This window comes from Stenella coeruleoalba, assembly GCF_951394435.1.
Source record: "Stenella coeruleoalba genome assembly, chromosome: 1".
Lineage (NCBI taxonomy): Eukaryota > Metazoa > Chordata > Mammalia > Artiodactyla > Delphinidae > Stenella > Stenella coeruleoalba.
The window spans coordinates 125,114,992-125,253,421 of record NC_137169.1 but is presented as its reverse complement, the minus strand read 5'-3'; the positions used below and the strand labels follow the sequence as shown (position 1 = coordinate 125,253,421).

At 58.4% G+C, this 138,430-nt stretch overlaps 3 protein-coding genes and 1 long non-coding RNA gene across 5 annotated transcripts in view; 2 read left to right on the top strand and 2 right to left on the bottom strand.

Annotated features, from left to right (window-relative positions):
* The window catches only part of TMEM9 (transmembrane protein 9), a 15,986-nt gene extending 1,628 nt beyond the window's left edge, over positions 1-14,358 (bottom strand). Inside the window, exons 1-6 of one of the 2 annotated variants that reach the window (XM_079921847.1) lie at positions 14,321-14,358; positions 13,777-13,878; positions 12,656-12,747; positions 8,691-8,799; positions 6,602-6,733; positions 1-1,628 (exon numbers count right to left, since the gene is read on the bottom strand). The exon at positions 1-1,628 is cut by the window's left edge and continues 1,628 nt beyond it. In XM_079921847.1, the coding sequence (XP_079777973.1) occupies positions 1,482-1,628; positions 6,602-6,733; positions 8,691-8,799; positions 12,656-12,747; positions 13,777-13,842 (546 nt within the window). In that variant the 5' untranslated portion in view covers positions 13,843-13,878; positions 14,321-14,358 and the 3' untranslated portion in view covers positions 1-1,481. The other variant, XM_079921846.1, reaches the window with a different exon arrangement.
* A 16,147-nt stretch (positions 14,359-30,505) lies between these two features.
* Positions 30,506-50,727, top strand: IGFN1 (immunoglobulin like and fibronectin type III domain containing 1; the record flags this gene model as incomplete). Its single annotated transcript, XM_079900030.1, has 20 exons — positions 30,506-30,565; positions 30,913-31,000; positions 31,080-31,249; positions 34,027-34,108; positions 34,206-34,555; positions 35,444-35,860; positions 38,290-38,500; positions 39,634-39,792; positions 40,258-40,382; positions 40,998-41,139; positions 41,477-41,776; positions 42,228-42,527; positions 43,031-43,204; positions 44,066-44,194; positions 45,514-45,816; positions 46,787-46,875; positions 48,268-48,463; positions 49,161-49,469; positions 50,141-50,467; positions 50,693-50,727. 20 exons carry the CDS (start codon positions 30,506-30,508, stop codon positions 50,725-50,727), a joined length of 3,966 nt encoding a protein of 1,321 aa, XP_079756156.1.
* Positions 50,728-55,853: 5,126 nt separating this feature from the next.
* LOC307191561 lies at positions 55,854-63,067 on the bottom strand. Its single transcript, XR_013829800.1, has 3 exons — positions 62,701-63,067; positions 62,395-62,600; positions 55,854-56,273 (listed from the first exon to the last, which is right to left on the bottom strand). It is a non-coding gene; the product is annotated as an uncharacterized lncRNA (long non-coding RNA).
* Positions 63,068-89,601: 26,534 nt separating this feature from the next.
* Positions 89,602-130,936, top strand: PKP1 (plakophilin 1). The gene is made up of 14 exons (XM_079936925.1): positions 89,602-90,226; positions 99,047-99,153; positions 116,123-116,517; positions 119,046-119,190; positions 120,347-120,554; positions 121,292-121,469; positions 122,497-122,611; positions 123,632-123,787; positions 124,500-124,676; positions 125,763-125,916; positions 126,180-126,366; positions 126,863-126,947; positions 129,469-129,575; positions 130,819-130,936. The coding sequence occupies exons 1-13, from the start codon at positions 90,025-90,027 to the stop codon at positions 129,541-129,543; spliced, it is 2,184 nt and encodes a 727-aa protein (XP_079793051.1). The 5' UTR covers positions 89,602-90,024; the 3' UTR covers positions 129,544-129,575; positions 130,819-130,936.
* Positions 130,937-138,430: the final 7,494 nt, after the last annotated feature.

The following is a 138,430-nucleotide window of genomic DNA, read 5'->3' as shown; positions in this document are numbered from 1 at the left end:
TCGCTCACTTCCAATGCCAACCCCAAGTCTCTGCTCCTCCGGAGCCCCGCCCGTGCCCTTCAGTACCTGTACATGGCTCTGAACTTGGGCACATCTTTGCAAACTGAAATGCCCACCCCACCAAGACCCTGGCTCAGGGCTCCACAAGGAGCCTTCTCGACACGTTGACTTGGACAAACCCTGCGGGAAGAAATTCCATCAGACGCAGCTGGGCCGCCAAGCCCGTTTCTGCCTGGGTCCCGGACGCACCCCTGCCACACTTCCGGGACGGACGGATGGACGTGACTCAGCCCTGGCGGCCCCTGGAAGCTTCTCCTGGCAGCACCCTTCCCCTGGCTGCCCCCACCCCTGAGTACCTGCTGGTTTTCATTTGGGGAAACATACGGGCTTTTCAGTGAGCGCCACGTACTGTATCTGTAAGATACTGCCACCAGACACTGTTCAGAGTCTCAGGGGGCTCTCCCACAAAGGTGGAACACAAACTCAGGGTAGTTCCTAAGGGCCAGTTCACCCACTGCCCCCTGCAGGGAATGGAGCCTGAAAGGAGCAGCGACCCCGCCCAGGCCCCCCGTGGGCTCCGTCCGCCACAGCCACCTGGACTGTGCGGGCCCTGCCTCTCTGCCCGGACCCCTCAAGGACAATGCTCCTGTCCCCTCTCTGGGTCCACTTGTGAAACACTCGTAGTCCTTGAAGTCTCTTGAGATCCACAAAGTGAGACAAGACAATTTCAGGAGGCTTCCTTGATTTACAGGTAACAGAAGGATGACATTCCTCTCCATGCACTGGTACAATGAAATTCAGGGACAAGTGTCAATCTGTGGATAGGAGCCCAGGTGCTCAGAGCCACCACTCGGCCTCGGGGTCCTGTGGTCCCACCAACGGCTCAGCAATTGCAGACCGGGGCGGGAGGTGGGGGGGGCACTGCCTGGCTTCCGAAGTGGGAGCGGGGGCCAGGAGGCAGAGCGAGCAGGGTCCTTGGTTCTCCCTGCATTGATGGGAGAAGAGGAAGGGGGAGAGAAGCCGGAACAGCGTCCAGGTGTGCCCTGAGGACGACGGCCGCGCTGTGGCATCAGCCTTCCCAGCAGAGCCGTCCCGAGGGCTGGAGTGAGGCCGGGCCAGGGCCGAGGAGTCGGGCCGGGAGGAAGCCGGCCGTGCCTTCCTGTCCCACACTCAGCTCCTGATGACCGAGCTCCCAAGGTCTGGAGCCGGGAGGGTGGCGAGGAGGGAGAAAGGTGACAGGGTCGCTCCAGTCCCGAGGCCCCCAGCCCTCCCCGCCGAAGACCACCTGTGCAGGCAAACCGAGACCATGGGCCCAGTGCTCTTCCTAGATTATGCAGCTGAGCACATGTCAAAACAGAGAGAGAAGGAAAAACGCCCCGGGCTTTAAGGGGGAGACCCGGAGGGCAGCACTGAGTGGGGAGAGTGGCCAGCTCCGTGTGGCCTCCGGCCCTGCCCTGACCGTGGCCCGGCGGCACTGCTGCCTAGCTGAGCATCTTGTGCCGATCGAAGACTGTCTTCCGCTGTTCCTGCACCTGCAGCTTCCACCGCTGCTGCGCTCCCTCCACGCGCTCCAGGACTGTGTTCGCCCGGGGCCCGGAGAAGGTGGCAGCCGCCACAGAGCGCGCGTCCTGTTGCGGGAAGAAGAAGAGGCTTGGCACCGCGAGCCGGGCGGTCTCAAACGCCTGACATGGAAAACAGTGCCAGGAGAGCGACCCCAAAGGCCTCCCCGAGGGCCCATCCAGCACAGGGCGCCTGCGGCTGCAGGATGGGCAGGGGCTGGGAAGCGGGGGCTCTGGTCAGGCCCGGCCGCGCCCCAGACTCACTCCTGACCCTCGAGAGGAGCGTGGAGGGTCAGCAGAGAGGACGCGATGACCCTGTCGTTCGAGGAGAGGCACCACGTGCCCCCAAGGCTGGTAGCGGACTGCAGAACCCCTCGGCCCTGCCGGCCACGGCCAGGACAGCGGGGAGACCCCCAGGACCTGCTGGGCCGGGCCTGGGACCCCAGCTCACTCCCCAAAGGACAGTGTCTGCAGGGTGGAGCTGGGAGCTCGCCCTTCGTGCCCATTCCAGAGCCAGAGCCGCTACGGCCGCCCTCCCCGCTCTGCCCCATTCCCCCGCCCTCAGAACTGCCGCTGTCGTCAAAGGCAGCATCTCCCCCTAATTACCACTTTTCTGCCTCTGAAGCTCCAGAGCCCATGCATTTCCTGCAGGACCTGAACCTGATCTCTGGGGGGAACTGGAGCCAAGGGCCAGGCCCACAGCCCGGGGGATTTCCTCCCCAGCTCTCCCTTGCCTCTCATCTCGTGCCACACACCTCTTAAGGGATTAGCACACCTCTCTAAGCCCAGGGCCGCCCAGCAACTGCAACTCTGCTTCCAATGCCCCGAGCTGGCACAGCTTCTGTCGCCATGCAGCTGCCAGGCTGGGGAGGTAGGGGCGGGGGATGGGGGCGGCGGGCGGTGAGGCTGGCAGGTCGTCAGTGCCGCCCAGAGCTCTGCCCAGGGTGAGTGAGAGACGGACGCTGCCCCCAGGGAGCCCTCGGCCCGGGACCCCGAGGGAGCCCGCTCTGCCAGGCTGGACGAGGACCACGGCAGCACCTCAGGGGCAGGTGCCGGCGCAGCAGAGTCGAAGCCAGGACCCCGGGCTCTACAGCTGCCCCCTTCTCCCGGCCTCGGCCACTTAGCGGCTGTGTGGCCCCGACAAGCCACTTGACTTCCCCAAGCTTCAACTTCGTAAACCCGGTCTTCTCAGGCTTTTCTAAACACACACACAGACACACACATGCGCACACACAACACTCAGCACGACGCCCCCTGACGCCCTCTACCCTGCTCCATCTCAGTTTCCAGTGCTGGTCATGACTCAGGACCTCGTGGGTGGCGCCCCACACCCTGACACACGGTTTATGCCCAGGAGCGGGGTACGGCAAGGTTACATACAGTAACACGTGTAACGTCCTCAGCACACTGCTGTCCAGCGGGAGCCCGCGGGGTGCTCAGTTTCCTTCCTCCCCAGCAGTTCACGGTGGGAAGATGACTGGCATCACACCCGGCTCTGCACCTGGGCTCTGACCTGGAGCACGACCCTGGCTGACGCCCTGTCCTCTGAACCTGCTTCCCACCCACGGATGGAGCCTGCAGGAGCGTCTTCTCGGGGACGGTGGGCGCACAGCGTTCAGCGGTGCCTGGCAGATCACAGGCGCTCAATTCACAGCAACTGTCAGTGTGAGACCCACTCCCGGAGCCCCCAGGCAGGAGGGGGGACCTGCCCTTGAAAGGTCACCGGTGTCGCTACTTTTCAGATCGTCCCTTCCCGGTTCAGGACCAGCCTCTGCGTGGCCGTCGAGGTGAGGGGGCACTGGAGACCCCCGTGGGAGGCTGTCGGCCCCCCAGGACCGAGCTCTCCCGGCTCCGGGGCTTCTCTCCCCGCCGGCCTGCCCACACTCTCGTCCTCCTGGGAGCCTGGGGGCAGGCCTGGTGGGGCGGAAAAGCGCCTCTCCTGTCCCATCGGGAGAGTGTCTGGAGGGAAAGCAGAGGGAGCCTAGAGCAGCGCGTGAAGGAACAGCTGGAATTCACCGCATTTCCACAGGACCACTTGTTTTTCCTTCATGTAAAGTCTTGGCAAACAGGTCCTAAGCCGGGAAAGCTGCGGCTGAGAGGCTCTGCGCTTCCACCAATAGTCTGATTAACGGGTATTAGAGACGCCACGCCTGTCCTAGAAACGCTCAGAGCGGGGCCTGGTCCTCACCCGCTCTGCCACAGGAGAGATGCTACCACTTCCAACCCTCTTACCCCCCGAGCTGGCCTCTGGGCAGCGAGGGCAGGAGGGGGAGCCCTGCCGACCAGGAGGGAGGCGCCTGCCACCGGGGCTGGACGGGCCTGAGGATGAGCGGCCCTGGGCGCCGGGCGCTCTCTGTGCTGCACCTGGATTATCCCCAGGCTCACGAGACCGGCTCATGGGCCACGGGACTCTCACCTGTGGCTCTGCCGCCCAAGGTCACACAGGACTGGGACCCGTGTCTCCCGAGCCCCACATTCAAGCCCTCTGGCCTGGCCTCCCTGCCCCCGGCCTCTGGCCCCGCCATCCCTCAGCCTTCCTGCCTGCAGCGAGGGCGGCCCTTCAGGTCAGGGCCCCACGGCATCACAGCAACCACGCTGAGACAGGAGCTCAGACTTGGAAAACTAACCAAAGGGTTAAACACCAGGACAGCGAGTGCAGAGCTGGGACTCCGGCCCAGGATCACAATCCCAATGCCACGCTGCTAACGGCTGGGCCACGAGGTCCTGACGGCCGTTCTAGAGACGTCCGCCAGCCCTGCCCTTCCTCGTCCCCCTTCCTGCTCTGGGCTCAGGGGGACGAGGGCCCTGTTCCTCTTGGGCTCCTCACCGCCCTGGGAAGGGAGGGTGCCCGGCTGCCATCACTCCTGCACACCCCTCTCTCCCGCACTCCCGCCCAGTGGGCTGTGGTCTCGGAGGACCCTGCAGAGCTGAGGCCCACAGACACCCACAGCCTTGTAGGACCCTTTCCTTCTCTCTCTTCAAAAGGGGCCAAACCTACACATCTAGCACAGCTCTGTTTGCCGTTTCTGCCCCGGCAGAAAGGCTGGCTTCCTCCTTTCAAAGGGCGTCTGAGCCGGGGGATTAGTCCTGATGCTGCTGGAATCAGGAAAGGCAGCGCCCCGCACCGGGGGCCCACCGGGCCGGCTGGCACCTTCAGAGGGAGCGGGGCTTTCATCTCCTCAGCGCGGTGGGCCAGGCCCCCTTCCTCTCTGTCCTCGAGCCCCAGGGCAGGAGCTCCCGGCTACAGGAATGGGGGGACGACCCAAAGGGCCCCCATGCTGGGATGCGATCGACCCCCCGACTCCTGGGGTGTGGAGGGGAGCCTTCTCAAGGTCACTGGGTTGCACAGGCCTAGAGCCTGACTTTCTTCCGCTTGGGGTGAAAGCTAAGTCCCCCGCCCCGGGGGGGCCCCATCCCTCTGAAGGGAAATGCTCTTCAGAGCATTTCCAGAGATTCAGCTCAGCCAGGCAGGGCCTCCTCCCCTTGCCGGCCCCAGGCCCGGGCGCCACCGCGGTCTCCGCTCCACTCAGCTCCAGCGGCCCCAGCACTTAAGCGGCCCCGCCCCACCACGAAGAGCCCCGCTGCCAGGAAGCCTTCCCACACTAACACCCAGGAAAGGTCAGCCCCAGCTTCCCCTGCCCCTCCCGACAGCCTTCTATCCCGTATCCCTGACCGGGGGCTGTCCCCCTGAGGGCGGGCCCGAGGTCTGTGCATCTGTCTACACGGGCACCTGCAGGACCTGAGTACGTCAGGAGGAAGAGAAACAGGGACAGGGAGAGCCGGGGTGCCCAGGGCGGGGCCCATAAAGAGCCGTGCGGCTTGCCCTCCCTTCGGGCTCTGCAGCCAGGTGGCACGCATTCCGGGGAGGCCGCGGAGCCGTGTAATCATGGCCCATCTCTCAGCCGCTCCCCAGCCAGGGCTGCAATTACCGCACGCATCCCCTAATCACGGGGTACTCACCAGCGCCGCTCTGCCCCCAGCAGAGCCACTGTTACCGCGCGTTAATAACCAGGTAGGCGCGCGAGATTTCCTCCTGGGCAGAGAGACGACCCAACTGCCGGCGCCCCCATGCCCGCCTCCCAGCCCCAGCGCCACTGGCCGTGCGCGTGTCAGCAGGAGGCTGGGGGCACCCACCCCCGAGGGGCCATGGGGTCCAGGGACGGGCCAGGCCCCCTCCCTCCCTGGCCGTGTGCACGCCTGCCCCATGCGGCCGGCCGGGCAGCTTCACGCTGAGGTCTGAGCCCCAGCCCCTCTTCTTGGCGGGAACCTGCCCTTCCCAGCTCCACCCGCTACGTGAGATGCTCTCAAGGGCGACAGCCGGCCGGCGCTGCAGCCTAAGCCTGGTGCTCTAGTGACCACTCACCCCTTCACCTCGCTCACCTGTGTCCCTGCAGGAAGAGTCCCTCTTACACGTGTTAACCTCCCGGCTGTGGTCCTTCCACCCCGGCTTTACGTAAACCAGGGTGAGGCCGAGCTCTCCGCACCTGCGCGCAGCTGGTCCCCAGGGCAGGAAGCGTCCTGAGCCCCACCTGCCCGCAGATGCCACCCTCTGGGGCACCCCTCCCCCCTCACTGCTGTCTCGGGCACACGTGGCGGCTGTGTAGGCCCGAGGGGGCGAGCTCGAGGGGCACAGGCCAGGAGCCCCTGACACCGTCACAGCTCTGCACGACACACACCACCTCTCACTCCCACAGAGCTGCCTGCGCCTCCTGTGTCCCACCCCGGGCTCCCCTGACTCTCCGGGTACACTCTCCAAGTCCACCGTCAGCCTGACACCAAGCTCTGAGCACCCACATGGGGCTGCCTGGCGGGCTCACTGGCCCTCTGCTAGGAATGCAGGGCGACAAGGAGGCTCCCCGACCCGTGCACTGAAGCTGCTGATGCCAATCAGGGAAAACTCAAGGCTGCCCCCGCTGAGGAGACACTGCGGTCCGGGTGACGCACAGGACACCACACGGGAGAGGAGCCACTGGAGCGCTGGGGGAGGGGAAGACCGCCCGCCGAGGCCCCAGGGACGCCGCGTTGGGCGGAGGGGCCGCTACCTCGTTCTCCTCCTCGTTGTGCAGCCGCTCAGTGTAGGCGTCCGGCTTTCGAATCAGAGGGTCCACCAGCATCAGGAAGGCCATGTAGAGCAGGAGGGCGCCCACCACCGACAGGTAGATGACGATGATGACCTGCGAGCGGAAGGGACCCAGCTTGCCCTGCGGGATGCCGCTCCCCTCCCTTGCAGTCTGTCTTCACCGGGCAGTGTGGCCCCGGGTGCTGCCTGCAGACAGGCCAGGAGACCGCGGGCGCGGAGAACGACCCACCCCACCTTTGCTGACTGTGCCCTCGGTGGTCGGGACCCCACAAGAGCCACCAGTTCTCTGGCAGCACAAAGATGACAGATGAGGCGCCCCCAGGAGTGGAGAGCGGGGAGGGGAATCTGCCCGGCCAGACGGGGGCAGGGGGAGCGCCCGTCAGAGCGGGGAGAACCGAGCCCTGCTGAGGGCAGCACAGGGTGACGGGGTGGGAGCTTCAGTCCCAAGAGGGCGAGTCACCTTCAGGGGACAGAGGGGACAGGCCGCAGCCACAGACACCCCCCCCCCCCACCGTCAGTCACAGCAGGAGGTGAGGCTGGGGCAGAATTACAGGCCTGGAGAGCCTCCCAAGCTGCAGTCATTTTTGTTTTACAGGAAAAACAGAGTCAAGGAAGCTAATGAGATGTTTCCCAGTGTGGGTACTCCGGGCACCTTAGGCAGGACTCCCCAGGACACTGCCCTCCACGGTCAGTAACACACCACGGTTACTGGGGCCACAGTCCATCTCCAAATGTCCCCCAGGGGCTGACACTCACCTGATGCAGAGCCCCCCAGGCCACGCCATCACCCTCAGTCCCAAGAATACCAAGTGGTGGATGTGCCTGGAACCCAGATTTGCCGTGACCGCAACTCCTAAGCCTCTTCTGCTCCCCAACTGCCATCTGTCGCTGGCGACCCTAGCCCCGTGTCTACGCTGTGACGGGAGCCGAGCTTAGTCCACAGCCAAGTCCAGCTGGACCACACGCCTCCCTGACTGGGGCATGTTCAGCCAGGGTGAAGGATCAGAACTCTTGCCTGTACCCCAGGAAGTGGGGGGGGCTGAAGCTGGAGGGGGTTCTCTCTGGTCTCTTAGCAAGGACTACAGGGAAACTGGGGAATTAAGATGTATCTGATGAGGTCCCCACGTCAGGAAGTCCCTTCCAATCTAAGGTCTTGGGGACCTGGTCCCCCAAGCGTGGGGCCAGTGGATAAGCTCAGAGGAGAAGGGGTGATGATAGGGAGGGTGGACAGGCAACCGTCTCCACGTCAGAGGGGACAGGATGGGCACCATGGGCCAGGCAGGGAGGGCAGCGGTGAGGACCACTTCCCCTTCAAAAGAACCTTGAAAGGGAAGCCCGAGGGCAGGCTCAGGGCTGCTGCCAAATTCCTGCGGGTTCTTTCCTGATGCTATTTCCAGACCCTTCACCAGACACGCAGAAATAAGCTTAAGAGCTGGACCAGGAGAGGCTTCTGTTGGAAATCCGCAAGCACGGCCAGGCTCGCCCTGGTTGGGGTGTGGTGGTGCTGGAGGCTCGTCTGCCTGGAGAGGACCAGGGACCAGGCCTCTCCATGTCCTCACTGTGTGTTGGTGGCCACTCCACCACCTCCCCTGAATTCACTGATGCCCATGAGAATGGGGTTCAGGGGAAGCAATGGGGGCGTCTGATGGCCATCCTGCCAGGCCCGCAGCTCTGGAAGCTTAACTAGACTGCAGGCTCCGGAGGGCGGGCTACCTCCGCTCCATCATCCCTTACGGTGCCCGGGACACAGCAGGAGCCCCGGAAATGTCTACTGAACAAACGGAAGGCGAGAAGGGAGAGGAAGACGGGAAGCGTGGGGGAAGGGGTCTCAGCCCCCCTCCCAGGTACCCCCGCGAGTGTGATGGCGTCAGAGGGGAGAGCGCCCCCAAGCGGGGTGGGAAAGAGGTCCCTGGGTTGCGACCAGGCCAGCCTCGAGCCAGCCCCCCAGCCCCGAGCAACGCTGCAGAAGCAAACAGGACAGGACGGAGGGCGGGGCGGGGCCACGCAGGCCCCCCAGGAAGAGGGGGCGGGGCGGGGCGGCCGCCGGGCACCTTGATGGTGGTGGTGCTGCGCTCCTCGTACTTGCACTCGCACAGCAGGCAGTAGGCCTCCACGTCGTGGCCGGGCACCGGCATGGGCTCCACCACGTGCAGGCAGTTGCTGCAACAGACAGAGGGCTGTGGGGGCAGCCGGGGGGCTCCCCAGGGAGGGGAGGGTCTCTGAGGGGTCAGGCTGGCGGAACCCCTTTCCCAACCCACAGCCTCTCGAGGCCCTGGCCCTCCGCGACTCACTGGGTGAGTGTCCCAGCGGCACAGACTCCACCCCCACCCCACCCCAGTCCCTCGGGTCCAGGGTCTGTCCCCGTGGCAGGCAGCGCCTCCGCCAGGCCTCCTCTGACCCACGGATCCACCACAAGCCAGTGACTGCCGTCTTCAACATCTCTGAACCCCACTTCCCTATCCCCTCCCACTGCTGTCTCTCAGCCGGGCCCTCCCACCAGGAGCCTGGTGCCCTGGGCCCGAGCTCCTCTGGGAGCTGCACCTCTGGGAGCTGCACCTCTGGGAGCTGCAGGGGTGGCGCCGGATGACCCTCCAGGCCCTTCCAGCTCTGGCCCGGGCTGTCCCAGGGGCCCTGAGGCTCAGGCGGGGTTTCTGGCAGAGGCGCCAACAGCGTGGGCTGGCATGTCCTCCACAAGCCTCTGCTCCCCCTAAAAGTCCGTATGTGGAGGGTGTGATTTGACCTGAACCTCTGATGACCCCACTTCCAGCGCTGGGCACGTGGCTCCCTGCTGTAACTCAGCCCCTGCCCGGGGAGGGGCCGCCGGACAGGGCCAGGTCCACACCCAGCACTGGGGCATCACTCCTGGGGCCTCCCCTCTCCGGGGGCCTCTACCAGCCTCTGGGGGCCAGATTTCTCCCTGGGTCTGGAAGGTCACTCTGGTGCACCAGTGGGACGTGTGGGTTCCCCACAGGGATGTGTTCTCTCCCCAGAGAATCAGTGAAACCGTGACGTGTCCCTTTTTGGGGATCAGTGATAGCGCCGTAGGGGAGAGGGTTACCGGAGGGCAAGCTGGTCAAGTCTCCGCCTTCTGCAGGTGATGTGTGTAACTTCTCTGGGCCTCGGTGTCGTCATGGACACGTGAGGACATGTGTGTGTTTATCAGTGTCCTTCAAAATGCGCTCCCTGGGGCACCCCAGGGCCCTCTGTGCGGAGGGTGGGAGGGAGGGGCCACAGTCGCTCTGCTCAGCGGGGGCCGTCCTGACTTCTACACAATGTGTTTCCAAAACAGATTTGTTTGAAGCCTGTATTTTTAGAAGTGTGAGAGACACCGCACTAGCCAGCTCTGGGACTGTCTCTCTAGTGCACTCCTCGGGAGCTCCACCATCAGGGAGAAGGTGTCGGGGTTTCTGCCCCTCACAGGCACGAGGACCCCCAGCATGAGACGGCAGAGCGCCTGCAACACGGGAACGTGGCCTGTGCCGCTCAGACACCCTGGCTTCACACCCCTCCACCAGGGGAGGGCCCAGGTGTCCTCCTCGCAGTGGAGGGACCATGCGGAAGCGGCCTGAGGACACACCTGGTCTCCTCTGGCCCTGGCCTGAGGTCTAGGATCACAGGGTCAGGCCCCACCCCTCCCCTGCAGGGCTCCAGGCAGCCTGCGATGCCTCCCCTCCCTGACAGGCCAGGGTCACTGGGTCCCAGAACCCTGGGGTGTATATCCCAGCCTCAGGTTCCACCCACCAGCCTTCGTGGAACTGTTCCTCAGGCAGCCCCCTAATGCTGCCTTCCCAGGGGAAGGAGATAAGCCACAGCCTGAGAGGTCCAGGTAGGACTCCATCCTCCGTGGCATCCACGCTTGGCTTGGGGCCTTACTCTGGCCCCAGTGCAGAGACAGTGCTGGTACAATGTGGGGGTGCCTGAGGGATGTAGCTGGTGTCGGGCTGAGACAATCTAGTCGTTTATTCCTGACGCTATTTGAACTGTAACCACAAGATACAAGGAGGTCACAGGGGCTTCCCCAGGGCTCCAGGTCCTGGGGCTTTGTAACTCCATCAGGACGGGCAAAGACAGAAGGAAACTGGGGCTTCCCTCTTGGGCTGTGGCGTAAGTCGGCCTCTTCGTGGCCTCTAGCAAGGCATAACAATATACATTACTAATACTATCAGCCGACATTCATACGGCCTCACCATGTGCTGGGAACTGTTCTAAGTGCTATACTTACTTGTACATGCATTGCACAAGTGTGCGCAAGCCCACACACACACACACACACACACACACACACACACACACACTCTCTTATTTAATACTCAAAATACTGCCGCCGCTTTACAGATGAAGAAGCTGAATACACTGGGGATTAAGTAACTTGTTTCACAATGAACAAGGAGCAAAGCTAGACTGAAAGGCAGGCAGGGTCGATCCAGAGTCCGCATCTAACCAGACGGGTTCTCAGAAAAATCACACACTTGGAGCTGGACAGGTTCAAAACCCCTAAATGCTGCTCTGGACCAACTGCTTCACAATCACTTATTTAACAATCACTTATTTAAGAAAGAGCTTCTGCCATGCCCCAACCCCCATACTCACTGAATCAAGATCTTGGGCGGGGGGTGGGGGGTGGTGTCTAACATACGGCATGGTGACTATCGTTAACAATACGTGTTAACAATCATGTACACTTGAAGCTGCTAAGAGAGTAGATCTTAAATGTTCTACCACCCACACCTGCATGGTTACCCTGTGAGGCGATGGAGGTGGTGTCTAACCTTGTTCCACAATAGATACATGTATCAAATCACGTAACCTTATACAACGCCACGTCTGATTCATCGCAATAAAGCTGGGAAAAACAACAACAGAAAAGAACCCAAAAATCAGGGCGGACGGGGTGCTGGGACTCTGTATTTTCTCAAAGCCCACCTGGTGATCCTGACACCTGACCAAGTAGAGGCAACGCTGACCTGGGCTCCCCCGTGTGGCGTAACCGCTCCACGGGGACCAGATGCAGGTATCACCGCACCTGCGCTCAGAGCCCTCCGGGATGAGGCGCCCCTGCTCCTCAAACGGCCTGCACAGGAAACGCCCCCTCAACTCACTTCAATCTGGTTCCCTGGAGCTCTCCTCGCTGGCCCCAGTCCTACACCCAAGCCACACGGTGCGCCTCAGAGCACGCCAGCCCCTCTCCTGCCCTCTCAGCTGCGTGTGTCCCCAAGTCCTCTCCTTCTCAGACTATTATTCCTTAAACCGTTCTTTCCAGGAGAGCATGTTGAAACGTGCCTTCAACAAGCTGATGTCCTTTCTCTGAATGATTTTTTGATTACTTCTCTCTTTCTTGAAGTGAGGCATCCAGAATTCAAGACTCCAGGAGTATAATGTAAATTCTCTTTGGGCCTCAATCTCTGCAGCTATAAAATGGGGACACAACCCATCCCACTGCCTTACAAGGTGGTTAGACACTGGCATCAAATGACGCATGTAACAGAGCTTCGCCAAGCGCACGCAAGTAGGCGAAAGATCCCCCGGTATGTGGCTCTAATGTCTACCTCTCCCGCCTTCTCTGTTACCATTTTGCAGATATGAACAAACACCCACATCAAAGCAAATCAAAGAGCTTCCCTGGTGGCGCAGTGGTTGAGAGTCTGCCTGCCGATGCAGGGGACACGGGTTCGTGCCCCGGTGTGGGAAGATCCCACATGCCGCGGAGCGGCTGGGCCCGTGAGCCGTGGCCGCTGAGCCTGCGCGTCCGGAGCCTGTGCTCCGCAACGGGAGAGGCCACAACAGTGAGTCCCGCGTACCAAAAAAAAAGCAAATCAAAATCCACTCCTCTGACCAGGAACCCCTCAGCTGGAATTAAAGACACGCGGACCCTATTTCTAATCGGTTGTGTGACCAGGGACAAAACATTCCTTTGTAAGGTTCTCCATAGAAATGGGAGAGCAAGCTTATCCTCCAGGGGTCCGTGAACCCCACTCAACACCCACAACCTCAAGGGCCAGCCTGGGCAATGCCTTACCAGTCCTTCTGTGACACATTCTGGTTGTAAATGTGTCCACTGATGTTTCTATATGGTGGACAGATGCATTTGCACCGGATATCTTCAGAACTCTGCGAGAGAAAGCACATATCAGGAGGGCAGGGCCCCTGGGTTCAAGTTCTAGCAAGACTCTGCACTTTCAGTTCCCTGTTCCACAAGGTGACCATATGAACGCTCCTGACCTGCCCCCATGCCCAAGTTCAGCAGGAACGACTTCTGCAGGAAGGATGCTACGTCACAGGGTCCTCGAGAAACTGTCTGGGGGCGCGAATGATACTCACAGGCTACCCAGGGCTGCCACACCCAGGGCTGCCGCTCCCAGGTAGGGGGCTTGGGGGAGGAGCAAGCAAGGTGGCAGTCCTCTGCTCTGGGCCTCACACCTGTGTGTGTACCCGGGTCCAGAAGTCTTGGCGGCTGGCCTCTTTCCCCAACCCCACCTCCAACTTCCTAGGTTAGGATCAGGGAAGGAGAAGGCTGGGGTGAACCAGAAAAAGTGGACGCTTCCATGGAAACACTCAAGCAACCCCTCTGGAAGTTCTCCCTCCCTGGAATGGGTCAGAGACAACAACACAAAATTTGCATTCGAATTAGCATTCCCAGGAGGAAGTGGAAACAAACCGAGACTCAGTCCGATTCAAAGCCTCAGTGACCTTCATAATCTCGAATTCCAGAGACCTACCCAAACCCAGCTCCGGGCCATTACCCCTAAGGAATGGAAGTTACCTCGAGTCCCAGCTCGGGGGTGGGTCCCCTCCACCCAGAAACCTGCAATCTGTGCAGACTTCACACTCCTCACATTACGCCCACTCCTTGGGCTACTGGAAGCTCCGACTAGGGCAGTAGGCACCCAAGAGCAAAGCAAGAAGGTACTGAGAACTTAGACAACTTCCCCAAACACAGAACCCTGACCGGAATTCCACCTCCGGCGTGCCAGATCGAGACGCGTGCCCCGCAGACGCCCCCTCTCCTGGAGGCCTGCAGCCTAGGGCCGAGAGAACATGCACCGGCACGGCCCGAAGGGGAGTGAGGGGCCGGGCTGGAGCAGTAGCCCCCCCGGGATGCCGGGGCGCAGGCAGGGTGGTCGCGCATGGGAGCTGCACCTTGTTGGCTTGGGCTGGGAGCACCAGCAGACTTGCGACCACGGCCACCAAACACAGGAGCTTCATGCTTCTCAGACTTCCGGGGCCGGCAAGACCGCCCACCTGGAAGAGAAATACTGAGGCGGAGAAGGGGCGGGCGGCCACGCAGCACCCTCGGACCTGGAGCGAACCGCCCTGCTCGGGCATGGTAAGCGGGTGGGAGCTGGGCCCGGGGTCCTGGGCCTTCCAAGCCTGGTCCGCGAAGGCGCTTCCCTCTCCCCCAGGCCTCGACTTCCACAGCCCACCTGGCGCGCCGGGCCGCGGGGCCTCCTGGGCGGGGCCACGGGCCTCGGGTCCGCCGGACAAGGCCGGCCAGCGACCCCCATCTCGCGTTCCTCCGCCCTCCCTCATCACCGCCCGCAGCTCCTCCCGCTCCGGCCGAGGGAGAATCTGGGGCGCGAATTCTGGGAGCCCCAACCCCACAGCCAGGCCGCGGGCCCCGTACCCCAAGGCCCTCGCGACCCCCGCGACCCCCGCAGCCCTCCCCCACCGCACGCCTGCTAACCTGCGAACCCCGCCTTGGCAGCCCAGGACCTGGCCGGACCCGCCCCTCCAGCTTCTATTGGCTGCTGGGGATGTCGCCAAGGCAACAAGGCCCGCCTCCGCATGGGCGCCGAGGCTCCGCGCAAGGGAGAGGGAGGCATTTCTCAACCCTACCATACAGGAAAAGGGAGCGTCTGCAAGCGAACGAGAAGCTGGGAAGATGTGGCCTCCTTGCGGCCGCAGAATTCCACCGCCGAGCTCCCTCCTCCCTGTATTCAAAATCCAGGGTTTCGGAGCGGGCCTAAGCTGTTCAGTCTTGCCGTTTTATAGAGAAAGCACTTGATAAACAATAAGCTAGTAACAACAATAACGCTAAAAGCAGATCCACAATTTGGAGATGTTATCTGAGTCGCATCTTTGCTGCAGAGGGCGGCCCCACCTCTCCTCCCCCTCCCCGGCAGGAGGAGGAACCGGGGCGGCGAGGGGCGGGCTGGGCCCGTGAAGGATGCGCCCCGCAGCTCCCAGCCTGGTCCCCTGGTGCTGGTTCTGGACCCGGCAGATGGGGGCGGGATGTGCGGGGGGCGGGGGAGGTCCGGGCCGCTGAGGGGCAGGGGTGAGCTCGGTCCAGCTGCAAAGGAAAGAGAGAGGAGTCGTCCGAGTCTAGGGCACCGACCCTGGTGAAGACACCTGGGCTTTGGTCCCGCTCTGCCACTAAGCAGTGGTGTTACCTGGAAGACATCTCCCCTCTCCCGCCTCTGCTTCCTTGTGTGAAGGGAGTTGGTTGGATGCAAAGACCCTTCAGTCGATATTTTGGGATTCCGTTGTGGGGGGGGGGGGTACCGTGGATTGTGGTGGGCACTTCCTGTGGGGATCGTTGGGTCCCTCCTACTGATATGTGTCCCTCCCTGTACCCCCTCCGCCTGCAGAGTCCCTGCTTGCTGAATTGGGTAGATTTAAAATCCGCCAGCTGGAGGACCCACAGGAGGTACCACAGTGGCACACAGAGCTTGTGGGCTTTGGCCCTAGGCCAACCAGGGCACCAATCCTGGTTCCTCTCGTACTAGTTGTGAGAATTGGGGTGGTTGGCTTATCCTTTAGAGAGCCTCGGTTTCCACATCCATAAAATGGGGATAATATGACCTACTTTCAGGATATAACGAATCTATATGTGCAAAGCACCTGGAACAGTGGGGGCTCTGTCAATGGAGACCGTAGCTCATTCTGGAGGTCAGAGTGGCTGCTTTGGGGAACAGGCTGGGACAGAGAGAGGATGCCTGTCCCGTGGGGGCAGAAGGGACAGTTCAGGCACTGGAAAGGCACCCTCCCTCCCCCCCATACACCTCCTATGTGGCAGTGGAGACCTTCTTGGGGACAAAAGCAGAGGGCCGAGTCGGTCACCTTCAGCTCATGGTCCTCTGACACCTGACACTAAAGGTACCCAGTGCTGGTCTCACCATCTTTTTTTTTTTTTTTTTTTGCGGTACGCGGGCCTCTCACTGTTGTGGCCTCTCCCGTTGCGGAGCACAGGCTCCGGACGCGCAGGCTCAGCGGCCATGGCTCACGGGCCCAGCCGCTCCGCGGCATGTGGGATCCTCCCAGACCGGGGCACGGACCCGTGTCCCCTGCATTGGCAGGCGGACTCTCAACCACTACGCCACCAGGGAAGCCCTGGTCTCACCACCTTCACCACAAAATGGAAGCGAGGCCTCCCAGCTTCCTCCGTGCGCCATCATCCTGCACTTCTCAGGAATGCAAGGATGTGTGCATCAAATGATCTTTGACTCTGTTCTCTCCTGGCTCCACCTCGAGTCTATGCCAGTGACCCTAAGGGACAGCCATCATTGCCCTGCTGGCATACTGCACTCTGTCCTCCTGCTTCCATCCTGTCTTCCATCCAATCCTGTTTTCAGCACCTCGCTCACTGCTCTGTAATCCCTGCGAGCACCCTATCGCATCAACTCGAGACCCCTCCACCTGGTGTCCGAGCCCTGGCCCTCCCATCTCAGCTCTGGTTACCCGCACCAGCTGTCTCCCACACTTGGCTTTGCTCATATGAGTCCTCTTGGCAGGATGTCATCACCCCCTCAGCCTGCATCTCTTTCAGACCTCTGCCCCAAGCGCTTCTCTTCCAGAACCTTTTCCCAGGTAGCCCTACCTGACCCAGTGCGCCTCGTTCCCACACATCCTCCGTGGGCCCTGCGTTTAAGAGCTAGGCCATTGAGAGGAGGCTGAACCTCTTTCTTCAATCCAATTCCACAAGCGTGTGCCGAATACTGTCCAGACGTCCCAGGGGACACAACAGACAAGCCACATGTGAACCCTGCTTTCAAGATGTGTCTTGTAGAGAAGGCATGGAACCAGAAGGTAATTTAATATAGTTAAATTCTGTAGAAGAGTTTCTGCACTAAAGTGTTTTTGGAACACTACGCGCCCAGCTCTGTGCTAGTTGCTAGGATATATCAGTGGACAAGAGAGACCCTGTCCCTGCTGTCATGGTACTTGACACTTATTGCAGGAAAATGACAAATCAACAAGCCGTTACAATCCAGGGTGCTGGAAGCTGTGGAGAGGAAGATCTACAGAGGCCCATGGGCCAAGTCAGCCCGGAAGGTGGAGAGGATGCTTTGAAGGTCACGGGGGCTACCGGAGCTGGGCCAGTGCGGGGCAGAATAATGCCCGCCCCAGATGTTCATATCCTAATTCTGGATCCTGTGAATATGTCACCTTACGTGGCAAAAACGACTTTGCAGATGTGATTAGGTGAAAGCCCTTGGGATGGCGAGAGGACCCTGGATTATCAAGGTGCGCCCAGTCTAATCAGGTGAGTCTTTAAAAGAGGAGAAGCTTTTCTGGTTGTGGTCAGAGAAAGATGTGAGGTGTGAGGACAACAGCGGGGTCAAAGACACTGAAGGTGGAGGAAGGGGCCACGAGCCAAGGAATGTGGTGTCCTCTAGAAGCTGGAAAAGACCGGGAAGCAGACTCTCCTCTGGAGGCCCTGCTGACACCCTGACTTGAGTTCGGTGACACCTGGGTAGGACTTCTGACCTACAGAAATGGGACGTCATAAGCGTGTTTTCCGGGTTTTTTTGGCCGTGCCGCATGGCATGCAGGATCTTAGTTCCCCGACGAGGGATCGAACCCATGCCTCCTGCAGTGGAAGCGCAGAGTCTTAACCACCGGACCACCAGGGAAGTCCCAAGTACGTGCTGTTTTAAGCCACTAAATTCATGGTCATTGACAAATTTAGAAAGTTAATCCAACCGGGAAGGGTGGGCCAGGTTTGGCCCAGAACACAGGAGCAGGGTGGTGAGGGGATGGTGTCCCGAGTGGAGCGGGGGTAGCGGAGCAGAGATGGGCTGGGAGGAGGCCCGTAGCGGAGGGGCATGGGGTTCCATTTGGCTCAAGCCCAGGGCATGTGATGGGAAGGGAGGGCAGAGAGACGAGCTGGGGCCAGACCTTCATGCCAGCAGGGCCTGGGGGAGCTGGGGAGTGAGCGGGGCTGCGGCTCGGGTTCTGGGACTGGATTGAGACCAGGCAACCTCAGGTGCAGGCTCTGTCCAGCAGAGGAGGCCAGTCCTGCTGCTTCCTTGCGGGACTGTTACTCTTCATCCTGCCCGAGTTGGGAGCCCTAGGGCTCAGGGCAGAACGCAGGCCCTGGTTTCCCTCTCCTGTACCTGCTTTTACCCGAACAGCTCTGTGTCAGTTTGGCCTTAAAGGCATCGGAGCCAGAGCTGAGGGTCTAGTTTCCTCCCCACTCTCTGTACCCATTCTGGGCACTCCTGGACTGGGAGTCATCGTCCCCAGACTGTGCCCACCCTCCTGGCATCCATGGCACGGCCCTTGTCTCCCTCTAGAACCCCGCAAGTCCTGTCTCCCGTGTCTCGTGGCCTCAGGCTCCTATGAGATGACTAAGTTCCTGATTGTCCCATTAGCAGCCACGACTCGGCCTTCCCAGGGGACAGCCGCCCCAAGGGGTCATCCGACCGGAACAGAGAACAAAGCCCAGGCACTGTGTGCGGTCTGGATCACAGAGGAGCCCTGACACACCCCTCGCAGATGGCAGGTCAGGGTCCCTGGAGGCCCTGCGACGGCATGAGGTTCCCTGAGGAGGTCTCCCCTCTGCCCACGGCCAGACTCCCCAGCATCAGGGCGAGAGGGGCAGAGGGGGCCCTGCTGACAAACACACGCCCCCAGCTGGGCGCTGGCCTGGACCCGGCCCTCCAAGCTCACCTCCTCACAGATGGGCGGCTCTCCCAACACTAACTAAGGCAATGCCTGCTCAAAGAATAACTATATTGATTGACAACTGAGCAAAACTTTGAATCAAAGTGTTATTCTATCTAAAGTTTAATACGGGACATCGATTCTGTCCAGTCTAATATATATATACATACACACGTACGTGTGTAATAACACACACACACTCACACATACGTAAATGTAAACTGTGGACCCACTTGCTGCCGGACGTTCTACCCGCGATTACTCTCCAGGCTCGTCATGTGCATGACCTTGCCCTGCACCCCCTCCCTCTGTTGCCCTGTCTGGGCTCAGCCCGCACCCCTGCGATGCTTTCTGGGCTCAAGCAGGAGGTGCTGTGGAGCATAGGATAACAGTTCTCTCCTGGGTTTCCATTTTCTTCTCCACGTCAAATATCTTGGGTCTGGCTTGTGGGTGTTCCACGCTCAGTGGTGTGTTAGGCAGCGTGGGGTTATAGGAAGACTCAGGACCAGAAATCATAAGATCTGGGTTCAGTTTGAATGATACTCTCCTGTCCAAGCCCCAGCCCCTTGGGGCTTCATTTTCCCCTGAAGGGATTTATTTAGAATAGCAGTTTTAAAACTTTTGGGTCTCATGTCCTATGAAATAATAAGAAAAAATTTTATATATATATATATGTCTCTGCCCCAGTTCCTGACACAGGTCTCCTAAAATCTTTAATTTCCTGAATGATCGGATGGTCTGACATCGAGCTCCCAAACCCGTGGAATTTCCAGGGTGATGGGAGCATCTTTTGTTCTAACGAGCCAACTCCTGGTGGCCTCCTGGGTGCGGGCTGCTCCCTAAGAACACCAAACCATGATTAGAAGCTTGGAACTTTCAGCCCCACCGTCTGTTCTCCGGAGAGTTAATAATCGATCGTGCCTACGTGAGGAAGCCTCGGTAAAAACCCCCGAAGCACGGGGTCCAGAGAGCTCCTGAGTTCCTGACACGTGGAGGTGCTGTGAGCATGACGCGCTCACCCTGGAGGGGCTTGGAGTCCCCGGCGCCTGCCCCGGGGACTGTCCTACTGTCTCTTCCACGGCTGTTCCCGAGTTGTATCCCTGCATAATGAGCTGGTGATCTAGTAAGGAAAGCAGTTCCCTGAGCTCTGTGATGAATACTAGCAAATCATTGAGCCCAAGGACAGGGTGCAGGAACCCTGATCTACACCCATCAGTCCGGAAGCACAGGTGACAAGGAGGACTTGTCACTGGACCTGAAGTGGGGGGAGAGGGGTCAGCCTTATGGGAATAAGTCCTGAACCCATGAGTCTGCGCTAATTGCAGTTAGTGTCAGACAAGTCGTCAGCAGGCATCGAAGAATTGCTTGGTTTGTGGAAACCCTGACATCTGGTGTCAGAAGTGTTGCTGCACACTTCTGAGTACAGCAAGGGAAACAAGAGTGTTTTCCTGGGCTTCCCTGGTGGCGCAGTGGTTGAGAGTCCGCCTGCCGAGGCAAGGGATGCGGGTTCGTGCCCTAGTCCGGGATGATCCCACATGCCACGGAGCGGCTGGGCCAGTGAGCCATGGCCGCTGAGCCTGCGCGTCCGGAGCCTGTGCTCCGCAATGGGAGAAGCCACAGCGGAGAGAGGCCCGCGTACCGCAAAAAAAAAAAAAAAAAAAAGTGTTTTCACAACCCCTTTACACTCTTAAAAATTAATGAGGACCCTCAAATAAAACAGAAATTTCACATTCATTTACTTGTTTTAAAATAACAATAATAAACCCATGGCAGACATACACATCTTTTGATGGAAAAAAAAACACCCCACTACATTTTCCAAAAGAAAACATTGAATGAGGACTTCCCTGGTGGCGCAGTGGTTGAGAATGCGCCTGCCAGTGCAGGGGACACGGGCTCGAGCCCTGGTTTGGGAAGATCCCACATGCCGTGGAGCAACTGGGCCCGTGATCCACAATTACTGAGCCTGCGCGTCTGGAGCCTGTGTTCCGCAACAACAGAGGCCGCGACAGTGAGAGGCCCGCGCACCACGATGAAGAGTGGCCCCCGCTTGCCGCAACTAGAGAAAGCCCTCGCACAGAAACGAAGACCCAACACAGCCATAAATAAATAAAAATAAATAAATATTCTGTCTTCCTTCAAGCCTCTATTACATTAGAACCATTTTTTTAAAAAAAGAAAACATTGAATGAGAAGAGTGGCATCGTTTTACATTTTTTGGTAAATCTCCTTAACGTCTAGTTTAATAAGAGACAGCTGGGTTCTCACATCTGCTTCTCCACTCAGCCCCTTGTGAGATCACATGTCACCTACCCTCTGGGAAACGCCACTGTATGTTTGCAGTGGAATGAGAGTGAAAAGCCAAATCACATCTTAGAATTGCTAGGAAAATAGTTTCATCTCTTGATCTCCCCGAAACAGCCTTACAAATCCACTGGGTCCTCAGGCCACACTTTGAGCACTGCTGGTTTACAAAACCCTGTCTCCTAACATTCTGTGCACTTGCTGACAATACTCTGTGATAGTGTTTTTCAAAATACGCTTCTGGGAATAATTCCTGGGATGCTACTGTGTTGGGGAGAAATGTGGCTTCTGTGAATAAATTAGTTTGGGAAGCCTTAGCTTAAAGCAAATTACATTGATGTATTTTACTGCGGGACTTTTTAGATGCTTCAGTGTGGTAATACACATTGTGAATCCCTGAAAACAATACAATTGCGTGTAATATTTCTCCATCATTTTGACAATAAACTCTTTTTTTGAGAAGCATCTTGAAAGACTCACGTACCGAGGGATATACTTTGGGAAATGCTGCCCCAGTAACTCCCGAATACTTTTCCTGAGTATTGGCAGGTCGGATCCTACCATTTGGAATCCATTTTTCTGTAAATTAAATTCTACATGCACCCTTGTTGGTTCTTTAAATGTAGAGACTTTTTGGTAGTCATTTCTAGGACTCAGAGAACCTCGGATTCCTAAAATTTTGGCCTCTAGATATGTTGCATTTTCCCGCAAATTAAATAGAAAGAATATTAGCAGTTATATTAGCAGTAATGTTTATATATATTTGATGAATGACAGTTTCATATGATTCAACCTAAAACAAGAGGACTGTATTAGCTCACATACCTGGGAAGTTTACATGTAGAGCAGGATTCAGGCATGGTTGGGTCCAGTAGATCAACTGGTACCCTCAGGGCTCTGTCCCTATGTCTATCTCTGATCATGCCTTCCTCTGTGACCTGGATCATTTCACACAGTTGGAAAGATGTTGCTAATAACCTCAGGCCTACAGCATCATGGTTTGTGGACACCAAAGAAAAAGTGATCTATCAGAGCACAGATGTGGCAAATCTCAGGGAAGACCCTAACTGGCTTTGCTTGAGTCACAAGTCGATCCATCAGCCAATCACTGTGGCCAGCATGGTGAATAACTCTGATTGGCCAGCCTGGTTTGTGTGCCAACCTCCCTGGGGAGGGTGAGACCCTGTGATTAACTCCTATCAGGACCAATAGGACGCAGAGCAGGCAAAATGACAGATGTCTGCTCTCCTATCTAAATGAGGGTTGGATGGATGGATGGTAGATGATAGACAGATCATAGATGGGTAGGTAAATCCAAGATAGAAAAAGAAATCACATTCGTACAAATGTTTCTGTTCATTGCTTGTTTTTCATAGGGGTGGGTAAGGCAAGAACAGTGAACAACTGATTGTACTTGAAAAGTAATTTTTCTTGTTTAGAATTTTTTCTTTAATGAGCGTGGGTCACGTTTTATCACTTTTTTGAGAGAAAATATATATATGTTCATTACTACCAGGGTGATATTCAAGAAAGTCCTAGTTGAGCTGAGCTCTCCCAGCAATTCTCAGAATACTCAGCAGGCCTCTTTCATAAAGTTAAATTTGTACCTTAGAGATGGAGGAAGGGGTAGGCCTGCTGCCTGGGGCCAACTGTGTAATGCTCAGGGCGGACACAGAAGGAGAGCAAGCCTTCAGACAACGTTTTATGTCTGTAATTTCTGCCAAAGGGAATTCTTTTCACTTCGTGTTGGGGGGGGGCGGGGGGGGGGGGCTCGATCAGCTAGGACGGCAGCCCAGGGTGGGTTCAGTGGTCGTAGCAGGTTGCTCTTGGCCAGTCTCCCCCAAATCACATGTCTGAGCTTCACGAGTTTCCCTGTGTCCACCTAATACTCGGCATTTTTCCTGACTGGATTCAAGTCAGCTAACTTTACGTTTCTGAGCTTCGCCTTGGGGTGTTCGTTGCCATGACCCCTAACGGAGCTGCTGTAAAGGAAGTCCTGTGAAATAGCCCGACAGAGGTCTGCTCCCGAGGCGTGATAGATTTCCTACTTACGACCAGCATACCAGGGGCTTACTTGGCTGTTTAGACATCTGGAGGATAATAACATGACTTGTAAAAGTACAATTTGTGTTGTCAGAAGAATGATAACTTTTAGGTTATTGTCTGCATAATGACTCGGACTTACTGTCTGAGTAAGGACCCTCTTTCCACCAGCAGCCAAAAGGGAGAGAAGAAATCCAGTCCTGCCACACACTGTTTTTTATTTAACTTTTTTTAATGGAGGTATAACAAATCTATACTAAAGTGTATAAACCCCAAGTGTCTAGCTCGACGCATTTTTACGTTTGTAAAAGGTCTCTGTACGACCTTGAGCAGGGCGTGTGTCCCGTCTGAATTTCACTTTCCCCAATCATAAGGCAAGAGCACCAAACTAGATTGTTATTTCACCAAGTGTGGCGCGTGTGTGTGAAGTGAGATGATTCTGCGTGCATGTGGATGGGAGAACATTTTTTACTTGGATAGATACGTAGTTTTTTATTTTTTAAACTTTCGCGTGAGTTGCAATTCACATACAATAAAGTGTACACACCTTTTGTTTTTTAATGGTTTATTTATTTAGGCTGTGCTGTGTGGCATGCAGGATCTTAGTTCCCCAACCAGGGATCAAACCCTCGCCCCCCGCAGTGGAAGCGTGGAGTCTTAACCACTGGACTGCCAGGGAAGTCCCTAAAGTGTACACATCTTAGTTGATGCAGGTGTATACTTGTGTAACTACAGGTATAAGCCATCTCCAGGTCCCTAGAAAGCTACGTCCCCGTCCCGGTCAGCAGGCATCCCCTCCCTCCCAAGGAACCCAGTGTTGTGAGTTCTGTCAACACCACCTGTTCCTGCCCGCCTTTGAACACCCTGTAATGAAACCATAGCGCATCTACTCTTCATCTGCGTCTGGCTGTTTGCGCCCATCGTCTGTTTGGGAGAATTACCTGTGTTGTTGCACAGAGCAGTAGTTCATGCATTTGCATTGCCAAATAGCGTTCCATCGTATGACTATACCGCAGTTGTCCATTCTGCTGCAGGTGGACATCGGGGTTGTTTCCAGTTTGAGGCTGCTGGGACCAGAGCTACGGTGACTGCCGTGTCTTTGGAGGACCTGTGCTCTCATCTGTCCTGGGCACACCCCTGGGAGGGGAATTGCTGGGCCGCGGAGTCCTCACACATTTCTCTTCCGTAACGACTACCAGATTGCCAAACCAGATGTGCCGATTTCCGCTCCATCAGGACATGAGACTTCCAGGTGACCCGCACCCCTGCCCCCTGCTGTCACATAACCTTGCATGAAAATATGGACGTGCATCTGCCAGGGGAGGAAGAGAGACGATCAAAACCTTTTTCAGATTCTTGTAGGGACTTTCTGACTAACAGGGCGCTTTTCAGTGTCCCGGTAAACATAATTCTAAGGGAGAGTTTTAGGGGGGGAACACATTTGGCTAAAGAACTTGGAGGGAGAACATATGCCCAGCAGACCGCAAAGCTGTGTGCAAGGGCAGAGGTGGGCGGGAGAGGTGGGTGCAGGACAAGGGCTATTTTGGAGGATGGAGCCAGCATCCACGTGACCTTGTGCCAACTGAAATGAAGGCTGAATCTAAGCTTCGCACTTATACAAATACAGGCTCAGAGACCTGAGTAAGGAACTGAGGATACGCTGGTGAATAACACAACGAAACGGGACAGACAGGCTGATTCGGCAGGAGTTAGGACCCAAGAGGTCATTTGGTTCAGACCAAGGGAGGTGGTGACGGGCTCCACGCTGCATCACAGACCCACGGCTGGGGGTTCTGTTCCACTTCATGGACTTGCCGTGAGGACAGGATACACGGAGGGCACAGTGGCCAGGTGGGGAAGGCCTGCCACACGAGTAAGAGCTGTAGGACGTGGGACACCATCCTGGAACAGAGACATCTTGGGGCGGGTGGCTGTCTGCGGCCCTCTGAGGGCTGTCGGGGGGAGAGGAATGGAATTTGTAGTGCAGGACCCCAATGGTGGACACACCAGAGAAAACTCTCAGGGGAGCATCACAGGAGGTGTCTAACGAGGGCATCTGGAGATGGGAGGAGCTGCCTGGAGAGACGGTTTTGCTGTCACTGAGGTGTTCGCACATCTTTCTACAGTCACTTGCTGAAGCTAATTCGGGGGAGTTTAGGAGGCTGATGAAAAGTTGGAAGAATGACGCTAAGCTCCCTTTTGACTCTGAGCGTCTGTGAGTCTGACTGTGTAACCTTGGACTTCTTGGAACCTCAGCTCTGCGTCTACAAAACTGAGGCTGGATTAAGAATTCTTCAACACCAGACACATGCACTGAGCTGCTTCCCAAGGGAGCCCCGATGATGAGTGACGCGTGCTCCCAATCACTGGCCGCGACTCGGGCGGTCAGGGTGTTTGGCTGTAAGCAACAGAAACCGATTGCTAACCAAAGGGAAAAGGGAGTTTGTTGGAGAGAAGTGGGAAATCCATATAACCTAAGAAGTGGCTGAAAGGCGAGGCGTGGAGAGGACAACGCCACAGCACCCGCGTGGCACGCCGCAGGGGCAAACCGGCAGCAGACGGGTTTCCCCTCGTCCTTGGACCACAACTCGGTACTCAAAGTCCAAGGAGGGACTCAGTCCCCTGGACTAGCCAGGTCTCACATCTGCCCCTTGACAAGAAAGGTCAGCCCCCAGACTGAAACCGGAGGCCTGTACCAAGGAAGGGACAGTCAAGGGTCCCCCACGTATACCTCCCTCTTCTCTCCGGCTCAGGGTAGCACCTCAGAGCTCAAGGGAGCGAGTATGTGATGGATTTCATCAGGAATAATCTTCATTCTGTTCTAGCTTCTCTTCAGAAGTGAAGAAGGCGTCCATCGGGATGCCTGAGTTTTCACGGACAGCACATGGGATGCGTCCTCACTGAGCGGGAGGTGCCAGTGAGCTGGGAACACGACTCCCCCAGGAGACAGAGGCGCTGGTGGACCCGCCATCCACAGCGGGTGTCAGGCGCCCGCTGAGCGTCCAGGGCTGTGATCGACACCGAGACTATTTAAGCCGGTGCAAAAATGGAAAGGTTACCTATTTGCCCCTTGTGGATGCAGGGGCAAGTGCAGCGTGTGGGGGCGAGTCGGGTGGGTTGGCCGAAGAGGACGCCTGCGCCCCCAGCGTGGCCCCCGCCCTACCCATGGGTCTCCTCACACCCTGACTGTCCAATCCCCGTCCCCCACCAGTGAGGCTCCGCCCATGACTGGACAGCTGGGGTCCTCTGGGGAGGCTGCGCCCCCAGAATAAGGACAGTTCTTGTCCCGGGCCAGCAGCTGTCACCTGAGAAAGACTGAGATTCCCCACCCGGCAACAGCAAAGAGGCTCGTTGTGCCCAGACGGGCGCAGCTGGGATTCCCTGCGGTGGTAATTAACCCGGGGAAAAATGTGACAAATCCCCGGGCCTGGGCTGCGGTGGCCGCTCATCCCTAGGCCTTCCCGACAGGGCCCCACAGGCTGGGGGAGAACGCTGCGGGGCGCGAGTCTCCTCCTTTTCCCGGAGCCATGGGGACGCTTGCACGGTCCCGTGGGCGTCCTGGGCTCCAGCCCTGGCCCCTGCCCATCCAGACGGCGGCTGGAAGCAGACACTCGGGTTGCGAAGCGAGCCGGGCGCAGTGGGGGGCGCTGGCCGCGGGCTCTGGTGCCGCCCGATTTACTGAGCCCGGAGGTCACCGCTCCTGCAGGCCCCGCTGACGCCAGGGGACACGGCAGCACGGAGACACTAATCGGCGGCTTCTACACGGGGTAGTACTTACATCTTCCTTAAGCACCTCCAATTGCTGTCATAGCTGCAGGGACCGGCGGTTTCAGAGGATTTCCGCTCACGTCCTCAGGGGCCGTGAGACAGAGACTCCGGGAGGGGTCAGAGGCCCCGACCCCAACCTCGGAGCTGCCCCCGCTCCAGATCACAGCCTCTCTCTGGACTCAGTTTTCTCACCCGTCCAATGGGTGGAACCAAACCTGAGGCATCTCACTGCCTTTTAGGGATAAAGGAGAGACCCCACCGAGTGTTGGAAAGTTAGAGCCCCTCAGGAGTGGAGAGGTTCCGCTGCTTGTGAATGTCACACCCCTCTCTGGCATGCTTGCTAATTTTGTTTTTCAAAAAGCCTGGAATTGACTTGAAGGAGACCAACCTACCTGCTTGGTCAGAGGAGAGTAGGAGGTGTGTGTGTGTGTCGGGGGCGCGACTTGGTGGGAAAAGGCTTCTTATTTGCAGGGATTCTCTCAGGAATGAAGTAAGGGGAGGAGGGTGACTTCATAAAGGTCCCTGTGATCAGAGCCCTGGGCGAGTCCAACTGGAGGAGGAGGCTCCTGGCAGGAAACTGAGGCCCAGGCAGGGTGTGGGACCTGCCCAGGGGACACACCTGACCGCAGAGTTGCTGTGGAATGTCCTCCCTAACTGGCTTTCCTCCCCCCCACAACCCAGGAGAAGTCGGCTTCCAGGATTTGGGCTTTTCTCCCCAAGGGCTAATGGAGTGGCTTCCTGCTTCCAAAGAGGTTTCGAGCCTGGCAGAGCCGTTCTCTGACACTGTCCTCACGCCGGGGGCAGCAGGCTGGGCAGCTGAAAAGCATTCCCTGGTGTGGGATTCGGCAGGGGGAGAGCCGCGTGGCACGGCGCACCCGATCCGTTTACAGCCTGCTGTGAATAGAGGCCATCAATCACGGCCAAGTGCAGCTGGCCTGCCGGCTGGGCCCTAGAACAGAGGCCACCTTCTCCTTCGGTCACCCCAGGGCCCAAAAACCCATCCCAGGAAGGAAGCTGGAACATGTGCTCCCGACGTGATGACACACGCACACACAGCTGGGGTCTCCCTCTTGGCGGTGGGCTCCCCCAAATGCCCCGACCTGAGTAGAATGCCTGACACGGCGGCTGGCACACATTAGGCGCTTACTGAATACTTTAGAAAGGAGTCTGGTATTTGGGAGGCTTTGACCCCAAACGTCATGGGAGAGGGAGGGAGAGCTTCTGGGGGTTTCAGCCACCGACTAGACGGCAGATTCCCCGTGGCCGGAGAGGCATCCACTTAGCGCAAGGCAGATCCTTCCCTGCAAGGGGACAGTGGGGTGGGGGCCCCGGCCAGGTCAGTGGGCTCAAGATGTGAGCTTCACGGTTCAGAGCCTGCTTCTCTTTCCACGGCGCCGGGGGCCTGCGTGGCTCTGGGTCCTGGACGTCTGTAACGCCTCTTGGATATATTAGGGTCAAGACCAGGGCTCAGGTGGGCCAGCCTTCCAGGCCTCCCGACAGAGTCCTGGATAGTTCAGTGCAGAGGGACTAGGAAGGCCAGCCATCCTGTTCCAGAATGTTCTACTCCAGTTACATTGTGCCCTACACCAAACACTGAGCCATCAGGGCCCCTTGAGTTCTAAATCAGGGGAAGTATCTGCTATTTTTTTGCCAATTATTTATTTTAACGCTCAAGCCTAGAATAAGAGCAAATGAACATAAATTAGGGGAAAGGATTGACTAACTGGACTGACTCCCCAGCCCCCACGTGTATGGACTTAGCCCAGGCCACACTCTGCTACATATTATTCAAATACCATCTCACCATTCCCAACAACCCTGCAAAGCAGGTGTTATTTAATCCTCATTTTGCAAGTGCAGAAACGAAGCTGGAGAGGGGCTAAATTATCTGATCAAAGTCCCAGAGCAGGAAGTGGCAGAGCTCGCTTTCACGCCTGGGCTGTCCGGCTCCAGGGGCCATGTTCCAACCACCCAGAGAGGATGGGCCTGGAGAGAAGCTTCCAGCAGGTGGTTGTCAGACTCTGACCTCTCCCAGAGGTCCCCCCTCCAGCCGGGCATGGGTAGCCCTCCCTGGAGAGGGGAGGTGCGGGCAACCTCTCGGGGGGGACCCTTCGGATAGACCGTCCTCACACTCTCCCTGGAGGATTCCTGGCTCTCCGACCTCACCTGCTTTTCTTTCTGCACCGTCCAGGCTAGTCCCAGCCTCCTGATGGCCGTCAGCTGTGGACCCAGCAAAGAGTATGCAAGCCCCTGTGAGATTAGGGGTGACGACAGGCCTTGCAGCCGCCAGGGCACAGGATCACTTGACAGACATCTCTATTTCACTGTCACGAGGGCCGAGCCTGGAGCCCTCTCCCAGCTCCTGCAGCCGCCCTGGCCTCCCTGCGACCCAGCCCATCTTGTTTCCCTCCATCCGACCCTCCCCTCACAGCTGCGGTTTTCATACTTCCTGGTCAGAGCCTCTGAGCTATCCCTCGGTCCTCCAGTGTCACCCCGCACTGAGGGCCAGAGGGCTAAGAAGCCCCCCACCTCTCCTCTGGAGGACACCCCCTCCTCCCTGCCCACCGAAAGCTCTTCTTAAAAATACCCATCCGAGGGGGTCCCCTGTTCCCCCGCCCCGTTCCCTCAGGGGGGAGGTTTCCAGGAATTTGTTGGGGATACATACAGAGACTTAAAGTATCCCATTCATGTAGCGCAGGGGTCTGCAGAGGGCCAGAGAGTGACTGTTTTATCAGGCCACACAAGTTCCCTTGCCACCATGCGATTCTGCCGTTGTAACACAAAAACAGCCTTAGAAGATATGTAAGTGACAGGGCGAGACTGTTTCTGATAAAACCTTATTTACAAAATCAGGGACTTCCCTGGTGGTCCAGTGGGTAAGACTCCGCGCTCCCAGTGCAGGGGACCCAGGTTCGATCCCTGGTCAGGGAACTAGATCCGGCACGCCGCAACTAAGAGCCCACATGCTGCAACTAAAAGATCCCGCACGTGGCAACTAAGACCCGGCGCAGCCAAACGAGTTAATAAAATATTTTTAAAAAACTAAAAAACCAGACTGCCCCAGGTTTGCCCTGGGGGCCAGAGTTGCCAACCCTGTGATAGACAGCAGTTTAGGGGAGTGGCCTCGGTGGGGCACTCTGGCTGGGGCACACCCTGCACAGCTGGGGCACCGGCCTCACCCACCCCGCAGAGAGCCTGAGTGGACAGAGGCCTTTGGGGAGCACTGACCTGAGTGGACAGAGGCCCTTGGGGAGCACTGACCAGGGTCGGGGCTGCTGTCATGGAAGCATCCCGGAATGGGGCCCCAAGGCGCAGACCGCTGGAATGAGTGCTCGTGACCCGGGCAGACTGCCTTTGCTCTAAGGGAGGAGGCCCCCAGCCTTATCGTTGGCTGACACCCTCATGTGCTGCTGGACTGATGCGCTTGGAAGAAAACCCCAAGCCAACGCTCCCGAGGTCGTGTGTGGCTGGTGAGGTGCTTCCTGTCTGCGAACTGGAACCTGCAGTTCCTGCACGCGAACCTCCTGCGTGCTGAACTGGGGAGGAGCTGGGGGTGTAGGGTGGCTCTGGGCCCCTCCCTCTCCCTGCCCACAAGCAACTGCTGCGGAGACACCCTCAAAACTGAGTGAAATGGGGCTCCCAACGCTGGCTGCCCCGGCGCTCACAGGCCACCAAGAGAGGTGCCTGGGAAGCGGTGGGAACAGGACGCGGGGGAGGCTGCGAATTGGTGCTCTTTCTTCAACACAGGTCCCTGCAACGGATTCCAGTTTACCGCACTCTGGCCTCAGAAAAATAATGGCCCTTTATTTTTCGAAATCTAACCCTATGTGTCCGCTCAGCACGGTCACGGGCAGCTGTGTCTCTCATCATGGCGGGGCGGTTGCCCTTCTCTCTTTACTCCAAGCTGTTCTCTACTGAGATGCTCCTGGCAAGGGCCTGGGGGTCCTTGGGGGCGGGAGGCCCCAGGCTTCGAGGTTAGGATGGAGCTGTGGCTCCCTCCCGAGGCTGGAGCCCTGTGTCTCAGGACCGGGCCCTCTGGGCATCACAGCAAGGCCTTTCCGAGGTCGCCATCTCCCGTAGAGAGTGGACCCGGGACCCACAAGAGACTCATCCCCTTCCCAGTCCAGGGAGAGTCCTTCCGGCTCCCTACCTGTCCCCACCCCGCCTCCCACCCGCGGCCCCAGCCTTGCTGGCCTCCCTCCCCGTGGCCACTCGCTGCTCCTCCGGCGGGGCGAGGGCCGTACCTGTGGTGCCTGAGGCTGTGCTCCTGTCTAGCACCGCGGGGGTCCTCGGGTCACGGGGACCAAGGCCAGACACCCTTCTTGGAACGGGCAGTTCAAGTGCCCAGAGAGGTGGACAGAACGTAAGTTAAAATCTCAGTAAAGGATCCTGTCCATCGTTCCCACCTCATCAAACTACCCGCCTGCCTCTTCCTGCCACAGGGAAACATGCCATCTTTCGGGCTGTGGTCTGTGGGGAGCCTGGACCCCAGGTGCACTGGCATTGCTCCAAAGGTGACCTCAGTAATTCCGGCAAGTACCAGATCTCGGACAGCCAAGGCAGCAAGGAGTACGTGCTGCAGTTAAGAACCGCGGCTCTTCCCCTGACAGGGGTCTGCCCTTCTCTTCCCATCCCCTAGAAGGTCTCCAGTCCCCAGACGAGTAGGAGATATTCCCAGAACCAGGTGTGGACCCAGCAGGCTCACAGGGACCTCTGCTGATAGGTTACCTGGAGCTTACCTCAAGCTATGGAGGGAGGATGCCTGGGTTACAATCCCAGGCCCAGCATCTCGGCCTTAGGAAGTCCGTTACTTCTCTAAATCTCTGTTTCTTCCTCTGTAAATTGGGGTGATAATAGTACCTCCTTCATGGTTTTTTTTTTTTTTTTTTTTTTTGCGGTACGCGGGCCTCTCACTGCTGTGGCCTCTCCCGTTGCGGAGCACAGGCTCCGGACGCGCAGGCTCAGCGGTCATGGCTCACGGGCCCAGCCGCTCCACGGCACGTGGGATCCTCCTGGACCGGGGCACGAACCCGCGTCCCCTGCATCGGCAGGTGGACTCCCAACCACTGCGCCACCAGGGAAGCCCCCTTCATGGGGTTTTTATGAGCATTAAAGGTTTACGTAAAGTGCCCAGCCGGTGCCCGACCTGCAGCTGGCCCTCAGTCGCTATTGGGCAGTATCGGTAATATTTATAGCTCCCCATCACAGAACACCTACGATGTGCTGGCCCTGGGCTCATCGTTTGACTTAGATTATATATTTTAATCCTGACCATTCACTGCTTTGGGGGTATTATTAACCTCATTTCATAAGTAAAGAAACTAAGGTCCAGAGAGGTTAGGTAACCTGCCCATAGCACACGCCAGAGACGGCATTTAGTCCTGGATCCGTCGGACTCAGGAAAGCCAGCTCTCTCTGCCACACCACGTGCCTCTGATGGCAGAGTTGGTCCATCCGCCGCTGTCCTGACCCAGGTTTTTGTCTTGGGGTCCGCTTCCCTGATGAACCCTTGGAGCTCGTGAGAACCTGGAGTGTGTCTTGTGCGTCTTTATAGCGTCATCACGTCCAGTGAACGCAGGGAGGGGAAGGCTAGCTCCCCTCCCCTGTTCCCCTGCTCTCGGCCTCTCTGCAGATCACAAGCTGACCAGCCAGGCACAGACCTGCACCGCTGCACAGTAGTGAACACGAACGGGGAGGCCGCGTGCTCGGCAGGCTCACGGTCATGGAAGGCGGGCTTCCCCCCCACCCCCCAGCCCAGCCCTTGATGCTCAGGGCGTGGGAGAGCCCTGAGGGGAATCAGGCCCCGATGCTGGGTGGGGAGACCGCGGAGGCCGCAGCCCCGCCGGGTGCAGAGTCCTGGGCTTCTTCCGCTGCACGTGCGCTGCCTCTGCGGGTGCTGGGGAGGCTCACGCGCGCGGGTGCCCCCTGCAGCTGGGCTGGGTGATATTCTCTTGGCCCTGGGGACCGAGGTCAGGCCCTGAAAGTGGGTTTCCAGTCCTGGTCTTCTGCTAACTCACTCAGGGGGCTTTGTTTTCTTCTCTTGGCCTCAGGCTGTTTTGTAGAAATCTCATGGGGGGGACAAACAGGTAACACAAAGGCCAAATCCTTCCTCAGACATGCTCTGTTTCGGTTTGCTCAGTGTTTCTGAAACTTTAAATTAATTAACTTTAAACTTTAATTAATCTGTTGGAAAGCAGATCTCGTCTCTGAATTGGTTATGCTTTTGCCCACAAATAACAGAAAACCCTCCTCCAAGCGGCCCAAGAAACAAAGCCACTTCCTTATGTCCACGATGACAAGTCCTGGGTGGCGTCCAGGGCTCCAACCACAGCTCGGGGCTGTCGCTGGAGAGCCAGACTCTTCCCGTCCCACGGCTCTGCCACCCTTAGGGGTAGGGTTACCACCCACCCTCGTAGGCTGTCTGCTGCAGACCCAAACTCAACCCCCATTCAGGCAGGAAGAGGGGGAAGAAGTGGCCCTGGGTATATCTGGCCCTTTTATCAAGAAGGCAAAAGCTGGGCTTCCCTGGTGGCGCAGTGGTTGAGAGTCCACCTGCCGATGCAGGGGACATGGGTTCGTGCCCCGGTCCAGGAAGATCCCACGTGCCGTGGAGCAACTAAGCCCGTGCGCCACAACTACTGAGCCTGTGCACCCAGAGCCTGTGATCCACAAGAGAAGCCACCGCAATGAGAAGCCTGCGCACCGCAATGAAGAGTAGCCCCCACTCGCCGCAACTAGAGAAAGCCTGCACGCAGCAACGAAGACCCAATGCAGCCAAAAATAAAATAAATAAATAAATAAATAAATAAATAAATAAATAAAATAAAAAAAAGAAGACACATTGAATACACCTAACCTACTGAACACCATACATAGGTCAACCCAGCCCTCCTTAAACATGCTCAGAAGACTCGTATCAGCCTAGAGTTGGGCAAAATTATCCAACAGAAAGCCCACTTTGTCATTAAGTGTTGAGTAGCTCCTGTAATTGACTGAATACTGTACCGAGAGCGAAAAGCAGATGGCTGCCTGGTGCAGAATGGTTCTCGGTGTGTCGGGGGTTCACCCTCGTGATGGCGGGCTGCCCGGGAGCTGGGGCTGCGCTGCCCAGCAGTAGCCTGGAAAGATCAAAAGGCAAAATTCCAGGCACGGTTTCTACTCAATGTGCATCGCCTTCGCGCCATTGTAGAGACAAAAAAAAAATCACGAGCCGAACCCTCGTAGAGCAGGGACCATCTGTTTTTCAGCAAGTAGCCAGTCGTTCCAGGGCGTGGCTAAGGTGGGTGTGTGCATCAGTCGCTGGTAGTACTCTGCTTCCTCGTGAATGAACGCCTGGGGGCCCGGCCACACCCGCTCTCTCCCGGCCCCTGCTCGCCCCTGCTCGGGTAGGAGCTCTGCTCCACCTGCCGCAGTGCCGGCTCAGCAATCTCGGGTGTCTCTTGCATAAACTCAGCAGATCATTTACAGCGTGGTAAGAGCCATGGATATTCCTAGAGCATTTCTTTCCCTCCACCACGTGCTCTGGGGCTCCACCCCGCCCCTCTCCGCCCCACCCCTTTATCATCCAGCGGTGTTGGTGTTGTTTGGTTCCCCGGGCCGGTCGTCAGCAAGCAGGATGGGGGCAGGAGGTGCTGTGGACCCACTGAGGCCCTGGAGCCCCCTCTTCCTCTCCTGGCCTCAGGATGGCGAGACGGCCCCCTATGGCTTTGACAACCAGACCAAGCACTGCCTGCAGCATCTGGGGAAGCACTACCAACTCCAGACCCGAGACCTGCGGCCGGGGGATGCTGCCCTTTACCGGGTCAGGGTGCCGGATGCCGGCGTCTCCCACACGGAGCTGGAGGCCAGCGGTGAGCGGTCGGCCCTGCCGAAGTCTGAGTGGGGGGGCGCCCATTTCGGTTCCCTTGCGGGGGGTAGGTGAACGTGACATGGCCCCCCTCGCAGCGGGGGAGAGGAACGGGTACCCAAATGGTTAAATTATGACGATGCCTTTTCAAACTCTTGGTCCGAGGTCTGTGTTCTTCTGGTGCTGGGCTGGGCTCCGCTGAGGGTCTCAGACATGGGGTACCTGGCTCTCGCCTGGCTCACAGGCTGTCCATAGCCTCCACTCACTCTCAGATCAGATCTGCCTAATTCTACGGCCTCCTCTCGGATGTGGGTCCTCCCCTCCCACGACCCCCCAGCGAGAATCTCCACCGGGTCGGCACGCTCCTGCCCTGTGCAGACCCCTCCCCTCCCTGCCTCCCATGCCCACACCCCACCGGGACTGTCCCTTCCCCCCTCATCAAGCTCTGTCCCTTCCCACTGCCACTCCCCCAACCCCTGCCCCAGCGCCTGACAGCTCAAGGGACGCTGGAGGGAGGAGAGGCTTGGGGCGGGCAGGGAGATCATAGAGTCGGGCTAAGTCAAGGTTGAAGAAGGAGCGGGTAGACCTCCAGCTGGCCTGGCGTGGTGGACGCGGAAGCGGGCAGGGCTCTGGGGGCAGCCAGACCAGGCTGTGAGTTCCATCTGGACCATGTCTTAGCTGGGCAAGCCATATAACTCGTAGAGCCTCAATGTTCTCACCTGTAAAAGGGAAATAATAACACCTGCCCTGGAGGTGGTTGTGAGGATTAATCAGACGGCCGGCGTAAAGCACTGTGCTCAGCCTGTTGGCTTCCCTTCTGTACCTACCTGCCCCCAGATAGAACGGTCCGATTTAGAATCCCAGAGCCCGAGTCTGACTGTTCACAACCTAATTATAACTCCTCACTTTATGTGGGGAAACTGATACCTGGGGCAAGGAGTGGCCTGTCCAAGGTGACAGGGAGCTGTGGCTAAGCTGAGCTCCCAGCGCCCTGCGTGGGGTCACACTGTGTCCTGCTCCCCGGCAGCCGTCCTGCCCCAGGTGGTGGTCCCGCTGGCCTGTGCCCACTGCGGGGAGCAGGGCGATGCGGTCCTCGAGGCCACTCTCTCTGGCCCCTGCCCCAGCGCCACCTGGCATCGCCGGCACCGGCCGCTCCAGCTGAGTGACAGATACGAGGTGTTCGTGTCCAGTGATGGGCTGACCCACCGGCTTCTGGCGAGAAGGGCCTGTTTCTCAGACGTGGGCCGCTACTCCCTCGGCACCAACCTCCACGCCTGCGGCGCCTGGCTGGTGGTTGAAGGTGAGTGGGCCACGCCCGGTCTTTCTCCGCCTCTGCCTCGGTGTCGAGACCTCAGGGCCCAGGAGGGCGGGAGGAAGGTGGGGCGGGGCTTCTGTTGCCAGTCCCCTGCTTTGGAGATTCCTCCTCCCCGCAGAGAATGAGGAAGGCCCCCTAGATCTATTCCTGACACCTGCAAGTGCAGGCCCTTCACGGCCAGCCCAGCGCTCCGCAGTGGCATCTGCTCCACTGGGCACAGATCCAGGATGGCCCTAAGGTCGTGGACAGGGCTTGGGACAGTGGCCCAGGTCCACTACGGATGAGGAGCCCCTGGGTTGGGCCAAAGGACACCCTTAAACTCCCCTAGGGTTCTGGGTTCAAGGTGATCTTAGGAAACTGTAAATTGGACATTTGTGAGGCAGGCAGTAGGGCAAGTAGATGTTTTTATAAACCAGCCACCTGCTCATGGCAAATGGCTTTTGGCTTCTGTATTTTCTCTAAAACTCCTCCTGAACCACCTAGCAAACTGGGGTGGCCTCGGATACAGGACTGGGGGAAGTGATGATGGGATTTATCCACCAACGAGCTGCCACATTCTGGCTTCCTCTGGAGACGGTCGGCTTGTTTCCCTGCTGGGGAAACTGAGAATCAGGCAAAGCCGCTGGGGTCCGAGTCGTGGCTCGGCCTGAGTTCACAGGTCTTTTCTCCTGTCTTTCTCTGGGGGCGTGACCTCTCACCAAAGCTGGGAAGGATAAAAGCCTTCTGACCGCGAGCACCGACCACCAGCAGCAGGTACAAGGAGCGCAGAGCCCAGAAGATTCCAGAAGCATCCGTGGCCAGCGGGGGAGACCCAGAGAGCAGGACCCCACAGGGAGCTCCCTCCAGGGGTCCGGGCTGGCTTCTGGGCTCACAGCCGGCCCAGACAGAGGTGGCCTGGGTGGGCGCAGCTACACTTTGATGGGGGACAAGGAGGCAGCCGACTCAGCCTGGGGCCCTGGACTGGCAAGAAAGGACTTTCTGGAAGAAGGGGGCAGAGCCAGTCCTCTTGGTGAAAATCAGCTCCATGGAGAGGGACGCAGGGACAGGAGCCTTCCAGGGGGCTCAGGGGAGGGCCTAGAATCAGGGCTGGGCCTCGCAGGGGACCAACCGCGAGGTCGTAGCAGCGACAGCGAGGGGGACAGATGCTCTGGGACGGCAGGAGGCAGGAAGGCTGGGTCCCGGCGTCCTCAGGCTGGAGGGCTGGGGTGCAGTGGGGGAGGGAAGGGGCATGGCGAGGATCCCAGGAGTTGGCTGCCCAGGCTCAGTCAGGAACAGCCCTGGGACGCTCAGCTGGGACCTGGGACCAGAGAGCGGGCCCCGCAGGGATTCCAGGCTGGTCATGTGGGGTCTCGGTCAGGAGGGGAGGGGATGGAGATTCTGCAGGGGCAGAGCCCGGATGAGGTGGGGGGAGAGGATGGCCTGAGTGGGGAAAGGGGGAGAGGAGCGGCCGGGGCAGTGCAGGGCAGCGGGACTGACCTGGGGGACACCAGGGGCCGCCGCAGGGTGGGAGCTCCTGGGGCCCTGGAGCCTTCCAGAAGAAGAGGTTCTAGCTCCATGGCAGGCAGGGGCCCTGAGTCCTGGGGCTCTCGGAAAGGTAGTGAAGCTGACCGTGGGGACCGGGGGTGCCCCTTTGGGTCAGGGGAGTCTCCAGGACAGACCTCTGAATGCAAGGACTTCCAGGGGCCACCGATATCTGGTGGCGAGAGCATCCCCGTGGGGCCCAGGGGTCCCGAAGCCAAAGCTGGGTCTTCACTGCAGGAGGCAGGTGATGGGGGCCCACGGGGGTCTGGGGATGGGGGAAGGGGCTACACAACCAGCCCTGGAGGCCCAGGCGGTCCCGGGGGCTGGGAAAGGGGCCCACAGGGGCTCAGGGGAAGGGAGGGCCCGGAGACGGCGGGGACCTTCGGCGAGGCAGAGGACGGCTCCAGCAGCCCCCAGGATCCCCGAGCCTGGACAGCCGGGCAGAGGGGAACAGGAGAGGCGGGCAGAAGAGGGTCTGAGGGCCCAGGCCCTTGGGATGACACACGGTCCAGCCCCAGCAAATCCGGGGCCCACTGTGGGCCTGGAGTGCTGGGGTCTGGTGGGGGGCAAGGGGGTGAGGGGGGCACCCAGGTGGCTGGGCTGATGGGTTCTGGTCGGGGAGTGGAGGCCAGAAGCCACAGGCTTAGAGGTCCTTCGGGCCCTGGTGGGACACTGGGAGACACGGATGGGTTCAGAGGTGCAGGGGCCATGGGGTCTGAGCCGGATTTCTGGGATGGGCCACGGAGCTCCAGGGAGAAAGGACCCGGAGGTGAGATGGGCCGCGGGGATGGCGTGGGGCGAAGTGGCCTCGGGGCCTCTGCCACAGGGGCAGGACCACGGGGCTCGGGGAGAATAGGGCCTTGGGGTCAGACTGGGGGTTACGGGGGCTTCAGAGCCCCGGGGGCTCTGGGGGCTTCTGGAGAAGGAGGCCATGAAGATGACTCTGGGGCTTCAGGGTCTCTGAGGGCAGCGGGCAAAGTGCGAGATGCGGACGGAGCCAGGGGCCTTGGTGCCGGGGGCTCTGGAGACGGAGCCAGCTCTGGGGGTGCCACCCAGGGCCCCCTGGCACAAGCGCCTCACGCGGGGCCGGCCTCTGAGAGCCGGGGCGCTGATGAGTCTGGTGAAGTGCTGGGCCCTGGGCAGGGATCACGAGCTGCAGGGCCTCCGCCCGCCGGAAGCACGTCAGCCAACGGAGGGGCGTCGCGGGGTCTCGAGCCTGGGGCCATGGAGCCAAGGGGTGCGGCAGGCTTTAGAGGCGGTTCAAGAGGCCTTGGAGCAACGGGGTCAGGGGGTGAGGCTGGTTATAGGGGCGACTCAGGGGGTTCTGGGGAGGTGGGGTCAGGGGGTGAGGCTAGTTATAGGGGCAAGTCAGGGGGTTCTGGGGAGGTGGGGTCAGGCGCTAAGGCTGGTTATAGGGGCGGCTCAGGGGGTTCTGGGGAGATGGGGTCAGGCACTAAGGCTGCAGACAGGGGTCCAGCGGCTGGGCAGGGGGCGTCGGCACCTCAGGGCTCCGGGGCTGCGCAGCTGGGTGGCGGGAGGATGGGGGCAGGGTTGGGGGGCTCAGCAGGTACAGGCCAGGGTCTGGACAGCAGCCGGATGCCCGGGGAAAGGGGCAGATCCATGTCAGGGTCCGCCGGTGGGCGTGGAGAAAGCCACGCTTGGGGCCCAGGCTGGGAAGACCAGGGGTCAGGCCAAGACAGCACAGGTGCCAGGGACCGGCCCCCAGGCTCCAGGGCTTCAAGCTCCCTGCAGGAGGAAGATGCCACTTTCGGGGGGACCCATGAAGGGCCACAAGCCTCCTGGGGCTGGGAGGGGGCTCCAGGCAGAGAGGAGGCTGGTGGGGGGCAAAGCCCAGGGTTCCCAGATGGCAAAACTTCAGGTCTTGGAAGAAGCAGGGCTAGCGGCCCAGGGGACTCAGGTGTCCCGGGTAAGGGGACTTCTGCTGGGAGGGAGAATGGCTCCGCCCAGAGGCCTGGGGATTCGGGACGCCACGGAGCCTGGGAGGGCCCAGATGGTCGCTCCGGCAGAAAAGGCTCTGGAGACGGGTCACAGGGGACCCAGGGGCCCGGCTCTCAGCTGGGCACAGGACAGAGGGGAGGAAGGGGCTTCCTGAGGGAGCAGGGGTCCCTGGAGGCCCAACGTCCAGGGGCCCTAAAGGAGCACGAGGGCCGGGCAGCCAAGGAGACAGTCAGGTCAGAAAGGAGGCTCGGTCCATTCAGGAGCAGGACTCAGACGTGGTCCAGGGTCGAGGTTGGAGCAGCAAAGAGGTGGGGAACACATAAGGCCAGAGACCCGGGGGAACCGCCTGGTGCAGAGGACGGGGGATGCCCAGGGAAGGCCCCCAGCCATCCCGGCAGCAGGAAAGCCGGCAGAGAGGGCGGGTCAGACGTCGGCGGCCAGAGGACGGACGCCACCCGGAGTCCCGGATCCAGACACAAGCCTGGCGCCGGCGGTTTCTCCCGGGAGGCGCGGGGTAAGTGCCTCTCGGCTGCCCTGGCTCCAGGCGGTAGCCAAGGGGGGCTCCCTGGACACTGGGGCGCCTGGGCCGTTCCCAGACCCAGGAGTTTGTTGCTATCAGCGACCCCCATTTCCAGGGATCTCTTCCCAGTTCAGGAGGCCACCTCTTCCTCCTTGTGTGGGGGATGCGGGCTGCATGGGGCTCGGAGCCCTCCTGGTACCTGTCTTGACGCCCCGTGTCCAAAGCACTGGACTTGTTGAACTAACTCGCTGTGGGTCCCCCAGACGTCGCCCTGTGTGACTTAAGGGCCCCTCATCTCCCTGGCCCCCCAGATCCCCTGCACCAGCCTGGGCTCTGCAGAGAAAACCGGATGGCCTGGCCTTGCTGGCAAGACGTGTGGCCTCCCGGGGTACGGTGGGAGGCTGGGCGGCAGGGGGATCCCTGGGTGCCCGTCCTCCACACTCCCCTGTGTCCCTCCAGGCCCTACAGGCCACTTCTCCCAGGGCCTGGCTGACTTGGAGGTGCAGCGCGGGGAGGCTGCTGTGCTCTCCTGCACCCTCACCAGCGACCTGGGACCCGGAGCCTGGTTTAAGGATGGAGTCAAGGTACCCCCCCCCCCTCCTTACCGGCCGGTTTGCGGGGAGGGATGAGTGAAGCAGAGAGGCGTAGAGAGATTTTTCACTCTTCCTTATACCAACGCGCCGGCTTGGAATAAACCGGATTTTTTAAGTGGGCGTGTCTCCCACTCACCACTCCCTGTACACGCCCCTGGCCCTCCCTCCACATCCAAACTGCTGTCCTGACCCGGCACCTCTGGAAGTCTGCCTGTCCTTCAAGGCCGGTACGGAGGCCGCCTCCTCGGCCCAGCCGGACGGGCTCTCGGCTCCCTGAACAGCCCTCGACCCTTTAGCTGTCATCTCAGCAGGGGGTAGTCAAGGGCTCTGGAGCAGGGCCTTGGCGTCCACTGGACCGGGCTGACCCCAGTGTGGCCACTCACCGCGGCTGTGGCCTCTGGCTTCCGCACCTGTAAAATGGGCTAACAGCGGTGCCCACTTCACAGGTCGTGGACGGTTGATGAGACACTGAAGGGGGTGACTGGCTCCAGCCGAGCACACGATGAGCGTTCAGTTCATTCCCGCAGTTGCCTTAGAAAAGGCCCTGGCCCGCGGTGGGAGGGGCTGGACAGGGTGGGTGACGGTCCTCTGTGGCCTCGTTCCCAGCTCAGCGCCCAGGACGGAGTCGCCTTCGAGCGAGACGGGCTGGAGCACAGGCTCCTCATTGCCCGCGCGGAGGGGGCCCAGGCTGGGAGGTACAGCTTTGGAGCCGGCGACCAGCAGAGCGAGGCCACGCTGACCGTCCTCGGTGAGGCCCGGCCCTGCCCTTTCCTGCCAGGCGGGCTCTTGGCCGGCGACACACGCCACTGCTGAACGTCTGGACGTGTCGCCAGCCTGCAGCCCGCGGCGATCTCACCCTCGGTCGAGGGGATGGTTTTAAAAAGCAACCACACGCTCCCCATTCCTGTCAGCACGTCCTCAGAGAGGTCCGGCCCCGTCCGTCCTGCTGCAGATGAAGCCCCTGGGGCCCTCCTGCCCGTTCTCACGAGGCGGGGAGGGGGCTGTGTCTCTGGGCCCTTCCCTCCCCGCCCCCAGGTGCCCGGTGCCCACCGTCTTTGACTCCTTGTGCCCTGTCCTCTCCCCAGAGCCCCCGGTCATCGCTCCCGACATGATGGCGAAGCTGAGGGAGCCGCTGGTGGTCAAGGCGGGGGAGCCAGTGACCATGAAGGTCGCCTTCCAGAGCTGCCTTCCGGTCCAGGCCACCTGGAGCAAGGACGGGGTCAAGGTGGCCGGTGGCGACGGCGGAGGGGCCCAGGTGGCAGTGGGGGACAGCTCCACGCGGCTGTACCTCCCCAGCACCAGCAGGAAGGACTGCGGCCAGTACAGCGTGGCTCTGAGCAGCAAGGGCGGCTCCCTGCGGGCCGAGCTCACCCTGCAAGTCCTAGGTGCCAGCCTGGCCCCAGCCCTGTCCCCGGCCCCGCTGAGCCCTCCCTGGCAGCGGGGCGGGCCCTGGGGGGGTGTCCCTGGTATTAACCCTCACGTGCATGCTAGTTAAGACCCAAAGCTACCCCTAGCTGTCCTCGCCCCTCCTCGGACTGGGGGGAGCCGGGCCATGTGTCTCCGCAGCTGACACACCAGGCCCTAGGGGTGTCGCTGAGTCGTGCCAGTGAGGTGGGACTGCCTGTGGGCAGAAGGCCGTGCCCATCTGGGCTCGGGGCTGGTGCATTCTGTGTCACCTTCCGGGGGCGTGCATGTCGGGGGTGGAGACCAGGGACGCCTCGAGGTGATGCCCACCCAGGACCTCCAGCCCCGGGCAGGCTCGTCTGCTGATAGAGGAGCCCAGCGCCCCTCCCCTGCGGCCCCTCTGACCCCCCTTCTCCTCTCGGGGCTCCCCAGACAAGCCTCAGCCCCCACAGGGCCCCCTGGAGGTGCAGGACGGCCACGGGGCTGGCGTCTGCCTCTGCTGGCGGCCCCCGACGGACGACGGGGGCCAGGCCCTGCAGCACTATGTGGTGGAGAGGCGGCAGGCCGGCCTCGGCACTTGGCTGAAGGTGGGCGAGCCCCCTGCGGACAGCACCACCTTCACAGACGCCGAGGCGGAGCAGGGCAAGAAGTACAGCTTCCGCGTGCGGGCTGTGACCGCGGAGGGGCCTGGGGAGGCCCTGGAGTCCGACGAGGTGCTGGTGACTCCCAAGGGTGAGAGGACAGCCCGGGGCCAGGGAGGGGACGTGCCAGGCTCCCCACTGTGCCCAGAGACCGGGGGCCACCAGCCGACATCCTGGGGGTCTCAAGGTCCTTCGAGAGCTCTGTGAGAGCCTCACCCCAGCTCCTGTGGGGCCTGGCGGCCAGATCAGCAAAGCAGGATGTGCGAGGTCTTCTCCAGCTGTGGCTCTGCGGGACGGGGGCGGACCAGCAGAGCCGCTGTCCCAGGCCCCTGGGATGGACCGGCATCGTCCTCCATCTGCAGCATCTCCCAGGGCCTCAGGGCTGAGGGCCTCAGGGCTGGTCTAGCCCCCAGGCCACAGTGCTTCTCTGTTTCCACCACTCTTGCCCCCAAACTTCGGGCTGGCTCAGACCCCTGACACCCCAAAGAAGGGATAGCATGTGGCTGGCCCCAGATGCCCGCTCCTCCACAAGGACCCCCCGGGAGCCAGCGCGTCTCCCAGCCCCGGACTGACCAGCACCCTCTCTGCCCCCAGTTCTGCCCGGGCCCCCTCCCCCGCCAGCCATCCTGTCGGCCTCCAGCCAAGGCGTCACTCTGTCATGGACGGCACCTCGGGGCCCGGGCAGTGCCCACATCCTGGGCTACCTGATCGAGAAGCGCAAGAAGGGGAGGAACACCTGGGTGGCAGTGAACCAGCAGCCGGTACCTGGTGAGCAGCCTGGCGGTGGTCTGCATCGTCCTGGCCTCCAGAGCCTCCCTGGACCCCCGGCCCGAGGTCCTGTAGCAGCATCTAGCCAGATCACTTTAGTATGACGGTCTCACCGGTGGTGGTTTACCTCCCGGGGCGTTTGGCAACATCCAGCAATTTGGGGTCGTCACACTGAAGGGGGAAGATGGGGGTGGCCTCTCGTGTGAAGGGACTGAGATGCTGCGGCATGTCCTTCGACACACAGGGCAGTGCTCTCCCCCCGCCACCCCGCCCCTTCCCCAAACAAAGAACTGTCTGGCCCAAAGCCTGGCTTAGCGGAAGTCTCACGCCGCGTTTCTCTCTAACGTGAGCTTTCTCATCCGTATGATGACGGGGAGAAGTGTCCCGGCCCCCTGAGTAGATTCCAAGAAACTGCTTTCTGAGCCCAGAACAAACTCAGAAAAGCCCGAGCCCAGGCTAGTAGGAGAAAGAGGGGTTCAGCGCTCCAGGCAGGCTGTGCTGGGTGCCAGGCTGTGCCCCCCGGAGCCTCGGCCTCCCGTCTCTGGAAAGAGGGCCATGGACTGAGGACACCTTCTGTACCTACACTGCTGAGTGGTTCCGTTTTATTGAAATAGGACAGCAGCTCTAAGGCAGAGGGAACCAGAGCCATGAAGGCATTTGCCCGAGACTTCCCAGCACGTTAGCGGCAGAACCAGACAGGGATTCGGACCCTGAGACCCCGAGCGCACGCTTCTCCCCTTGGAGAGGACGAGTCAGAGCTGGCTGGGGGCTGGGGGGCAGGGAGGTGTAGGGCCAGGCTGGTCTCGTCCAGGCACCGCCCGGCCCCATCAGGCGGGACTAATGTGGGTGGGCTTCCCACAGAGAAGAAGTGGACAGTGCTGGACCTGAGGCAGGGCTGTCAGTACGAGTTCCGGGTCACAGCCGTGGCCCCCTCTGGCCCCGGGGAGCCTGGGCCCCCATCGGATGCCGTCTTTGCTCAGGACCCCATGAGTAAGCGGAGTGCCAACCCGGGAGAGGGTGGTGGCTGTGGCATGAGCAGGCCGGGGCAGTCCCGAAGGAGACATCAGGATGGCTGGGGGATAAAGGTCGAAAGGCCCTGCGGGCGAGGCAAACCTTAGGGGCCCCTGGAGTCTTACGGCCCTACACTGAGACCAGACAGGCCCAGGAGCCAGAAATGGGGACTGGAAGAGTGCTTCCCCGGGTCAGCCCGCTCACTTGGTCCCATCCTGTAAGCATCCCCCAGTGAGGGGACATCGTCCCTACAGGGAGGGGGTGGTCATGGGGAGCCTCGCCATCAATTCTCCATCCAGCGAGCATCTGCTCATCGTCACTGCTGGGGGCTGGCATTGGGTCAGGAACCAGCTGCATCCTTGGGACACTTCTGGTCTAGAGCAGCATGACCTGTGGTCCACGTGTCCACGACAGGCAGCTTAGGACATTTCCAAGCCCTACAGAAGAGAAACCTGCCCTGCTTTGTTTGATCCAAATTTCCCAAATTCAAGCAGAGAATACCTATTCCACGAAACACCTGTCAAAGCACCCCTCTGCGGCCTACAGCTGCTCTTTGCGCCTCTCCTGAGCTCTTACCCTCATGAGCCCGCTGGTGACAAGCCCTGGGGGAGCAGCACGTTCCTGGCCCTGTGGATGTGCCAGGGGTGTCCTTCCGTGTCAGCCGGGGCCTGGGGAAGTGGCCGTGGGGCCTGGAGAGACACAGGAAGTCTGGGGGGCTGGGTGCCCAGGGATTGCCCCCAGGTGGCTCCCCAGGTTTGAAGGCCAGAGCCCTGGACCGCCGTGCAGCCTACAGAGCCCTTTACATACCTCACACCTTTGTTCTGAAACCCTCGTGGGTGGGTGGGCCTGTGCTGTTATCATTCCCATTTTACAGGTAAAGAGCACAAAGTATGGACTAAGTACCCAAGGCAGTCTTGACTAGGAGCTTAATGCTCACAACAGAAAGAGAATTCTAGTCTTCAGGGATGTTGGAACCTAAGGACTCATCGTTGAAAACAGCAGATTGGGGGAATTATGGAAGGACAGTTAGGGGAAGGGGGTTGGCAGGTTGGCGAGTGGGTGGAAGGAGTCGGGGGAGGCTTCCCGGAGGAGGCGAGCTGGGATGGGTGGTGCAGACTGAGGAAGAGTCCAGGGTAGAGTAAGGGTTTGGGTTCAGGCGGGTGCTTTAGCAAAGCCTGGAGGCGGACCCCTAAGTGAAAGCAATCCCCAGCCGCCCGTGGGAAACCAGTGAGTGGCCACCGAGGGGCCTCCCTCAGGAGAGGTGTTGCCGCTCCTGACACCCCGTGGTGCCTGGCCAGGACCCCCCGGGCCCGTGAGGGATCTCCAGGTCACGGACACGTTGCACGCCAGCATCACCCTGAGCTGGGCCCAACCGGACCCCCAGGACGGGGACGAAGCGCTGGGCTACGTGGTAGAGCTGGGCGACTCAGCCAGCCCGCAGTGGAGTCCGTGCCACGCAGGCACCGTGCCGGGCACTACCTACACGATCAAGGGGCTGCGGCCTCGGGAGGGCTACTTCGTGCGGGTGACAGCCGTGAATGACGGGGGCCGAGGCCCACCCACTGCCCTGGACACGGTGGTGCAAGCCATGCCCGTCAGTGGTGAGTCCACCTCCCTCCTCCAGCCCTTCCTGGGGAGGGCCTCTGAGTTGCACCCATGCGCTAGCTGAGCCGGGACCCCCACCCCCGCCCCCGCTTAGTGAAGTGTCACGTCTTGGGCGCCTAGTAAGAGCAGGGCACTGGGCCAGGCAGGCCCTTTCAGAAACGCATTTTCATTGTAACTCGTGAAAATCCTACAAGGTCAATACTATCCCCAATTTACAGATAAGGAAACCGAGGTCAGCAGTCCACTGCCCTGGGCCGTACCACTGGTATGCGGCAGAGCCCGGGTGCCAGCCAGGTGACTGACCCCAAAGCCCAGGCTCGCTGCAGAACTCTTTGCTGCCTCCCCAGCGTGGCCTGAGAAGGCCGGCTGCCTCTCAGCTCCCGAGTTCACGTCAGGGCAGAAGATGCCCCCGTCCCTGTTACCCGAAAGTGGACTGTCTTCCCCGGGGGCGTTAACTGCTGGAGCAGCTGACCTGTCTTTGGCCCAAGCTGACACTGGGCCATCCCAACAGACCCCAGCTGTCCTTGTGACGATGAGGGAGACACACAAAGAAAATCACCCTGAGTCTTTGGCCGTAACCCAGAGCCCGTCCTGGCTCTGCCCCAAATCCCGGGCTCTGGGGCCACTTCCTGCCTCAGATGGGTAGTTGTTTCATCTGCAAAACACAAGAGCTGGGCTAGTTTCTCGCCATCCCCTCCGTTCCAGCCCGCCCCGAAGGCTGCCCCTGACGGCTTCCCTTTCTCAGCCCCCATCCCTCTCCCCCCTTCCCCAGCCCTGCGGCTCCCCCCAGGATTCCCCTCCGGCCCCCTCTCCAGTTCCTGCAGGGCCCCCTGTCCAATGTCCAGTGGGGGTTTCAGCATCACTGGGCTGGCCTAGCGTCTAGTCCCCCCGCAGCCCTGCCTGGTTGGTGACCAGGGCTGGGGCCCAAATGCAGAGGGAGGTGACAGGCCACCCCGTGTGTTCCAGTCTGTCCCAAGTTCCTCATGGACGCCAGCACGAAGGACTCGCTGACGGTCAGAGCTGGGGACACAGTGCGTGTTCCTGTCCACTTTGAGGTGAGCACATCTAGTGGGCTGCAGCAGGCAGTCTCAGCCCTGTGGGCCTCCTTTCTTCCCGGCTCCTTTCTGGCCCCTAGTCAGGGACCTGCGCTTGTGCTGGAAATCAGGCCGCAAAGAGAAGGGGAGGGGAGGGGAGGAGAGGGGAGGGGAGGGGAGGGGAGGGTCCTCCGGGCAGGGACAGCCCTCCCCTGGAAGCTGGGTGGCCACTCTGCTCCTGTCCACGACGCCCTCTGGTGGTGGCTTTCGGTACTGCACCTCTAAACCCTCGCCCCGTCCCCTCCCCCCACCCACTTCTCCACCTCCTTAGTCTGGGAAGGGTTCCCTGCAGCGGGGTGATGCCCCTTGACTTCAGAATGTCTGTTGTGAGAGTACGTAGCCTGCGTTTGAACGTGTAGTACAGCAGCCAGTGTGGTTAGAAGCACAGGTGGCTGGATTCAAATTCTGACCTCATGGCTCACTAGCTGTTTGACTTTGGACACATAACTTAACCTCTCTGTGTTCCGACGTCCTCATGTCAAGAGAGGGTATTCATAGTAACTTATCTCAAAGGGTTGTTCTGAGGATTCAAGGAATTAATACTTGAAAGGACATAAATAGTGCTGGGCACATGGCAAGTGTCCAGTATTATTACTGTTGTTGTTGTTAAAATCACCATCATCTGCCTGGGAAACTCATAGGTGGTGGAGTCAGACCCAAACCCAGACCTAACTCTAAATTACATGTTCTTAACTATTAGACCATAATCATGACGATGGTAATGATGACAAAAGTATTTAAGACACACCAGGTGTTTGTTCTGTGTTGGGCCCGTTCGTATCGTTAGCTTCTTGGGTCGCCAGACAAGCCTGTGAGGTAGGTCACTGTTAGCATCCCCAGGTGCCTCTGACGCCCAGAGCTGAGGGTCTCATGGGAGTTGGTGGTGCAGCCATCAGGCAGCTGGACTGGTCCCCCACCCTGGTCAGGGTCAGGCCACCATACTCTCCCTCCTGGACTATTGCAGGGACCCCCCAGTCATACCCCCCCTTGGCACCCCAGCCTGGGCACCAGGGTGGTCAGCACTCCCCTCCCACGAGTCCTCCCCACTTGCGCCCGCCCTCGCTCCCCCAGCCCCGTGAAGCCAGATCTAATTCCTGGTTAAACCTTACAGCAGCGGTTCGTGGCTCACGGAATGAGACGCAGGTGTCTGTATGGGTGTGATGTGCGGGGCCCTTAACGTGTTTGCAAACCCCCCTCTGCAGCCTCCTCCCCTTTCCCCCCACCCCTGCTCCCCCCGTGGCTGTACCCAGATGCTCCTCTCAGGATGCTCTTCTCACACTTACACTTCAGCCCAGCTCAAAGCCATCGCTTCCACGAAACTCCCCTCTCACCTCTCCTTCCTCTGCGTCCCAGGCCGCCTCCATGCCGGACGTGACCTGGCTAAAGGATGGCTTGCCCTTGCCTAAAAGAAGTGTGACCTCCGTCAAGGATGGCCTCACCCAGCTCCTGGTCCCCGCGGCCAGCCTCGCTGACAGCGGCCTCTACACTGTGGTGCTGAGGGGTCCGCGGGGGGAGGAGGCCACCTATAGCTTCCGCCTCAGGGTGGCAGGTGAGGCAGGCCCGGGCTGCGGCTGGACACGGCTGGGCCGCTCCCCAGGGCCTGGTCACAGGTCTGCGGGATTCCACCCGCCTGGGTGTGCCCATGACCACACCCTGACCCTTCTTATGCGCCCCAAGGGAGAAAGGAGGAGGGGCCGGGGAGAGGGGTATCACTGTCCTTCTCTCCGGGCGGGGGGGTGGGGGGGCGGTTGGGGACAGTTAAGCACAGCCCTCCCCGGACCTCTGTTGTCCCTCATTTCGGGTCAGTGAGCGGAGACAGTCACCACCATCACATCACTCCAAAGAGCGGTGGCAAGAATTGTCTGTGGTCCTCCCCTGGGATAAAGATGGTCTCCCCCAGCCCCAGCCCCAGAGGGGTTTCTGAAACACAGAAATGATGGGCAACTAACAGCGAGAGCTCTGTAACTTGGTCTTATGGAAGCCCCCATTCTGTTCCTGGGTCATTTTACTTACAAGACAAAGTGAATTAAAATGAGTCTTTTTGGAGGTTTCCCACCCTCTAGCAGTAACTGCAGAACTGGCCCAGTTCTCTCTGGCTCCAGCCCCCTGCCTGGCGAGACCGTGTCTCCAGGGCCCTGGAAGAAGTGGGGACCACGGGCAGGTCCTGGGGACCTGGAAAGACTCAGGGCCCTGGGCAGGGCCAGGTGGGCACTTCCGGCTCCAGCCTGACCCCTCTGTCCCCGCAGCGCGCCCACGGGCCCCGGGGCCCATCCTCCTGCGGGAGGGCACGCTGGGCTCAGTGATCGTCGAGTGGGTGCCGTCCCCGGACGAGGCCGACGGGAGGGCCGCCCCGCTGCACTACACGGTGCTGACGCGCTCCTCCCCGCACGCGCCCTGGCGCCCCGCGGCCGAGCGCCTGCACACCTGCCGCTTCACCCTGGTGGGCGTCCTCCCGGGCCACGAGTACCACTTCCGCGTGGTGGCCAAGAACGAGCTGGGCGCCAGCGAGCCCTCGGACACGCGCCAGCCCTGGGTCGTCCCGCGGCAGCCGCCAGGTGAGCTCCGCGCGGGACCGGAGGCTGGGAGGGCGGGGACAGCCGCCGGTCCATCGCTCTTCCCACCTCCCGCCCCGCCCACCGGCACCCGGGTCCTCCGCGTCTGCGATTCAGGGTGGGTCCCGCTTCTTCCGCGGGGAGAACGCGAGGAGCGGAGCTGTCTGAGGGTCTTGGGTGGCCTCTCGAGTCAGTGGCAGGCGAAAAGGTAGACAGAGACCAGTGGTTCTCCGAAAACAGAGTCTTTTACAGTCAAATAGATGCGAACCTTCAAAGCAGTTGCCAGAAAAAGCAGACCGTGAAATCAGATGCTCGTTCTCTCACTTTCACGAGTTTCTAAAGTAGAAAAATGTCTGAAAGGTTCCACACCAAAATGCTAGCTGCGGTCATCGGTAGGTAATTGGCTGTGCTTGGTTTTTATTCCTTCTCCTTTGGATTTCTTGTATGTTCCAATTTGTCCACACGGAGCGTGTGTTAGCTTGTAGTGCAGAAAAAAGAAGTCCAAAAATTATCTTAAGAAAAGGATAAAAAGTGAGTAGAGCAGCCTTGGGGCCAAGTTTGCAGGTGAGACAAGGCAGGAAGGTCCAGGCAGCGCCCGAGTTCACCAGGGGCTTGGGACTCGCCGCAGCCCTTCTCTCTTTCTGACCCTCCTCGCCTGCCAGTTTCCACCGCAGACAGGGTCACGGCGAAGGCTCCCAGCTACCAGGAGCCCGACCTGAGACAGAAGCCCCGCTTCCTGGTGGGCCTGCGGACCCACCTGCTGCCCCTGGGTTCTGAGTGCTGCATGACCTGCGCCGTGCAGGGCTGGCCGCGGCCCCGCGTCACCTGGTTCAAGAACGACCAGAGCCTGGCAGGCGACCCCGCCGTGTACAGCACCGACCTGCTGGGCGTGTGCTCCCTGGTCATCCCCAGCGTCTCGGCCGAGGACGGTGGCAAGTACAAGGCGGTGGCCGAGAACACACTGGGCCAGGCCATCAGCACCGCCACCCTCATCGTCATGGGTGAGACGCTACCCGACAGGGGGGCGAGCTGGCCGGGTGGGGGCGGGGCGAGGAGAACCAGAGACGCAGCTCCCGTCTGCCTTCAGGGAGTCCTCAAGGGGCCCGTCCCCTTCTAGAGGGGTGGACTGGAGTCAGGAAAGCGCGGTTCTCCGCCTGGCTCTCCATGAGCTCTGTTATTTAACCTCCACCTTCGGCCCTCCTGGGGCCTTGGTTTGCCCATCGCAGTGGATGAGATCACTGGTGAGCAGCTCTTGGCCTGAGGGGCTCCGTGCCACCCACCTAAGCTTCCCACAATGGCCTCGCGACCCATTTTGAATGAGAGAGAAAGAGGCTTCTTCTCAGTTGCACCTTCATAAATACGCCCAGAGAGGGACACCTAGTGCCCCAAGGCCACCCTGGTTCTCTCATGGGTATTCCCCAGTAAAGTAAATAATGTGTGTTAATAAGAAAACTAGCCTTTTTTTATTTTTGTTGTTAGAGTACCTTTCTTTTATGTTTTTAATTTTTATTTTATATTGGAATATAGTTGATGTACAATATTGTGTTAGTCCCCAATAGTATCTTATATTTTGAATAGTTAAAAAAAAAAAAAAAAGTAACTCCTAAACATTTTTAATTAATCGGGATTGACCTTTGTTCAGCAATGGCCCTCTCAACCCGGGAAAGGAATGTTGCAAAGTGCCCAGCTCGTGTGCACGCCTATCGTTTGGGGGAGGTTACGGTTCCCCACGGGGCCAGGGAAGAACTTTGCCCAAAGTTGGGGAGCATGTGGTGGCTCTGGATCTGAACCCACACGCCCGTGGCAGAGCCCCGAGGCCTGACCCCCTGCGGTGTCACGTTGACCTTCAGGACGACAAGCCGGGATCCTGGTCCTCTGTGTCTTGCAGAATCTAGCTCTGAGCCCCAACACACCCTGGAGTGCCCCAGCCCGTCCCCACAGCCTTGGAATGAAGGCAGATCCTCGAAGGTTCACTCCTCACACCGCACTGGCCTGGGGAGGCAGTCCCAGAGGATGCAGGATGCTGGCCGTGCCCAGAGCCCCGGGGAGAGGGGAGTGAGTGGGCTCCTGGGGAAGCTCCTCCCGGAGGGCACGGAGGCTTTGGGGAAGACAAAGAAGAAGCGAGCATTCAGCCTCCCAGCCCCAAGCTGAGTCACTGAACAGGATGGCAGCGAGCCTGTGCCTGGGGGAGCAGAGGGAACTGGATGTGTCTGCAGGATGGAGGCCAGATCCCTTGGGGGGAGGTCAGGACGGGCTGTGCCTGAGTGACCACAGTGAGGGGAGAGCACGGGGGCCTGAGGACCTGGGCGGGAGCCAGGTGTGTGTGTGTGTGCTGGGACAGCTGCTCTCTGTATGTTGTTTCTTTATTAAAGCATTGGCTAACACTGGCAAACCATTTGCAAGTGAATTTGGGGTCTGCACGCTGGGGGGAAGATTCCCAGTGCAGAGCCTCTGTGCCAGGCTCCAGCCAGGGGTGGGCTTCTGGCTGGAGGGAAGAGCTGGGTCAGAACCGGGCTATTCTGCATCCCGGGGCTGTGCAGTCAGTTCCAAGGGTGGGAAAGCTGGGAACATTCAGAGGGTCTGCGTGGTGGAGAGACAGCCCCCCACCCCCCACCCCCGCCCCGCCCCGCCCCGGCCCGAGCTCGTGTCTCCTGCATGCCTCTGTCTGGCCAAATCCTGCTCAAAGCCAGAGGCTTCCTTGGGTGGAGTCTGGGCTGGGAAATAACTCTGCTGCGCAGGCTCTGTGGGCCCCAGCTTGCCCCTCCACAGTCCCACTGCCCCGTGTCACCGATGGGCCCCGTGTCACAGACAGGACGGGATGCTGTGCGACCCACCACCTCCACCAGAAGCTCTGGTCCTCCTTCACCTTCCAGGCCTGGCCCCTGAGCCTCCTGGGCTCCCGGGAAGTAATATGTATCAAAAGCTTTCACATGTATAACTCTCTTGATGACGCAGTAATTTCATGTCACTGCACGTATTGTTATGAGGGCAAAATAGGGACTTTTTCCGCAAAACAGAAACGGAGTTTACCACCAATAAACTCTGCATAATTTCCACTTTATACCTCAGACAGAAGAAAAATGATTTCTAGAGATAAGTTCTGAGATGCAAGAAAAAATGGTCAGCAAAGATATTTGAAAATATTTGGGTAAACAAAAAAATGCTGGCTGCAAATAATAGTAATAATATCTACTAGGATAGACTAAAACATTGGACAAACATTAGGTGCAGCTTAGGAGAAGAGTGATCAGAGGTGAAATATGCTAGAATATTATTATTCTTAAACTTTTGCACCCATTAACAATAACTGGAGTTAAGCCTAAACGAATAGGTTCTGAGTGTATAGCTTCCAAACAAAATATGGAATGAGAAAAATAACTGCAATCAATCAAAAAGAGGGCAAGTAAGGAGGAGGGGAAAAAGAGGAGGGGGAGGAGGGGGGCAAAGGAGGGGGGAGGGGAGAGGAGGGGAGGGGAGAGGAGGGAGGGGAGGGGGAGGGGAGAGGAGGGGGAGGGGAGAGGAGGGGGGAAGAGAAACAGAACTCCTGGGACAAATACAAATAAATAGAAAATATATCAGTAATCACAATAAATGCGAGTTAGATTCTCCAGTTAAAAAAATCACCAGACTAGATTTTAAAGAACTAGCTGTATCCTGTTTGCTAAGACACACTTAAACACAGGACCCAGAAAGGTGGAAAGGAAGAATGAAAAGGATATTTTAAGTAAATACTAGCCAAAAAGTAAAACAAAAACAAACAAACCCCCGATACAACTACATTATATATAGCACATAAATAATATTAAAGCGAATGCCATTACTAGACATAAACGGAGTCACTGCAAAAGGTTAAAATGTTTACATCACCAGGAAAGTATAACAATTCTGAAGTGGCGTGGACCTAAAAATAGAGCCCCCAAATATAGATAAAAATATAGCCACAAAACATCTAAAGCAGAAATGGACAGATATACAAGAATAATTAACAAAATGTATCTTTAAACAATTAATGATTCAAACAAATAAAAAAAATGGAAAAGAGGAAAACATTTAGAACTGAATGATAAATAAAATGAAAAAATGAAAACTACCCACAAAACCCATAGGATCCAGTGAAAAGCAAATGCAGAAGAAAATTTATAGCTTATACACTCACTCTGAAAAAGAAAAAAAAAAGCTCTAAACCAATAAGAGAAGGATCTGTGAGAGACAGTTTCCCAGCCTCCCAGCTAGGTAGGTCATGAGACTGAGTTATGGCCCAGGGAACAAGGGCCAAGTGGTGGGAACTACTTCCTGGGCTGCCCCCTTAGGACTGGCTGTGCAGGCATCCCTTCTCTCCCTTCCTTCAATGCCCAGCTTGATGCCACGCATTCTTGTAGGACCCTGTAGCTCTAGAGGTCGGTGGAGCCACTGACCAAAGGACCCCTCACTCCTGAATGCTTCCAGGGAGAACAAGTCCTCCAGACCAGCCCGCCTTGGGCTGTGATATGAAAATTAACCTGAACCATATTAAGCTACTGAGATCTAGAGGTTGTCATGGCATTTAGCAAATAACTTTTTAATAAATGAAATAACTTTTAAAGAATAAAGCAAATAACTTCTTTAAAATGAAACAAAGTAGAATAACTTTAAAGAACTTAGAAGACAACAATGAAAGGCAGAAATTATAGTAGTGTGTAAATTATTACACATTTGTAGAAAGGGTAATATAATTCAAAGGTTGTCTTTTTGAAACGGCTAATAATACTGAAAAACTTCTGTTATGATTAATCAAGGGAAAAAAAGAAATGGCAAAAATAAACATTAAGAATGAAAAACAGGACACATTACAGATTCGGAAGAGACAAAAGGTACTATTAAATACTTGATGTTAAGACATTTGAACATTTCAACGGAATGTGTGAATTCCTAGAAAAAAAAAAATCATTTACTGAAACAGACTCAAGAAGAGACAGAAAACCCGAATAGTCCTATATCATGGAAGACATTCAGTTGGTCGCTAAGCATTTTCCCACAAAGAAAACAGCCCAAAGTCTGGTAGGTGAAAAGTTCTTGCAAATGCATCAGGAACATTTATAATATTTTCTTTTCTTTTTCTTTTTTTTTTTTTTTTTGCGGTACGCGGGCCTCTCACCACCGTGGCCTCTCCTGCTGTGGAGTACAGGCTCCGGACGCGCAGACTCAGCGGCCATGCCTCACGGGCCCAGCCGCTCCGCGGCACGTGGGATCTTCCCGGACCGGGGCACGAACCCGTGTCCCCTGCATCAGCAGGCGGACTCTCAACCACTGCGCCAGCAGGGAAGCCCAACATTTATAATCTTAACCAACTTCCCCAGAGACTCGAAAAAGAAGGGGGACTCTCCACCTTATTAAATAAGATTAGTCTAACCTGATGATAGAACCACAGGGACAGTACAAAGGTGGAAAATTATAGACCAGTCTAACTTATTAACGTAGAGGCAGAATCGTTAACAAATGTTGGAGAGCTGAATCCAGCAGGAGGGTAATGTTCGTACGTCACAACCAAGGTAGGTTTGTGCCAGAGCTGCAATATTGGGGTCATATTAGGAAAATGATTCATGTAATTCGCCACATAGATAAAATAAAGGAGAAAACCACACAATCATTTCAATAGATGTACGTGAAGGATTTAATAAAATTCAACATCCAATGAGAAGTTTGAGAGTGTTACAAACAGACTCTGGAGCCAGGCTGCCTGGTCTTGAATGCTTAAGGAGCTCTGTAGCCTCCAGGAGCTTCTTTAATCTCGCTGGGTTTCAGTTTCCTTATTTATAGAGATGAAGATAATAATAATAATAATAGCACTTTCCTCATAGGTGTGTTGTGAGGATTAAAATAATGTCTCTATGTAAAGCATTTAGAACAATCCTTGCACGTGTTAATACATTTGTTATTACATTAGTGATTTAAAAAAAACAAAAACAAAACTCTTACAAACTAGGAAAAGACGTAGACATCCATAAAGGCCATTTACAAAGACCTGCAGCAAACATCGTAATTGATGTTGAAATGTTGAAATCATTCTCTTTAAAATCAGAAGCAAGACAAAATGCCTACAGTCATCATGTATAGCTAATAGTGTACTGGGGCTCCTCGCCAGTGCAAGAAAAACAAGTAACTATGTAGGAATTGGAAAGAAAGAAACAAAGCTAGCATTACTTGCAGATGATAGGATTGTCTATACAAAATGCAGAATCATCTACAAAATGTACAAATTAATAAAAGAATTCAACAAGCGTTCTGGATAAAATAACCGAATACATTTGTATTTCCGTAAACAGCTCGACTCAACTGGAAAATGTAACTTTAAAAAGATATCATTTAGAATAGCAACGAGTAAAATACCTAGGAATAGAGCTAATAAAAGATGGATAATGGAGAAATTATAAAACCTTATTAAAGAAAAGAAATTTTTAAACCATAGGATTTTTTTTTAATAAATTTATTTTTTATTTATTTATTTTTGGCTGCGTTGGGTCTTTGTTGCTGCGCGCGGGCTTTCTCTGGTTGCGGTGAGCGGGGGCCGCTGTTCGTTGCGGTGCGCGGGCTTCTCATTGTGGTGGCTTCTCTTGTTGCGGAGCAGGGGCTCTAGGCGCCCGGGCTTCAGTAGTTGCAGCACGTGGGCTCAGTAGTTGTGGCTCGCGGGCTCTAGGGCACAGCCTCAGTTGTTATGGTGCACAGGCTTAGTTGCTCTGCTGCATGTGGGGTCTTCCCGGACCAGGGCTCGAACCCATGTCGCCTGCACTGGCACGTGGATTCTTAACCGCTGGACCACCAGGGAAGTCCCTTGAAAGAAATTTTAAATGGCATAAGTAAATGGACAGACTGCATCCCTGGATAGGAAGATAATACTACAAAGATATCAGTTTGCTCCAAATTCATCTATAGATTCAATACATTTTCAAAAAAAATTCCAACAGGGCTTTTCACATAAATTGACAAAGTGACTCTAAAATGTATGTGGGTGAACAAAGAGTCCAAAAAAAATGTCAGGGAATTCCTGAAGAAGAATAAAAAAGAGAGGAGGAAATTTGCCCTATCAGATATCAAGGCTCAGTATCACTACAGTATTGATAACTAAAACAGCGTACTTTGGATGCATCAGGAAACACACGCGGGACCAGGAAGAATAAACCCAGGCCTATTTGGAAACTTGACTTATGACACAGTGGGCACCATAAACCAACAGGAGGGGATGAACTATTTCATAAGTTGTTCTGGGACAATGGGTTATGCAAGTGAAATTGAATTCTTACCTTATTCTATACATGAAAATGAATTCCAGGTGTATTAAAAATTTATATAGAAGTGGCAAAGCTATAAATCTTAGAACATGCTAGAATAGGAAAACATCTGTATTACTTTGAGGTAGGGAAGGATTTCCTAAGATGTCAAAAGCAAAGCCATAAAAGAAAACAGATTCATTTGACTGTATTAAAATTCAACATGTTTTACCAAAAGTCAATAAAGAACGGGACAGTATAAGCCACAGAATGGGCGAGGGATCTGCTGCCTGATCAGGTCAGTTACTGTCCGTGATTCGTGTGTCTAGAGACCCCTTCAAATCAATGAGAAAATAAACATCTCAAGAGAAAAATGAGGAAAAGACGCAAACAGACCTTTCCAAGAACAGGTAATACAAATATTGGCTCAGAAATATATGGACAAATGTTCAGCCTCATTTGTAACCCTAACCTCTAAACCATAATTGTATAATGGGTCACTTTATCAGACTAGTGAAAATTAACAGTCCGCCCAAATTCTGGTGAGACTGTGGACTCTCGCCAACGGCTAATAGGGGTGTGAATGGGAGAAAGCCATTACCTGAGCAGGTGGAGTGTGGGAATTACATCAGTGAGGGTTCTCTGGAGAAACAGAACCAATAGGTTACATGTGGATGAATAGAAAGAGATTTACTCTGAGGGGCTGTGGAGACCGGTCAATCCCACAGTCTGCAGTCTGCAGGCTGGAGGCCCAGGGAAGCCAGAGGTACTTCCAGTACAGACCTGAGGCCCAGGAACTGGGACCCGGGGAGTCAACAGTGTCCATCCTGGTGTGATCCGAAGGCCCAAGAAGCAGGGTCATCCCTCTCTAAGGGCAGAAGATGGAGGTCCCAACTCAAGCAAACTCGCCCTGCCTCCGCCTCTCCGTTCCATTCAGACCCTCAGGGGGTTAGGTGACGCCCACCCTCCCTGATGAGGACCACCTTTACAGATTCCAGTGCTAACCTCTTCTGGAAACAACCTCACAGACACACCCAGAAGCCATGTTTCACCAGCCATCTGGGCCTCCCTTATCCCAGCCAAGTTGACACAGAAAACTGACCATCCCAGGAATGATACGCTTTGACCCAGCAATTCCACTCCTAGGCTATAGTCTAGACAAGAAACTTTTGTACGTGTGCCTTGGGGGAAAGATTTCATAGCAGCATCGTGACTGTTACAATAGCCACAAACTGGAAACAATGCAATATGCACCAGCAGTAGAATGGATAGAAAAGGAAAAAGAAATAAAGTTTCAAAAACGAGTAACAACTGCTTTAGTCATTAACGTGGAGGTATCTCAAAAAGAGTTTGATCGAAAGAAGCAAATGACATAAGCTACACACAGTGTGTGTCCATCCATTTACCTCCGGGTCAACACCAGGCAGTCAGCATGCTGTCCTGTAAGGATGGACACACACAGCGGCACAACACAGCTCTGTCCTGGAGGCAGAGCTGGCGAGAGGAGAAAGAAAAAATTGCAGCTCAGCTAAGGCGAGGCCTCAGGGAAACCACGGTGATCTATTTCTTAACTTGGGTAGGTAACATGGAGTTTATGTTTTATCATTCTTTAAACCAGAAAAAAAAAATACTTTTTTGTACACCCTGGTATGTACATTTAACAAGATAAGTAAAAGTAATAAACTGTTGCACAAAGCATTTGCATAGAATTCCTCTCTCTCGGACACACACACACCCCTCTCATTTCTCCCTTCTCCTCCCCCGACTCACCTTTACTGATCTTTATATGTAAAACATTGTACTCGAAAGAGTGCTGTTGAACGCGCTAATTTAGGTCACAAACATTGCAGATTTATTCAACTGAGTTGTATGTTCTCTGTTCCCAGTTTTAAGGTGGGTGAGATGTCTCCCGTGTCTACCTCTTAAGCCACATTATATTGCCTTTTACTCGTACATAATTTCCAAAGCACAGGAAAGGCCTTCTCACATCTGCACTGAGTCATAAAAGATAAGATAGGATCGTTGGGGACAGTCTACTGTGGTGAGAGAGGAAACGAAAGAGAGGACAAGACAACGGTAACTTATACCGGGCGGGCACAGGTCCTAGCAGCCCAGGTGCGCTGGTCTCCGCCCTGCCCTCCAGCGCCCCTCCGCGCCAGGCCACGCCCACGCCTCCCTCTCTTTCCCCTCATTGGCTGTGAAAACACGGCCGCAGCCAACCAATGGCAACGACCAAGGGTGTCGTCATGTGACTGGAGACACCCCACCTTTCGTGAGTCCTCGGAACCCCCTGCTGAGAATGGTGGGGGTGAGGGGGGGGCTGGAAGATGGGACCCGTAGGGGCTCAGAATGAGTGGGGGGCAGCGTGAGCTGTGGCCGCCAGAGACCCCGCTTGGAAGGATTCTCACGTGGCTTAAGGCTCTGCCCTTGCCATCCTGAAATTCTTAATTTTTAAACAAGGGGCTTCCCGTTTGCATTTTGCACGGGACCCGCAAGTATGTCACCGGTCCTGGGTGAGGGTAGTCAGAATTACTCTGGGGGCTTAGCAGTAATATCACCACTGATAATAATGTGATGGATGGCTGTTGTAATGATATATAGCCAGGAGGGCAGCAGCGATGGGGACTTTCTCAAATAGGAAAGTGGCCCTCTTACTCGTCGGGTTAGAGGGCCGTGGCCTGGGCATCCTGGAGCAGGAGCTGACCCAGCTTTGGGTGGTACTGGCCGGAGAAGCCATGGGGCTGACCAAGCGGGTACTGGCCGTGGTCTCTGCAGAGAGTCTGGCGCAGCTGCTCTGGGCTAGGGAGGGGCCGTAGGGCCAGCGCGTGGTGCTGCGGGAGAGGTCAGGCGGCCTGGAGAGGGGCCCCTGAGGCTGCTCTGCCCACGGCTGGACCGGGCCCAGGCATCAGGCTCCCACCTAGAGTGTCCTGTCGGGTCCCTGGCCACCAGCCTCTGGGAGATGCTCCAGCCCCTGGGGACAGTGGGAGGCCCAGAAGGCCGGCTGGAGCGAGGACTGGGCGTCATGGTCCAGCGAACCTCAGAGGCAGAGGGGCCCTGGCCACAGGGGCGGCTCTCCCAGGCCCTGCAGCTGCAGTGACAGGAGCCAGGGAGCTGGGGTGGGGGACGAAAGTGTGGCAGATACCTGGTGGAAACGAACTGCACTGACTTGAAGGCTGCCCCTGCCCGCTGGGGGACCTCAGGCACCTCACTTAACCATCCTGGGTCTTGGACTTTGCTCACATGGCCAATACCGCGGTCCTGCCTACCTCCAGGGTCATGAGTGTGAATGCAGTTTGAACGCTGCTAATCCGAGGTCAGGTCATTACCAGCTGCCATGGGCCCCCTTCACTCCTGCTGGTGGCAGCTGAGGGCAGCAGGCCCCGGAAGCAGCGGGGCTCACAGGACAGAGGAGGACAGGGGTCTGGCTCACCTACTCCCCTGTGGAGGCAGGCAGGGAGGGAGGGTGTCACGGTCACTCACCTGCAGCCTGAGGCCCAGCCCCTGTCTGTGGGAGCCAGGAACCTGAGGCCCGGCCTCCAGCCCATGGAGATTGGCCGGGTGTGACGTCCTCTGGGGTCAGACAAGGCCCAGAGAGGGAAAGCACGTTGCTCAGAGCCTCACAGCGAGTTAGGGTAGAGCTGGGCTTAAATTCTAACTCCCAGTTTAATGTTCTTTCCACTCTCCCCCCAGGGAGGGCCTGTCCTGGGACTGAGGCTGCAGACTCCTGGGGCTCCGCACCCCGAGAAGCTCTGGGTGTCCCGCAGGTGCCGTCCTGTCCCAGCACCATCGTTTACCACTTGTGTGTCCTTGAGAAAGTCACTCAGTATCCCTCAGCCCAGTCCTTCGTTGGTGCCATGGAGGTGATCACAGACCCTCCCCCAGACCCCCCATCCGTGCTCACACCCAGAGGGAGGCCAGCTTGCCAAAACCAGTGAGGAATGGCTGGAGCAGGTGGGAGAGGCAGGCAGTGGAGTCCAGCAGTGTGGGGGCCAGGAGCCCCGCCCAACCCAGAGTGCATGGGTGGGGTGGGTGGGGCACTGGGGAAGCCCTGGCCCCCTCCTGAGTCCTGGGACCCAGCGGCCTGCCATCCCAGACCTGACCACCAGGTGGTGCCCCAGGCTTTGCAGCCGGGCCGGACACGTGGCTGTGAGAACTCGTCCTTCAGGAAAGGGGGCTGCGTGGGGCAGGGGAGGGGGATGGAGGGCGGCACCAGCCACCACCAGCAGGTTCTCCCTCCCCTTCGGATCTCCCCTGGGCCCTTCTGGGAGAACTCCGTGCTGGACCAGGAGCCCTGTCCCTGGCCTGGCGGAGGGGGTGTCTCCTTCCCCAGCCACCTCCCCTCCCCGCGCCCTCCTCCCCCTCCCCCTCCCCCTCCCCCCACCATGGTCCTCAGCCTGGGGTCTTCTGGTGTCAGGGCCCGGGTCCTGGGTATCACTTAGAGGGGCTTCAGAGGGGAGGTCGGGAGGCAGGTCCTTGGGGGTCTTGGTGACCCGCATGGCCTGTGGCTGGGGACAGTGGGCAGGGCCAGCGAGACCCAGCCCAACGCCACCTTCTCTCTCGTGCTGCCGTCTGGGCCTGCTTACGTGTCCTCGGCACGTTCCCTCCAGGACACGGGAGGACAGGCCCACACGCAGACCCCCTCTTTCCTCCTGGGCCCAGAGCCTGGTGTCTCCCTGAGGGAGTGGCCAGAGTGGAGCCCCCCAGGGCCTGGCTCAGATGGCCCGGACAGGGCTGCAGACTGGCCCATCAAGAACAGGGCATGGCCACGGCCAAGGGCGAGTGGACAGGGCGGCGGCCAGGCCCAGCCGGAGGCTCAGACGAGACACCCTCCCTGGGCTGCGGGAGCCCTTTGCGTCCAGGCAAGCCCACCTCGGCCAGGGAGGCGGGCAGGCAGGAGGTGGGGAGACAGGGCGCGGCCTCAGTTCCTGGCAGCTCTGTGTGCTCCCTCCCGACACACGGTGTCCTGGGTGAGGTGCCTGTGATGTGGCCAGCGTGCGGGCACAGGCCCTGGGAGGGTGGCCCTGGCAGGGACAGGTGCTTCTCTGCAAATCGCTGGCCGGAAGCCATGGGGAGGGTGCCTTCCAACAGAGCGACCTTCTCGTCCACCTTGGGCTTCAGCCTGCCAACTCCAGCCTCCCCTGGGGGGTGTCCTCCCCTGCCCCGCACAGCCCCAGACCTACAGCCAGTGTGGAGCCCTGCCAGCCTGCACCCCACCTCTGGCCATCCTCTGGGGGGCTCTCCTTTCTGTGTGGACCCCCCAGCCTGTCCCTCCGCCCCTCACCCCCTCCTCCAGGCTTGTGGGCCCGTGGACAACCGGCCAGCTCAGGACCGGCCGTGGAGGGGATGCTGGACGGGAGCCCACCCTGCCCCTCCCCCTGGAGCTGTGTCCCTGCTCAGACGGCGGCTGGGAGTAGTTCTGCAGTCCACAGGGCAGTGGACTCGGGGAGCTGAGTGCCACCATCACCCGCTGTCCTGCCGCAGCTCTGCAGCAGTCCCAGCCAGGACAGCCCAGTCCATCCCAGAGCTGGGATAAACGTGTGTGCCTGCGCCGGGCAGAGCGGGAGCTGGCAGAACTGGCGGCGGCAGGGCTGCCGCGGGGGGAGCAGCGGGCCGGGAGGACAGGCGGGTCCCTCCCTCCACTCCTGAGCTTGCTGGGGAGGGAGACCCCGTTCTGCTGAGCTTACCGTTTTCAAACTCCTTCCTGAGAAGTTGGTTTGGTTTTGTTTTTAATGATTAGGGAGTTGGTCCGTGTTGGCACGTCCTTGCAGCATCACAGGCACTGTCAAGCTCCCATCAGCCCCTGGGGCGGGGCCCTGCCTGGGCCCCTCTGTTCCTTCGCCGGTGGGACGGTGCTGGCCTGCCCCCTGCAGTGGGAGAAGCCGGCTGGTTCCTGTTACCAGAGGGCAGGGGCCAGTCGGGCCATATTACGGAGAGGCGAGGGAGGGCGGGAAGTGGGCTTGGCCCAGGGAGGTGGGCTGAGGAGGTCTCACCTGTTCCAGGTAAGAGAGGTGTGCCTTTGTCGTTTGCTGAATGCTGCAGCTAGCGGACCCACCCGTCCCCCAGGCCTGGCCTCGCCCGGGGAGCTGCAGCCCCGCCCCGCCCCGCCCCGGGAGCCTCCTCTTCCAGAGCCAGGCGAGGCTGCCCGGCCTCACCTGGAGGCCAGGCCCAGGGTGCGGGCTCCGGACTCCCGGGAAGACTGCACTGCGCACGCGCAAGGCCTTTCCCCGCCCCCAGGCCTGAGGAGGCTCATGGGGTGGGGCTGGCGTGGCAGCCGCAGCTAGAGCCCGGCGGAGGCAGCGCTCAGCCCCCGCCTGCGTCAGGGGAGCTGCCGGTGCTTGCTCCCAGCTTCCCAAGCAAGGAGTCGTGGCTCCCAGCCAGCCTTCCCACGCCGCCGGGCAGCTCACACCCTGTCGTCTGGGTGCTCCCCAGCCCTCCTCCGTGAGGGCCCGGCAGGTGGTGGGCCCGGGCACCGGAGGAGGGAGGCCAGGCAGTGGGCTGCAGGGAGATGTCTCTGCAGGCGGACAAACGCTCCTGTAACACGGGACGATTCTGCCCGCCTTGCCGCCAGGCCCTCCCGCAGCTGGGGCTGAAGACCAAAAGGGGCCAGGAGTGTGCTCGCCTGGACTGCCCGGCGTGCAGGTCCTGGGGAGGCCTCCGAGCTGGAGCGTGGCCTGGGCGGGACCGATTCTGGTCATCGTGTGCGCGCAGATCGGCACGTCTGGCCCTGGCTTCTGGGCAGAGAATCGTGGCTCCCGGGCCCCTGCTCCGACAAGGGGCCCCACCCACCTCCCCGTGCTGTCCTGTCTCCCTGGGTTGTCTTGTCAGAAGGCACAGGGCTGTCTGCGGGCCCCAGTCCATCCCTTCCCTCCATCTGGGTCTGTCCCCCTCGAGGACTTTGAGCCGTTGACGTGTGTTTTACATACAGTCAAATGCACAGACCTCAGTCGTGACGAGCTTTGATAAATGTCCACAAATCAAGATACAGCGCGTCCCAGCTCCCTGGGTAGTAACGTGCCGGCAGGGCCCGTGTCCCTCGGCACACCTGGTGCCAGGTGCCAGTTTGTGTGTTCCAAGCCTTTGCTCGACTGACTTGACCTCCTGGACGCAGGGCCTCTCCCTCTCTCCCTAGTGGAAGGGCCCCTGGGTGCCCTGGTTGTGTCCGGACCCCCCTGGGCTTGGTGACGTCACTGAGCTCACAGGGTCCAGGCTGAATCCACTTGCTGGGGCTCTGAGCTCTCCCCTTGTCCCGGCGTGGTGCCCACCCAGGGCCCCCGGGACCCAGGAAGGTGGGAGCTGGGGACTGATGCTCTGCCCCTCGGGTGTTGACAGCTGAGCCCTGAGTTCGAACGCTGCCCGGGAGGCCAGTACCCCTACCCCCTGCCTCGGGAGGGGCAGTTGGGCTCAGCCCCTGGTGTTAGTAGCCACCTGCCCCAGGCCTTGACCTGGCCCACCTGTCTGCATCTCGTCCTGTGTGATGGGGCCTGTGTTTTCCAGTCTAACACATGAGAGGTTATAGAGAAAAGACTTCAACGTTTTGGGGCACCAAAAATGTCTTTTCAAATAACAGCCAGACCCCACCCTCCAGGAACAGCCCCCCTCCTTCCCCAGCTCCAGGGGCCCCAGGGAGATCCTTGGGCTCCGTGACTCACACTTCGAGGACCTGGTGCTGGGCCTGCTCCAGAGAGAGGAGCATGGCTCAAGTCATCCTGAGACACCCCGTTACTGTGAGGGGCGCAGGGCCATCCTCTAGCCAGAGAGACAGGAGGAAGTGACTGGCCACCGAGTCAGCACTTCTGTGTGTCCTGGGTCCTGATCCCGCAACCTCACGTATTTCTCAGGACCGTCTCACGAGGGGTGTCCCTGCCCGTTTTACAGAGGAAGAGGGGCTCTGTCAGGACGCACAGCTGCCCTCCGGGGCCCGGGTCAAAGTAAGGAGTGGGCAGGGTGGGAGGGTGCCCCTCAATGGGCGCCTCTCCTGAGCTGGGAGTTCCGGTCACCCGACAGCCACCTGCAGACGCGCCAGGCATGAGGTGGGGAGCATGTCCTGTCACCACGAGGCACGACTGTGCCCTCCCATCCTCAGGATAGCAGGGGCGGGCGATTAGCCTCTGTGGGACCTCCTGTGCCAGGCTGGCCCGAGGGTGGCCGCGGACATCGTGAGGGCAGGCGGGAAGCGCAGGGCCGGGTTCCTGAGCCCGGCCGCCCACCAGGCAGCACGAGGCAGAGGCGAGGGGCTCTCAGGCCTCCCCGGGGAAGGCTGCTCCCCTTTGGGGTGGGAGCTGGGAGGGCAGGGGCCAGTCCGGGACTCACACCCTTCCTGGGCCCGTCACTAATGCGTGTGGGGTGAAGTGGTGGAGGGAGGATTTGGGGCCGCCTGTGTCCCCAGAGTTCCCCGGGGCCTGAGGTCCAGGGGGCCTTTTCTCTGTCCATTTCTGTCCCTCCCTTGCCCCAGGTAGGGGCCCTGCTGGGAGCAGAGCTGGCAGGAAGTCAAATGCACAGACCTCAGTCGTGAAGAGCTTTGATAAATGTCCACAAATCAAGATAGTCCAGCTGGGGCTGGACTCCTCACCTTTCAGCCTAGAGCTGCCCTGGGAGCGGGGAGCTGGGGGTGGGGAGAGGAGCGCCTGCACAGAGCCTGGCGAGGGTGGAGGAGGGCGGGGAGGAGGGAGGAGGGAGGAGGGAGGGGAGGAGGGGAGGAGGGGGAGGGAGGAGGGAGGGGAGGAGGGGAGGAGGGGGGAGGGAGGAGGGAGGGGAGGATGGAGGAGGGATGGGCGGAGGGATGGGAGGAGGGCAGAGAGGGAGGAGGGAGGGGAGGAGGGAAGAGGGATGGGAGGAGGGAGGAGGGGGGCAGAGAGGGAGGAGGGAGGGGAGGAGGGAAGAGGGATGGGAGGAGGGAGGAGGGGGAGGAGGGCAGAGGAGGGAGGGGAGGAGGGAGGGGGAGGGGGGAGGGAGGGGAGGGGAGGAGGGAGGAGGGAGGGGAGGGGGGAGGAGGGAGGACGGAGGGGAGGGGGGAGGAGGGAGGAGGGGGGGAGGAGGGAGGAGGGAGGGGAGGGGGGAGGAGGGAGGAGGGAGGGGAGGGGGGAGGAGGGAGGGGAGGCACATTTTACTGTTTCCTGGGCCCACACCTCACTCTTCTCACCAAATACTCTCAGTGTCTGTATCTTGAAAATCTGTTAATACCACACCTGCCTGTAGAGCACAGGTGTCAAACATGGCGTAGGAGAAAAGGAATGTCAAAATATCACGATAATTTTTATACTGGTTACATGTTGAAATGATAATATTTTGGATATATTGTGGTAAATAAAATGTGTTACTAAATTTAATTTCACCTGTTTCTTTTCACTTCTTTTTTTAAAATTAATTTATTTATTTTTGGCTGCGCTGGGCCTTCGTTGCTGCACGCGGGCTTTCTCTAGTTGCAGCGAGTGGGGGCTACTCTTCATTGTGGTGCGTGGGCTTCTCATTGCGGTGGCTTCTCTTGTTGCGGAGCACGAGCTATAGGTGCGCGGGCTTCAGTAGTTGTGGCACACGGGCTCAGTAGTTGTGGCTCTTGGGCTCTAGAGCGCAGACTCAGTAGTTGTGGCGCACAGACTTAGTTGCTCTGCGGCATGTGGGATCTTCCCGGACCCGGGCTCGAACCCGTGTTCCCCGCATTGGCAGGTGGATTCTTAACGACTGCGCCACCAGGGAAGTCCCTCTTTTTGCTTCTTTAAATGCAATTGCTGGAAGATTTAAATTGCGCGTGTGGATCTCATTACGCTTGTTGGACAGCCGTGATCGCAAGGCGTCTCTCGGTGCCCGGCGCACTCTGGAGGCCCAGGGCCATCCAGCCCGCAGCCTGCCCTGCCCTCTTCCGGGGCCTGTGGTGGGGTCGACCGTTGTACTAGGCCGTCGGCACTGCTGAAGAGATGGCCCAGGGAAGGCACCTGCCTGCCCAAGGCACCAGCTGAGCCCCAACCAGGAAGCCAGCGGACATGACCCGGAGGTCAGGACCAGCAGGAAGGGCCTCGGCTGTGTGCAGGTGCTGTTTGCACCATTTAATCCTCGTGACAGACATACAGGTGGATAATACTATCTCCGTCTTATGTCTGAGGGGCTCGGAGAGGTTAGTGAGCTCAGCCTGGTCACAAGGCTGCTGAGTGGCAGAGCCAGGATTCAAATAAAATTTATGGGACTTCAAAGCCTGTACTCTTAACCCCCAGCTTGTCCCATGGGCTGGTGTCTGAGTCCTGGAGGGTGGAGTGCAGATCGGGAACTCCATCCGTGAGGAGGGGAGGGCGGAGCTTCTGAGGCCCACGTGAGGGTGTGGGTAGGGCTGATGTTCCCGGAAGGTGTCCTGGGTCCCTCTGCGGGTCTGGGCCTTGACGGCGGGAAGGCTGACCGGCTTCACCAAGGCCGCCCAGCGGCACGTCTCAGGGCTGGACTCGGGGCCAGACTCTTGTGCGGCGGCCGTTCTGCTATCCAGGCGGTGACCACTTTCCACTGGGCTGGTGAAGCCCAGATACAGCCAGGCACCTGGTCCAAAACAGAGCCCTGGGGCTGCGGGTCCCAAGGCCCCAGGCTCTGAGGAGGATAAGGAAGCCGGAGACCATGGTACTGCCACTCACTGTGTAATTAATGAGTTTGTGGGGGCAAAGGAGCCGTTTCTGACCTCTGCGAGCGTGGCCCGGCCGAGAGCTGCGTGTCCCCGCCCAGCAGGGCAGGCGGCCGTGGGCACCACCGGGACCGTGCTGCTCTGTGGCTTCAGCATTCCTGCTCTCGGGGCCTGGGGGTCTCCACGGGGCCTGACCCACCACTGCCGTCTGCTGTGGGAGCCAGGCTCTGCGTGGCGTGGGGTGGCCCAGACCATCACCCCCTCCCTGTGAGGCCTCGCTCGCCCGCTCCAGGCCCAGGGCGTCCCTGCTGTGCTCACAGGTCCGTCCTCAGAGCCTTCGTGAGGGAACTTCCTGCCTCAGCCTGGAACAAAAGCCCTCAGAGTCCTGCGCAACTCCTGCGCGGGACTCCCGCTCGGAGCGCGGCGGGCGGCTTCCTAGACGCACCGGCTCCCGTGGTTGGCTGTGCCGTGCTCTGCCCTTGCTGTGTCTCTCTGGCCTCAGTTTCCTCACCCATAAAATGGGGTGACACCACCCACCCCACGGACCTGGGAAGGTTAAATCTGTCTTAACCTAGGAGGGTTAAATCCATTTTGCCAGGTTGAACGCCTGGCAAAACAGATGCTCTCCAAACCTGCCTGTCTTCAAGGCCCAAGTCAACCCGTCTCCCCCAAGAAGCCTCTCCTGTGTCCGATCATCCTGTCATCAGAGGCGGGCTGAGCCCAGGAAGAGGGCCATGCCCAGCACAGAGCCCCCTCTGCTCCAGGACTGATTTCAGCTACACTCACTTATCCTTTTTTAATTAAATTAAATTAATTAATTAATTATACAGCAGGTTCTTATTAGTTATCTATTTTATACATATTAGTGTATACATGTCAATCCCAATCTCCCAATTCATCCCACCACCACCACCCCGCCCCCCGCTTTCCCCCCTTGGTGTCCATACGTTTGTTCTCCACATCTGTCTCTATTTCTCCCTTGCAAACCGGTTTCATCTGTACCATTTTTCTAGATGTCACGTATATGCGTTAATATACGATATTTGTTTTTCTCTTTCCGACTTACTTCACTCTGTATGACAGTCTCTAGGTCCATCCACGTCTCTACAAATGACCCAATTTCGTTCCTTTTTATGACTGAGTAATATTCCATCGTATATATGTACCACATCTTCTTTATGCATTCGTCTGTCCATGGGCATTTAGGTTGCTTCCATGTCCTGGCTATTGTAAATAGAGCGGCAATGAGCATTGGGGTGCATGTGTCTTTTTGAATTATGGTTTTCTCTGGGTATATGCCCAGTAGTGGGACTGCTGGGTCATATGGTAGTTCTATTTTTAGTTTTTTAAGGAACCTCCATACTGTTCTCCATAGTGGCTGTATCAGTTTACATTCCCACCAACAGGGCAAGAGGGTTCCCTTTTCTCCACATCCTCTCCAGCATTTGTTGTCTGTAGATTTTCTGATGATGCCCATTCTAACTGGTGTGAGGTGATACCTCATTGTAGTTTTGATTTGCATTTCTCTAATTATTAGTGATGTTGAGCAGCTTTTCATGTGCGTCTTGGCAATCTGTATGTCTTCTTTGGAGAAATGTCTATTTAGGTCTTCTGCCCATTTTTGTATTGGGTTGTTTGTTTTCTTAATATTGAGCTGCATGAGCTGTTTATATTTTTGGAAATTAATCCTCTGTCAGTTGATTCGTTTGCAAATATTTTCTCCCATTCTGAGGGTTGTCTTTTCATCTTGTTTATGGTTTCCTCTGCTGTGCAAAAGCTTTTAAGTTTCATTAGGTCCCATTTGTTTATTTTTGTTTTTATTTCCATTACTCTGGGAGGTGGGTCAAAAGGGATCTTGCTGTGATTTATGTCAAAGAGTGTTCTTCTATGTTTTCCTCTAAGAGTTTTATAGTGTCTGGTCTTACATTTAGGTCTTTAATCCATTTTGAGTTTATTTTTGTGTATGGTGTTAGGGAGTGTTCTAATTTCCCAGCACAACTGTTGAACAGACTGTCTTTTCTCCATTGTATAGCCTTTCCTTCTTTGTCATAGATTAGTTGACCATGGGTGCGTGGGTTTACCTCTGGGCTTTCTATCCTGTTCCATTGATCTATTTCTGTTTTTGTGCCAGTACCATATTGTCTTGATTACTGTAGCTTTGTGGTGTAGTTTGAAGTCAGGGAGTCTGATTCCTCCAGCTCCGTTTTTTCCCCTCAAGCTTTCTTTGGCTATTCGGGGTCTTTTGTGTTTCCATACAAATCTTAAGAGTTTTTGTTCCAGTTCTGTAAAAAATGCCATTGGTAATTTGATAGGGATTGCTTTGAATCTGTAGATTGCTTTGGGTAGTATAGTCATTTTCACAATATTGATTATTCCAATCCAAGTACATGATATATCTCTCCATTTGTTTGTGTCATCTTTGATTTCTTTCATCAGTCTTATAGTTTTCTGAGTGTGGGTCTTTTATCTCCTTATTTAGGTTTATTCCTAGGTATTTTATTCTTTTTGTTGCAATGGGGAATGGGTTTGTTTCCTTAATTTCTCTTTCTGATCTTTCATTGTTACTGTATAGAAATGCAAGAGATTTCTGTGCATTAATTTTGTATCCTGCAACTTTACCAAATTCATTGATGAGTTCTAGTAGTTTTCTGGTGACATCTTTAGGATTCTCTACATATGGTATCATGTCATTTGCAAACAGTGACAGTTTTACTTCCTCTTTTCCAATTTGGATTCCTTTTATTTCTTTTTCTTCTCTGATTGCCATGGCTAGGACTTCCAAAACTATGTTGAATAATAGTGGCGAGAGTGGACATCCTTGTCTTGTTCCTGATCTTAGAGGAAATGCTTTCAGTTGTTCACCATTGAGAATGATGTTTGCTGTGGGTTTGTTGTATATGGCCTTTATTATGTTGAGGTAGGTTCCCTCTATGCCCACTTTCTGGAGAGTTTTTATCATAAATGGGTGTTGAATTTTGTCAAAAGCTTTTCCTGCATCTATTGAAATGATCATATGGTTTTTATTCTTCAGCTTGTTAATATGGTGTATCACATTGATTAATTTGCATATATTGAAGAATCCTTGCATCCCTGGGATAAATCCCACTTGATCATGGTGTATGATCCTTTTAATGTGTTGTTGGATTCTGTTTGCTAGTATTTTGTGGAGGATTTCTGCATCTATATTCGTCAGTGATATTGGACTGTAATTTTCTTTTTCTGTAGTATCTTTGTCTGGTTTTGGTATCGGGGTGATGGTGGCCTCGTAGAATGAGTTTGGGAGTGTTCCTTCCTCTGCAATTTTTTGGAAGAGTTTGAGAAGCAAGTGTGTTAGCTCTTCTCTAAATGTTTGATAGAATTCACCTGTGAAGCCATCTGGTCCTGGACTTTTGTTTGTTGGAAGATTTTTAATCACAGTTTCAATTTCATACTTGTGATTGGTCTGTTCATATTTTATTTCTTCCTGGTTCAGTCTTGGAAGGTTATGACTTCCTAAGAATTTGTCCATTTCTTCCAGGTTGTCCATTTTATTGGCATAGAGTTGCTTGTCGTAGTCTCTTAGGATGCTTTGTATTTCTGCAGTGTCTGTTTTAACTGCTCCTTTTTCATTTCTAATTTTATTGATTTGAGTCCTCTCCCTCTTTTTCTGGATGAATCTGACTAAGGGTTTATCAATTTTGTTTATCTTCTCAAAGAACCAGCTTTTAGTTTTATTGATCTGCGCTACTGTTTTCTTTGTTTCTATTTCATTTATTTCTGTTCTGATCTTTATGATTTCTTTCCTTCTACTAACTTTGGGTTTTGTTTGTTCTTCTTTCTCTAGTTCTTTAGGTGTAAGGTTAGATTGTTTATTTGAGATTTTTCTTGTTTCTTGAGGTAGGATTGTACTGCTGTAAACTTCCCTCTTAGAACTGCTTTTGCTGCATCACATAGGTTTTGGATAATTGTGTTTTTGTTGTCATTTGTCTCTAGGTATTTTTTGATTTCCTCTTTCAGGGATCTCTTGGTTATTTAGTAACATGTAGTTTAGCCTCCATGTGTTTGTGTTTTTTTCGTTTTGTTTCCCCTGTAATTTATTTCTAATCTCATAGCGTTGTGGCTGGAAAAGATGCTTGATATGATTTCAATTTTCTTAAATTTACTGAGGCTTGATTTGTGACCCAAGATGTGATCTATACTGGAGAATGTTCCATGCGCACTTGAGAAGAAAGTGTAATCTGCCGTTTTTTGGATGGAATGTCCTATAAATATCAATTAAGTCTATCTGGTCTGTTGTGTCATTTAAAGCTTGTGTATTTTTTATTAATTTTCTGTCTGGATGATCTGTCCATTGGTGTAAATGAGGTGTTAAAGTCTCCCACTATTATTGTGTTACTGTCAATTTCCCCTTTTATAGCTGTTAGCATTTGCCTTATGTATTGAGGTGCTCCTGTGTTGGGTGCATATATATTTATAATTGTTATATCTCCTTCTTGGATTGATCCCTTGATCATTATGTAGTGACCTTTCTTTTCTCTTGTAACATTCTTTATTTTAAAGTCTATTTTATCTGATATGAGTATTGCTACCCCAGCTTTCTTTTGATTTCCATTTGCATGGAATATCTTTCTCCATCCCCTCACTTTCGGCCTCTATGTGTCCCTCGGTCTGAAGTGGGTCCCTTGTGCACAGCATATATATGGATCTAGTTTTTGTGTGCGTTCAGCGATCCTGTGTCTTTTGGTTGGAGCATTTAATCCATTCACATTTAAGGTAATTATCAATATGTATGTTCCTATTACCATTATCTCAATTGTTTGGGGTTTGCTTTTGTAGGTCCTTTTCTTCCCTTGTGTTTCCCACTGAGAGAAATTCCTTCAGCATTTGTCGTAGAGCTGGTTTGGTGGTGCTGAATTCTCTTAGCTTTCGCTTGTCTGTAAAGCTTTTGATTTCTCCATTGAATCTGAATGAGATCCTTGCTGGGTAGAGTCATCTTGGTTGTAGGTTCTTCCCTTTCATCACTTTAAATATATTGTGCCACTCCCTTCTGGCTTGTAGAGTTTCTGCTGAGAAATCAGTTTTTAACCTCATGGGAGTTCCCTTGTATGTTATTTGTCATTTTTCCCTTGTTGCTTTTAATACTTTTTCTTTGTCTTTGATTTTTCTCAGTTTGATTACTATGTGTCTTGGCGTGTTTCTCCTTGGGTTTATCCTGCCTGGGACTCTCTGCGCTTCCTGGACTTGGGTGGTCATTTCCTTTCCCATGTTAGGGAAGTTTTCAACTATAATCTCTTCAGATATTTTCTCGGGTCCCTTCTCTCTCTCTTCTCCTTCTGGGACCCCTGTAATGCGAATGTTGTTGCATTTAATGTTGTCCCAGAGGTCTCTTAGGCTGTCTTCTTTTCTTTTCATTCTTTTTTCTTTATTCTGTTCCTCAGCAGTGAATTCCACTGTTCTGTCTTCCAGGTCACTTATCCGTTCTTCTGTCTCAGTTATTCTGCTATTGATTCCTTCTAGTGTATTTTTCATTTTCGTTATTGTGTTGTTCATCTCTGTTTGTTTGTTCTTTAATTCTTCCAGGTCTTTGTTAAGCATTTCTTGCATCTTCTCGATCTTTGCCTCCATTCTTTTTCCGAGGTCCTGGATCATCTTCACTGCCATTATTCTGAATTCTTTCTCTGGAAGGTTGCCTATCTCCACTTCATTTACTTCTTTTTCTGGGGTTTTATATTGTTCCTTCATCTGGTACATGGTCCTCTGCCTTTTCATTTTGTCTATCTTTCTGTGAATGTGGTTTTCATTCCACAGGCTCAGGATTGTAGTTCTTCTTGCTTCTGCTGTCTGGCCTCTGACTTTAACTTTTCCTTTAATGTTTCTAAGTGGTGATTTTGATGGGTTTTGTCAACATGGTACATGCTTATCATAAAAATCCAAATAACACAGAAATCCACAAAGGAGAAAGTAATAAAACACCCCAGATCCCACCACCCAGAAATAACCAACATAAATATTTGCTGTACATCAGGCTTGGCACATGTCCAAACATAAAGGCAGATAGAATGGTAGACAGATGATAGATAAACAGAAATAATGGTATAAGAATGGGATCACATTACATGCTTTGAAAATGTGAAAAAGATAAGTTTATCTGTGCTTACATATGATAGAAAAAGAAAAGGAAAGCTGAAGGCATTATTTGACCTTGGACAAATGATTCATAACCACAAGCGACATCTGTACCTATAAGATCCCTCTATAGACAAGGAAATAAATTATTTTTGAAATCGAAGTAAAAACCTGTAGTTGTTGGTGTTTTGAGTTACGCTTTTATTGTAGACAGAGCGCTGACCCCCGCACTCCATCCCTCCCCTTCTTCCACACCCTGATTTTTGTTCTTATTGAATTTTCATCATGTTGGGAGTTTTAAGTGCTCCTCTTCTGCTCTGCATGTAAACGGATGCACCGCTCACCACCAGCCCTTCTTCTCTGGGTTCCTCAGCTTGAGTCACTCTGGTTTTCTGCCTTTTATTGTTGGATGGTATTTCCAAGACAGGCTCTCACGTCTGCGGGTCCCTCTGCTGACTTTCGACTTCGGCCACGCTTTCCTTCCCTCCGTGTGTTGTGGACATTTCTTCATGGTCTCCTGGTGTTGGATGTGGGGAAATCTGAGGCTATCCTGAGTTTCCCTCTTGTAATGACTTGTTTTTTCTCTGCCTGGACGCCTGAAAAATTCTTCATGCTTTGAAGTTCGGTAACTTAAACAGGTTACGTCTCTGTGTTGACCAACTCTCTATTTTTTTCTGGGATTATTCCTGGCGTCCTTTCCATTGGTAAATTCAGTCCGTCCTTCATTTAAGGGCAGCCTTTTTGGTACAATATCCCCAAATATCTTTTCTATTTCATTTGTATGGTTCTCTACTTTGAGGATATTAATTATTCTTACATTAGCTGATCTTTATTTATTTTTGTCTCTGTAATGGCTTTTCTCTGCATTGATTGGGACAGTTTCAAGCCTCTCCTTTGTGCCATTCTATTTTTAGCCTTGTTTTTTGCTGCTTCTAAATCATTTATTGGGTTAGTAATGGTCGCTAGTTCTCAGTTTGTCTTCCTGACCCTGCAATCTCTTTTTATCCCATTCAGTTTTATCATCCAGTCTTTGAAGATTGTAGTAACACCTTCTCTAAAACAGGATGCGCTAGGGAGGAATCTGCTTCTGTTTTCCGCTCAGGTTTTCTTCCAGACTGGACTCTTCCCCCATCTCTTTCACGCTTTGCTCCTCCCCCTGCACACACCCCCACACACACCGTCTCCCTGCACCCACAGCATATTTGCAGAGTTGCTGTGCTATTCCTTTTCCATACTGCTTATGCTGACACGACGGCCCCATCCACACCCTCCATTAGCTGTGATATAAAGCCAATGAGTCACATCTGTCTTGTATTGTTCCCCGGATTGCCTCATGCATGTAAGTCTTGCCCTCATGCCTTCGGCGTCCGGAGGACAAGAGCCACTCTTCACCCTCCTCTGCTCCCCGTTGGGCATGCCACATGCAGGGGCTGTCTGAGTTCTAACTCCAGTGACCACAGGTCAGGGCTGAACCAAGTTCTCAAGCCCTGAAAGACATTTTTATAATTACAGAGGACTCTCCACAGCTGTTCTGGGAGCTTATGAAGGGCAAAGCAAGAGAAAATGTGTTAGAGAAATTGAGGTTACTCAGAAAACATAACTTGCTAAATTCCAAGAATTCACCTGACACTAAATTTACAGGAGCAAAAATGCTTCAGCTTATTTCAGTTGGGGAGGGGGTTTGTTTTTCCCAACCCCTCTGGGTGCAGAATTTGAGAAGCTTCCACACCTCGCACCCAACCTGTTAGGGAACGTTTTCTTGAACACCAACACTACCAGCGTTTAATAAACACCTACTCCGTGCTGGGCACTTGGTGTTTATCTTCCCTCTTAATCCTCTCAAAGCTAACCTACAAGTTGGTTTTCATCTGTTTCTTTTCACAGATGCGAATACTGAAGTACAGAGAAGTTAGGTAACTAGTCCAAGGACATAGACAGGTGAACTTCCCAGACAGGTACACAGACCACCCGGTCCCCCCAAAGCCTGGCTTCTCCCGCTGCCACCTCCCAAGTTGGCCTTCAAGAAGTGTGGGCAGTTTTAGAAGGGGCAAGGGAGATAGAATGGGGCTTGGAAGACAGAGATCAAGAAGTTCTGGGTGATGGAAGCAAAAAGGATGAAATGGCAGAGGCAGAAGTGAGAGAGGGTCTGGGTCTGTCCCCAAAAGAACTGAAAGCAGGGGCTTGAGTGGATACCCATGTTCACAGCAGCGCTATTCACATCAACCAAGGGGCGGAAGCCACCCAAGTGTCCATTGACAGACGAATGGATAAGCACGATGGGATCTACACGTACAGCAGAATATCATTCAGCTTCAAAAGGAAGGAAATTCCGACACCTGCTACACATGGATGAACCTGGAAGACATTATGCTCAGTGAAATAGACCAGTCGCAAAAGGACAAATATTGTGTGATTCCACTTACGTGACCTAGAATAGTCAAACTCACAGAGACAGAAGGTAGAAGAGTGGGTGCCAGGGGCTGGGGGGCGGGGGGTAGGGACTTTTTTTTTTTTAGTAGGTACAGCATTTCTGTTTGAGAAGATGAAATGGTTCTGGGGATGGACGGTGGTGATGGTCGTAGAACACGTGATGCACTTAATGCCGTTGAACTGTGCACTTAAAAATTGCTAAAATGGTAAATTTTATGTTATGTATATTTTATCTCGATTTTTAAAATGCAACCCCACAAATTAGCTGGACCTGTCATGTTCTTTAAAAATTCAGGTTCCTCGGCCTCACCCTGGACTTGGGTGATTCCTAAAGTGTGCCTTTTTAAATTTTTTTTATTTTTATTTTTTTGCAGTACGCGGGCCTCTCACTGCTGTGGCCTCTCCCGTTGCGGAGCACAGGCTCCGGACGCGCAGGCTCAGCGGCCATGGCTCACGGGCCCAGCCGCTCCGCGGCATGTGGGATCTTCCCGGACCGGGGCACGAACCTGTGTCCCCTGCATCGGCAGGCGGACCCTTAACCACTGCGCCACCAGGGAAGCCCCTAAAGTGTGCCTTTTAAGAGAAGCACTTAAATGGTTCTCATGCTCTCTTGTTTAAGAACCACTGCCCAGGATGGAGACCTGACTGGTGACAGACAACCGGGCTGGAGGAGCGAGTGGAGGTGACAAGTCTTCCCGAGTCCGGGAGGCTGTGCCCGGGACATTCACTCTTCCTGCTGGTCCTGGACCCCCTCCTGGGCAGCCGGCCATCTCTGGGAGAAGCCTGGGGGCAGCAGCTCCAGGGAGCCCCAGGGGCGGGGATCTAACCCACGTCTGCCTCGCTGACACCACCGGCAGGGTCGTTCCCTTGGAAAGAGAGGGTCTGGGGACGGGGAGGGTCCAGCAGGTCACCTGGTTCCTCTTCCCATCACTGCCAGATTCCCTCGTACCCGTGACCCTCCCCTGTCTGGGTCCCAGCGTGATTCACTGTTCACAGAGTTCCATCCCCAGGGAAGTGTCCGCGGGAAGCGTCTGGGAGCGGGCGGACACTGGCTGTGGCAGCCTGAGGGCCGCGCTCACGTGAGCCAGAGCAAGTGGACTCACCTGGCTGCAGGGGAGCGCTGTCACCACTGCTTCTACTCCCCGTGGACCAGGCCCATCCCCCACCCAGAACAGCCCCTTCTCAGTTATCAGGGATCCCAGCCAGGAGGCCTCAGGAACCAGGGGCTGGGGGCCCCTCCCCGCCTCCCCCTCCTCCCCAGGCCCCTGCCTCACTCTCTTTCTGTCTGTGCACCGGGGTTCTCTGCCTGCTGGGCAGCGTGGTTGACGAGTGGGCCCCCAGCACCCAGAGCACCCCAGCCCCACTTTCAGGGTTACTCTGCCTGGATCGGTCCACCACGGCCAAACCTGTGAACAGGCTCTGGGACCCCCACTGCCGCCACATCCCAGGAACTGATGTGAGGAGGGGGGTGACTCCCAGACGAGCGGCGCTCCGAGGGTCCTGATCTGCACGCGATCCTGTGCTGACACCTAGGAGCTCCCAGGCTCTCCCCCACCCACCCCGTCTTCCCAAACGGCTCCCACATCCCTGTCTCTGCAGAAGCTCTTCTGTCCAGAAAAGCAGAGCCGGGCAGGAGCAGGGCCAGAACACAAACCAGTCCTTCCGGCTCCAAGTCCTATAGCCCAGTTCTGTCCCGCAGGCTGCTGTGAGATTTCTGTGTAAAGCGGTGGCTGGCTTTCAAATCTCCCCTAATGTGGTCCAGGCTTTCTTTCTTCTTTTCCCTGTAGTTCCTCTGTGATTAGACTAATCTGGGAGACTTCTTGTCCACGTAGAAAGGGGATGATGTAGAGAGCCTCCCACCCAACAGAAGGAGAAGGAAGACACTCCTGAGACCCGGGGTGGGCACAGGTGGGCAGCGGAGGCGTGAGGGTCCTGCCCACCACCGGGTTCCATTCAGGGGAGGGAAGAAGTGTAAGTTAGGGGTAGAAACACCCAGAGAGTTCGGTGGGGGTCCCCATGCGGGAGTCACCCTCCTAGCTTCTTAGTATATGGACCCACGAATGGCAGGCCCCTTAGAAAAGCCCAGTGGTCCCCATGGGGCCACATCCAAAAAGGGACAGAGCAGCAGGTTAGGTGTCTGGAGAGGTGGTCCTGTGCTCTTGTCCCCCGGCTCCCTACGGCCTTGCTGAGGCATGTGGGGCTTCTCCAAGGTCCTGCCCCTCCCCCATGAAGCTTCAGGAGGGGCTGACAGTGCTGCCTGGCAGATTTGCCAAGGAGCTGGAGTGGGCAAAGCAGCCACAAGGCTGCAGGGTGCCACACAGCCAGGCTGGGAAGGAGCTTTGGTCACGACCAGGACTCAGGCATCTTTGGGGCCAGGAGAGCTGAGGTGGGGCCCGCCTGGCCAGCCGGGGAGATGGTGCCGCCCCCCTAGGAGCAGCCCCAGGGCCTCACCTGGGACGGGGCAGGGGGACCTGCAAACAGAGGGCGGAGGGCAGACCCCCACTCTCCTACACCAGGAGGGTGCCCTCGGGCACCCTTGAGATAAGCAGTAACAGCCCCGATGTGCAGTTTCAATGTTGAATTCATCACTCACCCAAGTGACTGTGAAAGAACACACGACAGATTGTTACAAACCAGCACCTCAGTTACCTTAAATGGGCAAGTTGGTTTGTTTCCTACTATTGGTTCTGCAGCATGGTCAGAACGAGAAAGTGGGCCAGTACGTCCCCGGAATCTGGTATAGACAATAAGGTAGTTTACTTTTTTTTTCTGTATATTTAAGTATATTATGTAAACATTACACATCTACAAACCTAAAGCTTTATACCTAGAAACTGAGAGCTATCCCAGTCTTGGTCAGAGACCCCTGGCCTGGAGCGTGGAGCTCAGTTCAGACAGGACTGGGCTGGGCACCAGGTCCCCTGAGCCCCCTCCCCAGGGGCCCAGCTCTGGCCTGCAGGGGGCTCTCCGTGGCCAGTGGGCTGAGTAAGGCGTCTGTCATCGTCAGACCCACGCTGACCGGAGAATCAGCACCAACAGCCATGAGGGCAATGGTTCTGTTTAGACGTAACCGGACTTCACTGCAGGCGTTGAGAGAGTCTTCGTCTGGCAGCGTCCCGGCTGCCACAGCGGCCACCCCGCCAGGGCTCGTGGAGGGAGAGTGGGGCGGACGCGAGGTCGGAGTGGGGAAAGGAAAAGCCCCTGCTGGCCAGTGGGGGGCTCTGAGCCTGCCCCCAGCGTCCACTGGCGCCGCCTTGCCTGCCCACTTCCACCCACAAACGGCATCGCCATGGAGACTGACGGCCACGCCCGCCCAAGCACCTCGGGGCGTTCATTTCCCAAGGGAGATGAACCTCGGCTCCCCCTGACCTGCGCCTCCCTCCTGCCCCGACCCCCTCGGCAGCTGAGGCCCAGCTCACAGGCTCCCCAGCTGCTCCCGGTGGAGTCAACACACTCAGGGGACCTGGAGAGGAGCTGGGGCCCCGCCTCCAGGACAGCAGGGAAAGGGGAGGAGCTGGGTGGGACTCGGGGGACCCTGGGGACCAGGTGGCAGTTATGCCATCACCTGGCAGGTTGGACTCTAGGATGAGAGGGGAAAGCATGGGCGAGGGTGGCCGCAGCAGCTCCCTGGCCGTCCCCATCCATAAAGAGGACAGTAGTCGAGGGGCGCTGGTGGCCCGGCGCCTTCTGTGGGGTGCTGCTCTCAACCATCTTGCTTTATTTAATCCTCATAACAAGCCTGCCAGGTGGGTGCTGTCACCCCCGTTTCACAGGTTCCGAGAAATGACGCGTTTGCCCAAGAGGTCGTTAGCGGATGAGAGGCGCCTTTGTCTCCAAACATTGAGTCTTAATCACACTGTTGTGGGTCTTAAACACATACATTTGTTCAGGACTTTGCAGCCTACAAAGTGCTCTCACACCAGTAGCCTGTCTGTTCTTCAAACAGTGCCCTGGGGAAGGTGCTGGCTGAGCGACCATAGCACGTTGGAGGCATCACGGGCGACCTGGCCTGAGCCCCGTCACTCTAAGCGTGGTCTGAGCACAGGCGTCGCCAAGCTGCCTGTCAGAGGTGCAGAGCCCCGGACCTGCTGAAACAGAGCCTGTATCGTAAGGAGATTCCCAGGGGATCCAACACACGTGCAGATTTGAGAAGCACCGACGTAGAGCACCTACCCCAAACCCCTCGTTTCACAAGTGAGGAAGCTGTAACCCAGAGAGGCAACGACTTGTCCAAAGTCACACAGCGAGCTGGAGGCCAAGCCAGGCCCAGACCTCTGCTCCGTACCAGGTAGTGTGGGGGACAAAGCCCCCAGGGCAATGCTCTTTCCCCCTCGACACCCATCCTCCCCTCTCCTATCCACCTCCCACTGTTCGTTAAGCGAAGCCAGCTGAGCCCCAGTGTGACTGTCTAAGAAGGTCCGGCAAATCCTGAGGAAATTTCTGAAAAAAACAGAACTACACTAAACTAAGCTTCCTGTTGAAGGCTGGTGGACCATCTTACCATGAGGATGGACCTTGGGGACCAAGTTCTTGGCCAGTATCACAGATCAGTAACTGGACTGGAGCCCTGCTCTGGCTTTCCTCCCAGAGAAGCACCCCAGGTTACCCACCTGAAAAGAGGCATCAGGGCCTCCCAGGATGCATAAAACTGCCCGAGTGAAAGGTCCGTCGACAGACAGGGCCCCATTATGTTTGCCTGTCGGGTTTAATTGTGGCTGCACCGCGTCAGCTGCCTAAGCGGGATGTACGAAGCCATGGCGCCCCGCGGGGTGGGGGGGCCACGACACGAGGCTGACTTCCCGGCCGAGGTGTGGGACTGGCTTTGTAAATTCCTCCCAGGGAGGTGACGTCACCGTGCCTACTCCCCCCCGCCCCCCGCCCAGCCCTTGGAGCACATTCTTTTCTGGGTACGAGTGAAACCAAACAGGAAGTCGGTGGCAAAGGGCAAGGGGTGAGAGGTTGGCCATCCAGGGCTGGGCGGGAGCTGCTGGCCCCTGCGCGCTGCCATTGGCGAGGGGCTGTGTCATCCCGGAGCCCCTCCCCGGCCCCAGGGGCCGGCCCTGGGTCTCACACCCGCCCCAGCCCCGTGCCCCATGGGCTTGCTGGGAGGCCGACAGCTCAGGCCAGGTGACCGAGAGCGTTTCGGAGTTAGTGTCTCTGTTTCCCAGGGTGGACGCGCACATCACCACAAACTTGGTGTCTTAACACCAGCAATGCCTTCTCTCACAGTCTGGAGGTCAAAACTCCACAATCAAGGTCTGGGCAGGGTTGGTTCCTCCTGGAGGCTCTGCGGAGGAATCTGATCCGTGCTCCAGCCTCTGGGGGTCCTGGCGTCCGGGGCTGGGGCTGCACCCCCCCCCCCCCACCCTCTGCCGTCTCCTCTGGTTCCATCTTTCTCTGCCTGTTCCTGGAAGGACACTCGTCATGGGCTCCAGGGCCCACCCAAAACGCAGCGTGACCTCATCTCAAGATCCTTACCTTAATTACATCTGCAAGGACTCTTTGCTCATATAAGGTCCCCTTCGTGGGTTCTGTGGTCAGGTCATGGGCACATCTCTTTTGGGGGATGCCACAGTGTCCCCCCACGACTGTGTGCTTCGGCAGCTCCGTCCACCCCAGACTGTCCCGTGCTGTGTGGCGGGTGGACGTGGAGGGAAAGCCCTCGGCTCAGTCTTGCAGGAAGGACCTCTGAGACTCAGCTCGGCCACTGAGTCCTGCAGTCCCTCTGGGCCCCATCCTCACAATGGGGGCCTTCACGGGGGCGGACACTTCACTCGGGAAACTGATGGGCAGATCCCAAGAGATCAGGACAGGAAACCATTTTGTAGACTAAAGAACTAGGTAAATATGAAACAGGGTCATGAATCCATGTGCAAAAAGACAAGAGCAGAGGCAAAAACTGTCCAAGCCAGCCAGTGATCCAAAAAGTACTCACTCCTGGGCTTCCCTGGTGGCGCAGTGGTTGAGAGTCCACCTGCCGATGCAGGGGACACGGGTTCGTGCACGGGTCTGGGAGGATCCCACATGCCGCGGAGCGGCTGGGCCCGTGAGCCATGGCCGCTGAGCCTGCGCGTCCGGAGCCTGTGCTCCGCAACGGGAGCGGCCACAGCGGTGAGAGGCCCGCGTACCGCAAAAAAAAAAAAAAAAAAAAAGTACTCACTCCTGAGGGCCACCTGTGATTTCCCCTGCAGACCTAGCAGCAAAACTCTTCATCCGGGACCACACATTTGCCTTCCACAGTTCTGCGGTCCCCAGCGTTCCCTGTGTCCTACAAGGCCTCAGGTTTTGTCTCTATGTCACTTTGCCCACCCTCCCCAGCCCAAGCTCTGAGCTGAGGGCAATTGGAATGGTTTTATCTGGCTTAAGCAGAGTTCAGACGTCACCAGTTTCCGAGACACTGGGCTGGGGGACAGAGTCCTCCGTGACAGAAGCCAGGCCGCCCAGGGTCTCCTTGGGGCAGGAGGGGGCCAACAGCAGCAGATGCGAAGTGTGCGGAGAGGCGCCTTTAGTACCTCCTGGAAGGAGGGTGGGGGGGCAACACAGTGCCCAAAGAGGCCTCTGGCCGCAGGACGTCGTAAGAGAACACATGGAATGTCGCTGGATGGGCGAACGCTCGCCGAGCCATTGTGATACCCAGGCCTACCGGTGACGCGGGGACCTTACAGTGAGCTGGGGGACGCAAGATGTGCTGAGTGGCACGAGGTGCGGGGGCAGCGGTACGCCCAGCTCAGGTCACCTGTGGGGAGGGGGCAGCGTGTGAGCTGGGCCGGGGGGCGTGGCCGTGACGGGGCTGCGTGCGGAGGGTGGGCAGCAGCCCCGCCAGGCAGACGGGCCACAATGATCCCCCGCGGCTCCCAGCTCAGGCCGGGTCAGTGGGAGATGACAGACCCTTTGGGAGCAGCCTGTAGCCCAGGGCCCCGCTGAGCACAGATGCTGAGGCGCCAGCCTGCTTGTTACTGGGGCTCCTGGTAAGAAGGCACCCAGACGGGCAGTCCGGGCCGAGGCGAGGGGCGACGCAGACCGGGCTCTGCCTCCCGGCAGGACCTCGGTCCAGCCCCAGGCCCGAGCATCCTGGCTCCCACAGGCGCCCATCCGTGGCCCGGCCGGCTGCAGCCCAGCAGCTGAGAAGGGAAACACTGCCGGGGTGCCAGCTGCCCTGGGTGTGGCTGCCTATCTGCGGGCGCCAGCGGATGACGCATCCAATTACCAGGAGGCGGCGAGGGCTGCGGCTGGGGTTGGTGACTGTGAGACCCAGGGCAGTGCAGGGCCCACGGGGGGCGGGGGGCTGCTCACATGCCAGGCCTGCCAGCCCTGCACCTCCACCTCACAAATGCCACGATTCTCCCAGCACAGGAACCCGCTCTCAGACTCCCCTCAGGCTTGTCACCCAGCCCCACTGTCCCCCAAAGGGAGCAGTGACTTGGCCCCGGGGTGTGGGAGGCCTTTGTGAGGCGGGATCACCAGGCCCCTCTGCTCTCAGGGGCCTCTTCCGACGAAGCAAGGGGTTGACCAGATGGTCTCTGAGACCCCCTTGACCTCTGATGTTCTGAGGTCCCCAAGGTCGGAGTCACGACTGCTAGAGGAGAGGCGGGGCGGGGTGGGGCGGGGCGGGTGGAGGGGGGAGCAGAACCAGGGGAGGGAGGGTCTGGAGGGGAGCGCAGGTAGCCAGGAGGTGCTGCCGGGGGAGGGAAGGACGCTCTGATTATCATTAAGTTCCTGCAGTATACCAGGCACCAGGCTAGACGTTTGATAAATATTTTATACATATTCATGGTCACAAGAAGCCTGTGAGGTAGGTGTGACTAAGCTCATGTTACAAAGGAGGAAACTGAGGCACAGAGAAGTCAAGTGGCTTGTTCAAGGTCACACAGCTAGCGGTGGCCCCCAGAGCCCCTGCTCTTGTTTCCCAGCTGCCTCCTGGGAAGGCCCTGGAGTCTGCGCTCCAGTGGCTTCCGGTCCTGCATAGCCATGTGCCTCCCCGCCCCCGCCCCCCAATCCTGAGGCTGGGGCTCCGCCCGAGCCCAAGTCCTATCGCAGGTTTGCAAAACATCACTGCTGGCCAGGGGGCAGGGCAGCTGGAAAGGCAGGTGCTGCGTTTGCCAGCGTGGGGAGCACAGAACTGGAATTTTGGGTTGGCAGAGGCGCGGGGCCCAAGCAGATCTAGTGCTGACAGCAGCCAGTTGGGCCGGGCTGGACCACAGCTGGGTTATTCATCACCTTCCCAGCCTCCCGGGCCGCCGCCCCACCCACCGCACCCAGGGAGACCAGAACTGCAGCTCTGAAAGGTTCTGAGCTTTGGGAGACGGAGCGCACACCCTGGCCTTGCCCCTTGGCCCCCCGGCCCAGCCGCCTAGGACTCACCCAGGCTCCCCCTGCTCTCCAGGCCTCGGCACCCAGTCTTCTGCTTGTTCTCCCTCCACTGCCGGCCCTGCCCCCTCATCTGGGCTGAGCACAGCAGGGGCGGATGAACGGGCACAGGCGCCCCTCTTGTCCCAGCCTCGGGCACGGGGGGCCCGGTCACGTGCTCTCATCGTCCAATCAAGGTCCTTGCGACGGGCTTGGGGCATGGCCCCTGTGGTTCCCACCCCTCCGTTCTCCGTATCCCCAGGGGGGGCCGGGAGCCTCTCTGCGACCCCTCTGGACCCTCCAGAGAAAATGACCCTGGGCGACAGGGCTGCGGGCACCCACACCTAGGGTGGCGTGAGTTAACACCAGGAGTCAGACCCAGGGTCTGTCCATTCCTACCCTGTTCCCCTGAGGGCAGCGAGGGTCCAGGATTCTGCGAGGGGTCAGCACAAAGTCCATTCATTCCGATCCTTGGGAAGATGACTTCCCAGATTGGATTCTCCCAGGATGACCAGGCCAGGGCAGGCGGGGAGGGAATTCTGACTTCCTGATGCGGGTCTCCCTCAGGAAGTGCGAGGAGGCGTGGGAGGATGGGCTGGGGCCGCGGGTGCAGCCCCGGGGTATCCCTGACAGCAGGTGGTGAGACAAAGGTCGTGAGAGAAATCAGTGTTTAGAAAGGCAAAGGCTCGACCAGGCTGCACTCAGCGTCCATTATCCCAGAGACCTGGCTCTGGAGCAAGGGGGTGGACTCGGTTGGACCCAGTAAGCATTTATTGAGCGCCCAGTGTGTACCAGCGGTGTGGACGGTGGGGAAGGAGAAACGAGCAGCACACAGCCCCTGCCTCAGGCTAAGAAGGTGACGGGGACTGTAACACAGGTACAGCACCTGCTACAAAGTGTCCCAGGAGAGGGCACTGAATTCATTCACTGTCGGGGAATTCCTCAGCAGGGATAAACCGGGTTGATGAGCTGACGGGTGGCAGGAGGCAGGGCTGGGGGGTCTTGTCCCCCTCATTTCAGGCCTCTCAATCCTCTTAGAATAAGATTCAAACCCCGGACAGAGGTCTAGAGGGTCCGGCACGACGCTGTGCTGGTGGCCACTGTATTCACACGTGGAAGTATCTGAAATGTGGCTGGTGTGTCTGAGGAGCTGACATTTTAAAATTTATTTAAAAAAATGTTTAAATTGAAGTACAGTTAATTTATAATGTGTTTCAGGTGTTCAGCAAAGTGATTCAGTTACATATATCTATTCTTTTTCAGATTCTTTTTCCTTATAGGTTATCACAAGATACCGAGTAGAGTTCCCTGTGCTAGACAGCAGGTCCTCATTGTTGATCTCTTTTACGTGTAGTGGTTTGTATCTGCTAATCCCACACTCCTAGTTTATCCTGCCCACCCCCCTTACTTCATTTAGCTGTACCTGGTTCGATCAGCACAGACACAGAACATTGCCATCCTCACCCAGAGCTGCGCAGGACAGCGCACCTGCCCGCCTGTGTCCACCTGTGCGCGCCTTCTCCTGCCCACACCGAGGCCGCACTGGTCTGTGGGCCCCGAGGACGTGCCAGGCTCATGGCCTTTACCCCATGGTTCCCTCTGCCTGTGGCACCTTCCCCCACTGCTGAGATGGGTGGCCTGCACGCCCCTGTCTGACCCCTCCCTGACCACCGCTCAGAGGGTGAATGAGAGCGGACCCGGCCATCCATCACAGTTTTGTCCGTGGGGACTGGCCTGCCGCGTAGCCGTTTGGCACTCGGGACAGACTTACGAGACAACCTGAGTGAGCCGCACGCAGAGGAACGTATGTGCAAAGGCGCCGGGGAGGCATCGGCGCCGGGCGAGCCAGGCAGGGCTGGCAGGAAACAAAATGAGAAGGGAGGCTAGTGAGAGGTGGGGGAGGGGCAGCGGGGTCCCCCAGGGAAGGCGCTACAGTTCCTGACTTGGGCTGCCACCGGGGATCCCACTAGCTGACCGGGGACTCAGCTGGAAGAGACCAGGCAGCCGGAAAGCCCAAAGCTACCCGGGACAGGGAGGGGGCGGGTGAGGAAGGACTGGGCTTCGCAAAGGGTCCACCCAGGAAGCTACCGCTTCCAGCTCCGTTTGGGGTTCAGGTGGAGGTGGCCCCCTCACCTGAGGGCCTGGAAACAGCAAGGAGTAGCTTCAACCCTTAGAAGCAGCAGGAGCCCCAGAGGCATCGTCTCAGCCTCCACCTGAGCCAGCGTTCCGACCTGGCCCAGCGGTGCCTCCCTCTCCTCTAGGAGGTGAGCTGGATAAAGACGGGAACTTTGTCTCTTTCGGCCTCATGTCCTAGCACGGGCCCTGCCTCGTGGGAGGTCCTCACGAAGTACTCATTGAATGAACGAATCCATATTCCCCCTCTCAGAGAGCCCTGAGTGTTGAGAGTGGAATCTGGGTCCCAGGCAGTCTGCAGGGCAGGCAGCAGAGGATAAGACCCCCATCCACACTCATCATCCCAGTGTCTTTGAAGGTGAAATTGACTCATCTTGTTTCCGAATCAAGTCAAAATTAACTTCTTCCAAGACGCTTTCCCTAGACGACCCCACACCCTCTCAACTCAAATCCACCCACACCCACTCGGGTGTTTTCACCATCTAAAGACATGCCATTCAGAGCGCGCTCATCTCCGGGACCTCTGTGACCTCTGTTCCTCACTTGCGGACTGTGACCCTCTCCTCTGGCCTGTTTCAGGGGCAGGGCCCCTAAGGGGCGGGGCTTGGGCAGGCAGGAGAGAGACGTGACGGGAAAAGCTGTGGCCCAGACCCATCTTCCCAGCCAGAACGAACCTCCCTGTGGCCCCAGACCTGTGGCTTGAGTCACCTTCCTTTCTTTCTCCCAGGTCGGGGGTCAGACTTGGTTCAGATCCCGGCTGCACCACTGACTTCCTGTTTCCGAGTGTGTTTTCTCATCTGCAAAACAATACCTCCTGGGGGGTTACTGGGAGATAAAATAGTGTCTGCAGAGTGGACCGACTGGTGGTGCCGGCCCTCCCTCCAGCCACGTCCACATCCAGACTTTGCTTCACCTTGTTATTGGGGTAGGAGAGGCAAAGTCCAGAAGACCTGATTCAAGATTCTCCTGCTCTAAACACCCCCATAACTGACAGCTGAATTAGAGAGTGTTTGGGCTACGGTGGACTTGGGGAGCTATCAAATCTACCTCCTTGCTTTACAGATTTGGGGGGGAGGATGGAGGAGGGCATCCTCCTCCATCCACCTGTCCAGCATCATGAATCGAGTTAGGGATACCGCTGGGACTGGATCCCAGGTGGCCTGGCTTTCGTGCCTTGTGATGGAAACAGATGCTGTTAAAAGGTTGGTCCATGGAAGGCTTTTAGCCACTGCTCGTCACGGGGCAATCTCAAGGAGGTAGCCTGGCACCGTCACCGAGTGCCCGGGTGCTGGATCCAGGCTGCCTGTGCCGCTTACTAGCCTTGTGACCTTGGTGAGCCTGTTTCCTCACCCGAAAAAGAAAGATGCGGATGCTGGTACCCACCCCATAGGATGATTGCATTCAAACGAGATGGTCTATGTGAAGGGCCCAGACTGTGCCTGATTTGTAGGAGCACAGCAAATACTTGCTGTGGCTATCAGTAGATCAAAATGTTAATATCAAAATAATAGAGAAGCATCTAGAAACACTTCATATCTGGAAACCATTCTAAAGATAATCACTTTCAACCCCCAGGGGCTAAGTATGGGCTATTATAGCAATATGGGCCACTCCTGTCACCTCCCTCAGGGCCCTTCTACATCCTAAAGGTGGCAAAATTATCATTATTTAAAGAGGAAATGAACATGTATTATGGCTAGCATATTAGGTTGTAGATGGGCCAAATGCATGACACAATGGACTTGTGTTTTTCTGTGCTGTCATGTACACTTTATAGGATGTTGGGCCCCTTCCGTCATCGGTGTGCACTGTACTTTAAGGCCCATTTTGTAGGACTTTTATAACGGAGGCCAGATAGCGTGGAGGGAAGCACACTGGCCCTGGAGTCACCAGGCCCGACTGAAATGTAGGTTTGCCACGTATTAACTGGCGACCACGGGCAAGCTACCTCCTCTTCGAGTCAGAAAACTGCAGAGGCTGGGCTGGATGATGTCCAAGGCTCGGTCCAGCCCTGGCAGACTATGGCTCAACGCAGAATCTGAAGTGATAGTCAAGGTCTACAGGGGTTGGGCTTTGGTATCCACGACGTACTGTTGGTCACATCTCCGGTTTATTTGACTCTAAGTTCTTAGGGACATAACCCTCAATCAGAAAACTATTTCTATTGAATCCACGATGTGCTTTACGATTTTCTTCTCTGCACGTGGCTCCCAGGAATGCATTACGGAGAACAGCTGGGCTCCTGCATGGAACACCCACGTCTCAGGAAGCGAGCGAGTGACCATCAGGTGGTCCCTGAGACCATCCCTGGGCTTCTCAAGTCTAGCTCACAGAATTCCCCAGGAGCATAGATTCTGAGGGTCCCTTCCTCTGCAGAGCAGAAGGGCAAGCTGAAAGTGAAGGGTGTGAGCTGCGAGTGCCAGCTACAAGGGACAGCAGAGGTGATGGCTGGAGGAGCCCGGAACACACAGAAGCTGACCGGACTGCACTGTCCGTTCAGCACTGGGTGTCCAGCATGGGAACCCTGAGTTGTCAAGAAGTGCATAAATGTGCTCAGGGTCTTTTGCCAAAGGGGGAAAGGCAGGGGTGTGCTGCCCTTAGAAAGATTTCCATCAACATAGGTTTAAAATATTCAGTTCCTGTTACACACCAGGTTCCCTGGCGCCGGCTACCTCGGGGCCTGCGGACAAAGCTACAAGAATGAAACATCGCTACACACGCCCCAGGGAGTATGGGAGAATGCACACGACGTCCTAGGATAATAAGTCCACAGCCAGGTAGTTTTAAGGGGTAGGCTACCTTATGGTTTTTCAGTAAGGATCTGGGTAGGATTCAAATCAGACTTAATTTACCTTAAATTAGCTAGTCTTCATTTACTCGTCCGTTAAAACATATTTTTTATTGAGCCCCGAAGATGTACCAGGCACCCATTTCAGGGGCTAAGTCTGGAGTTTCAGAGACACCCACTGTTCACCTGGTGTTTCCCCTGGCATGCCCATGCCCTGGGGGGTGGGCACTACTTTGTGGTTTTCCATCTCAAGTCTCATCCTGCTGTGGGCTTCAGGCCCTCACCCCCTCCCTGCAGGTTGGACCGGGCTGTGCTCCTTGCCGTCAGCCTGGGAGCCCCCATCCACAGGGCCGGTCTCCGCAGTGACCTCTGCACGGAGGCAGATGGGCATCTGGCTGTGCAGGGGGCGCAGTCGAGAAAGACTCCTTTTTCCTAGAGAGAAGTCTCCCTCAGTCCCGAGCTGAGCACGCACTCTATCCCTGAGCGCGCAGGACCGCCGGGACAGAGGGCGGCTCCCCGGCGGAGGCCTCACCTCGGCAGGTCGCGGGGAGAGGGAAGGGGGACAAAGGAAGAGAGAGCACGGTCCAGGCTCGGGACTTGAAGCCCTGCCCCCAGAGCGCCCGGCCCGCAGCTCAGCGCCCGGGGCTCCGCTGGAGCGGCCGCGGCGGGGAGGGGGCGGCGCCGGGCGGGGCGGTATATCCAGCGCGGCGAAGGGCGGGCCCGCCAGTGCTTGGGCCAGGACGCGCCGGGTGGAAGTGCCGGGAGCAGCAGCCGGGAGCTGTCACGCGCGTGGTCGTCGCTCTATGGGCACAGGGAGCCTCTGAGCACGAGAAGACCCCGCTGCCTACCCGCACGTCGCGAGCCCCGCACCTCGCACCTTGCCGCTCGCTTTCCGGGCCCGCGCCCCGCGCCGCCATGAACCACTCGCCGCTCAAGACCGCCCTGGCCTACGAATGCTTCCAGGACCAGGACAACTCGACGCTGGCCCTGCCGTCGGACCTGAAGATAAAGACCGGCACGTCGGGCCAGCAGCGCGTGCAGGAGCAGGTGATGATGACCGTCAAGCGGCAGAAGTCCAAGACTTCCCAGTCGTCCACCCCGAGCCACTCCATCCGAGGTAAAGGCCGGATGCGCGCGTGGCCGGGCGGCGGGGCGCGGGGCGCGCGCAGACCCCAGCAGCGCTCCCCTCCGCCGCCGGGTCTACTGTGCAGCCGCCGCTCGGCGGCGCGCTCACGGTGTTGGGGGGTGGGGGCGCGGTGGGAGACGCAGTCAGGGCCGTTCTCGGGGCCCAGGGCTTTCTCTTCCCCGGCCTGCTCCGGGGAACTGTCTCCGCGTCCTGTCTTACCCGGTCGCCCGGGGTCGTGCGCCTCCCTCACCCCGCCCCATCTTGCCCGGACTTAGCTGCGGGATCTCAGTGGCTGGGGGGTCTGGGGGGAGGGCGGTGCGTGGCTGCCCGACGGGCAGGGAGTCACGGAGAGCCGAGTGGAGGCCCAGGAGGGGCGGGCGGCCGGGGAGGTGGCGCAGGGAGCAGACAAGCCCTTGTGACTGCGCGGCGTGGTAGCGGGAGCCTCGCACCTGGAAGAGGCGTGTGTGGTTCCAAGGTCGCCCCGGGCCAGTGCGGACCCTGGGGACTGAGGCCGGGAAGGGGACCAGGATGCCCTCTTTCCCGTGGCTGAGAGAAACCCACTTTCCTACGGGATTCGCCCTGACCCACTCAGCTTGCCTAGAAACAAGTGTCTTAGGGGCAACTAGGGAATTCGGTGGCCAAGGTTGGGAATGCCCCGCCCTCGACCCCCCGCCTTGCTGGGCCCTCGTGGTGGGCACTTGTCCATCTAGGTGCCGGCCTGACCAGCCCTCTCCCCTCCACGGTAAGCTCCCCCACCTGGGGGCGGCCAGGAGAAAGGGGTAGGACCCCTGAAACGCAAGGAGGAAGGTATGATACCTGACAGGGCCCTTTGCGGAGGATTTTTAGACCAAATGCTTTCATACAAACAATTCCCAGTGAGAATTACCAACGGATCAGGGTACCTTCTGTTTACTTATTTAAATGCTAATAAAGACCTGCCGACTGCAAACAGTACGGGTCATCCAAGATTTACTTATTGAAAAAAAGAGATACATTGATCAAGTCAGGAGTTCATGAGAGAGCGGGGAGAAGGTAGTAAAGAGGGGGGGACAAAGGAGATGAATCCTCACCGATTCTCCCACACACGCGTGCGTACGTGCGCGTGCACACACACACACCAGCTCACGATTTCAACCTCTGTGCCCCCGCCCAAGTGGTCCCCGTGTAGAGCTGAGGGGGAGAAAGTGGCTGGCGGAGGACTCCCCTGCACCCCAAACCCAAAGGTCTGTGCGGCTGTGCCCCCTACTCCTCTCCTCCCAGACCCCCACTCGAGGTCACAGCCTCCAGAGCGCCTGCCCCCTTCCCTTTTGTTTGGTAGCTGCTTCCAGCCTTATTTGGAAGTAGGTTTGGGAAACAAAGTGCCCTTCCTGGCCACAGCCCAGTCGCAGCTCAAGCCAACCTCCTCTCTCCCTTGCTGCAGACTCACCTGTCCCCGTCCCGCTCCCACTCCGTCCCTGGCCTGAGCTGGAGGCTCGCAGCTCCAGAAAAGTCTCAGACCAGCCCCGGTGCCCCAGACACCCCCTCTGATCCCCCCATGGGGCGCTGGCTGGGCACTGTGCCCCTGGCCTCTCTCTTTGTGGGTGACACATCCATCCCTCTTCTCTCCACTTCTCCATCCCAAGGTCCTCCGGGGGCGTCAGCAGGCAGGGGCGGACTCTGATGGCTAGTGCGTCCCTCTCTGAGGGCTGACCCTGGAGGCATGTCCCCTCTACCCCTGGCTCTGACCAGTTTCCCCAGCGGCACTGTAGCTGGGAGAGGCCGTCAGGCCACCTGCAGCTGGCGTTTCTGGTTTATCCGGCTTTGTCTCTTCGCCAGCACCGCCCAGGCGTCCCCCGTTTGCTCTGTGACTGCCTCTCCCCGCTTTGGTCCTTCTCTGTCCTGTTGGTTTCACTCCATGTGTCTGCTCTGGTCCCCGGAGGGGTGATTGGCGGCTGTGAAAGGACCACGCCCCAGGCCATCCCCCTCGCCCCCTGCACAGACTCGAATTCTCTTTCAGTTGCCCGAGACAGAAGAGCAGGTTTCTCTGGGGTCTTTGATTCTCCCGGGCCCCCGCCCTGAGGAAGGCCAGGTGCGCCCCACTGACCGCAGAGGAGCTGCCTCTCCCTGTAGCCCTGTAGGACAGTCAGGGGTCAGCCACCCACGATCCTGGCAGTAGGAGTGTCTTTTGTCCGGAGCCAGCCCGTAGGGCTGCCTTCCATCCTGCCAGGGAGGGGCCTTGAGCCGCCGAGGGCTGGGTGTGGGACCGCGTGGGAGAAGCCTGGCGTGAACGCCCGTCTCTGCCGTGCCCTCCCCAAACACGGGCCCAGACGCACGGCCCACCCTGTTGGGCAGTCCCCGGTTAGGGAGGGGTTCTCTGGGGCCTGGAGGCCCTGCAGGAGGAGGCTGCTCGGGACCCGCCCACCCATCTTCTCCTGAATGGGGCCTCTGAGCACTGCTGCCCACGCTTCCCGAGGGTCCCCGTGGGCAGCGGGAGGAACCCGGGGACGTGGCTGCCCAGCCGGAGATCAGGGCTGGGAAACATGACCTCCTTGCGGCGGGCGGGGAGCCGCTGCGGGGTGGCCCGTGGGGACAGGGACTGGTGCGCTGTCGTCTGGCCCGAGCAGAGACACTGCCATTTTCATGCCCTTAATGCTCCGCTTGGAATCTCTTCCTAAAGCTGAACCCAAATCTCCTCTGATCCAAATCCGAAGCCGCCGCTGCCACACACACACGCACACACACTCACACGCGCGCACACACACTCACACTCACACATACATACACACGCACACACACATACACACTCACACAGACACACGCGCACGCACACACACACACGCACACATACACTCACACACACACACACACACACACACACACACACAGCTCGGTGGAACCAGCTGCCTTCCACACAGCATTCCAGGGAGTCCTAACCCACGCGCCCTGCGCACTGCCCCGGGAGCCATCGTCAGCCTTGGGCCCGAAGGTTCTGTCTCCATTCTTCTCAGAAGCACCATTTCCCACCTGTGATGGTCAGAGGTGGGGGTGGGGTGCGCTGGGCAGGTGTCCTGCTCCCCAGGGCCCTCCTGGGGGCAGGCTTGTGCCCAGGGGAGCCAAGACCCTGTCTTAGGGCCCCGCTGGCCGGCTCCCTGGATTCATGGGGGGCTGTGTCTTGGCGTGACCCTCCACCCGGGGAGGTTCTGCTGTCTCTACTGTCCTGGAAGGTGTCCTGCCCTGACCACAGGCTGGGCACAGGTGTCTCTTCTGGGGTTATTTCCTCGGGACCAAAGCTGAGATGGGAGGAGGTACGTGATGTCTGTGCTTAGGCCTGCCCCAGCAGGGAAACATCTTAGTTAAACTTCAAGCAGACCAGTTCTCATTTCTTCACAATGCCTCCTCTAGGAGCTGAGGGCTTAGCCAGGATTTCCACCGGCCTGTTACAACACATGCAAAAATGCCGAGTATTCCGGGGTGCTCCCCCCCACCACCCCGCTCCTTTGCTAAGCTCATTGACAGAGATTAGAAAACAAATAAACAAAACAAAAGAAATTCCTCTCCCCACACACGGAATTGTAAATATCAATAAGCCACTTGTTCTAGGTTTGAAACTCTGGGAGCTACTTCTGCGATAGGGTGTGACCCGTAGAAGTTACGTGATGTTTGAACAAAACAAAATGGAGGACTGTTTTCCATGGAAGGTAGCCTCATGTGAGGCTCTTTGTAGGCACACGCCACACAGGCACGCGTGTATGCACACGTATACCCACGCTGTGCACACACACACGTGTCCTCACGCACACGCGCATTCACACGCGGCCCGCCTCGCGGCAGCTTGTGCAGCAGCAGGAGTCCCACTGGTGTCAGGAGGCTTGAGTTCTCTCTGATCTGTTGCCAGCTGCTGTGTGATCTCGGGCAAGTGGCTGCCCCTCTCTGGGTCTGTGCAACTGTAAGAGGTGGGGTGAGATCATCTCCAGATATTTCACTGGAAATAGATGTATAACTCACTGCCTCTGCAGACCGTTTCCCCAGACCATCTGCAGCTGCAGAAAAAGCTCCTCCCCTCAAGACACGGCCCTCACGGTTTCCTTCCAGGAAGCATCAGATCCCCCAAAACTATCCCCCAAAGCACTGTCTTAAGCATGGTTACACGTCGGAAGAGTCTGGGAATTTCCGGCCCCCAGAGGTTCTGGTTCAGTTAGTATGGGGACAGCGCGGGCATGTGGACTGTTAAAGGCTCCCAGGCGGTTCTGAGATGCAGCAAAGTTCTGGCCCTCACCCGCCCTCACACAGAGACCCCCTGTGGGGACCACCCCGTCACAGGCACACACCTCTACACACACACAGGGACGGGCATCTAGTGTGGCAGTTGCTGGTGACGATGCTTTACCCTGGACCCCCCTCGGGGGGCTGAGCCCAGGCCCCAGCACGCTTCTGCCCTCAGTTCAGCACTTAGGCTTAGTGGTGGCCACACGCAGGTCGTGAGGAGGAGAAGCAGGTTTCCAGCAGAGCTGGGTTTGAACACACCCCGGTGTGCTTTGGTGTTTCCGTTCTGTACACGTGCCCAGGAAAGGGCAGCGACTGCGCCAGCGTGTCAGGTGGGGTTGAGCTGAACTCCTCCCGTCCGGGACAGGGCGGCGTGTCCACGAGCGCCCCACTGGCCTGGGTGGAGGGCAGAACATCCCCTGCGATGTTCGAGGGGCAGGAGCCCGGCTGCGGGACAGTCCGAGGTTCCAGACATCTCCGTGCCCTCTTCCGACAGTTCTCCTTATTGTCTAACTGAAATTCCTCTTGCTGTGGGCCTCACCCTGCTGGGCACCCTGGATGGGACGGATTTCGGGGGTGAAGTAAAGGCGTTTCTGAGGCCGCGAGGCAGTGGGCTTCCTTTCTGAAGCTTTCTGTGCTGAGGAGCAGGTGTAAGTGCAGAAGCAGCTAGAAGAGGCGGGAACCTTGTGAGAGGCAGGTTCACAGACATCCCTCTCTGGGAGGGCCTGTGGCAGCAGGGACGGGGGTGTAGGGAGACTGGGGTGGAGGAGAGGCGTTTCGGCAGCCTCTGCCCCTGGGGCAGCCCTTAGGCCAGGCTGGCCGGTGTCCCGAGGGCCTTCTCCAGGTGGAGTCTGGTCCTGCGTTGGGGTGGGTGGAGAGCGCCCCCAGCAGACACGCACAGAATGTACAGCACGGAGTGCATCGAGCAGGTAGCCCAGGTGCTGACACGGCTCCCAGGGCGAGTTGGGGCGCCGGGGTGGGGGTGGGTCTTCTCCAGGAGGAGCTGGTTTTGTGCAGGGTTTGGGCTCCAGGGAGAGGCCTGCCTGAGAAGGAGAGCAGGAATGTTTCAGGCGTGGCGGGCGTGACCCATGGAATGCTTGGGGGTGGAAGGGTGAGTCATCCCTGCGAAGGTTCACCCGTCCCAGTGGGGAAGGAATCCCGGGGGTCCTGACAGAGGGCTGCCCAGTGACACCGGGAGAGTCAGGCCGCCCGTGCAAGGCCACAGGGAAGGGGCTCCGGGTGCTGCCGTGTGCGGGGTGGCTTTTCTGAGATGGCTTGTCACCCGGAGCAGTGACCCACAGTGAGGCTTGCAGCGTGGGGAGCGGCCGGCCATGCTGGTCCACAGGTAAGGCAGACCTCTGCTCTCTGACCCCAGGCTCCTGTGGGAGGGCGGATGCCTCGAGGCAGACACACAGTTGGGCCACGCGGAAAGGCCCATGGGCCCTTCCAGCGACAACAGCGGGTGCAGTGCTTCCCGGGAGGTGGGGTGACTGTGGGGCAAACTGGTGCTGGGACCCCCCTCCCTTCCCACCTCCCTGAGAATATAGCCTTGGGCGTTCTGGCTCCAGCCTCTCCCCGGTTCACCGACCCGCCAGGGACCTCTTTGGGTGGGAGGGGGGCCTGGACCCCAGTCCCCTGCTGCGGTTATGGGAACACTGAGCCTCAAGGCACCAGAGCTGGGCAGGGGGACCGTACCTCACCGTACCCTGCACTGAGAGGACAGGCAGCCTGGGGCACGGGGACCAGGTGGGGGTCATCAGGAAAGACTTCCTAGAAGTGACGTCCAGTGAGGTCAAGGGGCCAGTGGAGAAGTGCAGGCCATCAGAGCTGTCCCATCACTCTCAGTGAGAAGCTCCATGTTCTTCCTGCTGAACTTGACTTTCAGAGGGTGGTACTTCCCAACCAGACCCCCCAGGGTCAGGAGAGGGAGCGCTCGCTTCTGCTGTGGGAGTAACAGTCTCAAATGGCTCGCCTCCCGCCTGCACCCCTTCGGGTATCTGGTACACTGCAAGGTGTGACTGCAAGTGTGTGAGATGTCTGGACACCCCACCCTCGAAACCTTGGTGCAAGGGCAGCTGCCTCCCGCCGGAGCAGCAGTGCTGGCTGGTGTGATGGCAGCCACATTCTCACAAGGAGGCCAAGCCAGGCAGCTCACGATGGGAGTCAGGCATTTTGACCCCCAGTTGCAGGTGATCTTGGGGAGATGCCTTCAGGAGCTGCCTGGAAGGGCCTGGAGGCCTTGGCCCAACCAGAAGTGAGAGTTACAACCCACACCTGTCATCACCACAGTCCCCCCTGGGTCACAGGGACTGGCCTTGAAATGATAAGGTACTCCAGAGGTCATCTGCTTCCACGGCAGAGAACTCCCCGCCTGTCACACAGAGGAGAATGAGAGGGAGGCGGGCAGGTGCAGGGTGTCGGGGAGGATATGCTTCACCTGATGACCAAGAGGGCGAGTGACATCACTGCTGACAGACTCCCTCCCCAGCAGGGTGGAGGCTCTGTGGGAGCCTGCCCTCCACGGAGCCTCCTGGAGACGCCTCTCCCATAACTCTGTGTCTGTCACCACCCCCGATTTTTCATCCAAAGCAGCTGGCTGACCCACGCTTGCCCTTGGGTGAGAAATCCCTGCCCAGGTGAACCCTGCCTTGGCCTGCCCTGGAAGGGGTGTCAGGAGGGGAGATAGACGGGACGCTGGCTGTCGGCCACCGGGGTTCCTGGCTGCAGCCCCTTTTCTCGGTGAGAGCGAGTTCTGGGCGTCCACGCCCATGAGATTGCCTCCAGACTCCTCCTGACAAAGGCAGCTTTTCCAGAGCTTCTGGAGAAAGGAAGAGGCATGAGCTGCCTGCATTCAGCAGGGAGCTTGGAGCAATTCAGAGCCTCAGGGGCGTCCCTTCTGGAGCCAGGCCTGGGCCTGGGGCTTTCTGGGGTGGGGACACCTCTGGGGGACCCTGAGGCAGGCAGCAAAGGAGGTGGTGATGTAGCCTTTGATGCCCGAACTTCTTCCTTGCTGAGCCCTGTCTCTAGAGAAGAGAGGTCAGGCTTCTCTGAATGCCCAGACACAAGTCACTGTAATCACACAACCACGGGACCTTGAGGTCCAGAGAGGCCAAACCCCTCTTTCTGTAGAAGAGGAAGCCAAGGCCGAGAGAAGGCAAGTGCTTTGCCCAAATGCCGGAGCCAGGACCAATTCCAGCACCGCTAGGCGCCCAGGACAGGGGGTCTGCGCCACAGCCGGCAGCCCCGGTGGCCAGTTGATCCTCCGTGATGGGGAGCATGGAGAATCAGGGACACTGCCCCTCCTGTGAGCTGTTGGGGGTCACCTGGCTCTGGACAGAGGAGGTGGCACCAGGCAGGGACATCTGCCACAACCCAAAGCTGCCCCTCTGCTCTGTCTTCTCCCCCCAGCTCAGACGCTCCAGTGCTCACCCCCAAAGGCTTGGGAGTCTGAGGGAGCACAGCCGATGGGGAGGGGTGAATTGAGCCAGGTGGGATCCCGGCCGGACCCTTCCCCTGATGCTGGGTCAACCCCCTCTCCCTGGATCGACTTTCCCCAGGGGCCATCGCTTAGTACGAGTGTAGGACCACCCTTGCTCCGGACGCCCAGGCCATGGGGCCATAGTTCCTAGTCTAGGAAATGGGGCACCAGGCAGGATGTGACCTGGGGTACGGACGGCAGGACAGCCTCTTGGGCGGGGCCCGGCTGCAGGTTTTGAACGTGGGTTTACAGACGGTTGCGATTCAGTGGCTGTGGCCGAGGAAGGAAGGCAGACTCGGCACGGGACACGGTGTGAGCAAAGCCCCAGGCAGGTCACTGTCAGCCTCGCTTCAAGGGCAGCAGGACAGCGGGAAGAATTGGGCTGTCCTTTCGGGTTCCCCAGCCATCTGGTGAAGGAGCCTAGCGTCCAGGCTGCCTTCTGAAAACCAAAGCCACTTTACCCTTAATAAGAGTAATGACACTCTGTCCTCCCCGGAGCCTGTCATCTGTGGGCCCCCAAGCTCTCGGAAGACAGTTCATTAATCCTCACCGGGCCTTTGAGGTTGGTGGCCGCTCCCCCTGCAGCAGCTGGGGCACCTGGGAGATGCAGGAGGGGGCGGAAAGCTGGGCTCGGGGACCAGAGTCCCGCGTGGCGTCAGCCCTGGACCCTGCGGAGCTGCCCCGCGGCCCTGAGGCTCTGGAGCTGCCATGTGGAGCTCCGGGCTGTCGTCCATGAGTGGGAAGGCCATCCTTGTGGAACTCGGAGTTGTGATTCCCTGGACCGGGATGACGGGGGCCTGAAGCCCTCCAGGCCAACTCCTGACCTGTAGGTGTCTGCCCACCCCTGGCCACAGGGGTAGACCCCCAGGAAGGGGTCGGCCGAGGCCCTCGGAGCTGACCCTGCAGCCATCTGGCTGTGGAGGGCCGGGTGGAGAGAGGGAGAAGGTGAGCAGACGGCTGCTTCCCCGTCCTCCTCCTCCAAGGCCTCAGCCCTGGTCTCCGAGGGCCCCGGGGCACCAGATACAGAGGGGACGCCGTGGGCAGGAGGGCTGTGGGGAGCGAATGGCCTAACGCTTGCCCCTGTCCTCAAGGTTCCATGTATGACGGCCTGGCCGACAATTACAACAGCTGCGGGACCACCGGCCGGAGCGGCTACTACTCGAAGTTCCAGGCGGGGAACGGCACGTGGGGCTATCCGGTAAGGAGCGGCTTCCCGCAGGGTGTGGCCTCAGGCTTCGTGGAGGAGAAGGCGTGTCCTGGTCGCCGAGACAGCGGTGCGGGATGGGAAGGGTCCCCGAGGGGAGGCCCCCCAGCTCTGACGGGGTCCGTTTGCTTGGCCATCATTTCACACGCGGCTCTCACTGCAGCCTCCTGTCTGACTGGATATTTCTGAATGTCTCAGATGAGAATATTTTAGAAAAAGCATAAAGAAAACATCATATTAAAAAGAAAAGTCCATTTCCCAATATATCTGATTTGATCATAGATTTGAAAGACGTTTGAATTCTCATGGTCCAGTCATGTATAGGTTATATGTTTCTAGAAAAATCCCGAAGGAACCCTCTCCTCAGTGTGTGCTGATGACCAAGGATGTGTGCCCAGGGGGGAATGTGGCTTGAGTTTGTAAGTTGGACAAACCCGCGTTCAGATTCTAGCTGTGTTACTTACTGCTGAGCATGTGACCTTGGGCAAGATTCTTCTACCTCTGGGTCTCAGTTCCCCCACATGTAAGATGGATATAACAAAGTCTACCTCTGGGGATTGTTGTCAGGACTAAACGAAATAATGTGCATTAAAAAAAAACCTGATTGGGCTTCCCTGGTGGCGCGGTGGTTGAGAGTCCGCCTGCCGATGCAGCGGACACAGGTCGTGCCCCGGTCCGGGAAGATCCCACATGCTGCGGAGCGGCTGGGCCCGTGAGCCATGGCCGCTGAGCCTGCGCGTCCGGAGCCTGTGCTCCGCAACGGGAGAGGCCACAGCAGTGAGAGGCCCGAGTACCGCAAAACAAAAGAAAAAAAAAAAACCAACCTGATTATAATCATTCTTAAGAATTTTTTTTTTAAATTAGCATGAGTAGACATTATCCTAGATCCTTTAATCCTGGCCCTGTCACTGTCTTTCTGTGTGATCTCATCCCGCTATGCCCGTCCGCCCATTACTGAACAAATATTTCTTTAGCCCTAGCTCTCCATCAGGCACCAGGGCAGATGCCCTGCTTCAACCACACAAGCCCACGCAGGAGTTTTCTTCTACTCCACAATCGGGGTGTCGGGCTAGGTGACACCCAGGTTTCCTCCCAGTCTGCAAATCCTGTGACTTCCCTTTCATTTTGCTAATTCCAACATTAGCCTGTATTGTTCTGGAAATCCTTCTGTGAGGCCCTTCAGGCCTGTGCAGCTGGGGATAAAGGCCGCTTCTCCGTGGGACTCTGGGCTCCGTCCGCTTGGGCCTCAGGTTTCAGCAGCTTTCGCTGTGAGTCCACATTGCTCACAGATGTCGGGGTCCCGGGCAGGAGAGAGGTGGGAGGTTTATGAGTTAGGTGTTCCTTGCCATCCACTCGATTCCTTCCTACATAAGGTCTCACTGGGGCTGATTTGGGAGGATTTGTCTTTCGTCGCAGCTTTAACTAGGTTTGCTGTGAATTTAGTTCCCTCCGTTTTTCCCTATTCTTAATGTCAGTTGATACCCTCAGCGCCGATAACTGATAAATACAGTTGACTGAGCCCAGTAGGCGGGCAGACCAGGCATAGATGTGAGTAAAGGGCTTTGACGGAGAGACTGATGACCAGGCAGAATCTGAGAAAATGACTTCGTAATGCCCGTGAAAAGGATTAGGAGAGACCCAAGGAGGGGCAGGTCCCTGGACGGGACCAGCAGTCAGATGAGTAATCGTGCTGACCGCGCAGATGTTCTGTGTCTTTACAATGTTGCGTTGCCCAATCAGAACTTGGCGCTTGGGTTCCCGCCCTGGGCCTCTGGCTGCTCTCTGACTCCGTGACTTTAGATCGAGCTCTGATTTCTCTGGGTATCAGTGTTCTCATCTGCGCGTGCTTCACCTCCACTCAGGGGTTGACGTGTTACATTAACCGGGGCGTGTCATCAGATGAGGGGTTGCTACATGCGGGGATCTGTAACCAGGACCTGCAGGGAACTCGTTCTGAGGGCCTTCTTGGGAGAGCCTGTGTGCGGCTGGGTTCAGCGCTGCTTCTGGTCCATTAACTCGATCCTCACCGGCTCCCAGTTGCCCCTACACCCTCCCTGTGACTGTTTTCTGGCGCCCGGTGAGAATTCCCTCCTTTCCCGAACCCCAAGGCCCAGCCCTCGTCGCTCCTTCTCTCTGCCGGCGGGATTTCAGAGTGACTCAGTCAGGAGCTGCCTGGACACGTGTCCCGGCTCGCTTAGCTCAGGAGGGGCTGTGGGACACGGGGCTTTGGTGGAGGGAGGCGGATGGGTGGAAGGATTGCTGCTGGAGCCGAGCACGTCAGCCACGATGGTGGAACCGCTAGTCAGGACTTAGGGGAAGGGGGGCAGGGGGCAAGGCAATAGGGGAGCCATGGGATTTTCCCAGGGATTGGCACAGCTGAGCCAGGGGAGTTCAGTGCCCCCCCCCCTAAGAAACGAGCGCAGAGGGCAGGGGGAGGGAACAGGGCCCACGAACCCTCCTCAGAGTAGCCTCCATCTGCCCTGGGAGGACCGCAGACAGATCGTTGCTAAGCTGGAAGAGTCGGAAGTGTTTCTGGAACCTCTAAAAAAATTTTTTTTATAAAATATAATTGTTGTTAGTGCCATTTTAGCGGCCATCTAAGAAAACCAGCCCCATTTGTGTGTTGTCAGGACCTGTGTTTGAGCGGAAATGATATTAAGCCCTCTGAGAGCCTCACTCCTCAGACTTGTCTTGTTTCAAATATCAGATCAACTTCAAATAACAAAGATTGGTCACCACTGACGACGTATTTTATTTAAGTATGCAAACGATCTGTTCTAAAAATGTTTAAAAAGCAGTGGTGGTACCTTATGATGTTACCTTATATTCTAATTCAGCAATAGTCTTTTAATTTAAAAAAACAGATGAGATATATCTCATCCTACCATTTATAATCTATGATCACTTATATCACGAGATAAGAAAATGGAATATAGACGGTCTTGTCATAGAATGAAACAGAGTTAGTCTGACACACAAAAAGCATCAAGGGGCTTAAGGAAAAGAAGAACCGGTCCCAAGAAAGTCGTTGGCCAGTCGTTCTCTATCCTCTCCTGGTCCTCGGAGACCGTATCTGCTGGTCAGTGACGCCCAGAGGCCCAGGGAGGAGCAGGTGAGCTGGTGCAAAGGGTGGGGCACATCCAGCCCTGTTTCTCAGATGAGCAGACTCAACTCTTCTGTCCCAGTTCTCAGAACCAGACTCGGGGACTATGTAGGGACCGACAAGGTTGGCATTTCATAGTTGAGGACACTCAGGCCCAGTGAGGACAAGGGTCACATGGCTGGTTAATGGGAGAGCAGACGAGACCCCTGGCCTCCTAACTCCTAACCTGATGGAGTTTCCTTTCATCGCCCCAGACATTTGCGCTCTTTTGTTGGGCATTTTATGGGATGTTTTCTGGTGTTTTTTTTTTTTTGCAGTCTCAATATTTTAAAACTATAGCATGTTCTGGGGACTTGGAACAGACGCATGAGTTCAAATCCCTTCATTTCCCCCCTTCCGTCCCCCAGCCAAGCCTACTCTTTCCTTGGTGAGTCAGCCTCACACAAAAGATGCAGGGCAGTGGCCCCTTTTTCCTTCCCAGACTCAAGCTGGAGCCACTCAGCTGTGGGGGTCAGGGTGGGCTACCAATTAAACATAAAGAAATGCAATATTTGCGACATACTGATCCTACAGTGTTACTTGTTTACCTGATAGTCAAATGTAACTGGGGGTCCTGCATTTTTATTTGCTGTATCTGGCGTTCCCCAGGTCAGGGTGTATTTCCACCCATTCCCTGTAATAAAAACAAGACTCCCTAAGTGCCCCTGTCCTAGGTTGGGGACCGAGGCAGAATTACTTTAGGGGAGCAAAGGGAGGCTGACGGCCCCCCTGAGGTCCTTGTACGGGGCACTTTGAACACGTCCCCTGGGTCGGCTGACAGCAGGGTGAGGGAGGAGGGAGCAGAAATCACGGAAAGCACGTGGGTTTGTCCTGGATGACGTTGCGGCAGGTGGACAGTTTAGCGTCCAGGGAAGGTTCTGGATTAAGAGGAGGGTCTCCCTTTCCACCGCCTCCAGCCCCAAATGGTTTTCCTATTTACAAATCAAGAAGCACACCTAGAGCGCTTACGTCCCTCTGGGCGTCGCGTGGAGTGAAATGTGCTTTGGTCGTGGACGGGCCTAGAGCATCCCGCCGGGAGCCGATCCCATGCGCGCAGCAGCTGGGCCAGGGTATCCCGTGGGGGCATCGTGCTGAATCCCTCCACCGTGCTCTGTTACACCAGCCCAGTGCTCGGGGCGGGGGCAGAGGCCAAGACTCCCCGGGAGAACGGCCAGGGGAAATTCTGCCTTCATTCTGGCCACTGACCCCATTTCTCTGCCTTAATCCAGGGTTCAGGGAATTCCCCTGTGGTCCAGTGGTTAGGACTCCGAGCTGCCACTGCAGGGGGCACGGGTTCAATCCCTCGTCGGGGAACTGAGATCCTGCATGCCGCACGGGGAGGCCAAAAAAAAAAATTATTAAAAAAAAATCCAGGATTCGCTAGCAAATCTTTCTCCCAGCCTCTTCTCAGCTGTACTTGCTTAACTGATGTGTCAGTATTTGGTGATCCCATCACGACAGGGTCTCCTGGACCACGTGCTGGGGACCCTATCCCTGAGGGGGACTGGTCCTGCCCACCCCAGACCCAGAGACACCTGGGTGGCCCTCTTCTGTAGATGAGAGGGCTGAGGCTGTGCACAGCTCCGTGGGGCGTGGGAACCCAGGCTCTGGTGAGCCACGTGTGTGCAGGGTCTGCAGGTGGCAGGGCCCAAGGCCGAGGGGCTGCCGGAGAGAAAACGGCAGGACTCTAGCCCTTGAAGCAGAGAAAGGTCCCAATAAACACAGACCCCTCCCATGGCAGGTGGTGTGGAGGGACCAGCCCTGGGCCCTCAGCTAGCTGGATGACCCTCGGCAAATTCTTAACCTCAGCTGCTTGCCCATCTCTGAAATAGGTGAGAATTCCTATCTCGAAGGGCAGTCGGGGCTGTAGATAGGACACACCCGATCGGGTAGGAGGCCTGGATTCTGGTCTCAGCTTGGCTGCTACAAGCGGAGGGAAGGACCCGGCGGGTCTTCACCTCCTGAGACCTTTTCTCATCCACGGAGCAAGGCTGTTGGACTAGACTTAGCCAAGGACCCCTTCAGCCCCGACTTTTCAGGGCTCTGTGCGGCTCGAGAGCTTCCTCTGGACAGCTGCGGGACCCACAGCCTGGGCCTCACGGTGGTCTCTGGGGCCTGCAGGTGGGTGAGGGCTTCTGCATGACCCCCCCGCTTTCATCTGGGCACCTCCAGGCACCGGGGAAACAGCAGGCAATTAACCCTTGCAGCAGGATGGAGAGCTGGTAGGCCCTCATTTCCTTTAGCTCTACAGAGGGGAGGCGGGCCGGTAACTCCCACTGCTTAAAAACCCCGCCCCGCCTCCGGCCCTGCTCCCCTCTCTCAGCTGGGTTCTCTGGCGGTGCCTGCCCTCTGTTTGGAAAGTCTGGGGAGAGAAGGATGGAGGGGATGCATGCTCCTGCCCTACGAAGAGGGGGTGATCGTCATGCTTGCCAGCCCGGCGTCCCCCTGCCAGCAGTGACTCACCCCCACCCGGTCCCGCGGGCCCCGGGCTCTCGCCCAACGAGGATGCTGCTGTCGAGGGACAGAATTTGTCCGAGACAGGAGGCGAGGGAGTGGGGGCCGCGGGCCGGCCCCTCGCCCAGGCTCCCTCCTGTAGGAGCAGCGCCCGGCTGGGCATCACTGAGGCTGGAGACACCCCCTCTGTTCAAACTCATACGCCCATGTCGGGGTGTCCCTCGGAATGGCCATGTGCATGGGGTGGCCCTGCTTTCTGTGCCGGACGATCCTGCTGGCCCCGGGCCGGAGCGCCCTTCTGAGCCGCTTTTCACCGAGGGCTGACTCCAGCCTCTTGGAGAGGCTGCTCTTCCTGGCTCAGATTTGGGGGGGGCAGGGACTCTTTAGAGACCAGGGGTGAGGTGGAGGAAAGGCCACTGGCCTGGGCGTGGGGCTCCCCAGCACTGCCCAGCGACCGCTGCTGGCCCTCCATCCCTGCCGGACCCCAGGGGCACCATCAGACTGTCTCCTCGGCTCTGACGTCCTGTGTTGTATGTCCTCCCTGGGGGGAGAGGAGTCGGCACTGCGGGCCGGTGAAGGGGGAGGACCCGGCCCGCAGATCAATGCAAGCGGAGTCCCAGGACGGGCTCCAGGCGGGGAGCGGGCAGAGGGGTGCTGCCAGGCTTGGAGCTGGGACCGTAGCCCCTGGGCCGTCCTTTGTGAGTGCTCACAGGCACGGCATCGCTCCAAGAAGGGCAGCTCCAGAGGCCAGGCCCAGGGGAAGGCAGTCACCTGTCACTGTCCCCGTTGGTGGACCCTCGTGGGGGAGGGAGGCAGGCAATTGGTCGCAATGTCCAGAGAGACGTGTCCGTCCGTGCAGGGGACTCAGTGTGGCCACTGTGTGGTTGGTGGGTGGGAGCATTGGGCTTTGCCAGCCCTGGACAGTCTGCAGGGGCCCCTCCCAGATGGGCTCGGGAAGGAGTTCCCCCTCCTCTGAGAGAGGACCGAGCCTGGTTTTACATCTTCCTTTGGCTTTAATCCACCTGTCACTTCCGGTGAGCGTCTTTCCCCAAGAAGGAGGCTCCCCTGTGATCTGGCTTTGTTCCCACCTTCCTTCTCACACACGTGTCACAGTAGAGCCGCTGAAACTTTGAGGGAAGATTTGAAGAATCAAGGACAATTGCAAACTTCTTTATTTCGCTCCAGAAGAAAATTAGTGAGTTTTAGTTTTGCCTTTTTTTTTTTTTTTAACTCCTGACAAGAACTAATCTACTGAGCCAACAAGACTTGAAAGCCCTAATTACACTCTAGTTAAAAACAACTAACAGGGGACTTCCCTGGTGGTGCACAGTTAAGAATCCGCCTGCCAATGCAGGGGACACGGGTTCGAGCCCTGGTGCGGGAAGATCCCACATGCCACGGAGCAACTAAGCCCGTGCGCCGCAACTACTGAGCCTGCGCTCTAGAGCCCAAGAGCCACAACTACTGAGCCCACGAGGCGCAAGTACTGAAGCCCACATGCCTAGAGCCCGTGCTCCACAACAAGAGAAGCCACCACAATGAGAAGCCCGCGCACCGCAACAAAGAGTAGCCCCCGCTCGCCGCAACTAGAGAAAGCCCGCGCGCCGCAACTAGAGAAAGCCCGCACGCCGCAACTAGAGAAAGCCTGCGTGCAGCAACGAAGACCCAACGCAGCCAAAAATAAATAAATAAATTTATTTAAAAGAAAACAAAAGCAACTAACAGACGAGACACCAGCGTGAGAGAGGGTGTGTGTGATGAAATGCTGGGGTTTGCAGCACGAGCTCCTTAACCCTCTCCGGGCCTCAGTCTCCTGGTCTGTCATCGGCGGGTGGGACCAGGTGACCACCCAACCTTCTTCCCTAGCAGCAGCCCTGGTCCCCAGGGTCCTGGAGGTCTGGGGACGGAGCCCTGGGGTTCTGGGTTAGCAGGAAGTGCCGGCTTTGCCAGGACCGCCACCTTCACGTTCGGTGGGCTGTCAGTGGGAGGAAGCCCAGTCCTCAGAACCCCTTGAATTACGGAGCGGTTTGAACGTATACAAGGTAATCCTGTTTCCACTTCCCAACCTGATCCTTCCACCTTTGTGAGATCCGGACGGGTGAACTGGTTCCTGTTGTTCCGATTTTATTCGCAGGGGAGTCAGGCTATGGAGAAGTGCAGGGGCTTGCCCGGGAGGTACCTCACAGGTAGACTGGGCAGAACTGGGTCCAGAGCCCAGTCAGCTCTGCGTGGGGTGTCGGGGGACACGAGGAGAAGGAGGAAGAGTGAGGACCTTGTCTCCTGCCCGGTGGGCGAGCGACAAGCGCTCCAGAGCCGGGAGGGAGGAGGGGCCCTGACGGAGGCCGCCAAAACAAAGCCCTGGGCAGGTCATCCAGGGCCTCTTCTGGTTGCAACTGCCTTTTGTCACCAGACTCTGCTGACAAAGGCAGCAGCCTTTCCCGTAGGTGGGTGAGGACCTCACCCCGCCCTAGGGTGGGGCTCAGCCTCCCCCGCCCAGGGCCCCGCCCTGGCATGCCGCCACCAAAGACTTCCAGCCGCAGGAGAGCAAACTTAGCTGAAAAGGAAAATCCAGTGGGGCGGAGGTGGGCGGAGGAGGTGGAGACGCAGCTGAGGAGGGGTGCAGCTTTGGGGGCTCTAGCAGGGGGCACCCCCCACACACACCTGCACAAGGGCGTGGCCCGGAGTGGGGGTGAAGACAGCCTCCTGGGTTTGTTCCGAAGCTCTGAGCTAGGCTGGGGAGAAGGGCGAGTGTGACTCCAGCGGGGCTGAAACGACACTAAAAGTCAGAAGCCTTACAGCGCTGGCTCTAGTTGGGGAAACGGAGAGGCTCAGAGAGGTGAGGTGACTGCCCAAGGCTGCACAGCCACTCAGGGTAGAACCAGGACTAGAACCCGACCTCTGGGGCCCCTGCCCTGTGCTCCTGGTCACACTGTCACAGGAGGGGCCCTTGGCCACTGCAGGCAACAGAGTTTCATCTGATCTCTGCTGTCAGAGGTTTTACAAAATCATCACACCGACTATTATTTACTCATTTTTAATAAACTTCCTTTTAAATTTCAGTGCATTCATTTTGAAAAGAAACTTTGTATCAGTAACTTGAGAGAAAAAAAGTATCCTTTGCCATAAAAGAAGGCTTACCATAATTTGGAATCAATAATAGTAAATAGAATGAAAACAAATCATTGTTTAATTCCAAGTGGGTAAAAAGGCTTTTTATCTTTCTGCTCAGAAGGGAGGTTGGCAAATGTTAAAGACACATCCAGGTGGCTCCCCCTCCCCTCACCGGTGACTGCCCTGTGCCCAGCTGAAGGCCTTTTTGAATGGAGCATTTAGATCTTTTCTTTTCTTTTTCTTTTTCTTTTTTTAATATTTATTTATTTAGGCTGCGCCAGGTCTTAGTGGTGGCATGCGGGCTCTTCGTTGTGGCATGTTTTTTGGTTTTTTCTTAGTTGTGGCATGCAAACTCTTAGGTGCGGCATGCATGGGGGATCTAGTTCCCAGCCAGGGATGGGACCCGGGCCCCCTGCATTGGGAGCGCAGTCTTACTCACTGGACCACCAGGGAAATCCCTTGAATGGAGCATTTAAAGATGAGGTTTCCGGCCAAGGTCTGTGGCCCTCTGTACTAACCCAGGGCCTGCCGGGCACCAAGCCCTGTAGGATCAGTTGCTCTTGGGGAGGGTTGGTAGGAGACCCCAGGCTCTCCCGATCTCCCCGCAGCCCTAAGCAGCTCTGGGAGGCCCACAGAGCTGGGGGAAGGGCGAGGTGCTGTGGGAGGAGGCCTGGAGGGAGCTGGGGGGCTCGGGGCAGGCCCTCCTCCCTCTGACTGCCCCCGAGGCTGGGAGGGAGGCGGCTCAGCTTCTAGAGCCCAAGAAGCTCAGGACGACTCGTCTCAGTGCAGAGACTCCGGGCTCGGCCTCAGTCAGTCTTGACGTGATGTCCTGATTTCTCAGGGCAGCTTGTGTGCACCAGCAACGAGCATGGGTGCAGGGCATGGGGGCCCGCGCTCGCTCCTCCATGCCTTCCCTCTCGAGACCCCCCCGGCCAGCCCTGCTGTGATCACGGGCCGCCTCGCCCGTAGGCGTCTCTCGGGACAGAGGGCCTTCCAGCCAGGCTCTGTGGGCAGTAGAGCCTTATCACATGTCACACGGCCGGTCAGCTGCACTCTTCTTAAACGTTCCCCACCATCGGCCAAAGAGGAAGAGCCGGCATCTCTTATGTCTGGGGCTCTGGGGAGGGGTTTCTAGGTGAGGGGGCAGCGAGTAGCCCGAGGTGGTAGTGGAGCCTGTCCTGCAGGAGCTCTGGGCCATTTAGACTTCACTCACGTCACCAGAGTCTGGTGGCCACGAGGCTGGAGGACGAACACCGGGAAGGTCAGAGCCCTGGGTCCTGGTTCAGGGTCTACCCCGTCTTAGCCTCAAGTTCTCCGAGCTTAAGAGGTGCTCTCAGAGAGAATACAGATGCTGCTGCCTGTCCCGGCGCCTCCTCGGCCAGGCGGGGGACGGAGGCCGTGAGGTTCCAGCAAGAGGTTGAATGGGAGGGCTGTTTACAAACTGTGAAGTACCAGGCCTGCTATGGGGTCCTTAGGATAAGCTCAAGGCGCTTCCAAAGACCTACCCGCCTGAGTCCACCCCCAGCCAAGTGCTGTGTGTCCCACACAGGCGGGTGTGCACGTGGAGTGTGTGTGTGCACAGGCGCACAGGCTCGTCCTCCAGTCGGGGCTGCGTCACCAAGCCCTGGAGGGTCCAGCCAGTCGTCCCTTCCTTCCTGTGAAATGTTTGGCTGTCTCCTCAGTGGGAGTGGGTTTTTCACCAAGGAGTCTCCGAGGAGCTCTTTGTTGGCCAAGGAAGAATCTGCTCCTCACGATGTTGCCGTCTTGCAGCGTCTGGCCCTCTTCTTATGGCTGGCACGTGCCTCCTGGCTCAGGGCTCGGGCGGCAGTTCAGGGGCACCCCCGGTCTCCCTGCACAAGGTGGGATGCCTGGCCCCGTGGGATCTCCCTGACGCTCAGGAAGCTGGCACTCCCTCGAGGTTCCAGGAGCTCTTTCACGTGGGAACCTTGGAGGGGCCCTCACTTTGCCCTCCCCAGGATGAACCATCACGGGGAAGAAGGGGTCGGCCTCTGGGTTCCAAAGTGACCACAGAGCACAGGGCTCCTGGGGGGCAGAAGGACCGTGCCTCGGACACTCCTGAGCCCATGAGAGGGGTGGCCGAGGTGCGGGGATCCTTTGCCTCTTGGGACTGTTGACAGCTGCCTCTGAAAGGCAGACACCTGCCAGGGGGTGCGTCCCAAAGTGAAGCCCAAGGTTTCCACGAAGAAAACCTGAGGTCCTTGTCCCACAAACCCATCCTGGCGGGTCAGGAGCTGAGAAAAGCCCACGTCTCAGGTGTGCAGGGGGAGAGGTCCAAGAACAGAGTTTCAGGAAATAGTTTCTCCCACAGATTAGTGATGAAACAGGGAGCAGGATGTGAAGGCAGAGCTGGAGCTGGGAGCTGGATGCTAGAGCTGTGCTGGGTGCTGGAGCTGGGAGCTGGGTGCTGGATAATGGATGCTGGAGCTGGGAGCTGGGTGCTGGAGCTGGGTGCTGGAGCTGGGAGTGGGGTCCTAGAGCTGGATGGTGGAGCTGGGAGCTGGATGCTAGAGCTGTGCTGGGTGCTGGAGCTGGGAGCTGGAGCTGGGAGCTGGGAGCTGGAGCTGGGAGCTGGGTGCTGGAGGCTGGATCAGCTGGGTGCTGGATGCTGGAGCAGCTGGGTGCTGGAGCTGGGTGCTGGGGCTGGGAGCTGGGAGCTGGGAGCTGGAGCTGGGTGCTGGAGCTGGGAGCTCGGTCCTGGAGCTGGGAGCTGGGTGCTGGTTGCTGGAGGTAGGTGCTGGGTGCTGGAGCAGCTGGGTGCTGGATGCTGGGTGCTGGGAGCTGGATGCTGGATGCTGGGTGCTGGGAGCTGGGAGCTGGGAGCTGGATGCTGGATGCTGGGTGCTGGAGCTGGGAGCTGGATGCTGGGAGCTGGGTGCTGGTGCTGGGAGCTGGGTGCTGGTGCTGGGAGCTGGGTGCTGGAGCTGGGTGCTGGAGCTGGGAGCTGGGTGCTGGAGCTGGGAGCTGGAGCTGGGAGCTGCGTGCTGGATAATGGATGCTGGAGCAGCTGGGAGCTGGAGCTGGGTGCTGGCGCTGGGAGCTGGGTGCTGGAGCTGGGTGCTGGAGCTGGGAGCTGGGTGCTGGAGCTGGGAGCTGGAGCTGGGAGCTGGGAGCTGCGTGCTGGATAATGGATGCTGGAGCAGCTGGGAGCTGGAGCTGGGTGCTGGCACTGGGTGCTGGGTGCTGGAGCTGGCACCGCTGTATTTTCAGACATCACATGTCACGGAGGCCAGCTCTCGGCCAAGTGCTGGGGCACACAAACGCACTTTGTGCCCCCCGTTCCCGCCCCGTCGCCAGTAGCAGCAGGAGCCACGGTGGGCCTGACCCTTGCCCCCGGCCTGAGAGGCAGACTTGGAGCCTGGAGCCCAGGAGGTCAGGTGGCTTCTTTCCCCAGAGTTGTGGCCTCTGTCCCTGGAGAGAGCAGCACCTCCGTGAAAGAGCCACAGGCTGCAGTCCGAGCGCCATAGGCTCTTCTCTACTTGGGCTTCATGGTCCAGATACTTCAGAAAACTTTTCTGAATTACCCACAACAGTTCTTACTCCTGCCCTGGTCACTGGGAGTTCAGTCCTGACCCCACAAGGTGATAAGGGACGTGCCATTATTAACCAGCTCTCTGGTGAGATCTACTCGCAGAAGGAACATCAAAACTTTCTTCTTTTTCATATTAAAAACATTCAGGTGATACAAGATGCCCAGCCCCCGGCACTGAATTTCAGTTTCAGATTTCTGCGGTGCCTCCCCTGAGCCTGGGAGCCGGGCCTCCATCAGTGTTGTCCAGTTCGCAAGCCGGGGTCCCCCCGGGTGGGAACTGCTGGTCACTGGGTGCGGGTGACGGACTCTCGGGGGCAGCTCCTCCCGCCCTGAGGGACTGCCTGGCCAGGGTACCCACACAGCCTCCTCCGGGCCCACACGGCAGGGCCTCCAAGCCGAGGGGCCGCTCCGTCTGTCCTCCACGCTCCCCACGAAGCCGCGTGCCAGGGAAGGAGGGGCGGGCCGGCCCAGGGCGGAACCCCTGCTCCTAGCCAGGGAGGGAGCGGTGCCCGGCGGTGGGGTGGGGTGGGGGGCGAGGACCGGCACTCCCCCCAGCCGAGGTCCCACCTTTGGTGACTCAGGCCGGTGGTTTCCACGCTGATGCAAACTGCCAAGCGAGCAGCCGCCCCAGGCCCGGGGGAGCCCCGCACACCCTGGGCCCTAAGTGTCCCCCCGGGAGCCCTTGCTGGGAGGGGACCCGTGCCCTCCAGGCCCCCGGGCCACCACGCAGCGTGGGAAGACGCCCTGCTGCCTGTGACCTGCTGCAGTGCCACCCCGACCGCACTCCCAGGGGGAGGGAGCCTTGCTGTCTGCCTGCTGCCCCGGGGGCCGGCTGGGTGCTGAGTGGGGTGGCATGTGCAGGGAAATGGCCGATGGGGTCTGTCCCTGAGGCGTCTGTAGTCCGGATCCTTTCTCAGGAGCCCCCTCCCTGGGCCACGAGGGCGAGGACCCTGTGAAGTGGCGCACGCGCTGGCTCTCACAGGAGGGCATCGGACGTGACTCTGCTCTGAGCGCGCCTGGGCAGGAGGGTCCGGGCGTGTCCGCCCAGAGCAGGTTTGTCCAGCCCTGCCTGCCTGGCGAAGCTTGGTTTCAGAAAGGGCTCTTTTCATCCGGGCCCACCTGGCGCACCCCTGGCTGCTGCAGACCGAGGGGGGCTCGCGGGGGGCCGCCCGCACGCAGTGCTTTGAGGCCCCGGGTCCCGGGCTTCTGTTGCTTTACTTTGCCCCAGTGGCCCTGTCGGACCGGCTTCAGGAGGGATGGAAAGAGAGGTTACGTTGAGGGCCCAGGGCGGGGGTGAGGGCACTCAGTGGGGGGCAAAATTCCCCTTTCCCACGAGGGAAGGGGAGAGGGAGAGAAAATGGGTTACAAGACCAAAGTCACTAGCAGAGCAGGGCGGGGCTCCGGGAGGCTCCCTGGATGGTTCCAGGTGCTGAAATGTGTCTCTCCGGACACACTGCCCAGGCGTCCCTGAGGCTGCCCGGCCCAGCCTGCTCTCTGGCCGAGGGGTCGGCTGTGCTCTCGGGAAATCAAGTATCTCGCCTCTGGCATGTTGTGGTCCCGTGGGCCATCCCCCCCGAGGCCAGAGTTTCCCAAGGAAGCATGAGATGACCAGACCGCGGGGTGCGCGCGTGTGTGTGTGACCTTTGTAGCCACGGCAGAGGACGCTGCCAGCAGATCACTGTCTGAGCGTGGGAGTGGGCCCCGGCCTGGCCAGCGCCATCCCGTGCTGCCTCGCTTCCTGGTCTGGTCCGGCGGTTACTCAGAATCCACAGGCAGCGTTTGGAAGCGCGTGGGGTGTTCTCACGGGTCAGCGTGGCTGTGAGGTGTTACTGGTACTTAGGGCCTGGGGGCCAGGGCACCAGACATCCCACGATGCTTGCAGCATCCTATACAGTGAAGAATTGTCTGGCCTGAAGGCCGACGTCGCCCACGCAAAGAAACACCAGGCTGTTTCATCATAACGCCGTCCATCTGGGCGGACCAGTCTCCTCTGTTTTTCTGAAACCCATGGAGGCTGTTCTGTGGCCATGGGGTGAGAGCAGCCCGGGCCCTGGAAGCCAGCGTGCACCCCTTCCCCAGGCCCTCCTGGCTGCCTGGGTTCCTCCCCCTTCCTGTGCCCACCCGGCAGCTCCTTTGGCAAGACCCAGGGGCAGCCAGCCTGTCCCCAGTCTGAGTGTCAGAGGGACACTTATGTCATGCTCTGTGGTAAGCACTTCTCAAAGATCCGTGCGCCGAACTCTCCCAACGGCCCCGCACACTGGGCACAATGATGCCACTTTACCAGTGAAGAAACCAAGACGCACAAGCCCAAGGCCACCCGTCGGGCAGTTGACATGGGCAGAGCTCAACCCAGGCCGTCTGGCTCCTGAGGTCTGTTCTTGGCCCTCGAGTCTCCCTCTGCTGCAGAAGTCTCAGCCCACCGAGCCCACGATCCCCTGTCGTTTCAGGCAGATAGAAGAAAAGGGGCAGAGGGCACAGGCGTCAGCTAGGCCACGGGCCGCCTGCTCTGGGAGGGCTCGTCTGCACCTTGGAGGGGAGCCCAGGCCCCCTGTGCACTAGGAGGGGATGGTGCCCGGCCGAGAGGAGCCCTTGCTCACGCTTGTCAAAGTGACAGCAGAGGTCCTAAGGGCGGGAGACTCACCCACGGCTGGCTTGGCCACCGCCAGCCCGCCAGCAGCCCTTGCCACAGGAACCAGGTGGGGTGCACGACGCGGCTGTGGCTGAGAACTGCTGCCCCGCGGGGCCGCTGCCTCCCCCGTACCTGCCCTCCCGCAGCACAGCCGGCACCCCGGCCCCTGTGGGCAGCACCCCCCGACCCCTGGCCAGGGCAGGAGAGCAAGCCCTGAGCTTCGCCAGCAGGACGGCACGTGCGCTGGGTTTGGGCCGGGGAAGCGTGTGGCCTCTCCGGCGTCACAGTCTGGGGTGACGACCAGGAGTGTCATCACTGAGGCCCAGGGGGGCCCGGGGGGTCCAGCCTTCCCTCCACGGCACCATGTCATCTTCCTCCCCCAGAGGAGGGTGGGGTGTGGCCGCCAGCCTGAGGCCTGGAGGCCTAGTTGCGTGTTTCTTGTGTGCCGTGCAGGTTGCCCACTGAGGATGGTCAGACGGCGGCCCGCTCCTCTGACCTCTGCCTCTTCTTGTCCCTTTGTGCCTACCCTGCCCCACACACCAGTTCCCTTTGGAGTTGGCTGGCTTGACCCAGTTTGGGGGTGAACGCCTTGCCCGCCTGAGTGCATAGCTGCCCGCGTGGGCGGAGCTGACCAGAGCGCCTTGGCCAAGGTTGACAGTGGGTGTCTTCTGAGCGCTGGGTGTCACTGCTGACGGAAGGTGACCCACAGGCGGTCTCCTGTTCCAAAGGCTTTCCCTGCAGAGAGGGACGGGGCCCAGCCAAGGGCCGGTGGCTAGGTCTGGAGTGGAGGGGAGTTCCCAGATGCCCGGCGACTCCCCTGTGTGTGGGCACTCACACACACATGCACGCACACGCACACACGTGCACGCGCATACCCACACACATATGCACGCACACGCATGCGCACGCACACACGTATACGTACATGCGTGCACACACATACGTACATGCATATGCACGCGCGCGCGCGCACACACGCTCACTCACGGGGTGGGGCGGGCAGGCTCCGGGCTGCTGGACTGGCCCCAGCTCACCCTGGCAAAGCTGAGTCTCAGGTCGGCACCTGTGCGGAGGCATTTTCTCAGGCTGCATGTTGATCCTCTAGTCTCGGGACAAGTCAGAGCAGGCAGACCCACCGCCCGTGAGCTCCTGGGAAAGCTCCTCGGACGGCCCTGTGACGGCTTCGCTCCCACCAGGTCTCCGGCTTTGCAGGCTCTTCCCAGGGCGCCTGACTCCCCAGCTGGGCTCACACAGAGCCCTGGGGGCGCCTCATTATTATAAGTTTACTGTTGTCTGCCCGCCTCTCCCCTGCTGCCAGCCCGAGGGCACAGCCTAGGAGGCCGCCCTGCACCCCTGCTGCAGCCCCGCGCCGGCCTCCACGGGTGCAGGAGGCCCAGGGAGCAGGATATTTTCCCCCTCTGGCCTTCGAGGAGTCCCCCTAGAATGCCTCTTGCCGGTTGCTTCTTGGTTTGGCAGACAGGAGGCAAAGATGGGGAGTTTGGCAGAGAAATAACAGTGGAAAGAAGTCCTGGCCAGAGCAGGAGAAATTTCCCTGCGCGGAGTACAGGCGGCCAAGGCGGTCAGGAGCTGCTGGTGTCTGGGAAGTGCTCGGGGCGGCGGGGCGAGGGCCTGGGGGCTTGCGTTCAAGTGCCACTGTTGCCCTTCCCTCTACAGGAAGGCCCCTCTCCTCCCTGGGCCTTTGACTCCCCTCCTGGACCGGGCCCACTGGGACCGGATCAGTGTCTGTCAAACTTTTCTGGCTACAATGCACAGTGTGAAGTACATTTTACATGACAGCCCAGCCCTTTCTACCTGCACTGCATGCACTCTGATATTTTTAATTCTGGTATATATTATTCAATCCCATTTAAAAAGAATGATGGTCACAGTCTGCTAAATTGATTTCATAATCCATAACGCGTCACAGCCTGCAGTTTGAAAAGTAGTCTGAGATGCTGGCCACGGTTCCCTCCACACCAAACACCCCGGGCTTCTCTGAGCCTCATCGCGGGGGCAGCGGGGGGCTGGATCCCGGGTCGGGACCCTCGGCTGAGCCCCTCTCCCCTTCTCTGGCCAGATCTACAATGGGACCCTTAAGCGGGAGGCAGACAACAGGCGCTTCAGCTCCTACAGCCAGATGGAGACCTGGGGCCGGCAGTACCCCCGCAGCAGCTGCGTTCCCCCCTGCGCCGGCAGCGACATCTGCTTCATGCAGAAGATGAAGGCCAGCCGCAGCGAGCCCGACCTCTACTGCGACCCCCGCGGCACCCTGCGCAAGGGCACGCTGGGCAGCAAGGGCTTCAAGACCGCCCAGAACCGCTACAGCATCTATAGCACCTGCAGCGGCCAGAAGGGGGCCAAGAAGTACCCGGTGCGCCCGCCCTGCTGCACCTCCAAGCAGGACCCCGTGTACGTCCAGCCCATCACCTGCACCAAGGACCAGTCCTTCAGCCACTCAAGGACCAGCTCCAAGTGAGTGTCACTCGGCGGGGCGGGGGGGCATGCGGGGCACGGGAGACCGTTAGCCCGGGAAGTTCTCAGCGTGGAGACACTGAGCAAACCTGTCGAGTGTGTGAGTTTTCAAGGGTCACAGGTACTGAACAAGGGGAGGAGAATCAGAAGCTAGCTGGGCCAGCAGTTCTCAGAGTGTGCTTCTCTGGCCAGTAGCCTCAGCGTCACCGGGGAACTTGTGAGAAACACTCCTGTCAAGCCCTCCCAGACCTCCAGCTCAGAAACCCTGGGAGGGGCCCGCGGTGTGTGCGTTACCAGCCTGCGGGAGACGAGACCCTGCCAGGGTTTGAGAATCCCTGGGCTCGGGCGTGTAAACCTCTCCCCACGTTCTGAAAGAGCAAAGGAGTGTGCCCTGGGGTCAGCAATGGGAAAGAGCCGGGTCCGTCTTACAGGGCAAAAGTCATAAAAACTGGTAAGATCTAGTGCCAGGGGTGGGAATGCAGGAGATGAAGCGGGAGTCCTTTAGAGAGCCCTGGGCACAGGGTGGCTTGGGGACGGCCACGGTGTCTCGAGGGTCTTGAGACCTGCCCTCCAGGGCTCAGAGCCCCATGAACATTGGAGCTGTCCTCTGTCACCACTGAGTGGTCCTTTATTCATGTATTTGACATTCACTGAGCATGTGCGGTCTGTGGTCAGAGCGGGGAGACAGCCATGAAGAGAACGGCAGCCCAGGGCCGTCCTGCGGCTGCAGGAGTAACCCCCTGCCGTGGAGCCCACGAGCCTTGCAATCTTCATCTCTAACCCTCAGAGCCCTTCCAGGCTAGAACCTGAGGAGAAACAGGCACGGAGACATTAGGGAGCTCGCCCAAGACCACACAGCCGAGGCCACTCCCTGTGCCCTCCCCTACTCACCGTGCTGTCCCGCCCATAAGCAGAGCCGTTATAAAGCCGGCCCTCTCCTGGCTACTCAGAGGCCGTAAGGGGTATTGAGGATGCTCGCAGGAGGACTCAGAAGCCTCTGTCCCATGGAGACTGACCAGGGCAGCGCCTGGCCCTGGCTCATCACCCCAAACCGGAGGCCCCAAGAGGACAGGGCCAGGTGAGCCATGGAGGGCGTGAGTGACAGGCCACTTGGAGGTGACGTTCGACTGGCAGATTCTGGGCGACAGTCTCTCAGTGAGGCTGGGGGAGACTGGGGAGCTCCGCCCCGTGGGTGATGTTTCCAGAAGTGGAGTCGGGCACCTGCTCTGGAAGGGCACGAGGCTGGTACACATGAGGAGTGTTTCTCCCTCTAGAAACGCTGGGAAGATTTCCAGGGGGGAAGGGCTGGGTGCCAAGAAGGAGCTGTCCCCGCTGTCTTGTGGGACCCAGGACACGGGCAGCCGGGGAGGCAGCCTGTAGTCGGCACCCCGGGAGCTGGTGTGGGTCCTGGAAGAGAGGTTTCCTTTCCCTGGGAAGGCAGTGGGTCTTCAGTGGGTCACGGGGGTGGTGAGGGGAAGGGACAGAGGCACCCCTGAGCCCTGATCAGGGCGCAGTGCAGAGAGCAGTCTTGCTGGAGCAGACCCACATTAGGGCTAGAGAGTGTACAGGACACAGCAGAGCCAGACTGTTGGGTTAGAACATGATTGTTCTCGTTCTGTGGCTCAGAAAAGCTGATTTTCAGCCATTTGGTGTGGTTCGACCTAGCACATGCCCTTGGATGTCAGTTTAAGCAGTTTGAACTTGAACGTGCAGTCTGAGAAGCTGCTGACGGGGACAACACAGTGAACAGTGTTAAGACTGCTCGTCTGGGGAAAGGGTGTAACATTTCAGCTGGGCATGCTTGGAGAAGACACCAGCTGCGGGGCCCTCCCTGTAGTCCCAGTGAGGGTGACCATGGTCAGAGGGAAGGCAGTGGCCGTGAGGATGGAAGAAGGAGTAGGTGTGAGAATTTTTGTGTTAGGAGAATTAGCTAGACTTAGAAATGAAGGGAGGAGAGAGAGATGGATGCATGGGTGGGTGGGTGGCTGGGTGAATGGATGGATGGATGAATGGATGGAGAGAAGATGGGTGGATGATGGAGGGATGGAGGAATGGGTAGATGCATAGATAAATGGGTAATGGATGGATGGAGAGAAGATGGATCAATGGATAGATGGATGGATAAATGGATGTGTGGATGGAGGGAAGATGGGTGGATGATGGATGGAGGGAGGGAGGGAGGGAGGGAGGGATGATGGCAGGGCATGGATAGACGGACAGGCCCCCAGCCATTCTCTTCCATTTTCCCAGTACCAGGCACAGACATGAGAGATGGCAGAGTGGGTGGAGAGCTTCCCCTCAGGAATAGAGCAGAGTTTTTTCTCAGGGCAGAGGTAACTTGCCGCTTGGACACGAACATATGACAGGGCCTCGTCCCAGCAAGTGTTCACGGCGGGGTGAGCCTTCCCCCTCCTCTGGAGGAGCTGTCCACAGCGGGGCCCGGGGCTGCCTCATTCTGGCTCTCGACACACAAGGGGGATTCCAAGCCCCTGTAACCCTCGTGCACCCCACGCCGCGCGTCCCCACAGGATCTGCAGCGAGGACGTTGAGTGCAGCGGGCTGACCATCCCCAAGGCCGTGCGGTGCCTGACCTCCCCGGACAAGAAGTGCCAGGCCATCGGGGCCTATTACATCCAGCACACCTGCTTCCAGGATGAGTCTGCCAAGCAGCAGGCGAGTGGCCTGGGCGGGGCCTGGGCGGGGCAGCCTGACCCTGCATGGGAGCTGGTGGGGGCGTTTGCCCGATGGCTCCTTCTACCCCAGCCCAGCTGCCCGCGGCCCGGGAGTGGGCCTGGCACTGCCCGAGATCAGAACGGGCATCTTAACCCTCTGCGGGAGCAGAGCCCCTGGTGGAGGGGACACCACTCGGCCGTGTTTCCTCTGTTGGCTGTGGAAGAGACCCTTGGTGACGGCCACGGGTTCCAAAGAGACCCCTCCTCAGATTCCACTAAGGAGGGACATCTCCCTCCACTTCAGCTTCCTCCCCCTACCCCCTCTCTCTGTTTCTGTCTCTCTGTCTCTGTCTCTGTCTCTATGTCTCTCTCTGCCTGTGTCTCTCTATGTCTGTTTCTGTCTCTTTGTGTCTCTCTCTGTCCCTGTCTCTGTCTGTCTCTGTTTCTCTGTTTCTCTCTGTCTCTGTCTCTCTCTGTTTCTGTCTCTCTGTCTCTGTCTCTCTCTGTTTCTTTCTCTCTTTCTCTGCTTCTGTCTCTCTGTCTCTGTCTGTCTCTGTTTCTCTGTTTCTGTCTCTCTGTTTCGGTCTCTCTGTCTCTGTCTCTCTCTGTTTCTTTCTCTCTCTTTTTCTCTGTTTCTGTTTCTCTGTCTCTGTCTCTCTCTGTCTCTGTCTCTGTCCCTCCGTGGTACCATTGTCTCTCACCAGGCTTCTGTGGTGGAGAACAGGGCTGTCTGTGCCTCTAAGTGTGGCTGGCAGGGAGGACTCTTCAAGTCCTCCGCTGTCAGCCCAAGGGTGCAGTCCCGTGAATGCATTTCCTAGAGTGGGCAGGGTCCGTCTGCATCCAGTTCCTGCTGTATTGAGGAGGCGTTTGCAGGGTGGTCTCCCCGCCTTAGGGTTCTGAAGTGTGTTTCTATGCGTGTTCCCGTCTGGTCCTCACACCAGGCTCCCGAGGAGGGGCTCAGGGAGTTCTGGCTGGGGTGCGAGAGAGCTGGCGGCGAAGTCCTGCCTTGGCTCCGCGTCTGGCCGGTCACTGTCACTCTGCGCTGCCTGTTTATTTCGGCCGCCCTGGGTGTTTCGGTCGGGCTGAAGCTGCTGCAAGTGGAGGGTCGTCAGCCCAGCCTCACCACCCTGCCCGGCGCTGGGCGCCCTGTCCCGCAGGTGTACCAGCTGGGCGGCATCTGCAAGCTGGTGGACCTTCTCCGCAGCTCCAACCAGAACGTGCAGCAGGCCGCGGCTGGGGCCCTGCGCAACCTGGTGTTCCGCAGCACCACGAACAAGCTGGAGACTCAGAGGCAGAGCGGCATCCACGAGGCCGTCACCCTCCTGAGGAGTACCAGCTGCACGGAGATCCAGAAGCAGCTGACCGGTGGGGAGCCCGGCCACAGAGCGGGGCGGCTGGGAGGCGCTGGGGTGGCCACAGCCCAGGACAGGGTGGGGCGTGGGCGGCCTCAGGCTGACACCCCAGGAGTCCCATGGGACCGGTGCTGGCCAGTTGGTCGTGTCCAGCTGGTGACCCTGGGTATTGTGTCCCTCCATCCATCTGTCCATGTCCATCCGTCCGTCCATCCACCATCTATGTGTGAGGGATAGAGGGAAGGAGTGGAGGGTTGGTGTCCAGGCAGGACCCGTACTCAGCAGACCCTGGGATTTGCAGGTGAAGGGGAGCGAGCGGGTCAACAGGTCGTCAGCGCCTGTATCCAGGGCTTGTGCCAGCAAGCACTCAGGGTGGGCACACAGGGCACAGAAGTGACTGAGGAGACCTGGAGTGGGATGGGGAAGACGGGGCCACATACGCAGCAAGTGAGAGTCTCTGGGCTGACCTTTGGGTGGAAAGCAGAGACCGTGAGAAGATGCTGAGTGCTAGCATTGGTATCAGAAAACACTGCTGAGTCGCACGTGTTTTGATCAGCTTCCCTGTGTGTAACTTTGACCTGCACGGAGAACTCTAGACGCTCTGCCCTCGAGAGCCTGCCATCTAGTTGAGACGTGGGCAGGGGGGCTCACGGGATGCTCGCATGACAGAGGCCCGTCCGGGAGGTGGTGTCCAGCCGGGGGTGGCACTGGGTCCCTGGTCTTCCTGACCCTGGCGGTCCCCACCCCCAGGACTGCTCTGGAACCTGTCCTCCACCGACGAGCTAAAGAAGGAGCTGATCTCGGAAGCCCTGCCCGTCCTGGCTGACCGGGTCATCATCCCGTTCTCCGGCTGGTGCGATGGCAACAGCAACGTGCCCCAGAAAGCCGTGGACCCTGAGGTCTTCTTCAATGCCACCGGCTGCCTGAGGTGAGGGCGGGGAGCTCAGCCCGGCTCAGCCCAGGCTCAGCGGGGCAGGGGACTGGCACCAGCCTGGCCTCCCAGACGTGGCTGCGTCCCAGCTTCCCTGGGCCTGGTGGAGGCTCAGGACCCCACCACCTCTGCTGAGGGGGTCTTCCTTAGGGATCTGAGTGGAAATGCTTGGATCCGAATAGCTAAACTGGCACAGCTGTTTCCCCTTCTTCCACACCACAAAATATGCCTTCCTTGTGCTGTCTTGAAGAGCTTTTTTCGACACAGGTCTGCGGGTGGGCTCCCGGCTGGGGTGCGAGCAGCATCTGCCGCATTCCTCGGCGTGAAGACGGCGCTGCTCTGCCCAGAGTTCCCTGAGTTCTGCCCCAGGGTTCCCTGAGTTCTGCCCCAGGGTGTGGCAAAGGCCCTGGAGGCTGCTTCCGGGGGGGTGGGCGGCATGGAGGTGGAACTGTGGAGCAGATCCCCCCTAAGGGTCACACGTCTTCCCCAACTCCTGGGAGCCCCAGAACAGGGGTACAGTTGGCTTGGGCTCCTCCCTCCCCGCCTCTGGCGGCAGCCTCCGGGGAGCAGAGAGGCTAGGCAGAGGCGGAGCCAGGGTAATCGAGGACTTTGTGGGGTGGTAGCAGTCACACCCCACCTGCACCAGGCGGAAGGGCCCAGACGGCCCGGGTGGGAGTGAGCCCGCTGCTGGAGGCAGAGCACAGCTTCCGCGGGGAGGGGCGTCCAGTCCCCTGGCCGGCAAGCGCCGCGAGGGCAGGGTGCGTGCCTGGGCTGCCAGCGGCACGGAGCCCTGGGCACATCAAAGTTACGGGCCTGGGGACCAGGTGGGCAGGAAGGGCGAAAAGAGCCGGGTTCCAGCGAGACCCCTTCCCAGCCCCAGCCAGGACTGAGCAGGATTCGCTGAACGATTTCTCTTTCCTTCCTTGGCCCTCATTTCTGTCTCCCACCCGTTCCTTTCCTCTTCTCCCCTCCTCCCCTCCCACCTGTGCCCCCCTCTCCCCACCCGCCCCATGTCCTCCGCCAGGAACCTGAGCTCCGCAGACACGGGGCGCCAGGCCATGCGCAACTACACGGGTCTCATTGACTCCCTCATGGCCTACATCCAGAAATGTGTGGCAGCCGGCCGCTGTGACGACAAGGTGAGCGTCGCCCCAGGGGGCACCCCTGAACCTAGACTCCTCTCTGTCTCCAATCAGCGAGGGCGGCCTGGGACTCCAGGTCCTGGTACTTTTCTCTCCCAGATTCCACAGGGCAGGTCTGTGCTCCTGGGAGCCTTTAAGGCGTGGCCTGGTGGCCGGGAGGGACGCAGAGCCCGGCCAGCAGAGGGAACGCGCAGATGGCGAGCGGCCCGACCCTTCCTTGGCGGGCGGCGCCCAAGCAGTGGCTGCAGGGGCAGGTCCTCTCCCGCACTTAGAGGCTCTGCGGCTGTGACACTTCCCTCATCTCTGTTCCTCAGTCCACGTCGTATCTACCTCGGGGGTTGTTTTAGAGACTCAGTTAATAAGCAAAACACGCAGGGAGCTCCCGGCTCAGGGCGAGCTCTCTGTGAGCGTCCGCTGCCGCCCCCAAAGGCCCTGGTAGAGCCACCCTCCCACCCCCCAGGGCTCTGGACACCTGCCCAGACAGACAGAAAGGGGAAATCGGGGCAGGAAGGTATACTGGAGGCTGAGGTCCTTCCGCACAGCAGGACGGAGACTGGCGAGCAGTCCCCAGGGGCCTGGCCGGGCATCACGGCCCCTGGGTCCTGCACACGGTTTCCCTGGGGAGGGATTTGGCCTCCTACTCCCTCCCCTGGAAGGGACGGCCGGCTTCAGGAGACAGCCTGTCGCTTGACTGCTCAGGGTGGCCCCAGCAGCGCCGTGATCTTCCGCTGTGGATGGAACACCGCCTCCACCTGGGTGACCCCGGGCCCCGGAAGTCAGGGGCTCCCAAACCCCAGCAGGGCCAGACATTAAGAGGGCAGATCTGCTGCCTCACCCCCGAGCCGGGAGGGTTTACGGAAGGAAAGCGGCAAAGATCTTGGACCGTGGCGGCGTCTGTGCCTGCCCAGGGCAGCCCGAGGGGCCCGCCCTCTCGTTGGAGGGATTGTGGCAGCAGGGACTGAGCCAGGCGTTCGGGGGCTAAGCAGAGGCTCAGCGCCGTCTCTGCTCGGCCCCTAGTCTGTGGAGAACTGCATGTGCACCCTGCACAACCTCTGCTACCGCCTGGACACTGAGGTGCCCACCCGCTACCGCCAACTGGAGCACAACGCCCGCAATGCCTACACCGAGAAGTCCTCCACCGGCTGCTTCAGCAGCAAGAACGGCAGGATGATGGTGAGCGTGTGCGTCTGTCCGTGCGTCTGTCCGTCTGCTCCCGCTGAGTCCCCCGGATCCCACTGCCTCGTGCACCCCGCCCCTCTGCCCTGCTGGAGCCTAAGGCCAGTCCCGGGGGATGGACCCCTGCCCGACCTTGGCATCTTACGACACTGGGGGGGGGTGTGCTCGGGATGTAGGAGCTGCTCAGACCCCCGGAGATCAAAAGCTCCAGGCCCCTGTCTGCAGGCTTGTGTCTCTTGCTGTGTGACCAGTAAAGTCTCCCCCTCTTCATCTCACCCCTGAAGACTGGGGGAATCCCGGTTCCCACCGCCTCCTGAGCCCCCCAGGTCTCCCCAGAAGCAGAGGGATGCTGCGGAGGGAGGGTGGCTGCCATCACTGTGCCGGCAGCGGGAGCCAGGCCCTGGACCACCCTTGTTGGCCCCGGGAGGGTCAAGTTCAGGCTGTGACTCTGGGAGGGGTGGAGGCGTCAGGGTGTGAGACCCACAGCAGCCTCGTAGCTGGGTGGGGGCAGAGCTGGCCTGGGGCACCGATGATGCTCTGTGCTCCGTGGAAACGGCAGAGGGCACAGTTGCCCCTCACCCGCTGGGGAGCAGCTGCAGTGCACGGAGGAGGGGGCAGCGGGCGCTTCCTCATCTGGGAACCATGACCCTGAGGCTGGGGGAGCAGAATGCGTGGGTTCGGCCCCTCTCGACTTGCTTCTTGTCCCCAGAACGACAACTACGACTGCCCCCTTCCTGAGGAAGAGCCCAACCCCAAGGGCAGCAGCTGGCTGTACCACTCGAACGCCATCCGCACCTACCTGAACCTCATGGGCAAGAGCAAGAAGGACGCCACCCTGGAGGCCTGCGCCGGCGCCCTGCAAAACCTGACCGCCAGCAAGGGGCTGGTGAGCGCCCCCGCCCCGCACCCGTCTCTCCACCCACGGTCCGGGCTCAGCTCCCCGCGTCCCCATGTACCAGGGCCTGCCTGAGTCAAGGGTCCGGCATGCGTAGGCTCTGGGCCAGGCACTGGGGACGTGTGGAGGGAGCATTCCTCAGCCCCTGGGACGCCCAGGTGAAGGACAGGGGCTGTGGAACCAGCCCTCCTGGATTCTGTCTGTGCCACAGAATCTGCCTCCTGGCGTCCGGCCCTGGGCTGGCCTCGGGCTCTGCCTGGGATGGGGGACAGGAAGAAGGGTGTGTTCGTGGTAGGAGAGGGGTCTCCTCTTTGCTGAACTGACGGGTGGAAATAGAGGGTTTGGGGTGCGGGCAGGTCCAGAGGAAGATGTGGCAGGATCGGGACAGATTTTTGAGGCCACGGGCAGGGGGAGGACTTGATGGACTTGAGACGTGTGCCGTGGGAGGCACGTCTGCGGCTACCCCGCCCTCCTCCTTGCTCAGGACGGAAGGGGGGCGGGCGGAAGGAGGACAGGGGTGAGTTGAGGGTAAAGGAGGACCCCGCACTGAGAGGGGATAGGCCGAGGGTCTTCGAGAAGCCCACACCGGCCCGGATGGGCTGACCTGGATGGCATCTCCACGAGGCACAGGCCCGCTCTTAGCCCTCCTTGACTCGAGTATGTACTGACTCCACAGAAGGCAGGGAGGTTGGCACAGGACGGTGGGCACTTCCTCAGGTGCCAGGTGCCCTCGACCCGAGGCTTCACGTGAGCAGCCGGTGCCGGGGAGGGTGAGGCAGGCAGAGCGGCAGCCGCTGGTACCGGCTCAATCCGGAAGTTGATTCTAGGGCCCCTCCCGCCGTGAGTGAGGGGCCGGAGGCTCCCCTCGTTCCCTGGGCTCCAGGCTGCCCCAGGTGAGGTGCAGGTGCATGTCTGCCCGGGGCTTTGTTCTGCAGTCACCCAGGTGGGAGCAAACGTGTGTCTGTCTCTGCTTCCAGCACGGAAGAGAGAAAGTTCTGGGGTCTCTCGGTTTGGGGTAACTGGCCTGGGGAGCCTCTCGGGCCAGCCAAGGCCTCACGCGTCCGTCCCTTCTCTCAGATGTCCAGCGGCATGAGCCAGCTGATCGGGCTGAAGGAGAAGGGCCTGCCTCACATCGCCAAGCTCCTGCAGTCGGGCAACTCGGACGTGGTGCGGTCCGGAGCGTCCCTCCTGAGCAACATGTCCCGCCACCCCGCGCTGCACCGGGTGATGGGTGAGCGCCGTGTGGCTCGGGCCAGCCCCCACCCCCACTTTCCAGAGCCTCCCGAAAGGTTACCCTCTGACCGCTCCCTGGGGTGGGGGGGGAGCTGGCCCAAGAGAGGCTCGGGCATGGGAAGGCGCAGGTCACCTGAGGATGGGGCGCAGGCGTGCGAGGTCCCACACGGTCCCAAGCCCCGAGTTGGAGCCGCCAGGCCCGGGGCCCCGTGGGAGCCCTCGGTCTCCTGACCCCGTGCCGCGCCCTCCTTCCTCTCCCAGGGAACCAGGTGTTCCCGGAGGTGACCAGACTCCTTAGCAGCCACACCGGCCACACCAGCAACTCGGAGGACATCCTGTCCTCGACCTGCTACACCGTGAGGAACCTGATGGCGTCGCAGCCTGCGATGGCCAAGCAGCACTTCTCCAGCGACATGATCTGCAACGTCATCAACCTGTGTCGCAGCAGGTGGGCGGCACGGGGGCCCCTCCGCGCCCTCCCCGGCCCCGCGGAGGAGCAGTGCCGCGGCCTGAGCAGGCCGTGCGGTGCAGGAGGGAGCGGCGGGGAGGCTGACCGGGAGGGAAGTCCAGAAGCCGAGCTCCTGCATCCGGGCCTCGGGCGGCACGCTGCCCGGCCAGGGGACCGAGCGACGCTGAGTCCTCGTGGGCCAGCGGGAGGCACCGAGCGGCAGACCCAGCCGTGCGGGAGCTGCGTCTGCTCCACGGGCTCCTCTCCTCCGAGGACAAGGCCGGGGGGTGGGACCGGGGCCCCAGAGAGAGTCCCGGGTACCTCTAGCTGGGCAGGGGCCTGGGGTTGTGCCCACTGTGTAGAGGGACCCCCCGTGGGGCTGCGCTCTCGGGCACCCAGGGGCCGCCCCACGAGGAGGTGAGGGGGGACGGAAGAGGGCGTTCGTTCATCCTCAAGTTGCTGGAGTCTCACCCTTGATGAACTTCTACCCGTGCAGCACCTCCCCCAGGGCTGCAGAGGCCGCCCGACTCCTCCTGGCTGACATGTGGTCCAGCAGGGAGCTGCAGGGGGTCCTCAGACAGGTAAGGGCCCACACCTTCCACCCCTGCCGGCGAGGCTTTCCCGCTCCTTCCCACCCCTGACTGGGGTCCGGGTCCGCGCGGCGCAGGAAGGGAGAGGCCAGCCCCTCGGTGACTGGGATCCAGGCGCTGACACCTCTCAGCCCAGGGCCTGCGGAGGCGCTGAGCGGGTGGAGGACAGAGGAGATCCAGGAAGTGCCGCGGAGGCCTGGGGGTGGGGGGTCTTCTGGGAACGAACTGGGAAGCAGGCGGACCAAAGGCGCATCACGCGCTTGGGGGCACGTGTGCAGTCTGGCTGGGAAGGCGGGTTTGGGCCGCATGGCGAGACCCCGTCAAGTTTAGACTAAAGGGTTTGCTTTTGGCGCTGGGGAGCCATTGAGGGTTTGGAGGAGAGAGTGACATGCTGAAACCAGCCCTAGGAAGTCTCCTTGCATGCACTGCAGGGTGGAGTGGACATGAGACCAGGCTGCTGGATTTGTCCGGTGGCAACCTTGCCCCTCTGACCCCAGCCGCACGGTCGGGTCCAGTTCTGTAGGAGCCCTTCATGCTGACTGACCTCCTTTCCCATCTCAGGGGCAGCCGCTCTTTAGACCGAGGTGTCAGCAGCGGTGAGGGTGGCCATGAAGGGCAGGGGCAGAAGAAACAGGCGGGTTGGGCTTCTGGCTGGAGACCCTGTGGTTACGTTTAGAAACGGATCAGCCAGGGAAGCGGGGGAGGGTCAGGGGCTTCTGAGGGAGGAGGGAGGGGAGCCCTGATGGAGAGGTGGAGTCTGAGGTCCGCGTGCGGGGCCTGGGGAGAGAGGCCAGGCAGTGTGCAGACGGCTGCATGTCCACACGGGACAAGCCACGGGCACGGGCAGCACGTCTGCAGAAAAGTCTTGGGGAACAAAGGCGGAAGCAGGGAGAAGACCCTCCCTGGGGGCCGAGGGGAGATGGGAACAGGAAGGGCCTGGATCTGGGCGTCCAGAAGTCTCCGGTGACTCTAGGGCACAGCTGTCAAAGGGGGGGGAGGGGGAGCCCCATGGGGCCCACTGCAAGGGGGAGGGCGGGGGCTGGGAGGGGACCTGATCACCTCAGTTTGGCCAGAGGGCAGGGAGACAAAAGAATGCATAAAAAGCCACCTGTTTAATGACATTTCTGCAGGGAAAGTGAAGGAGGAGAAGGAAGGCGGGGGTGGGGGTTGGGGACAGGGTCTTGGAGGCTCAGGAACTGCCTGACCGGGCAGGGGAGGGGATGGGAGGACAGCCCCCTGGGCAGGAGAAGGACGGCTCTTCCTCCAGCACGGTGGGGAGACAGGTGGCCGGGGCCGTGTGAAGCCACTGCTGGTGGTGGCCCTTGTCCTGCTCTTGGGCAGGTGGGCTTGGCCACGTGATAGCTGCCAGGAAGGCCTCGTGGAGGGGAGGCGGGTGAGAGGACCAGGGAGCGCTTCCTCCAGCTGCTCCGAGGTGGCCCGAGGGTTGGGCTCCCCCAGATACGGAGGCGGCACCCGCCCGGGACACACAGAGAGTCCCCCGGTCAGGCTCTCCTGGGCCACGCAGTTGGAGCCAGCTTTGACCACAGCCCCAAAGGGACTGGCCTGGTGCTTCGGTGCTCATCCACCTTCACGAGACTGTTGCATCCCCAGTGAGGCCGCCATGGGCTTGGTCCCTCCTGCAGACCAGGGAGACGGGGCCCCGGAGTCGGCCTTGACTCGGCCAGTTGGAGGACAGTGGGGCTGGGACCCAGGACTCGACTCTCCCGGGACCTTCCACCACATCCCGCCAAGCTTGGCAGGAGAGAGCCTGCAAACCTGCGGGGGACGGGGGGTGGGGGGGGGTGATCACGTTTCCCATGCCCAGACCAGGTGGGACCGGGGCTTCGAACCGCCTGCCTTGGTCCCCTGTGTCCCCACCGGTCAGTGAGCGCTGACGAGGCTCTCAGAGGCCAGGGCTGGAGCCAGGCGCCCCTTCTCAAGGGCCGCCCTCGGTCACTCCAGAGCATGTATTGAGCACCTGCCGTCTGCTGTGAGACACACAGGAGTGAGATTCAGCCTCTGCTCGGCACGCTCTCGGGGCTGGTAAGGCTGGAGGTGGCAAAGCACACAGGTAGACAGAGCCCGTGACCCTACCGCCCCGCCGGGCATGACCTCCCTGCCAAGAGCTCTTGTCGGGATTCATCTTTTTCAAAAGCGGGGCCAGTCAGAGGAAGAAACAAACAATTTTTCTAACCTGATTCCGGTGGCTGCTCTGTTTCTAGAGTGACAAGCAGTCGCTAGACCCTCACGCCTGGATTCAGGTTTCTGTGATGGCGAGTAGGGTGTTCCGTTGTGCGGAAGGCCAGACCCATCTCACTAACTCGTGAGTGTCAGGGACCTCACGCTTGGTCACACGTTTAATCAGGCCAGTTTTAGCCCCGACACACGTGCAGAGTGTGTCCAGAGAGCTTCGCGCAAGCTCAAGGACGCTTGGGGGCAGCCTCTGGCCGCGTGGACGCCCGCACTGGTCCGTCCTGTGATGTTTCATAGAGCTCCCGTTTCTCCTCCGCAGCAAGGTTTCGATAGGAGCATGCTGGGAACCTTAGCTGGGGCCAGCAGCCTCAGGAACTTCTCCTCTCGATTCTAAGAAGAGGCTGCCCAAGCAAGTTCAGCTTGCAGGTAAGAGCCGGCCCATCCAGGGCAGGGGGCGCCCCCGGGACCCCTACCGCGGCGTCAGCCAGTCCCAGAGAAAGGAGCCAGGCGGTGCTCCCCAGGGATGCAGAAGCATCCTTCAGTCCAGCTGACACACGGTGAGGCTGTCTGTGAGGACAGCCGTGTAGACTGCCTGGCCAGTGACCATCCCACACAGGATGTTAGGGGTATGCAATGTCCTGGTAGCGTCGACAGGCCAGAGGTCTGGGCAGAACTGCTGGGTACAGCCGTGTGCGTTGCACACTGCACGACCCAGGTGGTACCATTCACGTGGACTGCAGTGTGCATGGCGCCCCTGCAGTGACACCATGTGTCGTTTGGGGTTTGGGCTTCTACCGCTCACCACCCTCTCCTTTTTATAATCCACCCTCCAGTCTCTGCAACATGCCTAGTGTGGACAAGCTTGTTTCCAGCTGAGGATTCTAGGGACCAAAACCTCAGATCCAGTATCTGTGACAAAGGCTCATAAATAAGCCTTAGCCTCCGTTAGACTCACCTGGGACGCTTGCTAAGCTGCGCACTCCTGGCCCCAGCCCCAGCAGTTCTGACTCAGTGGCTCCGGAGCGGGGTCCAGGCAAATACGTTGTTAAACAAGCGTCCAAAGTGATTCTGGTGCAGGTAAGCCCAGGACCAGGCTTAGATGCTCAAACCAGACCTCGTCAACCCTCGAGGGTCAGCAGAGGCAGGCAGCCCTAGGGTGGAGCCGTCTGCAAAGAGCCAGGGCTGGGACAGGGTGTCCTGAGCTGAAGGGGACTTCCTCGTGCCCCGGCTGTCGCCAGGACCCCAATCCCAGCACCCGGGGAGCGTCCTGGCCGGGGTAGGGGCTAGAACTTCAGTCCAGATGAAGTGGATTCCAAGCCCCCGGAAGGCAGGCTTAGACCTCAGACACGTCCCTTAGACCTCAGACACCCACTCCTGGCAAATGGGCTCCAACAACATGAGGACAGGCAAGGAGAGGAGACCCAAACCAGCAGATGCCTGAGGCACGCAGTCGTGGCGTTCGGTGCTGCGCTGGCCACCGGGGGCGGGGTGGGGTGGGGGGCAGCTCTGACCCAACAGGAGCAACCTGTGAACGTGTCGAGGGCGACCCTGACCCCAGGCTCAGGCCTGGGCACATCTGTGCAGACGTGGCGAGGGGGACAGCCCTGGCGAGGCCGGTGGCGCGGCTGCCCCCCTGTGGGCACTCACGAGAGCCCTTGTCCTTTTCCAGATGCGATACGATCCAGCTGAGAAGACTCGGGCCTTGCTGGAGGGGTATTCTGTCCAGCTGCACAGTATTGGGAAATGTTTAACCACAGCTGAGAGCAAACCGGGACGCTGTGGATGACAAGAATAACTTTAGATTCTTTTTTTTTTTTTCTTGGGGGAACTGACAGGCAATGGGGGTTGGGGAGGGTTGGGGGGCTTTCTTCAGTTAAGGGAGCTTACATCTGATGTCAATACTTCTTTGGCCGAGAAACGGTACATATACATGTGTATAGTGTGTGTGTGTGTGTGTGTGTGTGTGTGCGTGTGCGCATGTGCTGAGAGCAGGACCTGAAACTGCAAAGAGCTGTGTGAGCTGCCGGACTGCAGCTCACGGTGGTGGAGGGACTCGCCCTCACGGGCGCGGACAATGTGTGCTTCGGGTGTAGCTTCCCCGTCGTCCTGAGCTGTGTGTGCCGGGGCAGGGGCCACGCCAGCGCCAGGCCCACAGGGACCTCTGCAGGGGGCGGGGCGCGGTGGGGAATATGTGAGGCCGGGGGCTCAACCCCCGCTAAGAGGCAGCTCTGCAGGAAGGGAGGTCGGCGGGGTTCGGTGTATCTCCTGGGAAGATCTGGTTGTGCGCTTGTGCGGCCCGGCCCCCGGTGCCACGCGGCCGTCTGCAAGATGGGCCAGGACAGGCACGCTGGCTTTGCTGTGTGAAGGCTGTCCCGAGGGTAGGTGCCAGAGAGGGGGCCTGGCCATTCTCGCGGGCTGTGTACCCGTCAGAGCAGGCTCAGCCTGGGAAGCCCCTGCCTTCCGGGGGCTTGGAATCCACTTGTTGCAGGAGAAAGAAGGAAGGATGGTGCTCAAGGCCCAGCAGCTGTTCAGGGACTGGCAGCTTGGTCCTCGTGTTCCCAGCGGAGGGGCAGGCTGGGCCGGGCAGGGAGTCAGCCAGGAGGGTCCTGCCCTGTGCGCCTGCCGAGAGCCAAGCGAGGGAGTGTTTTGGGTCCCAGGAGACTCGGAGGAAGGGAATTTGGATAGAACAGGAAGGGGAGCCGCCCCCATCCCAGCCAGAGGCCGCTCGCTTCTTCCCCGACCCCAGCCCTCTGTCTCTACTTTGCACAAACCGCAGGGGACGTGATAAGAGGCCCACCAGGGACACTGGCCACCCCAGACCCCAGACTCCTGACTCCTGTGCATTTCAGATGAGAAGTAGAGGAGGGGCCTCCGGAGAAGGGCTGTGGAAATGGTCCTTGGTCTGCACTGTAGGACAGGGCAGGACACAGCGTCCCCGCCGAGCGGCACTGGTGGTGATCGAGGGGAACTGGCTGCCTCGTCCTCCCTCCTCCCTCCTCCCGGCCTGGAGTTCCCCCCACGCCCCGTCCAGCCCCACCACTCACCCCAGCAGTCAGAGCCTCTGCACTGAGGACCCTCCTGATGAGAGATGTGGCAGCAGGACGGGACTAGGGAGGGGGTGGGGAACAGACCCGAGATGACGGGCCACGCAGCCAGGCGTGCTCTGGTGCTGGGTCTGTGCCGCGTCCTCCCCGCCCCTCGTGGTGGTGGCTTGCCTCTCTCTCAGGGCCCGTGGGGAGCTGGTGCCAGTAGACTGTCCCCTCTGCCAGCCCTCAGGGCCCAGAGGAACCGGTTTCTCAAAGAAACACGTACAGAGCCAGGCAGTGTTGTAAGCACTCTGGATATGTCAGTGAACGGAGAGGCCACACCCCCGTCTCACGTTCTCCTGGAGGAAGGAGGGGCCCTGGGGTCCCTGGCGTTAGGGGTCCCCAGTGTGAGAGGACCATGCAGTCCAGTCAGGGCGAGAGGGAACTAGCCGATGACCCTGTGGGGGTGCCCCTTCCCTCGGCTTTCCTTCCCCCGCAGGGTTGGGAACCGGGGCCCAGCTTCTGCCTTGGGGATGGGCAGCTTTCCAGACCCCCGTGGGCCAGGCGGACCGTCAGGCCAGGCCTGGCTTTGGTCACCTCTCTCATGACTTCTGAGGCCAGCCACCCGGGCCTGTCGCTTTGGAAGAGGCAGACCTCGGAGGGGCCTGTGGATAAATTTCCTACAGAAGGAGCACGGGGTCCGCTGAGGCACAGCTCAGGATGTGAAGCACACGTCAGCCGCGCGCTGTCGGGCTCGACACCCGGAACAGGACGGTCCAACGCCGAGTGGGGGAGGACCCTGTCCTCCCTGTCGCTGCCCCGACCCAGGGCCTCCTGCGCGTAAGACAGACCTGGTCACTGGCCACCGGCAGCCGGTGCAGCGGGGCCGGCCTAGCAGCGCAGACTCAGCCGCCCCCGGGACGCAGAGGCAGAGCTGGTCCCATCCACCCTGGAGCCTGGCTGGGGCGGGGGCAGCTGGGACAGTGAGGAAGGGGCTCTGGCTGGGCAGGGAGGGAGGGTGGGGCACTCTGCAGCCCGTGCCCCCGCCCCCGCTCCATGTTTGCGGAGGAACCTAGCGCTGGCCAGGCCCGTTTCCCTGGGGGGTACACTGTGCGTTTGCTTTTTTTGGAAATATAGGAAATCAATAAATTGCTGGCATTTCTTTGAACACTTCCGAGCAGTGGATTATTGGGGGAGCTGCTGAGGGCCGAGGGGATCCCCTCTCACTGACCCTGCGCCAGGCAAGGACTGGGGTCACCGTGCGGGGGCACCACCCGCTCCGGGTCCCACATTCCGTCCTCGTCTCCAGGACACTGGTGTGGCTGCGCTAATCTTACAAATAAGTCACGTGGGGCTTAGGGAGGGGATAGACAAGCCCAGTGTCCCACAGCCCGTAAAGGGAAAGCCACCCCCAGGGGAACATGTCCAGGCAGGCCCTGGGGGACGTGAGCTTCAGGGCTATAAAGGGAGCTCCCGTTTACTGAAAGCACGTTCTCCCTGGGTCCTGCAGGACGGGCTGGGGCCCCCTGCCTCAAGAGGCTCGTAAGGGACGTGGCAGGCGCACGGAACTTTCTAAGTCACGGGGAATAAGCTCCAAGTGGTGGTCAGACGTATGGCTGTGGGCTCCCGGATGGAGGAGGCTGGAGAGGACTCTTCTCAGCCTGGGAGGGCAGTGACCTCTGTGTAGAGCCCATGGACCTGACCTCTGGGTCATCCCTCAGTTGGTGACGGTCAGCAAGGCCAGGGAGGAGGGCTCTACCTCAGCCTAGCGGGAGAAAGACGGCCTGTCTGGGGCCCAGATTGTTGATACACCAGGTCTGGGGCCTCCAAAACGTGAGATCAAACTACAGCTTCAAAACCAATAAGCATTTGGACTTCCCTGGTGGCACAGTGGTTAAGAATCCGCCTGCCAACGCACGGGACATGGGTTCAAGCCCTGGTCCGGGAAGATCCCACATGCTGCAGAGCAGCTAAGCCCGTGAGCCACAACTACTGAGCCCACGTGCCACAACTACTGAGCCTGCGCACCTAGAGCCCAAGCTCCGCAACAAGAGAAGCCACCGTGATGAGAAGCCTGCGCACCGCAACGAAGGGTAGCCCCGGCTCTCCGCAACTAGAGAAAGCCCGCGCGCAGCAGCGAAGACCCAATGCAGCCAAAAATAAATAAATTAATTATTTTTAAAATGGCTGCTTAATTAGAAAAAAAGATCAATAAGCGTTTAACTGGTGAGCTGTCACTTAACCAAAGCGTACACACAGGAAAGCGCACGGCTTCGGTACGGGCGGCTCTGTGAATCTCTGCCAACTGAGCGCAGAGCGCCAGCCCCCAGATAGGAACAGAAAGTGACCGGCTCCCGGTGGCCCTCAGGCCTCGCTTGTGTCTGTCCTGCTCCCCAGGGCAGCCCCTGTCCTGACCGACCTGTGCTTCTTATAAACGGAGTCGGCACGCCCTTCGGCCCTCCCCGCAGCTCATGTTCACGGGGATCGTCCGCTGCTGCTCCGGGTCACGGTCACTGCTGTGAAGCAGCTCTTTCACGACGACCCTACGATGCAAAATACAACGTTCCGTCCCCACCGTCCTCATGTCCAGCGTTTACAAACGTGGAAACCACGTGTGGATTCGTTGTCTCCCTACCCAGGAGTCCCCACAGGTGATGTGATGACAGAAAGTAAAACTGACGGTAAAGAACTCCGATCTATGTGGTCGTGGTGCATTTAATGTGTACGGGTGCTGAAGGGACGTGATGTCGCTGTCCCTGGTCAAGGGGGCACAGGCCCTTCTGGCCCCTCAGGATTTGCAGATGGGAGTGGGAGGCCTCGGGGGTCCCAGGGCAGAGGGAGCGCAGAGCGGGGGCGCCAGGAGCCGCTGCAAGCCTGGACTGTGCGGAGGCATCTCCTGAGCCCTGAGCCTGAGTCGCCCAGGCCCCAGGTCCAGGGTGCCCACAGCCAGTCCACCCCGAGCTGTGATGCCGTTTCTTCCTGGAGTCCAGGCTGCCCTGGAGACCCTGCAGGCCTCACTCGTCACCTCTTAGCACGCAGGGCGTTCTGCCACCCAGCGCACCCAGAGAAAGAGTGAACGGAACTTACTCATCCTAACAACAGGCTTTTTAACTTGAGGGACCACAAAATAACCCTGTTACCTTGCAAAGCCTTAGGGTGTTCGCTTGCTTCCCCTGGTGAGGCAGGCAGAGCTCAGGGGACTAACGTCCCCTTCATAGAAGAGGAAACAGGCCCAGGGAGGCTGGCCCAGAGCCGCACGGCACGGCTGCGACACAAGCGGGGCGGGACCCGGCCTCCTGGGGCCCAGCCCACAGGGACGTCCCAGTGTCAGAGCTGAGGACCCCGTAAACAGCCGGACACGGGGGCTCCGCTGTGTCATTCAAGCTTCAGTGATTCCTCCTAGGATCTCACGTCTGGTGCCAGGGCTGCTGGGCCGACGTGCTGATGAAGAGAAAGTTCTGATCCATGGAAGATCGGATCCCAGAAATGCTGTGAGGGTCACCCCGTCTGGGGCCGGCTTGGTTAGAATACGGGGCTAATGACAGCGAGGCCACGGGGCAAACTATGCCTCAGTGATCCCAGCAAGCGTCCCGCAGCCTGACTGGTCATCCTCTGGCTCAGCAGAGGACTGATGTCACTGGCCAGCATGTCAGCCCTCTCGGGGACGCACGTCAACGCCAATGAGCTGCCTGACGGCGGATCAGCAGGGACCCATGTAAGAAAGGACTTCACGCCCTTCAGCCAACCAGTTGGAAGTTTCATGACTGGTGAATTAATAAAAAACACTTTGGCATTTATCAAGTGGTTCTGAATCTCTGGGCCACAAATGCCACCCCTTCCACACAAGGCCATTAAAATCCCACCCTCTGCACCTCTGTCAGAAAGAAAACTTCACCTGGGTCTCCATGACCAAGGGGACCCCCAGTGAGCCTAGTGTGTCGTTCTGGTCGAGCCTAGTGCCTCGCCTCCCTGCATTCTGGGGCCTGAAGTTGTCCTGGAGGACAGCTGGGCCGTGGGGACAGGTAGACGTACAGAGCAATGACCACACATTAATCACCTAAATCTTTATATCGATGCCACAAGGTAGGCATGACCACTCCCGGTTCACAGATAAAGAAACTACGGTTCAGGGCTTCCCTGGTGGCGCAGTGGTTGAGAATCCGCCTGCCAATGCAGGGGACATGGGTTCGAGCCCTGGTCCGGGAAGATCCCACATGCCGCGGAGCAACTAAGCCCGTGCGCCACAACTACTGAGCCTGAGCTCTAGAGCCCGCGAGCCACAACTACTGAGCTTGCGTGCCACAACTACTAAAGCCCGCGTGCCTAGAGCCCGTGCTCCGCAACGAGAAGCCACTGTGATGAGAAGCCTCTGCACCGCAACAAAGAGTAGCCCCCGCTCACCGCAACTAGAGAAAGCCCGCGTGCAGCAACGAAGACCCAACGCAGCCAAAATTAAATAAAATAAATACATTTATTTTTTAAAAAAAGAAACTACGGTTCAGAGAGGCTGAGTAACTTGTTCAAGGTCACCCAGCTAGTAGGTGACAGACTTGGGATTTGAACGTGGTCTGAGGCCCAGGTTCCCACTCTTCCCCCCTTTAGCTGCATGTAGGCAGCAGTTGCCCACAGTCAGGCCAACTCCCACCTGCCCTCCGGGGACTGTGTGAGCCCGAACCTCGGCCCCCGCCTGCCCCAGCTCCCGGCCGGGCAGGAGCGGGGGTACCCAGGGTTGGTGCCCGGACCCCACAGCCTCCAGCCTCAGTGTCTGCCTGAGGCGGGAGGCCCAGCCAAAGCAGCTAGCAAGTCAGGCCGTGAGGACTGGCCCTGCCAGCTCCACCTCCGTCCAACCACAGCGTCAGCAGAAGTCCAGGCTGCCACCCGCCCTCCAGGTGGGCAAGACAGGGCGCTTCCCTCCGCCCTTTTACAACCAGCCGGGGTGCCAGCTCCAGGCCAGGCTGGTGGATTTGAGAGAACCATCGCATTTGGGACTCAAAACAAAGGCTGGTGAGGACAACCTGCCCCACAGAGCCTGGGCAAGGCGACGTCGCCTCGACCCCACGGCCGCTGTCCAGAGGGCGGTGGGGAGAAGCTCCCCCAGTGTCAGCCTCCCACCCACCAGAGCCTCACATGAAAGCCTTCGTAACTGGTGTATGTGCATACGTGTGTGTGCGTGTGTGTGCCTATATGTGTGTGCATGTGCGTGTGTGCATTGTTGCATGTGTGCATTGCGTGTGCATGTGTGCGTGTGTATAGAAAGGAATCAGATTAGCGTTTCCCTAAGTCATTCCCACAGGACGTTCTTAGGTGCTAAGTGACAAAGGAGGTCTAAGCTCTGGAGACTGTAAATGAGGTTAAGCACTTAGCGTCCTTCACTCAGGACCCCCAGAAGCTTTAAGTGCTCACACGCGTGGGAGCAGAGAGAGCGAGAAAGAGGGAGGAGGTGACGTGAGTCCCCCGCCCCAACCTTGTCTCCCTGCAGGGAGCCAGTCTGGGCCCGTCTGCCGCAGCCCAGGTGAAGGGAGATTCTGAGGCCCCGGGCAGACATCCCCCTGGAGCACGTTAGTGGCAGACCAGCCAGGCATGGCCTGAGGGGGCCTCTGCCTCAGCTGAGAGGGTCCCATGACGGGGACAGCCTCCCAGGGGAGTTGGTGTGTCCAGGTTTCAGCCAGCAGGAGAGGCTGGTGGGCAGGCTGCGGTCGAAGGAGGATTCAGGATGGGGCCCGAGCAGACCTGCGTCATTATTTACAGAATTTGAGACGCCCCCTCCTCTGTCCCCAGTCAGCCTGACCCGCTGACCCAGATTCCCAGAATCTCCATCTTGTCGGGGTTGGAACAGCAAGAGGGACCTCGCTCAGTAATTCTCAAGCTGTAACGTGCATGTGGCCCCTTGGAATCGGGTTCAAACGCAGGCTCTGAGCTTCTGCGTTTCCGCCAGCCCCCGAGGGGTGCTCCTGCCGCGCGGCTGTGGGCCACACTTAGCAGCGAGGTCCTAGCCAGTCCAGGAAGGCTCCCTGGAAGAGCAGACCTACTAGAGAGGGGAGACCGGAGGGAAAAGATACCAGGAAGCAGAGCTGGGGCTGCAGAATTATAGGAAAGTGGGGAGAGCCTGACAGCGAGACCTTTGGGGGCCCAGACTTGAAGCAGGCACGGGGTGGGAGGCCCAGAAGGTGGACGCCAAGGCCGAGCAGCTGGCCAAGTCTGCCCCGGACCCCACGGGGAGGGTGACAGTAATTCACTTGCAAGGCCTGGGGACCC

Bases quoted from the DNA above. Each gene is read 5' to 3' on its own strand.
- PKP1 (XM_079936925.1), top strand. From the start codon at position 90,025: ATGAACCACTCGCCGCTCAAGACCGCCCTGGCCTACGAATGCTTCCAG. The intron at 120,555-121,291 runs GTGGGGAGCCCG...CCCCACCCCCAG, and splicing joins GATCCAGAAGCAGCTGACCG to GACTGCTCTGGAACCTGTCC. The intron at 126,948-129,468 runs GTAAGGGCCCAC...TCTCCTCCGCAG, and splicing joins TGCAGGGGGTCCTCAGACAG to CAAGGTTTCGATAGGAGCAT.